This window comes from Lethenteron reissneri, chromosome 10 (genome assembly GCF_015708825.2).
Source record: "Lethenteron reissneri isolate LAM-NWPU_2019-01 chromosome 10, ASM1570882v1, whole genome shotgun sequence".
NCBI lineage: Eukaryota > Metazoa > Chordata > Hyperoartia > Petromyzontiformes > Petromyzontidae > Lethenteron > Lethenteron reissneri.
Genome location: NC_083788.1, coordinates 9,935,284 through 10,050,160, shown reverse-complemented (window position 1 = coordinate 10,050,160; position 114,877 = coordinate 9,935,284). Strand labels below are relative to the sequence as shown.

General features: G+C 48.3%; 5 protein-coding genes and 3 non-coding genes across 9 annotated transcripts; 4 read left to right on the top strand and 4 right to left on the bottom strand.

The window, feature by feature from the left end:
- Positions 1-17,704: 17,704 nt before the first annotated feature.
- On the top strand, positions 17,705-26,525 carry LOC133340637 (suppressor of cytokine signaling 3-like). Its single transcript, XM_061549029.1, has 2 exons — positions 17,705-17,875; positions 24,477-26,525. The coding sequence occupies exon 2, from the start codon at positions 24,678-24,680 to the stop codon at positions 25,437-25,439; it is 762 nt and encodes a 253-aa protein (XP_061405013.1). The 5' UTR covers positions 17,705-17,875; positions 24,477-24,677; the 3' UTR covers positions 25,440-26,525.
- Positions 26,526-44,390: 17,865 nt separating this feature from the next.
- LOC133340673 (baculoviral IAP repeat-containing protein 5-like) lies at positions 44,391-49,957 on the bottom strand. The gene is made up of 4 exons (XM_061549070.1): positions 49,753-49,957; positions 47,066-47,175; positions 46,283-46,400; positions 44,391-45,407 (listed from the first exon to the last, which is right to left on the bottom strand). Exons 1-4 carry the CDS (start codon positions 49,861-49,863, stop codon positions 45,321-45,323), a joined length of 426 nt encoding a protein of 141 aa, XP_061405054.1. The 5' UTR covers positions 49,864-49,957; the 3' UTR covers positions 44,391-45,320.
- A 779-nt stretch (positions 49,958-50,736) lies between these two features.
- TRNAT-CGU (transfer RNA threonine (anticodon CGU)) lies at positions 50,737-50,808 on the bottom strand. The gene has a single exon. It is a non-coding gene; the product is annotated as a tRNA-Thr (tRNA).
- A 2,674-nt stretch (positions 50,809-53,482) lies between these two features.
- EIF3B (eukaryotic translation initiation factor 3 subunit B) lies at positions 53,483-72,362 on the top strand. Its single transcript, XM_061548921.1, has 19 exons — positions 53,483-53,655; positions 56,706-56,898; positions 57,216-57,335; positions 58,101-58,158; positions 58,969-59,097; positions 60,319-60,476; positions 61,191-61,322; positions 62,073-62,139; positions 62,271-62,317; positions 62,971-63,181; positions 63,859-63,931; positions 65,203-65,325; positions 65,617-65,695; positions 66,271-66,409; positions 67,970-68,095; positions 69,215-69,292; positions 70,336-70,444; positions 70,827-70,928; positions 72,153-72,362. The coding sequence occupies exons 1-18, from the start codon at positions 53,511-53,513 to the stop codon at positions 70,922-70,924; spliced, it is 2,085 nt and encodes a 694-aa protein (XP_061404905.1). The 5' UTR covers positions 53,483-53,510; the 3' UTR covers positions 70,925-70,928; positions 72,153-72,362.
- LOC133341045 (small nucleolar RNA SNORD57) lies at positions 59,771-59,848 on the top strand. Its single transcript, XR_009754967.1, has one exon. It is a non-coding gene; the product is annotated as a small nucleolar RNA SNORD57 (small nucleolar RNA).
- On the top strand, positions 61,490-61,567 carry LOC133341046 (small nucleolar RNA SNORD57). Its single transcript, XR_009754968.1, has one exon. It is a non-coding gene; the product is annotated as a small nucleolar RNA SNORD57 (small nucleolar RNA).
- Positions 72,363-72,364: 2 nt separating the features above from the next.
- Positions 72,365-83,494, bottom strand: LOC133340657 (rho GTPase-activating protein gacFF-like). The gene is made up of 8 exons (XM_061549054.1): positions 83,096-83,494; positions 79,736-79,813; positions 78,344-78,370; positions 77,192-77,269; positions 76,179-76,276; positions 74,582-74,693; positions 74,208-74,277; positions 72,365-73,021 (listed from the first exon to the last, which is right to left on the bottom strand). The coding sequence occupies exons 1-8, from the start codon at positions 83,150-83,152 to the stop codon at positions 72,795-72,797; spliced, it is 747 nt and encodes a 248-aa protein (XP_061405038.1). The 5' UTR covers positions 83,153-83,494; the 3' UTR covers positions 72,365-72,794.
- Positions 83,495-90,555: 7,061 nt separating this feature from the next.
- Positions 90,556-101,264, bottom strand: PERCC1 (proline and glutamate rich with coiled coil 1). Of its 2 annotated transcripts, none has more exons than XM_061548977.1 (5): positions 101,010-101,264; positions 96,673-96,873; positions 95,083-95,451; positions 94,392-94,559; positions 90,556-93,619 (listed from the first exon to the last, which is right to left on the bottom strand). In XM_061548977.1, exons 2-5 carry the CDS (start codon positions 96,830-96,832, stop codon positions 93,150-93,152), a joined length of 1,167 nt encoding a protein of 388 aa, XP_061404961.1. In that variant the 5' UTR covers positions 96,833-96,873; positions 101,010-101,264; the 3' UTR covers positions 90,556-93,149. The 2 variants fall into 2 exon arrangements, with proteins under 2 accessions (XP_061404961.1, XP_061404960.1); XM_061548976.1 differs by lacking the exon at positions 101,010-101,264 and adding an exon at positions 97,771-97,861.
- Positions 101,265-114,877: the final 13,613 nt, after the last annotated feature.

Genomic DNA, 114,877 nt, shown 5'->3' with positions numbered 1-114,877 from the left:
GCTTACGTGGAAATCTAAAGCAGTGAAATGAACGAGTGACTGAGTGGCTGAGCAAGCTCGTGGTTACGTGAGCGTTGTGTTCTTCCGCACGAGCAGAGGCACGGGGCGGTGAGCAGACCCAGGGAGTGGGATCGACGCTCCCTCGACCATGTCGGAGCAGAGGTCCCCAAGCTCTTAGAAGGTACATCGCTCGCCGTCACAAATATCTGAACCGGTCGTGGATCTCCCTCGGGTCCACTCGGCCCTTAAATGATTACCAGGTGTGGTGTGTAAACATCAGCACTAGGGAGACGCGGACAGCCGGGCGTGGTGCCGGATACCCACCCCCCCCCCCCCCCCCCCCCCCGTGTGCCATGCCGGTCTTCATCAGTCGTGTGTGTGTGTGTGTACTGGATGCAGTGGAACGCATACAGGAAAGTCCAGAGAAATTTCGACATGGGTGAGCGCGGCCCAATCCTCGGCCCAGGTGCGTGTGCCGTGACGACACGAAACACTCGTCACAAATGAACCACGACACATCGCTGCTGGTCTCGTCAAGGAGCATAAACCATCACGCGAACTGCGCTCATCGTCGCCGCGGCGACTTTTGGCTAGCCACCGAACAAAGGCGTCGCTGCATCGTGCGCTTTCGGATGCGCTTCTGCAATCGTCTGGGATTTGCCCTTCTGATATTAGGATGCCCCTTTAACTTTTCAGTTTTAAATATCGATTGGAAACTAATTCGGTACAGATTTTTTGCATTTATTTTGTTGTCATTTCCCCACACCTCCTAATTGGCACAGTTGGCTACGTACGGTGTGAAAGAAGTTCAACATACATGCTTGTGAGCAATTTTTTCAATTACAAATATTTGTTAACAGCACCCGATCTCCGAAGCTAAGGCTTGGATGGGTGAACACCACACACAAAACAAGTGTTATAGGCTACTGAAACGCAATGCTGAGGGTAGCAGAGGGCACTGCAGCAAAATACATTGCTGTAGTGTATTTCTATGCCCCCCCCACCTTCAACTTGCACTGACCAGCATGGAGAAGCACAGTCAACTAACACCCACGCCCCTCGCCACCACAGACCTACAGACTCGCCACCACAGACTCACCACCACACAGAGACCCATAGACTCGCCACCACACACAGACCCATAGACTCGCCACCACACAGACCCGTAGACTCGCCACCACACACAGACCCACAGACTCGCCACCAAACAGTGTGTGTGTCTGTGTGATGGTGAGTGGGCCCGGGTAAAACTACGTGACCGGGAGTCGGAGCCTTTCCCTGTACACTTGGGGTGCGACAGGGATGTCCTCTGGCTCCCACATTATTTAACATCTATTTTGACCGCTTCATTCGTGAAGCCTTCAATAGCTGTACCAAAGGAATTTCCATTTGGTACAGATATAATAGGAGGCTGATCGATGCCTTCGTGCGATCAAGGATTGGCTCCCTATTGGTCAACCACGCTATGTATGCCGATTTGGTAATAGGAGAAGTTGGAGACGCTGCTGCTGAGACTGGAGCGTGCCACTAAGAGGTGGGGCCTTACCATCGGCCCCACCAAAACTAAGCACCTGCCTGGGTATTTTGTACCATCGGACACTCCACCCCCACAACTCCCAATCGGTGATGGGGCAGTTGTGGAGAGAGTGGAGAGTTTCCCATACCTGGGCAGTGTGCTTATGACCGGCTCCAGTTTAACAGCAGAGGTCTCACTCCGAATCAGTTGCGCGGTATTATCTTTCCATCGGTTGCGTAACGCTGTGTGGTCGCTACCTGGTCTGTCGCTCCGCACGAAGCTTCAGGTCTTCTCGGCCACAGTCATTCCCTCCCTTCTCTACAGTTGTTGTTGTATCCGGGTGGAATTGGACGTAAAACAAAGGAAGAAGTCGCTGCCCGCCCTCATGCGCGAAAGAAAAGACAAAAACGTCGTAAAGAGCGCCTAAAGGCACTGCTTGCACAGACCAGGTGGGTGTGACGTGACAACACAAAGCCCACAACACCTCGCTACTGATCTCGTCAAGGAGCATAAACCATCACGCGAACTCCGCTCATCCTCGCAGCGGCGGCTGTTGGCTAACCACCGAACAAAGGCGTCACTGCATCGTGCGCTTTCAGATGCGCTTCTGATGTTGAAGGTAGCAGAGGGGACACTGCAGCAAAATGCATTGTTGTAGTGCGTTTCTATGCTCCCCCCCCCCCCCCCAACTTCAACAAATTGCACTGACCAGCATGGAGAAGCACAGTCGACTAACACCAACGCTCATCACGCAGAGACACTGACTCGCCACCACACAGACGCACAGACTCGCCACCACACAGAGGCCCATAGACTCATCATCACGCAGACACACGGACTTGCCACCACACAGTGTGCGTGTGTGTAAGATGGCAAGCGGGCCCGGGTAAAACTACGTGGCTGGGATTCGGAGCCTTTCTCTGTACACCTTGGTGCGACAGGGATGTCCGCTGGCTCCCACATTATTTAACATCTATTTTGACCGCGTAGTTCGTGAAGCCTTCAATAGCTGTACCGGGGGAATTTCCATTTGGTACAGATATAATGGGAGGCTGATCGATGCCCTGGTGCGATCAAGGGATGGCGCCCTATTGGTCCACCACGTTATATATGCCGATGCATAACGTGGTTGTTGTGTCAGGGTGGTGGAAACCGGCAAGCCGACGCTCCCAAAGAACCAGAAGCGCAAGATGAAGAAGAAATTGCGCATAAAGCTGAAGGCGTCGGGCGTGCAGGTGCCTCCGTCACACGCCGAGCTGCGGAAGAGAAAGTTGGATAAGGAGCGGCCCAAGCGGAGACTCTATGCCGATGGAAACAGAGTTCACAAGGCGTTCGTGTTATGTGTTTTTCAAACAACACACAAACGTACTTTTGTTATACATGTGTAATAAAGGACTCTGACGACACACAGCTTGGTCTCCGTCTGTCTTTATCCTTGTTACGCTGCTCACACTCCGCCGGTCCCGACCGTGGACCGGCTGTTCCGCTGGTGCGCCCCGCGCACTCTTTCTGTCAGTCGCACTCCCGCACACCGCTGGCTGGCGGTGTGCTTGGAGCCGTCTCCAGCCACGTGGCCGATGGCGCCGGAGACCTCCCACGGCTCGACGTGGTCCCACTTCGAGTCTATCCCAACTGCCACGAGCCTCTTCTGGATCCCCCCCCCCCTTATATTCCCCTCTCTCGTCATCCCGTCTCCACCTTCCACCACGCCCTTTCCGAACCTTCCAGATCACCCTTTTCACTTAGCGCGCCCCCCCCCCCCGGCTCTGCCCGAGGCTCCGCCCCTGATCATCCGGGCATCCTGATTGGACCGGAGGTGGGCGGCGGACCTCCCCATACGCCCACCTTACTGGCCCCCGCCCCCAGTACTCCGAGCCATCCGATTGGCCCAGAGCTGAGCGGCGAAGCCTCTCTTACGCTCCCATTACATATGTGCACGCGTTAAACTTATTTCGCACCGTAGGCTAACCATGCTCATCGGAGGTGCGGGGGAAGGGCAACAAACTAAACGCTAAAAGCAGTTCCAGAAAAATGCGTTTTCAACCAAACACTGTACTACACATGTTGACTACACTGTATACGTGACTATATTTAAACGTTTATGTTGCACCCAGTGGCTCGGGTAGAGTAAACGGCTCGCAATTGGAAGTGTGCGAGTTCAAGCCCTGGATGGGGGTTGACTCAGCCCATCATCCCTCTGCGGTCGACAAAATAAATAACGCTTTGCGCAGAAGTCAACAGTGGGTTGTTCCATGGACTTGCGGAAATGATACCGTTTGTTCAGGGCTATACACGGGAGTTAATCGCTGACTCGGTGCTGATTTGAGCAGGAGATAATTTGATTCTATTTTCAACAATTAAATTAACGTCACAAGTGATTATTGATTATATTACTTTGAAAAAAACATTACTAAAAATATTTGTTTCGGGTCTATAGACATGCATGCTACATTGCTTTTGCAAATAGGTCTCGAATATCAGACAAATGTAAAAACATGTATTTTTATTCAAGCTGGCAAAATGGTTACCTTTAATTTTTTTAACCATATTCTGATCAATCATTGATTGTATAGCAACCAACATCGAAGGAAACGCTAAAGAGATATAATTTGATGTTGCAAATCTCAGCTATATTAATTATACATTGAGAATATTCAGTTGCTCACGCGAATATTGGAATATCAACCGATATTGTAACAGGGTTTCTTGTGTTTTTTGGCCTCTTCAGGTAAAAAAAAAACAAGTCCCCAATATAGATAGAGGCAGAGCTTGGACTGCAGAGAATGCATTCCAAGCTCTAGCCTTTGCCGCACTCATTGTTGTAACAAAGTGTGGATCCCTGATGAGTGTTCTTATTTGAGGGCCATCAAATATTCCTGCCTTTTTCTTCTCGGCACTGAGACTTGAAAGGTTGAACGTATATAGCTGAAGCAGTCTCCAGTGTGATCAAGAGCTTTGACGAATTGCTTCATTAACCCAAGTTTTGTGTGCAGTGGGGGAAAACCAATTTTATTCCTATCAACCAGAGGCTCATTCTTGATATTCTTGTCACCAGCCGTCAAACTGATTCTTGGTGGCCAGTTCTTTTTAACCCAGTGTTCTAATGTAGCCCTACTGTCCCAGTAGCACAGGAAACAAGGGTATTTGGTGTGACCTCCTTGCTGACCCAGCAGAAAATTAACCATTTTCAAATCAACACAAATTAGCCATCCATGAACATGGTATTCCAATTTATCCAGAACAATCTTGATGTTGGGAAACTCTTCATTAATTTTTACAGAGTGTCCTATTGGGATTGCACCATTTATATTTCTGTTTGTGAAGTAACATACATTTCAAACTCCTTTTACTACTGTCAATAAAAAGTCTCCATTCACTTGAATCATATGTGGGCAGTCCCATATCGAGAAGAAGCCCTTCAACATCATTCCAATAAACAAGTTGACCATCTGAATGGAAGTACTTTCGCAGTGCTGCTTCTCTGTTACGATAAAAGGAGACACTAGTGCCAGGTCTGAGTAGTCCTTTCTCTTGCAGCCTGGAAGCCAACAATTCAGCAGACTGCTTTGGCAAATACAAATCTCTTACAAGATCATTCAATTCAGGCTGACTAAACAGAGACATTTTATCACCATCTGCATCAGATGGCGTATATTCGATCTGAGCATAATCATCTGTAGAAGCAGGTAAACTGAGGGATTCAACATCAATCTCTGGTAGCTCAGTAAATGCAGGCACAGGTATTTCCTCAGTGCTCAACTGGTCGTCTGGCAGATGGGATATCTGGGTATTGTAAGTGTTGTTTGTTTTTCTTATTGAAACCTTTTTACATTGACAAGGCAGAACGAAACAGGAGGACTTCTAAACAAATCTGGCTGTCGCCTGATGAAGCTAGTTCCAATTACTTGCGAAACGTCGTACTCGGATTGTAAATGTTGTGGCTTGGCTCACCAACACACAACCGGCGTGCTATGCTAGAAACGAATTGGCACGTTCTGTTTACGTGACAAACCTTGTACTCGGCGCGGTGCGTAGACATCGCTGCAAAGGAGGGGAAACGGCCCAGGCGTGGTGCTGACCACCCACGACCTCGTGTGTCACGTGCCGGCCTTCGTTAGTGCTCGCTAACAGCACTTGCCCCATCACTAGAACTGAGGTCAAGCATGATCAGGCTACACGGGGGATCTTTGCCTTAGTTACCTAATTCCCCGGATTAGAAGACGCACTCCCGGATCAGAAGAGGCGCTTTTCACGAACCCTCGCTGCAATTTAAAGCAACCGTTGCGTGTGCGTGTTGTGTAATCCGGAAGGTGGAAGGGTTTGTGTGTGAAACCAGATCTGTTTAACTTTCATTGTACCGAGCACAAGCTATTTGTGGGTTGGGGGGTACGTCTCACTCGGCAAGAGCGTCGTATAATCCGGACGATGCGGTGTATGGGTGTCAGATTTTCCCAACTCGTAAGTTAGGGGCCGTCCATAAATGACGTCACGCATCTAGGGGAGGGGGGGGTCAGACATTTATGACGATGTGTGACAGGGGGGGGGGGGTGAGAAATGTGACGTCACATCAAAATGCGCAACTTTAAATAAATATAAACACGTTCTACTTAATTAAATATACTTTTTAGCAGGGGCGGTTTCTTCATTAGGGCGATTGGGCGACGCACCACCAATGTCATTCAACCACAGTCACGCTAGCCGTCACTGTCAGCCTCTGGATATAGTCCAATCAGCGTCATGTCACGTTCTGTGGAGTACCGCCTCTTTTGGGGCGATTTCACTCCGGCTGAGAATCGCCCCGAGTGGCCCCATAGACTTACATTCAAAGATGTTTTTCTCGAACGGGGGCGCTCCAATGCATTCTCTATGGCTTCCGGGAGGGCATGCACTAACGTGCTTACGTCATCATACGTGCTAACGTCATCATACGTAAGCACGTTTCATCCAACAATATAATTTATCGCTACCTAGTGGAATCTTTAATAAAATAAACTTGAGTGGTTTGTTTTAATAGTGAGTATATAAACAAACAAGATGTATTGTAAGAGTTACTTTATTTTTCATTAATATTAAAGAAGTGAAGTTGCCTTTACATGCTTAAGCTGTTAATTTATTCATTGCATGGGTGGACCTTATCCTTATCAATCATCCAGACATTTGCCCCCCCTGAGAGATTTTGCAGGAGCCGCCACTGCTTTTTAGTAAATGTTTAATCCTACATCAGAGTGCAGCGCCACATTAAATACGCACTATAATGACAATAGTTTAAAGCGATTTGAAGCATGCGTGTTTTTGGGGGGGAGGGGGGGCAGAGCTTTGTGACGCCGTGTGACGAGGCGGGGGGGGTCAAAAATCGTTGCCGGTGGAGCGGTGGCGCAGTGGTTAGCGGCTCGCCGCCATGACAGCCCAGCGTTGTCATCATCTCTGCGCACAGACAGGGGGAGAAGATCCAGGGCACGCTCGCTCGTGGCAAGACCGACTCAGATGCCACTCGCCACTGACGTCATCAATAACCGGGAATAGAAGTCGTTTCTAAATGAGAGAGAGAGAGAGAAATAAAACCCCCGGCATCCGATGTAACTGGTATTGCCCAAACATCGCAATTCTGAAGAATGACACAAAATGACTCAATTTGGAGCACGCATATCGGCCACGCCACCGACTGCGTCAACTTGGCAGTGTCGCTGCTGATGAGAGAGAGAGAGTCTGTGAGGTTATCCTGCGTCAACAAGCACAGTTATCATCTTCGTCTTGCGCGTGGTAACAGTTACCATAATTAGATTGGCAAGCGACAGTGCCCTATCAACTACGCTATACTCCCCCCCCTGCCACCCCACATTCTACTAGTTCACAAACCTAATGAGTGAATCGAACCTCTAAGGGGGGACGGGGAAATCGTCATTTTGGCCACAATATTTATTGTCAAGAGGTTCGTTCTTGATTTGAAGCTTTCGTGACTGCAGGAACCCGTGCTCTTCGGCTCTTTCGGTGAAGTCACGTGGGTAGAAAACAAGAGGTTCGTCTCGTCGCGGTGCACATTGCACTGCGCGTGCGTTCAGTGCGTGTGGCTCTTGCTCTGGAGACCCGGGGAGGAGAGATCGGTGATCGATGATCGATGTGATTGCTCAACTCAACAGAGAGTGGGGGCCGCGTGAAGGCCGCCGTCGTTTGACACAATGACATCGCACGTGACGGCTGCTCGCGATGGCCCCAAGGGGTTATTCAATTGTCAGCACGCACAAACCCCACTCCGCTGATGAGAGCCAACAGTGACGAAACCCGGTCCAGGGGTGTGTATACTTGCCGTCAGTGACGAAATATCCTCGCTACTAGGATCATTCGGCCCCGCTTAATGCTTTCAAGCTATCAATTCGGGTTCGGTGATTCTGCACTTGCTCTATTACTCTAGTACTATACCGCCTTCGACTTTTATGAAGGACTGGGTGTTTAAGGTTAGCGATTTGTCGTATTATCTGGCTGTGTAGCCAATGAAAAAATGCAATTACTTTACTATGCAAGTAAAAAAAACTTGTGTTTTAATATTTGTGTTAAAATAAAATTAGGGCCCCTTTATAACATATGCTACAGGTCCCACACTAGCTTGATCCGGCAATGCTTGCCGTAAACAAAAGCGACTCGATCGACTGACGGTACTTAGAATATTAACTTTATATTTAGAAATTAGAGGGGCACAGAACGGAGGCAGTGACGCCGTCATCCGTAGGCGACATTTCGTTGAGTTTCGACTCTCAACCACTGCGTTATTTTACGCTGTCCGATTTTACTCTTTTGCCTTTTTGTAAAAAAAAGAAAATAGGGCAAACTAACTTCCCGCTGTGGCAGAAACTGAAAAAAAATGAAACGCCGATTTAGTGGAATTTTCGAGCCGAGAAACTTTGTCTCGACCGACTCGATTGGGAGATCCCCCCTGGGTATTCGGGGCCACCGATAAACGTCAGCGTTTCCGATTGTCTCGACACCAAAGAGGAAATAAAGCAAACACAATTGGGCCGCTGCGATGAGTTATAATAACCAATGAAGGATAGAAAAATGTAATTTGCATCATTTCGACTGCCGACGTCCCTTCCACGCGTTGTTTTGACTCCAGTCTGGCAGAGTTCCGCTTACAGTCCGTGCTTTCCCCCAGCGGCCACGGTCCCACGCACACGGGGATAAGGAACGAGGTTTAAACTTTGGTTTGTTGCTGCAAATGCAAGAGCTGAAATACCCCCCCACCCCGCCCCCACTTACAGCGTCACCAAAGCGCCGTATTTCACTTCTCATCGCAATCATCCCAATGCGACAAGTGTAAGGTTGCTGCTGTGGTGATTTTTTTTAGGGGGAGCCCCTGCTGGCAGCTGCCCCTGTGTGGCTTAAAGATTGATCTAGCACGGGCCTGAACGTGGACATTAGTTTGCACGTAGGCCATGATGAGGATATTTTTGCGAGTAATTTTTTCTTCTTCAAATTTGGATCATTTACGCCGGCACATTTCTTCGCCCGAATAAACAAATGTCCGTGCGTAAATCTATCGCTGCGGAATATGACAACGTATTTTTTCGGAGTATAATGCGTACGTGTATGTTAATTTTGTGGTGGAGCAGTGATACTGTAAGTTAGCACACTGCGCTATGAACCCGGTGACCTGAGTTCGAGTCCTGGCCACGCCAACCACGAGTGGCGAGTGATATCAGAACCAGTGCTGTGTTCCTCCCAACCCCTTTCACCATCAACCCGTAGTGCCCAGCGTGAAGTATGGTGAAATAAATAAAATCCCCGTGACGACACGGTGCTGCGGAGACTCAAACACAGGAGGAGGTTTCCTCCCCAATTCTGGCCGGCGCCTGATGAGGCTGGTTGTAATTAACGGCGAAACGTCGTTCTCGAATTGTAACATGTGGTGGGTTTACTCTCCAACACACAAGTTCAAGTTCATTGATTAGGTATAGCCCTGTGAGCCATTCGGCTCTTGAATCGGGTGCAACCGCAACAAACAAAAAACATGAACAAGAATACATCTTATAGTGATTATGTGCAAACAGAAAATCCAAGAAAAGACAGCAAAATATTGCAGAAAAAGCACCGTACACCAACACTGTGTGCAAAAATCCCAGTGGGATGCAAGTCAAACAACAACAACAACAACAACCACAAGACAACTTAGATTAAGGCCATCAGTCTAACTCTGTACTACAACAAACAAACATGGCTAAACCAATACACTTTTCGAAATCACCAAAATAAAGCCATGAAAGCAATAAAAAAGCAATCATAGGAATTGTGACACAACCGGTGTGCTGAACTTATGACTATTTGGCACTTATTGTTTACGTAACAACCCTTGCTAATTGTCTGTGTGTCGGGTGGTGGCGGGTTTACCGACACATTTATATTTATGCGATCTAACCCCCGAAAAAAAACCTCTTACGGATAATATTGCTCGCGAAAGCCTACGACTACTACGTGTTCAACTGACGGTGTGGGGAGGCCTTCATCCAGCAGTGGAATTCACGAGACGCCCCCCCCCCCACCCCCCCTATTGGGAACTCTCCCCACGAGCGGCGTGATCTCTCCCAGTGTTAGAGAGCGGACTCTGGCACGCGAGGTAGATGCAGCAGAAGCACTGTCGACATTCCGTGTCCACACGAGGAGCGCCGCAACTCCTCACTTGCGATGATTGCGTGTGTACCAAGGCCGTAATTATAATAAATATTGGGGGGGGGGGGCCCAGATCCCCTGGAAGATTTGTCCCCCCCCCAATGTTGACTCCATGGCTACGGCCTTGGTGTGTACCGTATGGTGAATTTCGTTCGCACCGTACGTCGCCAACCGCGCTAATAATTAGCTAATTGGTGATGCTCGTTGCGTGGAAATGAATTCGATATTTTGTAAATGCGCCGAAATTGCGAAGCGGGAGCTCCGGTCGTGGCTGCAGTGGTGAGCGTGCTGCCGCTAGAACATCAGCGACCTGAGTTCGATTCCTGGCCACGGCTAACATCAGTGGCTAGTGGTCTTTACTGAAGGCGGGGGGCGGGAGGAGGGGGGACCTCATACCTACCTGAGAACCGCTGCAATAGGGAGATTGCAAATCGAAAGGGAGTCCACAACATAGTCCAGCCAATGGGTGAAGAGGCACTGCCGCCAAATGCCCCCTTGCAGCCGGGCCGGCCACGTGCGCGCGCCAACAGACGTGTATGAGCCCACGTGACCCGCGAGCGTGCCAGGCACCACAATGCAAAATCCCAAGAATGTGTAATCGCCCGTACGTAGGTGAATGACAAAACAATGATGAATCATTCCACCGACGCAACAGCCACTGACTCCGGCTCTCTTTTTCCCTGCAAAGAGAGGTCAAGAAGAGGGGGGGGGGATCTCCCCCCCCCGTCTCTCTCCACTCCCTCTCCGCCCCCGCACCCTCCGCTCCCGCGGCTTCGAAAAGATTCGACGTTTTGGGCAACGCGCCCCCTTTTTCACGGCACATGGTGGACACTCGCAGAAGGAGGACGGAGTGGAACGACGACGAAACGCACCGATGTCCATGGGCTGCTCCCCGCGATGACGACGCGGTTTCGTGAACACGGTCGTTGACGACGACAACAACAAAAAACCCAGAGTGGAGCAGAAAACCGAAGAGCGCCCACAATAATAATAGTAAGCATTGGGAAGGGTGCGCGCTCGCAATGACACGGAGCCGACTGATGGAGGAACGCCGCGACGAGAGAACGCACGCGGTAGCGGGCATCACTGCGGCGTTGCGTTCTCTCGTCAGTGCGTCACTCAATCCGCGAGCGCGCTCGACCCAGGGCACGTCGCACGACTCGGCGAGAAGGGACGACGGGTGACGAGGACGATGATGATGGTGACGATGATGACGAGGATGATGATGACGACGATGATGAGGATGACGACGATGATGGGTGACGACGATGATGATGACGACGATGATGATGGTGACGATGATGACGAGGATGATGATGACGACGATGATGAGGATGACGACGATGATGGGTGACGACGATGATGATGACGACGATGATGATGGTGACGATGATGATGACGGATGACGACGATGATGATTACGGGTGACGACGATGATGATGACGACGATGATGGTGACGGTGACGACGATGATGAGGATGACGATGATGATAGTGACGACGATGATGATGATAGGATGACGACGACGATGATGATGATGGTGACGACGATGAGGATGATGACGACGACGATGATGATGGTGACGATGAGGATGACGATGATGATAGTGACGACGACGATGATGATAGGATGACGACGGTGATGATGATGACGACGGTGATGATGAGGATGACGGAGCGGCGGCCAAGGAATGGAACGCGATTCCGAGAGCGCGTCTGCCGCGGAGACGGAGCGATGAGACGAGCGCATTTGAGAGGGCCCTTCATCCAGCAGTGGATTAACCATGGCTGGTGATGATGATCATGATGACGCTCAACCCCTTACACAGTATATATTATGTGTGGGGGAGCGGTGGCGCAGCGGTTAGCGCACTGCGCCACGAGACGAGTGACATTCCCGCTCACGACCAAGAAGAGTGACGAATGATCTGAACCTGTCCTGGGCCTCTCGTAGGTCTACTCGGCATTAAATACGTAACTTGGTGCGGTGTCTTCTTGGTTCTTTCGGTAAAGTCACGTAGAAGGGAAGTAATAAAATAATAAAAATAAAACATAATAAAATAATTCTCACGACGTTTCGGCCACAACGCAAACAGCCGTCCTCAGGTTTCTTCACCTGAGGACGGTTGCTTGCGTTGTGGCCGAAACGTCGTGAGAATTATTTTATTATGTTTTATTTTTATTATTTCATTACTTCCCTTCTACGTGACTTTACCGAAAGAACCAAGAAGATGAATCCCTGCAGTCACGAAAGCTTTAAATCGAAATTGGTGCGGTGTGTTAACATCGCCCCGCGTGCCGTGGCAGGCCTTAATAGGTGCTCGCGAACAGCACTCGCCACATTTGTCGCTGTTTCGTTCATTGACCTTCGATGAGAGCGGTTGGCTACGTACGGTGCAAAGGAAGTTCTGCAGCACGTACCTACAAGGCTATATGAACCTCGCATGATGTCCGTGATGCAGTCATTTTACACGCTTTCATTTAACTCACTCTGTTGTTGTTGTATCCTCAAATCTTGGAACTCAAATTTAACCCGCTTGCCAATGTGGTATCGACTGCAAACTTGGTAGACTTATGTCATACTGATGACAATACTATATTCTATCATTAGAATAAAAATAAAAAATTTAAACATTCTTTTTAATTTGTTATGTTTCGGCTTGGGTCTAATTGTCCACGGTCAACTGACGTTGGCTGTACGTTGTGGCAAGTTTCGGGGCCACTTCCTGGAGTCGTGGAGTTCTTCCATTACTAGTACATTTCATAAAAGCGTTTAAAAAAAAAGTTGTTTTAAATATTACTTATTTTTAGTCTGTTGATGGTCGGTGATGCGGCAATCGACTCATCTCGACGAGCTGTACACGATGCGCTATTCAAAGTTGAAATTTTCGACAACGGATTTTTTTAATGCTGTTTGGCGTTTCGACATTGCGGAGTGGCACTGATTTCGGATTGACTGTGGTTACCCCAGTCGCGGAGTGAAGTACACCCCTGGAAAAACATAGTGTCCCAGAAGTAAAACATTTAATTGCCTCGGCTGTTTTGTTTTATTTGGTGCCCTGGGGTACCGCCATGAGGATCATTTGGTAGAAGTTGATCGAGAACCATCGTGTGTGTTTTTTGATGAGGCACGGTGTGTACATTTCTCGTAAGGCTTTGGGGGACGAGAATGCACGGGTGGAGATTGTGTACGTCGGTTTAATCAGGAACGGAACTGCCTTTATTCATAGTCTACACGAGGGCTGGCATGGTCGTTATATTTACACTTGTGATGTCTGAAGGGAACGCGACTGATACGTACTTGGTGCATTCATACGATGAGACCCTCCCCCCTCGTTCTCATTGTTCAGTTATTATGAATAATAATAATATAATAATACAGTTAGTGACGTATCCAGGAAAGACAACGTGAGTCGTGTGGTTTGTTCTCGGTAAAGTCCTGATGCTGCTGCATTGCGTTTTGATTTTAAGATGTTAACACCCAAATTATTTAAGTGGGAGGATGGCGATGATGATGATAGTGGTGGTGATGGTAGTCATGGAAGTGATGATGGTCGTGGTATTGATGATGATGGTATTGATAATGGTGGTGATGGTAGTGGTGGTCTAGTAGTGGTAGTGATTGATGTTAGTGATGATGATGGTATTGATGATGATGGTATTGATGATGATGATGGTGGTGATGGTAGTGGTGGTCTAGTAGTGGTAGTAATTGATGGTATTGATGATGATGGTATTGATGATGATGGTATTGATGATGATGGTGGTGATGGAGGGGGAAGACGTGTAGTGGTTAGCGCGCTGCGCTATTCGGCGACCCGACTTCGATTCCCGCACTCACGGCCAACACCGGTGACGAATTATCTGAACCGGTTCACCGGCCATCCCCTAGGTCGACTCAGCCTCAAGACGAGTACCCGGTGTGATGTCTAAACGTTGCACACTGGAGAGACAAAGGCGGACGGGCGTGGTGCTGGTGACCCACAACGCCCTCGTGCGCCGTGCCAGCCTTCACAGGGGTTCAATTCGCGAACATCACAGCCCATTTGGAGGCTATACGGGCGGGGGGGGGGTCTTTGTTTTTGGTGATAGGGGCCGTCCATAAATGACGTCACGCACCTAGGGGGGGGGGGGTCAGACATTTGTGACGATGTGTGACGAGGGGGGGGGGGGGGTTGAGAAATGTGTCATCACATCAAAATGCGCAACTTTAAATAATTAAATAGACTTGTAATAAATGTTTTGTCCTACAACATCAGAGTGCAGCGCCACGTTAAATACGCACTACAATGACAATAGTTTAAAGCGATTTGAAGCATGTTAGATTTTTTTGTGCGGGGGGGGGGGGGGGGCAGAGCTTTGTGACGTCATATTAGAGGGGGGGTCTGACTTTTTTTGACGCCGTGTGACGAAGGAGAGGGGGGGGTCAAAAATCGTCCAAAATCGCGTGACGTCATTTATGGACGGCCCCATGGCATCAGTGGTGGCAGTGTTAGTGGTCGTGATGATGGTGGTGGGAGTGCTTGTTGATGGGGGGAGGGGTGTAGCGGATAGCGCGCAGTGCTTCGAGCCCGGAGACCCGGCCAACACCAGTGGCGATTATCTGAAGCGGTCCCGGGCCTACCCTAAGGTCGACTCAGCCTCAAAACGAGTAGCTGGTGCGGTGTCTAAACGTTCGCCACTTGGGAGACAAAGGCGGACGGCCGTGCCGGCCTTCATAGGGGGGTGCGCTGCTCGCGAACAGCAAACTAGCCCCAGCAGCCTGTTTGGAGGCTATACAGGGGGCTCTTAAGTGTTGGTGGTGCTGTTGGTAGCGGTTGGTGGTGGTCGTGATGGTAGTGGTTGGTGGTGGTGATGGTAGTGGTGGTGATGGTAGCGGTGGTGATGGTAGCAGTGGTGGTGATGGTAGTGGTTGGTGGTGGTGATGGTAGTGGTTGGTGGTGGTGATGGTAGTGGTGGTGATGGTAGTGGTGGTGATGGTAGTGGTGGTGGTGATGGCAGTGGTGGTGATGGTAGTGGTGGTGGTGATGGCAGTGGTGGTGATGGTAGTGGTGATGGCAGTGGTGGTGATGGTAGTGGTGATGGTGATGGTAGTGGTGGTGGTGATGGCAGTGGTGGTGATGGTAGTGGTGGTGGTGATGGCAGTGGTGGTGATGGCAGTGGTGGTGATGGTAGTGGTGATGATGGTTGCGATTGGTGGTGGTGATGGTGTTGGTAGTGGTGATGGTAGCGGTGGTGATGGTAGTGGTTGGTGGTGGTGATGGTGGTGGTGATGGCAGTGGTGGTGATGGCAGTGGTGGTGATGGTAGTGGTGGTCGTGATGGTAGTGGTGATGGCAGTGGTGGTGATGGTAGTGGTAGTAGTGGTGGTGGTGATGGTAGTGGTGATGGCAGTGGTGGTGATGGTAGTGGTGGTGGTAGTGATGGCAGTGGTGGTGATGGTAGTGGTGGTGATGGTGGTGGTGATGGTAGTGGTGATGGCAGTGGTGGTGATGGTAGCGGTTGGTGATGGTGATGGCAGTGATGGTGGTGATGGCAGTGACGGCGGTGATGGCAGTATTGGTAGTGATGATGGTGGTGACGGCAGTATTGGTAGTAATGATGGTGGTGGTGGCAGTATTGGTAGTGATGATGGTGGTGGTGGCAGTGATGGTAGTGATGGTAGTGATGGCAGTATTGGTAGTAATGATGGTGGTGGTGGCAGTATTGGTAGTGATGATGGTGGTGATGGTGGCAGTATTCGTAGTGATGATGGTGGTGGTGGCAGTATTGGTAGTGATGGTGGTGGTGGCAGTATTGGTAGTGGTGGTGGTGGCAGTATTGGTAGTGATGGTGGCAGTGATGGTGGTGGTGGCAGTATTGGTAGTGATGGTGATGATGGTGGCAGTATTGGTAGTGGTGGTGGCAGTATTGGTAGTGATGGTGGTGGTGGCAGTATTGGTAGTGGTGGCAGTATTGGTAGTGATGGTGGTGGTGATGGCAGTATTGGTAGTGATGGTGGTGGTGGCAGTATTGGTAGTGATGGTGGTGGTGGTAGTATTGGTAGTGATGGTGGTGGTGATGGCAGTATTGGTAGTGATGGTGGTGGTGGCAGTATTGGTAGTGATGGTGGTGGCAGTATTGGTAGTGATGATGGTGGTGATGGCAGTATTGGTAGTGATGATGGTGGTGGCAGTATTGGTAGTGATGATGGTGGTGGTGGCAGTATTGGTAGTGATGATGGTGGTGACGGCAGTATTGGTAGTGATGATGGTGGTGATGGCAGTATTGGTAGTGATGATGGTGGTGGTGGCAGTTCGTAGTCGCGGTGACGACGGCGACGCCCGTTGGGGTGTCGCGGAAGTGAAGGCGCCGCGTGACGCGCTTTCCCAGCAGCCGGCGATGACGTCGCTCATGACTCATTGACAGAAAGCGCTTCTCCGTAGCAGCTGTTTGTTTCACTTCGCGTGCGCCGAACTGGATCCCTCCTCCCCCCGGGCGCTAAATCCCCCACCTCCCCGACTCCCTCCAGGTGATGTGGCCAGAACCCAAGCCCGGCCGCCTTTGTCTCCCCAACTAGCTGATTTCGTTTGTTTTTGTTGGTTTCACACACACACACCGTACCAAGTACTCGTTTGAGGGCTGAGTCGACCTAGGGGTGAGCCACATTTTAATCTGGAGAATACGGTAACGTCTCCCCCTCCTCCACCCCCAACAAAGTTCGAACAGCACAGCAATGCTCACAACGCACAGGCGTTTAACGCGTGCGGCTCCGTGAGAATTACAATTGTGAATACGATGGGGGGGGTTAGCCTTAATCCAGCAGTGGATTGACCATGGCTGATGATGATGATGAGCGGCGGTTTAGGGAGGCGTACATCCAGCAGTGGACCGAGCATGGCCGTTGCTCCTTCGTTGGTGGCGCTATACGAGAGGAAACCCGAAGCAGAAGCTCAGGTGACCTCAGTTGTTCAAGGCCTCCCGGATTCATCAACATCAAATATCAGAAGAAAAAAAAATATCAGCTCAAATTTCAAGTCCTAATCAACATAACGAGGCGGGCACCACATAAATCAAGCAATGCATCTCTCGCCCGTCACATTTCGCAACGCACATCATTTATTTTTATTTTCGGGGGTATTAAAATAATAGTAAAAGAACACATTCCCGGCAACGGGTGAAGTTAGACGCGATCGCACGGTGCTGCTTCTGCGGCCGTCTGGAACGCTCCTCCGATGTTAGGGGAAACCACTGGACTTTCAAAATAGATCGAAAAAATAATGTATTTAGAACTGCTCTTTGCGTGTTCAGTTTGGTGTCCATTACTCCATCCGGCTGACTACGAAACGGTTCGAAATAAGTTCAACGCACGCAAATTACGTACGGGCGTGCGTGCAATATACACACGCGCACACACGCGCCACTGCTGATGCTGCAGCTGCTGCTGCTGCTGCTTGATGACGGTGCTGATGATAAGCTGAAAGCAGAACTAGAAAGCGCTCGTCCGTGGAGGCGGAGTGAGCCCGGAATTGACTGCCTTCCACGCGGAGGGGGGGAGGTGATGGGTAGAGCGGTGGTGGGAGGTTTACTCAGCGCCGTATATAAAGCCGGTGGCTCAACCGTCGGCAGCTCGCAGATTTTACACGAGACGAGGGGCATTTTTGGCTCGCACAGAAAGAGCCAGAATCAACCTCCAACAACGTCTCATCAACGTCTCCTGAACGGTAAATACTTAATGTTTTATATATAGTTGTGTGTGCGCTGAAGTGTGTGTGTGTTGTGTGTGGAGCGGTAGTGTAGCGGTTAGCGCGCTGCGCTATGAAACCGGCGACCCGGGTTCGTATTCCCGCTCGTGGCCATCACCAGTGACGATTATCTGAACCGGTCCTGGGCCTCCCCTAGGTCGACTCAGCCTGAAATGACTACCTGGTGCGGTGTGTAAACATCGCCACTGGGGAGACAAAGGCGGCCGGGCGTGGTGCTAGCGTTCATAGGTGCTCGCTAACAGCACTTGCCCCTACAGTCTTTGAAGGCTATACGGGGGATCTTTGTCTTTGGTGGGGAGCGGTGGCGCAGTGGTGTGAGCACTGCGCGACAACCATTGAGTTGCAGTAAACCCGGCTACCATCAGGGGCGAGGTGTGTGTCGAAACCGATTCGTGGAACTACAAATGAGTGGCGTGGGGTCGATTCAGTCCAGGGCTGAACGATTTGGGGAAAAAATCTAATTGGGATTTTTCTGACAGATATTGCGATTAAAATGTTTAAAGTCAAGCTTCAGTTCAATATTCACGCGTGTAATAGATTTAAAACATGTGATGGAGCATTATCACACGATACCATCAAAATATGAACTGCTCTATATATTCTAATGCAAGGATGAGAACTTAAAAGATATGCATTGCTTCCAACATGTATTTATTTAAATGTTTTAATTGAAATAGAACAATCAAAAATAAAACAATTGTTAAGTTAAAAATTAATAAAGTTATAACAATAAAAAAAGTTAACAATTCCAATAAGAAAGTAACAGGACGTAAAAAATCGCAGCCTTTGCGATTTGTTTTAGATTTCGATTTGAAATCAATTAATCATTGAGCCTTAATTCAGCCCTCTTGAGTGAGGATGGGGAGACAAAGACGGCCGGGGCTTTCTGCTGACCACACCAACCTGCCCGTTCTTAATGGGTGCTCGCTCGCTAAGAGCACTTGCCCCATCGGCTATACGGGGGAACTTTGCCCCGTGTATTGCGTGCGCGCGTGTCAGTCGCTCGGTAATGATGCACACCGCAGGGCACGGTGTTAACTCGCCACTGAGCGAGCCTCTGAGCGAGGAAGTGAAGGTTCGATCGGGGTCTCGTTCATTCATCTGTGCCAGGGGTAGGGAACCGGCGGCTCTGTTTAAAAGGACTGATTCGCGACGTTGCGCGTTAAAGAACTACCGTCTCGTGGTCACCACGTGGCTTTTGAAATATATTTGGAGGGTTTTTTTCTTTGTTACCGTTATTTTACTGAACCTATGCGGAGAAACACGATAAATCGTAACTCATAGACAGAAGAGGTCAGGCTTGACTTAAAGCTTTCGTGACTGCAGGAATTCGTATTCTTGATGAACGAACTCTTGTGTTGCGATCGAAACGTCGTGGTTTTTTTGTTATTTTCTTTGAACCTATCTACGTGACATTACCGAAAGACCCAAAGAGTGGGTATCGCTTTGACAAGTCTTCCACCCGCTGTTAAGCAGAAAGGTAATGGTGCCATTAGACGTCGCTGGGAGGGGAAGTGGGGTTGTTGGTGTCTGTACGGGAATCGCAAACCCTGAATATGGTCCCGGCTTTTATAATGCCGCCACGTTTGCTCGGGGAAACGGCCTCTCTCTCCCGAGGCCCTTCTCAAGGAGGCTCTTGGCGCCATTGGGGGCTGTTTGGCTAAATTCCATTCACGAGCGATTTGTCTTCACGCTGAAATGAAATCGGGAGAACGGGAGTATCCGGAGAAAACCCATCGTGGAAAATATAAATTGGAGGGAGGGGTTGGGGGAGAGAGGGGGGGGGGGGGTAACGCTTCAAGCCCCGCACAGATGGATTCCATTCTATTTGCTGTCCAGTCATTGCCCTTCGCAGGCCATCGAGATACATCTTTTCGCAGTTTCACAAGTTTACGAGATCCATAACAGCGACAAAAAAAAAATCGTAAATCCTCCCACGAATTATCGTCAAGGCCCTACTTGCTACCTTTACCGGCGTCGTAAAGCGGATGTCATCGGCGCCCACACATTGCTCGTTGACACAGCCAAACGTTGACAAATGGTCAACGACTCTCTGTCGGTGTCTACGAGTCACGTCTCAAAGACCGTCAGTGAGCGGCGGCCTTCCTTCCGTTTAGCTCTGGGCATCTGTTGAAATACCAATTTTTTTTCATTTTCTAGGCTCGTCGGATATCTTGAGATCTCGCCACGTTAAACGCAAATCAACGTCACAATCAAATGTTTGCGTAAGGTGACTTGTACCGCCCGTTTGTACATCCACTACCGAATGAAGGCATTCCCCCCGCCCCACCATGCTGGTCAATGCGCGTTGGCGAAGGGGGATGAGAGGGCTGTGGGGGGGGGGCTCAGGGCAGGTTCAGATATCACTCGCCACGGGTATTAGCCGTAGCCGGGAATCGAACTCAAGTCGTCTTGCGCCGCAGGTGCAACCGTTGTCCATTTGTGTGCTTAGTTATTTATTTATCTATATTCAGCGGGTGTGCAAACGGTGTCGCAATGGTTTACCCCACTGCCTCCTATGAACCCTACAAACCAGGTTCGATTCCCAGCTTACGGTTAAACATCGAGCGGCAAGCGATTTGCGAAATACGGGACGGCCCTAGACTAATTCGTCCCTGTCTTTCGCCTTCAAAGACCCCCCCCCACTTCCAACCCCCTGTGTAGCCTGTTGGGACAAGTGCTGTGAAGCGAGTAGCAACCCATGAAGGCGGGCACGGCACGCGAGGTGAATGGGTGCTCAAGCATCACGCCACAACCTATCAAGTGCCGTCACAGTCAACAACGACGCCGCGTTGTTCAAAGCCCTCTCGGTCACGCCAGTGGATTTGGACGAACGCGTCGGGCGGGGAATTGTTCCGCTCCAGAGCGAACACCGGGGCGGGATTCGTTGTAATCGAGGGGGTCGGCCAAGGAGATATTCCCGTAGCCAGAGAGCCCCCCCCCCCGCCACCAGCCCCTTCGAGAGAGATCCCTCCAGCGGGAAGGAGGCGCGTCCGCTGGCAGTGGCGTGAGCTGGCAATTTCGGCGCCCGCGCCTTTAACCGTTCGGGCTGACAACAGCTGGCGGGGAGTTCGTTCTTGGGAGATGAGCAAGGGGCCTGCAAGTCTCCTCCGTCTCCTCCGTCTCCTGTCCAACCCGCACGTTGTGGGTCTTTTCCCAATATTCTGCACAGGCCGCCTCTTCCGGCGTTGCCATTGCCTAAATCTCGAGGAAGCGCGCTGTGGTGCCGTAGAGGAATCTCAGGAGGTGGTCCGTGGGTTCGCTCCGCTCCCCGACAATCACATTGTTGGGTTTGTGCAGAAGCCCCATGGGTTCCATGACAGAGTTGGGGCTCTAAGGGTACATTCAGTACCGACGCCGGCGTGCCCTGTGCTCGCGAGGACAAAAAGTGCACTTCCAGAGGGAGGGGTTGCCCCCCCTGCCCCCCCCCCCCCCCCTCGTTGCCCCGCCCTTCCCCCGGGTTGCCCCCCACTCCTTTGCTTTGTCCACACAAGCACTATACGCCTTGGCACGCAACATGTGCCAGCAATATTGGCTACATTTCACTTGAAATGTAAAAAAAATAACCAGTTCATCTAGTGGGGTATAATTTGTGTGTAGGCATGTTGAACTTCTTTTTGCCACCGTACGTTGCCATCCGTGCAAATCGGAGGTGCGGGTGCGAGAACAAACTAAACGCACGTGAAGTAGTTATGAATAAATTAGTTTTAGATGATTTGAAAGTCCATACAGCCTCCAGTGGCTTCCTAACATCGGAAGAGAAGAGCGTTCCAGACGGTATGGCATCACGTCGATGGCCTTAGCCATGCATACGCCCATTAAAGCAAATACAACGGTCGCCATAAACGTTTTTAAAATGTAATTCTCCCATGCTCTTGTGTGCAGTCTTGCAAACCGTTATTGACTCTAAATCCCTCTGGCCTCTCTGTTTTATATGCTCTGAAGAAGGGCCCATTGCTGCCTAAAACGTCACCGATTATCCGTATAATTTTCTTTCGAGGCCACAGAGTTATTGACGTTCTAAGTGTCAACAATTGTGGCAACAATGGGGGGGGGGGGCACTTATGGCAGGCTTCAGTTGAGTTGAACTGCGTTCGAATAACTATTTTAGGTCACCTTCATCTGTGCTGGCTGAGTACAACAAAGCGCCAACAAAATAAAATCCCCCTTACGATGAAAGTAATTGTGAAATACATACACATCGGCGAGAAACTCAATGTCGTGATTTTTGTCGTGAAATGAATCCTATGCCGTTGAAGCAACTGATCGCTGCACGGTGCCCCTCCCCCCGTAGCTTTCGGATGAACATATAAACAGATGCTTTGGGCAGGGTTCTGTGTAAATAAAGCATGAGTAAGAGTGTAAATGTTTGTTTTGTGTTTGCGAACAAACTTTGCCCTACCGGCAGCCGCTTGCTTTGCACGGTTAGCATCTTCCGTCGTGTCACTTGCTTGGCCAAGATTGAGTCCAGGTGGCTACTCTAATCTCCATGGTCCATCCACACACCAAGCAGACAACAGCAATCGATAACAACAAAAGTCTCGGCGCTTTCCTTGCTGGAATGAGACACTGAGTGGCACATTGGTGCTTGTCTCCTGGCCATAGGCCTTGCAGAGCCAGTTGGTGGAAATTCTGCATATCCTCAGCCACCCAGGCCCGAAATCATCCATTACGTCGCGTTGAGCGGCGCTTGCTAGAATCTGCCTTGCAAGATACCCGACTCAGAGGGCGTCTATCCGCTGTAAATAGAAAATAATTGATACGCCTTTGGCCAAACCACCCAGAATGCACATGGTCTCATCAGACCTCGCAAACTGTGCAGAACTGAGCCTGGATAGCGCCCAATTACTCCGTACATGGCGAGTTGCAATCACAGGCCATGAGCATGGGGCGAGGAGTCGAGATCACGGATGACTGCGGGGAAGGGAGTTCCAGACTATGGAGGTAGCAAGGGATGAGGAGTGAACTCCCCCTGAGCGGAGCTTAGATTCGAAATTCTGCTGGTGTAGAGAGGCGGGAAGCGTGAGATGAGAGGGGAGAGGTAGGAGGGTGCGCAGAGGGGGAGTAAAGTGAGATGAGAGGGGAGAGGTAGGAGAGTGCGCAGAGGGGAGTAAAGTGAGATGAGAGGGGAGAGGTAGGAGAGTGCGTGGAGGGGCGCAGATTGACATGAGAGGGGAGAGGTAGTAGAGTGCGTGGGGAGGGCAGAGTAGCTTGGGTTAATCAGGACAAGTCAATAGGTGTTCGGTGGCCCGGGGTGAAATACCAAATGAGGCCTCGATTACCTTTTCTGAGGCCCCATCAGAACCGAGACAGCCTGGAGCAGAAGGAGACAGGCGTAGGCAGAGTGAGGAAGGGGGTGGGGTAAAGAGCCATAGTTTAATTAAGGGCAGCATTCGGATTTTGAGAATGCAAATTTAAAAAGGTCATACAAAATCGCAGGGCGGACAAACTCTGCGACGTTTATACTCTTTGGTTTTTTCGGTAAGGTCACGTAGGTAAGAAATTTAATCAAATAAATGAAAACAACTAAATTAAATCACGACGTTTCGGGCGCAACACAAGCGTCCTTCTTCAGGTGGGGACAACGTAGCGAAAGCACAACCGCTTAAGTGTGTCTGCGATGTTTGTTTTTCACCATCGCACGGAGGTATGGAAGGGTTCGGGGGCATCGTGGGTGACGGGTTAAGTCGGCTTTGCTCCGCGTCGCTTCCGCGGGTCATTGCATTGCAGAAGTGAAGAGTTTCACTTTGTGAAATGGTGAAGTCATCGTTCGCACATGGGAGACGTTCCACACATGGAACCGGTGCTGCCAGTACATCGTTCACGATTAAGGTTGCGGTGAGCAGACACTGACGTTCGCGTAGTCACGCGAATGTTTCGCAGCGAACCTAACAAGTGCATTAATCGCAGATACAAACGTTGCAGAGTACGGTCAAATACTCCCCCCTCCCTCGCCACGCGGGTCATGGCAGGGAGGGGGGATTGACAAAAGGATTGTGCATGTGGCAAGTGGACAAAATCATCATCAGCTATGTGACAGGTCTACAAATATTCTTGGCTCTTTCGGTAAAGTCACGTAGAAGGGAAATAATAAAATAATACAAATTTAAAAAAAATTTCTCACGTTTCGACTGCAACACAAGCAATCATCATCAGGTGTGAAATCCACAGCAAGAACATTTGAAAAAAAAATTATTGCTGTGGATTTCATCTGATGATTGCTTGCGTTGCAGTCGAAACGTCGTGAGAATTTTTATTGGTTTTTAATTTTTTTAATTGTATTATGTCCCTTCTACGTGACTTTACCGAAAGAACCAAGAATATGAATCCCTGCAGTCACGAAAGCTTTAAATAAAAGGTCTCCAAATGTTTTTTTTTTAACGGAAGGCCAATACCGTAATTGCGTTTTCTATTTTATTTTGCGTCAAACCAACCAGCCTTTAACAACAATTGCTTGCCGAGATGTTATCTGGGGACCCCCATGGCAAGTAACCGCGGCATTCACATGCAGGGCCGTCCACTCTCTAACGCCAGCTCCTTCTACTCCTTTGTCTTGCAGACCACCGGCATATCGGTGCCTCGGCCGCTCAAACATAGAGAGCAGCCCTCGCACCCCTCGCCGAACAAAAGCAAGCGTACCCACCGGACAATCCGCTAAGCCGCTGTCGGCCGAGCGCCCCACGATCGTGCGGCCGCCTCGGAAGAACCGATAAAACAACAGCAACGTCTCGCCGCACGCGGACCCACATCGCCGCTGACCATGCGCACGACCGACTTCTTCAACGTGCCTCTCTCCTCGGCCGCCAACCCGGGGCCCGTCAACACCTCCACCTTGGGGCCCGCCAAGGTCCCGCGGAGGAACGCGCTCGCCCTGGACGCCGCCAGCGACGAGCCACCGCCGGCCTCCCAGCGGACGCACTTTCTGACGTTCGCGTCGGAGGCCGCCTTCCTGACGGTGCGTCGCAGCTGGCTGAGCCTCCTCGAGAGCGGCTTCTACTGGGGCCCGCTGAGCCAGGCCCGCGCCGCCGCCGAGCTCGGGGGCCAGGAGGACGGCACCTTCCTGGTGCGCAACAGCGCCGACTCGCGCCACCTCTACACGCTGAGCGTGCAGACGCCGCTCGGCGCCGCCAACGTGCGCATCAAGTTCGACGGCGGCGCCTTCTACCTGGAGACGGAGCGCGAGCTCGAGGTGAGCGCGCCCAAGTTCGAGTGCATCATCAGCCTGCTCCAGTACTACATGCGGCGCACGGCCGCAGAGGAGGAGGAGGAGGAGGAAGAAGAGGAGCGGCGGACGAGGAGCGGGGGTTGCGGCGGGGCAGCGTCGCCGAGGAGATCCAGGGGCGTGCCCCTGAGGCTGCGGCGGCCCCTCGGGAGGTCGCGCCGCCCGCCCAGGCTCGACCACTGCTGCAGGAGGACGCTGAGCGCCTGCTGCGCTCAGTCCGGGAGCAACTCGGCACTTGAGGGGCTGCCACTGCCGAGCAAACTCAAGGAGTTCCTCGCCGTGTACCCCTTCCAGCTGTGAAGGCTTTCCCGTCGATCGCCGGAGGCGGCGTTTTGGACCACCGTGGCTTACCATCACGTCGCCACTTATAGCAGCCAAATGCTCTAAACGTCCATCGATTCACATTCCTAACGTGCAGGGAAAAAACTGAAGGATCCCCGAGAAAAGTCCATACCACCACGGCGAGAGAGAGACGCATCAGGGTGGGGATGGAAACCCACGACCTCGCGTATACCAGGCGAAGTAGTTAACATCTCGCGCCTCCGTGAGCGACGACTCCTGAAGCCACCCGATCGCAACATGAACTCGTAAACAGGATCAGAATCTTTATTGAGACTGGAAAGATGCCCATTGAACGCTCCTGCACTCCCGCGTCCCGCCGTGCGAAAGCAGACGTCGGTCGCGGTCACACGGGCCTCTATTTATTTGCTGTAATATTTTTTGTACATGTTACACGATGTGTTTCGTTTCTATATATGTATAATATCTATTTTTTGTAACAATAAACTGTTGATATGACAGATCGGTCACGTCAGGGTTGTACAATAAAACTTCCCGTTACCGATGGACATTTTGCGGGGCGTCGGCAAATTTCTCTTGAGATGTCAAGACAAAGCGATGTGTCCAAAAGTGGAGCTTCGACAATTGCGCAGATTGGTCGATAAACATCGGTCCTCTGGTCCTCCAGAAGCTGGCGATCCACGCCTCAAATTGCGTGCGCGTGAGAGAGATGGGTGGTGCTCGACATCGTAAAAATACCGGTGCACCCCACGGAACGGTTGTTCACGTCAGGCGAGCCTAGCCGCCGCTAAGAGTCTTCGACGTTTCGCCGCCGCGCCCTACTTAAGGATGGAACGGCGACGGGTGCGATATTCGACGATTCGTCGTCGTATCGCTGTGGGGGGGGGAGGTTAATGGTTACGCCCTCAAGGTAGCCGTTGGCTACCGAGTACAAAGTGTGCCGCAGCTGATTGTTAACGGACACGTTGTTCACAAACTGCTGCCATCATCACCGTCATCCTTGTTCTGAACTTCACTTTTTTGCCAGTGAAATACCTCCACGATGACTATCTCGGTTTGTAATAAAGAGTTGAATAGTTGACCAAACGCCGACTTACTGCTGTCGTTGTGTGAACGAAAGCCGCGTGTATTTACACAACAACACTCTGCTGACAATAAAAGTGGAAATCGGGCCACCGGGTTAGCAGCGCATCGCGCTAACCGCTGCGCCACCGCTCCCCACATGAGAATGACACCGAACCACAAAGATAAAGAGATCGCCCGTTTAGCCTTAACAGACTGTAGGGTCAAGTGCTGTTAGAGAGCACCAATATAGGCCGGCACGGCACACAAGGGGGTGGGTGGTCAACACCACGCCCGGCCGCCTTTGCCTCCCTAGTGACGATGTTTACACATCACAGCAGGTACTAATTTGAGGCTGAGTCGACCTAGGGGAGGCCCAGGACCAGATAATCGTCACTGGTGTTGGCCGTGGGCGGGAATCGAACCCGGGTCGCCAGGCTCATTGCGCAGCGTGCTAACCGCTGCACTACCGCTCCCCACACCGATACACAAAGACAAAGATCCCCCGTATAGCCTTAACAGACTGTAGGGGCAAGTGCTGTTAGCGAGCACTCATGAAGGCCGGAACGGTACACAAGGGGATGGGTGGCCAGCACCACGCCCGACCGCCTTTGTCTCCCTAGCGGCGATGTTTACACACCGCACCAGATACTCATTTGAGGCTGAGTCGACCTAGGGGAGGCCCAGGATCGGTTCAGATAATCGTCACTGTGGTGTTTGCCGTGAGCGGGAATCGAACCCGGGTCGCCAGGTTCATTGCGCAGTGCGCTAACCGCTACACTACCGCTCCCCACACCGATACAACAACAACCGCCATTCGCCACTAAGTGGCGGTGACGTCACCACGACGCTTGTGCCAGGCCATGTGCACCTTGAGGCCACGTGAAGTGTCGATACACACACACTCACACACGCGCGTTCTCCCGTGATCACGTGGATTTTTCTGCGGGTCCTCCGGTTTGTCCCTTCACATTTAGAAACACGCATGTGGATTATTTGGCTGCTGCGATACATTGCCACGTGGTAAGCCACTTCGTTCAGCTATCGTCTGTGGCCAGGTCCCTCGCCATCGAGCTCAGTGGGCCTTACCTGGTAAAATAAAAAATAGTTTAGTTTTTTTCTTCTTGGTTCTTTCGGTAAAGTCACGCAGAAGGGAAATAATAAAATAATAAAACATAATAAAATACAATTCTCACGTTTCGGCTACAACGCAAGCACCTGAGGACGGCTGCTTGCGTTGTAGCCGAAACGTCGTGATAATTATTTTAAAATGTTTTTTTTATTATTATTTTATTATTTCCCTTCTACGTGACTTTACCGAAAGAACCAAGAAGATGAATCCCTGCAGTCACGAAAGCTTTACATCGAAGTTTAGTTTTTATAAACACACAGGCCATTTCTGGCTCTGCAAAGGGACGTGTCCATTGCTCACCATCACCGAGGTGACGAGTTCACACCATCGACAGTTCTCGTCCACTATGACCACGAGAAGCCGTGGCGATGAAGAGGTGCGACTAGATCGAGCATTGCGGCATTGCAGGAACATGAGGGATGGCGGCGTGGGGAGGGCTTCATCCAACAGCGGAGAGACAGGAGCAAATGATGAGGTACGTACAAGTAGGTTGAACTTCTTTTGCGCCGAAGGTAGCCAAGCCGTGCGAATCGGAGGTGCGGTGGAAGGGGAACAAACGAAACACTTGATGACGATCCCGATGATTTTGACGACAGTGACATTGTTGATACTGATTTGCACGAGGTTCTTCAGAGCTAGCTTCGCTCTTAAATAAATAAATAGTTGATGGTCTCAGCCCAGTCACCAACGGCTGTCACCATAAATACGGAACAATAAGAGTGACAAAACTGGTCACCAATGACTGCACGTCAAAATGCATCACATTACAACTATCATATGATTAGCTGTGAAAAATGTTTAACGCTTAGTTAGACATGCATGGCGTCGTTCGTGCAAATTGCATCTCACAACCGCTGCGGAACCACAGACGATGGGGGAAGCCAGCAGCCAGCTGGTGTGCCGGTGCTACCAACATTGGCCCAAGCTCTGCAGTCCTCCACATATACGCGACGCTCTCGGTCGATTACGGAGCGTTCATGCGTGTTGGAGGAAACCAGAGTTCCCGGAGAAGCACCCACACTTGCGGGGAGGGGGGCCGGTGGAGGACAACACTCTACCCCACACAGAGGTGGACGGATTGACGTTGCTGAAATGAGTGGGGTATCTGTAAATGGGTCGCCTCTGTATCACTTTTTGTCACCGGGGCACGAGACGGCGGTTATAGTCCAGGCTGTTTCCAGCGAGTCGTCACACGAATGGTGCCGATGGGTGATCGCGCGGAACGCGGTGAGAGCGTGCGCCAGCTCGCCTTCATGGCCCGTGAAATTCCTGCACCATTAAAAGTAGAAATCTCAAACCGTTGGCATCCACAGAGTTGAATGCCACCTTCCCACTTCAATCGTTTGCCGGCAGCATTTCAGATGATTGCCAGAAGGGCTCGTAAAGCCCGCTGTCTGGCTCGCTCGCCAGCCCCGACACGAACATGTAAACGTTGGCGACAAATTCCCGGCCAGATGAAAGAAGTGTCCGTTTGTGTCTATGCGTCTCTGTGTAAAGTCTATGGGCGTCTATGTGAGTCTGGAAAAAAGTAAGTCTGTAGGTCTCTATGTAGTCTATGGGTGTCTATGTGAGTCTCCATATTAAGTCTATACGTCTCGATGTAAGCCCATGTATTTGTGTCTATGTGTTGTGTAAATCTGTAGGTCTCTATGTAAGTCTATGGGTGTCAATGTAAGTCTAGCTACTGAGTCTATATGTCTCTATGTAAGTCCATGGGTGTCTATGTGAGTGGGTACTAAGTCGATATATCTCTATGTAAGTATATGGGTGTCTATGCGAGTCTGGGTACTTGTCTATGTATCTCTAAGTAAGTCTATGGGTGTCTATGTGAGTGGTTTATACGTCTATATGTCTCTATGTAAGTCCATGGGTGTCTATGTGAGTCTGTGTAGTTTCTAATTAAGTCTGTCTGTGGGTCTCTCTAGCAGATGTTTGTTTTACTCGGCACATTTTTACATGTGTGTGATTGTTTGTTTTAGTGGTAAGATGAGCAATAGCTAAGTCTGTGCCCTCGGGTTGCCTGGGTCGAACTTGGCGAACAGACAGATCCGACATTTCGCAACGGGCGCCCAAAAGTACCGCAGTGCCATCGCCCGCTTTGATCGGCCGCCGGTTGCTCGTTAAGCCATCGGACTGGCTTCACCCACTTACGTCGACACGGAAAACATTGCCACTGAATTTTGATTTAAAGCTTTCGTGACTGCAGGGATTCATATTTTTGGTTCTTTCGGTAAAGTCACGTAGAAGGGAAATAATAAAATAATAAAAATATAAAACAATAAAAATTCTCACGACGTTTCGACTGCAACACAAGCAATCATCATCAGGTCTATGGGTGTCTATTGCTTGTGTTGCAGTCGAAACGTCGTGAGAATTTTTATTGTTTAATATTTATATTATTTTATTATTTCCCTTCTACGTGACTTTACCGAAATAACCAAGAATATATTGCCACTGAAATTTAATTTTTGTTATGTTTGCTTATATTTTTTTTTACGGGGGGCGGGGGGGTGGAATTTCCCTCCGTTTTATCTCGAGAGCACACTCGGCATATTGCGACAAGACGACCGATCCGTTCGTATCTCTCGCAGAGCAGTGCAGGTCCTCGTGTTCTAAAACGAATGGGCCCACGCAAGCGGACATTGCAGAGCTACGTCTGAGATCCATTCAAGTGTCCTCCTTCTATGCCCACACACGGTTGAAGGCAGCGTATTCCCGCCCGCTCTGCACAGAAGAATAATGTATGTATGCTGAACTTCTTTTGCACCGTACGTAGCCAAACCTGCTAATCGGAGGTGCAGGGGAAGGACAGAAAACTAAACACGAAAAGCAGTTCTAAAGGAATCTAGATTTAAAAGTGCACGCTCCAGTAGCTTGCTACCATTGGAAGGAAGTGCGTTCCAGACGGCCGCAGAAGAGCAATCTGAACGGGCGCGATGCGGTGACCGCCGGCTTCGTTCGATGGTCAGCCAAAAAGCCGCTGCTGCTGCTGCTCTTGCGAGAATGACCACCGGAGTTCAGATGGGTTACGCGCCTTGACGAGAGCAGCGAGGCATTGCGGTTCATTTGTGGCAAGCACCGTCGTCGAACGAGAGTTTAAAAAAGAAACGATGGATTAATTTTAAAGCTGCGATTTTAGTCAAATTTTATGCGGAACCAAACGTAAGCTCTGCTTATCGTGTCGCCGCTTGGTGACCAGTCTGTCGTTTCTCTATTGATCCCCTCTTGTTATGGATATCTTTACGGGGGTCTTAGTTCCTTGTTTTGAATGCAAATTCTCTTCGGCCGGAACAAACGTGTCAAAAAGCAGAAACAAGCATTCCTTTAATCGTAGGCTTTAAAAACGAAACAACCTAAAACCATTCGTTTGCTCCTTCTATATAATTTGTTTTCCTTTAAATCGACCCCAACCTCCCCCCCCCCCCACGCACCCCTCGAGAAAGTAGAATTGAAACCTTGGCGAACAATGATAGTGAAACAAATGTAGGTCTTCTAAGTTCCACTTTTTAAAATGGATAATAAATCAATGCGGTGCTTAGATTACCGTGTTTAACTTTACAGGGACATGGTGTTCCATTAAATATTTACACGTGTATGTGTCTTTGTATATACAGGTACAGCCTTTGACCAGCGATGGCATAGTGGTTAATGAGCTGTGCGACAAACACCGGACTTACGATTCCCACTCTCATCCAATACCAGCGGCGTATATCGGAACCGGTCCTGGGCCTCCCCTAGGTCGACTTGGCCTCAAATGAGTAACCTGGTGCGGTGTGTAACATCGCCACTGGGGAGACAAAGGTGGCCGGGCGTGGTGCCGGCCACCCACTCTAGTGTGCCGTGCCGGCCTTCATAGGTGCTCGTTAACAGCACTTGCCCCAATAGTCTGTTGAGGCTGAACGGTGGGATCTTTGTCTTTTATTCTGTGCATATAGTACCGTGAAATGTACCCTGAGGTATAGCGGTGGAGCAACGATTTACACAATGTGCTGTAAAACCTGACATCTAAGTTGGATTCTCAGCCACGGCCGACATGAGTGGGTGAGTGATAACTTCACTGGTCCAGGAACCGTCCCCCATTGCCTACCTGCATTGACAAGCAGAGAGAAGTAAAACAAAGATCATGGGGGAACCCTTCACCCGGTGGTAGATTGACAAGGATTGTCGATTATTGTTGTTAGATATAATGTAACCTGTGACATCTCTCCATCGAAATCATCTAAAGCCTCTTATAAATCACGTGTCTTGTGCGTGGTCACCTCCACATTGGAGGCTATGGTTGTTTCCACTCGTGAATGCTTCCTGGTTATGATTGGTTAGATTAGAAGACTTTTTATTGATCCTGGAGAAATCCGATGAGCTATGAAGCTCTTTTTCACAGACGTCTGGATTGTGGATAAGATCCGCTAAGTTCGCACCCACTTCATCAGCGATAAGGGGGAATTCGACTGCACTACAATTATATTAATTCAACGAGACTACTGGCTTACTGACCCGGTAACGATCCGACCGTTCGTTGCTTGTTTATTGAAAGGTTCCATCGCGATAGTAATCGGCACTTAACGTAACTTTGTTGAAGGGGAGACACTGCGGACTCAAAACTTCCGCGAGCTTTATCGAAACAGGTTGGAGGGTGCATGCACACACGCTGGCTGCGTGTGTGTCACGCCACGTTGGCTAGGAGATGTTAACTACCTTTCCTGGTATGTAGGAGGTTGTGGGTTGTGGGTTCGATCCCGACCCTGACGCCTGTTATATATTCGGAGTTTGCATTTTCACCACGTGGTCGTGTGGATTTTTCTCAGGGTCCTCCGGGTTTTTTCCCTCCACATTTAGAATCAACATCATGCGTTTAGACTATTTTGCTGCTATAAATTTCCACGTGATAAGCCACTTCATTGATCATCTGTGGCCAGATCGCTTCTGAAAAAGAGACATAGTTCAATGGGCCTTACATGGTAAAAAAAAAAGTGTAATTCTCACGAATTTGTTTAAGGGGAGGGGATGTGACCCTTTCAGCCGAAATGTCTTTCCCTCCCTCCGAAGGAAACTTTGACCCCTGATTATCAGCTGAACCCCTTTTCCTTCAAAGGATTATATTTTATTTACGGTTGCCGCGAACAGGCCCAAAACTCGAGCTTGCGACGGGGCAACACACTGCAATCAGAGCTGTATCGGAGGCGGCAGAAGGCAGCAGTAAGTGGCTCTGGATGAAGAGGAAAGACCACAGCTGGGCCCCGAAGTGAGAGGGCCAGGAGGTATGCGGTCAACAATGCTTGACTCAGGGAGGAGGACGCCCCTGCCATGCATAATCCCATGGGATGTTGGCTATCAACAACAAGGCAACTCCTACGACTAATTGGGCATGGGACGCAAGCATAGGATTGATCACCCTGTCGCTGGCCGCCTTTGGGGAGGGTGTATAGTGTGAAAGGCCGAAACACCCTAGGAACCAAAGGTACACTACTGACGATGCGCTCCTCAAATTTCACCAGGCTCACTGTTCATGAATTCTTGGAAGTGCTTGCACAAAGGATAGTAACATCTCATCCTGTGTTCTTGGAATCTGTCCTATGCGAACCAGGGAAGTCGCACGACATTTGTGTTAATTCAACCAAACGATCCTCTGCGCCTCCGCAGCGATGGATCATGGACCACGTGCATGAACGTCGCCGCGGCCGCCCACCAGCCCAGGTTAAAAATGGTCTGACTGCAAGTATACTCGTTTCATCTGTTGGCTTGACATTAACATTTTGTTGAAAACCTACACTTAAAAATTTCGCAGAATAAGATCGTATCTGACCACATCCTCCCAAAAGAGTGGGCAAAGCAGCACTTTGCTGATGTCATCAAACGCGACGCAGTTCACTATAGTTCCAAGAAATGTGTACTCGGTTAAGAAATTCAATTTAAATTACGCAATTACAGCACTGTGATGAATGCCGCATCCTCGCGTTGCTGAATGAAGAGTGCTACAACGCACACACCACGGGTTTAAAACGAGGAGTTCTGTAAACCCACGCCAATGTGATACTCTAATCAGCAATTGCGTTATCAAGTAAGGGGCCAAACGCGTTAACATATTCGCAAACTTTCTGCGATGAGCCGGGTTTTTTTATAGTCTCTTTTAAGTTTCGGGCAACCACTATGATTTAATTTGTCCCCCCCCCCCCCACCCCCCTACGAGTGACATCTTTATAGTAAATTTTACCTTGGATCATCATTAAAATAGATGCATCGTGGCCAGGTGGCTGAGCGGTAGTGAGCTACCGGCCAATCATCCCTGCGGGGTCGATACAAAAGTGTACAACTTTGTGGGGGGAAATCATCCTGGCCATAGGAATGTGAAAGCCCCACCACTTCGCCCAGGGGTGCTGTAAACAAGGAGGTGAGCGAGCATGCATCGCCTCAATCACGATGTATCATCTGAGCAGGAAATCACGTTGACTCTTGTAAGGTAAAGGGCTAATGCCCGAAGCGTCGACAATTATATAAAAAATACATTTTAAGGCCACACAGTGTTAATTGTTGACAAATGTGTCGGGTTTGTTTTACTTACGAGAGCTATTGTGACAGGAGATCGCTTTGACTTATGTGCTCTAAAGAAGAAGGGCTATTGCCCGAAACGTCGTCTTTCATCACAACAAAATGAAGGCCACCCAGTTGTAATTATTGACGAATGTGTCGGGTTTGTTTTACTCACGGGGGAGGTATCAAAACTCGACCACCCGACCCTGCCACCCTCCCCACGTTACGGACAAATTAAGACGGGGGGGGCATGGGGGGTGCTAAAGCTGACCGACTCACGCCCGGGGAAAAACCACGATTTGTGGTCGAGCCTGATTCGTGTGACCATGAATAATGACAAGGTGGCGATTTTTCATCGTGACGACAAGGGTAGCGAGCGCGTTACCGCAGAGCCCGCAAGCACAGTTGTGTCATGAGCACAATCCTGTACCCGGGGAGACCGTGACACCGACTCAAATGGGCATTCTGCGTATTGCGCCAACGCAGGGATGACGTGGGAGAGTCATCATCATCATCATCGTCCGAGCCAAGGCCCGCAATGTAGTTTCCGAGAATCGAACGGCTGATTTGTCAGGAAAACTATACTGTCTATATGTAGCCTGTATTGTGGTTAAAACCCGCCACCACCCGACAAAGCCAACTAGTAAGGGCTGTCACGTAAACAGAACATGCCAATTCGTCACTAGTACAGCACACCGGTTGTGTGTTGGAGAGCCATGCCACAACATTTACAATCTGAGTACGACGTTTCGCCAATAATTACAACTAGCTTCATCGGGCGACAGCCAGATTTGTGGAGAAGTCCACCTGTTTCGTTCCTTATATAGAGGCGTAGATGTGGTGACCACACTTCTGCGCAACCTTGGCTGTGGCTGTTGGGTGGTGGCGGGGTTTAAAGACACATTTATATATTTACGTGATCTAACCCAAAAAAACCTCTATTATGGATTATATAGGTCGCGAAAGACTGTGTTAAATTCACCAACCTGAACAGACACAGTAATGGTGAAGTATAGTCAAACACGATATCCTTCACGGCCTACAAGGTGTGCGGGGGAGGCCCTCGTCTCCAGCAGTGGATTGACGAGCGGGCAAATCGTGACAAAACTCAGAGGCGAGTTTTGGCTGCATTACCGAAGAATCACACGCAAGGTTTCATTTCGCCTCTACCTGGAAAGCCCCTTGCGTTGGTCGCAGCATTGTAGCCGTGAGCGCCAACGAGCATCGGAGCGTGGGCTGACGCCCACGTTCGCCCACGTTACGATGCGCGTTGGCAGATATATTTTTTTCAGTTCCTGAATGTGTTTTTTTTCCGCTCATCATTTGTTTTTTTGGGGCGATCCAGTGCAGTATCGATCTGTGACTTCTGTATAATTGAACACGTGTCCCTGCAGAAGCTCCAAAGCAGCACGTGGATCGAATTCAATTCCTGAAGGAGCTCCCAGTGCACGGAGTGAAACATCGGACATCGTGCCGAAGGACGTCATCTCCTCGACAGGAGGTAACGAGAACGCCAGTAACCCTGCACTGGACTGCCAATGCAGTATCACCAAATTATTTGACTCAAAACGTTGCCTTTCTGAAAGCCCTTCCAGTGGTAATGTCAAACCATGCGCTCGCCATTGGGCAGAGGTCGCAATCGGGTACCCGATACCCGTACCCTACCCGATACCCGGCTACCCGTACCCGGCCGGGTATCGGGTAGGGTACGGCCGGGTACGTGTACGGGTACCCGTTTGCGACCCTGGTGCGGCCGGGTATGGGTAAGGAATCAAAACCCGTTTGCGACCTCTGCCATTGGGTGGCTCAATTTCCTGCTGAGAGAAGAGGTCACCCCACCTAAAAAACTGTTCTCAGTGGTCCGACAGTTGGCCTTATTAGCAAATCAAATTTTATGACCGAGTGAACTGACATGGCCGTGGATAAACATGTTTGCGCAAGGTTTCAAAAGTGGAAAATCCCTCCACCACAAGCCCAATCTGCTCGCCGCTGCACCACACGGCAATACTGCAGTTGCTTTTTTTCCCTTCAGTGCTTAGAGAAAAAACCTCTGATAAGACATACCTAGAAAATGCTGCCCCTCGCAGTAATAGTGAACCCTGCGGGCTTTCAAGTGTGACATTACAACGGTGTATTAATAATGTAGTACATTTGGCATTTTCACTCTTCTTGTCGCGCAGGACTATGACGTGCAGGTGCCTTGCTTCACCTTCACGGACGGATTTAGTCTGCCAGTGGAGGAGCGACGTTGCTTTGTGCGATCCCCCAACCCTCGGGATAATGTTGCCACCAACTGCTGCCCTCTGCCGCCCTCTCACCGATCTACTCGGCGGCAGGGTATGGGACTCCAGACTGGTATGCGGGAGCTCGTGCCCAGAACAACCGCCAAATGCAAGATTGATTTGAAGCTTTCGTGACTGCAGGAATCCATACTCTTTGGTTCTTTCGGTAAAGTCACGTAGGTATAAAATAAATTACATCACGGCGTTTCGGGCGCAACACAAGCTTTCTCACCCGATGACGGACGCTTGTGTTGCGCCCGAAACGTCGTGATTTTTTTTATTTTATACCTACGTGACTTTACCGAAAGAACCAAAGAGTATAGAAAATGCAAGATTAAACAACGCAACGCTCATGTGAACTTAACACAGCTTGCGAACCTCAGTGTGGTTAGGCCTAGGCACAGACAGTTGTTACATGCTGTGCAGGCATGCTTTGGTAATTCATTCTGGATACATTGTTTGTGATAGCGCCTATGCAAATGTCCATCTGCTCCATATTCTTAGTAAATAGTGACCATGACTCATACTATTTTTTCATAATGTGTTCATTAGTAGAACACACTTTCTAAACTTCAGCTTGCTCGTGTGGGTGGCTAGCCTCTACATTGTTCATTAGTCAGTTCTGGATAAACTTTGTGCACCATATATATGTACATGTAATATAAAAAATTAATTTGTTCATAAAAATAAAATGAAACACAATGCGCATTATAAACGGAACACTGGAACCGCTGCCAATCGCACAGGCTCCCTGTTCTGGCAAGCATCTTGCTGCCAAACATCTGTGGAAGCGTTAAAATTGCAAAGGAGTTTACACGTTTTCCTGCCAATGATAACCGATACCCATCGACCAAGAACCTCGGCAAATGTGTCTCTCCGCCAACTCAAGTCCAGCTTCCCCTTCTGGGATCGCGCTGTCAACCATTTTTAGAATCTCACCCAGAGCCGGAAGAAAAGCTCGCAGCGAGCAGTTGTCCAACAAAGGCGGACGTCTGGAATAAAGGCCTCATTCGAGACAATCATCACACCTTCTGCCTTTGCATTCCCTTCCAAGAAGCTGGCGGTTGTAACCATTAAGTGCATCGGAACATCAACGGGCTGATGCGCACATCTCCTTCGTGAATTGGAACGTTAAAGGACGAGCCACAACTGGTGCGACCGTGGCCATGCAACCCAAACCATGGACCCATATGGTAAACCACTGTAGTCTGCGCTCTTCAATTAAGGAATAGCAAGACACCACCACGAACTCATGAAGCCCTCTTGTGGCCATCAGATCTCTACATTGGCATTTAGCTCCTGCACATATTGCCATACACCAGAAGAGAAAACAATGTAATGTTTTGTCTAATTATTAAAATGTTTGGACTGCGAACGACCGGCACACAGTGACCTACTCATTTCAAACTTCATGAGGGTATCTTTAATGCCCACTACGTAATGGACAGATTGGGTTCGTACGGTTAATATGGCCGCGGCAATAACCACGGCGGCCTGCCGGATTAGAACCACGAGCCTCTGCAACAAGAGGCGAATGCACTACGGCTCTGGTGCCAGCTTTGTCTGGGTCAGAAGGGAAGGACTACACAAATTAGATCTGGTCTTTCCGATTGTTACGTGATAATTTGTTCTATAGATAATCGGTTTTGGATTTCTCAGCTGGTCAGCAAAAATGAATATAGTTGCGGGAAAAAAACGTCTCATCGTGTTCCCATGTGTCGCTGGACAAGTTATCGTGCCCCCCCTTTGTGTTTAGTTTACAGGCCTTCCCCCGCACTTCCAATTAGCACGGTTGGCTTTCGTAATGTGCGAAAGGAGTTTCGCATACATACATACATTATGAAGCCATTGGAGCTATGCACTTCTAAATCGAGATTAAAAACTCATTTGTTTCGAACTACTTTTTGCGTTTCGTTTGTTGTCCTTCCCCCGCACTTCCGATTAGCAGTTGGCTATGTATAGTGCGAAATAAGTTCAACATACATATATACAGATGGCCAGGGCGAATGCCATTAATGCCCTCAACCGTAGTTGGGAAAGCATTAAATAGTGGGCAACGTATGATGAGCACTATTCTTAGGTTTTTTCGGTAAAGTCACGTAGGTAAAAACATTAAAAAGTAAAATAAAATAAAAATCACGACGTTTTTACCTACGTGACTTTACCGAAAAAACCTAAGAATATGAATCATTGCAGTCACGAAAGCTTCAAATCTAGAAATGATGAGCACTTTGAATATTTAACCTTGAAAATGTAGGCAGCGTTTGAAGAGCCACGTTGGGTGTGTTTATTATTCCGTTGCCAAACAAGGACGGACCTACGTGGGCATGATTTACGATTTATTGCAGGTAAAAATAAAGGTGCCAACATAAGCAGCTGAATCCAGTTTGCGGTGTGCCCACAAGTGCGGAATTATCACTGTGCCTTGTCTGTGGACTATGAACACATTCCTGCGGAGGGAGCTGGTAGGAACGTTGGGTTGCTCGGTCAATGGCCAGGGTCAACGGCGGCGTGGTGTATTCAGCAAATATGCCCGACTGTGAGGGCGGGCACAAGCCGCATGAGTAGGTTAAACGTTGAGTTTTATAAGGGCAGCACGGGGTGACCAGCCGCTCCCCACCAAGCCCCACCCTCCCCTCCCAGCCCCTACCCTCCCCACCCAGCCCCTCCCTCCCCACCCAGCCCCTCCCTCCCCACCCAGCCCCTGCCTGCACGACGGACGGACACAATAATCCCGTGGGCTGGTGTAACCTGGCGGTTCCTGCCAGTAAAAAACCATTGGACCTTGGCTAGAAATCGATGCAGTCCGCATCCTCCAAGCCCCAACAACAAAAAAACAAGGCTTAAAAATAAAATGCTTAAAAGTAATACACATCTATTTACAAAAACAGAACAGCCATACTGCAATTACGTGAACAAAGTACCAAATTTAGATGGAAAGGGAGGGGAATCACCAAAGTTATTCACAGTAACATTTAGATGTGTTTCTGATAAAATTCGACTGGAATAAACGAAGCCATGAATATGCATAAGCTTTAAGCATTTCAAAATGAGCAGGTCCATCATAACATCCGATTGTAATGAACTGCAAGAAATGTTAGAAAGACTTTGTATAACAGGAGCCAAATACATTAAACGCGTGTTGATTCTTAATGTAGAGGGAAAACCGAAGGACCATGAGAAAAGTAATATTTTAAAAACTTTTTTAAAGACACGGTTTAATGAAATGTACCGTACGAGTAATGGCAGAACTCCACGACTCCAGGAAGTGGCCCCGAAGCTTGCCATAACGTAAGGGACCGTGGTGATTTACAGCCAACGTGAGTTGAGCGTAGACAATTAGACCCAAGCCGAAACATAACATATTAAAAAAATCGCTTTAAAAAAAAAATATTATTTTTATTTTTAATGATAGAATATAGTATTGTCATCAATATGACATACGTATACCAAGTTTGCAGTCGATACGACATTGGGAAGTGGTTTAAAATTGAGTTACAATATTTGAGGTATACGACAACAGAGTTAAGGATACAACAGACAGAGTTGATAATACAACAGAGCGAGTTAAATAAAAGCGTGTAAAAACACTCGACCATGGGGAGAGATAGCATACAAACTCCTAATATACAACAGGTGTCAGGGTCGGGATCAAACCCACGACCACCTGTGTACCAGACGAGGTAGTTAACATCTCGCCACCGTGGCGCCCAAATGTTGCAGACACATGTTCAAACAATTGGAGATATCTGTCAAGAGGAACAAAATTGGAAGTTGAAAAAACAGAATGTGTACTGCTCCCGAGAGAACAGCAATAAAAGTCAGGCTGAAATGGGATGGAAAAAAAAATCTAATAAAGATGTCGTTGAGAGTAGGTTAGAGCGATTCTGGGAAGCCGACCTTCATTATGAAAAGTAACAAAGCAAGGTGCCTCGCAAATAATGTTTAAATCTGTCCGTACTACCCACCATGACGTCGCTCAGAAACACGAACATTCATGAAAAATGCAGAACAAAAAACAAAAAGGTGCACAAAGAAGCATGGAGAGGTGCATGCTTAGAATTACACGGAGATGAAGAAACACGTGGACTAGGCATGAGCAGGTTAAATGACACCGTGAATATAAGAAAGCTGGGCCAGGGAACCGCACGAGATGGAATAATGGCCAATAGTCAAGAGTAATAATGGAATGGAAACCAAAGAATGGAATGCACCAATGGACGTACACAAACCGAGATGGAGCAATGAATCCAGCGTGTTAGTGCAGGTGCGAGATATATTTTTACATCTCAGGAGTGTGAGTGTTGGTGCCTTGGAAAAGGGGCCCTCTTCCAGCGGTGGATTGATCATGGCTGGTGAACATGACGACGATGAACGTACGAACGAGAACTTTGCATCTTGAGCCGTAAAAATATAAACAGAGCAGTGAAACTTGTTCATCTTTGATGTAATTTTAGCATCAATCTGAGGTGTTTATTACTATACTGGCAGCGCAGGATCTGCACAAACACACTTTATTGCAGATGACATAAGGGTAGAAAAAGAGATTGACATTTTTGGTGTACTGAAAAAGATATAAACACCCACTCTGGCGCCATCTATAAATAGAGTACTACTCAGGAGATATATTTCTTTTGATGTTTAAATATACTGGCATGTGCTGTTCATCAAGTGCCATGAGTCGAGTGGATTATGGAACTGTGCGACAATAAGCTTTGTTACACGACGCTCTGCTGGAGTAGACGGTGCCTACTCACCGATACCCAACTGAACATCGCGGTGCGGACTCCCGAGGGGATTTTTAAAACCTGCGCCACTGCGTTGGCTTTCTGTCGTCAAATATCGCACCACCAGCTATTCGCCGCAGTGCTCCAAACCCTCCGTGAAACGATGAACGATCAGAAGGCAACACAAAGCCGCCAATCAACGATGATCCGAACATACCGCATCCACAGGCTGAGGTCGAGAACTCTGTCGTTTTGGAAACACGCGGCACAAGCTCTGCACGACGTGAATTTCAGCATTGAAACGGCGCGGATCAATTTGTGGGATTCGAGCAAGGTTCCCTGGAAACACCTCATCAGCAAGCCCACCACCACACTGCAGGCTTCGACCTTCCTCTACACACCTGACCAGTGACCCCACCACCACACTGCAGGCTTCGACCTTCCTCTACACACCTGACCAGTGACCCCACCACCACACTGCCGGCTTCGACCTTCCTCTACACACCTGACCAGTGACCCCACCACCACACTGCAGGCTTCGACCTTCCTCTACACACCTGACCAGTGACCCCACCACCACTGCCGGCTTCGACCTTCCTCTACACACCTGACCAGTGACCCCACCACCACACTGCAGGCTTTGACCTTCCTCTACACACCTGACCAGTGACCCCACCACCACACTGCCGGCTTCGACCTTCCTCTACACACCTGACCAGTGATCCCACCACCATACTGCCCGGCTTCGACCTTCCTCTACACACCTGACCAGTGACCCCACCACCACACTGCAGGCTTCGACCTTCCTCTACACACCTGACCAGTGACCCCACCACCACACTGCCGGCTTCGACCTTCCTCTACACACCTGACCAGTGACCCCACCACCACTGCAGGCTTCGACTTTCCTCTACACACCTGACCAGTGACCCCACCACCACACTGCAGGCTTCGACCTTCCTCTACACACCTGACCAGTGACCCCACCACCACACTGCCGGCTTCGACCTTCCTCTACACACCTGACCAGTGACCCCACCACCACACTGCCGGCTTCGACCTTCCTCTACACACCTGACCAGTGACCCCACCACCACACTGCCGGCTTCGACCTTCTCTACACACCTGACCAGTGATCCCACCACCACACTGCCCGGCTTCGACCTTCCTCTACACACCTGACCAGTGACCCCACCACCACACTGCCGGCTTCGACCTTCCTCTACACACCTGACCAGTGACCCCACCACCACACTGCCCGGCTTCGACCTTCCTCTACACACCTGACCAGTGATCCCACCACCACACTGCCGGCTTCGACCTTCCTCTACACACCTGACCAGTGATCCCACCACCACCACTGCCGGCTTCGACCTTCCTCTACACACCTGACCAGTGATCCCACCACCACACTGCAGGCTTCGACCTTCCTCTACACACCTGACCAGTGATCCCACCGCCACACTGCCCGACTTCCATCTTACATGGAAACGATGGGCATTTAACCATTAGTGGAAAATAAAATCCTATGTTGTGTACGACTGCAGCTACAAACTCCAAACCATGGAGCACATAACCCGACACCATCCCAAATATAAGCAAAATGCGAAGGTGGTTGGCTGAGTGGGTGACAAGGTGAGTGAAGGAGTGGGCGACTGGGTGGGTGCATCTGCAATTCACAAACTCTTAAATCAATAAGATGAACTAAAATCACCGTGAATTGAATCTCTAATATTTGCTCTTCATTGGCCATACAAATCATCGACACTGGGGTGAATGACCTCCTAATTGTTGTAGACTATTCGAATTTTCTACGAGTTGTACATCCCAGCCGTGGCGTAATGGCGAGCACGTTGGACTTTGCAATCCAGCGGTTACCACTCGATCTCCCGACATGGCAGTGGAAACTATAATCCAATTTAACACGTAGGCTTTTGAGACCAATATTATTCATAATCAACGTTTTTGGGTTTAGATCGCGTTATTTATAAATGTGTCGTAACCCTCCACCACCCGACACGGCCAATCAGTAAAAAAGTGTCACGTTGACAAAAGACAAATAGTTCACTGCTTTAGCCCACCGGTGTGTTGAAGCGTGAAACCACAACATTTACAATTTGAGTACGACGTTTCGCTGGTAATTGCATCCAGCATCGTCGGGCAATTCGCCAGAATGGTGAGGCTCTGCTGTGTCTCCCGTTCTTATATAGAGCAAGTTTGTTTTGTGCGCGCGCGTGCGACCTTTTGTACTCCAAGTGGGTCATTTATCTTGGGGGGGGGGGGGGGTGGTCTCTTTGCTCGCAACATAATAATGGATCGTTTGGAGACGAGACTGAGTGCAAGTGGCCAAGTTAATCCAAAACGGATGACCGCCGACCGTTGGCACCAGCGTCCTCGAACGACCCCGACGCTATGGCATGTTATTGTACTAGTTCTGTAAATCACTCCCGGTGGTGGTTACAGTTTAAGGAAGCGAAACTATTGTGCAATCGCCAAGTCTGTTCATGCCCAACTTGACACTATCGCCACAATATCATATCCCGGAATGTACTCCCGTGTTCGAGCCTTCTCGCATGCACTCGACATGCAATCCCTCACCCCAACAATATGCATGCAGTCCCGAGGTGTACGGCATGCGTTGGAAGAATTAGAATGTTTTGTTCAAGTCGCAAGCCATAATAAAACACGTGTGTTCACTTACTATCGCAGTTCTGGTTTTGATTCAAGCACACTACACCTATGCATTCACAGTGCACAAGTCGACATGGGCTGGTGCACATTCATTGTTTACGTAGTGCGAAAGAAACGTACATACATTGTTAAAAGATTGCTTCATTTTCAGAGAATTCAAAAGACTTATTTTAAAGCTGAAACCAAAAAAAAAGTTTCCCAAAAGAATCACACAGATGTGGATTAAGTCTTTTAAGGTTACACTTACTTTACAATATGGCACGACTGTGCAAGTCATATGTTTGAAAGGCCATTTGCGTGCAAGCGCTCCGTAAGGGCACACACACAAAAACGATGTCTCTTTCTCTAGCTCACAAAACCCTTCATTGTTCCACGCATGCTTCGTGAGTTTTAATAAATCTGGTTTTATCCGTCGTGAGCAACACTCGCAGCCAATGCGCGGGAAGATAATTCACGGAATCAGGTGGACTCTGGTTAATCCCCCCCCCCTCCGCCCCCACCAACTTATAGCATTTTTTAAAAAGTAAATAATAGAAGTGCCCATTTCTAGTAATTTCAAGAGCTCAAACTTTATTCAAATACACGATTACCCACAATAAACGAAGCCCTCACGACATCACAGCCTCAACAATTTTGAGCGGGCACTTAAGAAACTTTATTTAACTTTAAACTATGAGCGAGTTTACCAAAAAAAGAGTTAACGACAAGCACTCCAACCATCCAAGGAGCTCTGCAAATTTGCAAAAAAAATCCACCCAGCGCTTGTTATTATTCGACCACTGGTGGAGCAAAGATTAACAATGGCAGGCATTCACTGGAAGGCTAGCCTGACATTTTGAAATATCACTAGCTTTACATATAAGAGTATGTGCACAACATTAAAACATTAGCTATTCATTTTTCGATTTAAAGCTTTCGTGACTGCAGGGATTCATCTTCTTTGTTCTTTCGGTAAAGTCACGTAGAAGGGACTTTACCGAAAGAACCAAGAAGATTAGCTATTCAATGAACAACACTGATCAGGTCCGCTTCCGCTTGCAAAGCAGAGATGGGTTCGTCTGTGACGCACCGGGGAAATATTAGGCCAATTGTCATCGGCGATGGGTTTCCCGTGAGCAACAAAATTGGAGTGGAAATCGCATTAAGAGATAATTATTAAATATGTATTAACGAATTAAATAACAATACAAGTCGCAGTTACTTAAACCAATCATGTGTTCAGATCCGACTTGCGGTTGTTTGGAAGTTACCACAAATTACCATGCTGGGGAGGAGCGATCCATTTATCCAGAATTCGGCAGCTCTATATGTATTATTTTCAAAACGGAAAATGGTGCCGTAAGAGAATTGCAGGCGACGACTGCCTTAAAATTGCCCCCATCGTATTTACAAGCTTTGGCGCCATCCGCGATTCGACTCGTGCGATTTAAGTACTTGGTTCTCGGTCTCGCAACAATCTCTACAGATCGTGGAGCTGTTCGAGCTGCCGCCGAACAGCATCCGCCTGGTACAGAAACTCCGTCTTCTTCGTCGATATGACCTTTTTCTGTCAAGCGAGAAATGCAGTCACGTGAGATTCTGTTTGCAAATGAGCAAATATGACACTCAGGCAAAAAAACATACTTTAAGCACAATTTATTACCTGTGGTCCGAAGATAAAAATTGTTTCAGATAGCAAATCATATTTTCATTGCAAAAGTGTATGTTATTGCATGTGTATGCCATTTCATGTGAAATCATTATCAATATTAATTTGTGAATTTAATCTGTTGAATCGATGCAAAAACGGAAATCATTAATATTTTGGAAAAGTAATTGAAATGCAAACTTAGAAATATACTGAAATACAAGTTTTCCATGAAGTTAGCAAACTGCTGTAAATTATAATTGGATAGCAGTCTCAACTGCTTGGTTGAAATGTTGGCAGGTCCTTTATACCGAAGTTTTTTTGGCATCAGGCATCAAATGAAAAGCCAAGTGGTCTTCAAGAACGCAATACAGAAGCATTTAATGCAATAAGCCGAGATTTCTGGCAAAGAACTGGGACTCAAATCCCGAAGTGATGGTCACTGGCACACACTCATCGGACATCTGCATGTTTAGAGGGATTGCACCAAGGCAATTAAATATTTACACTACCAAGCACGAGTTGTGTGTATATGTGGTGTATCAACCCAAGTGCTGTAAAATTACTTTGTAAAATGACAATGTATTTACAGATATACTGCATAGAGGAAGTAAACCTCAAACTGAAAGGGTAGCTTTGTTGACATGCCACTAAAAAAATACAATTACAATGGGCAAAGATAATTTTTCACCACCTGAACCGAGCTGTGTGGACTGACGGGTTGAGATAATTTTTCATGTCATGTGTATTTTGCCAACATCGTCTTGTGTGCTGAACAGTGAAACATTATTTACCAACAGGTTCTTTTGTCGCTCCGTTTCCAGAATTATAAACTCTTGGACTGTAAGATCTTCAAATTCTTTCTTGCGCGTCAGGAATCCACAATCACTTGAATGTTTCTTGTGTTCCATCCTGGAAGGTGAAGGAGACAGTGTCGTGTGTTATTTAAAATGGCCTGCACAATGCATATGTTATTGGATTGTGAACCATTACAATAATCAGTAGATCACATCAAGAACAAAGGTGTCTGGACAGGCATAGTTTATATCTATCAGGCATATCTTGAAGTTGCTGTATTAATATGCAGCACTAAGCAGACAAGGGAATGCACTGCAACGAGAGTTTGATCCTTTTCCATGGCTAACGTCATTAAAGCAATACCTGAATCAGTTATGGAACCCCACTCCCATCAATTTGCATTGATCAGCGTGCTGAAGTATGGTCAAGCAACCACCAACACGGCTTGTGGTGGTCTTTATGCAGCAGTAGATTGACAAAGAAAAGTCGGTGATTTTTTGCTCAAATGAGCATGAAGGTGGTGTTAATCTTCTGTTTACAGCCCTTGGCCAGGAGTGAAAACTCCACATTCCTATGATGGAACGAGTCAAGCCATAGGACAACCACTGATCACTTCTTCACAAATTGGTAATCATTGACCCTAGGAGGGGTGATGGTCCAAATCAAACTCCAAACATTATTTTAACTCGCAACCTTTCAACTGCGAGCCATTTGCTCCAATGTGAAGTAACATGGGCTGGATTGGAACGGCAACACATTACTATCATAACCCCACTCACAAAGGCACGTCATCCTGTTCCCAGCCGTCCAGCTCCTTAAAGCAGAAGAAGCAGATTACTGCATCCACCTCCTCATCGGATGGCTGGTGGAGGAATCCGGCTATTGCCATCTGTACGTGGGCACAAAAAAATAAACAGAGCACGCACACACCTATCAGTATGGCAGTTGGTAAGATGTCTCAATTATCAAGAGCCTGCTCTCACTTGTTTAAAAAATGTCATCAGCATGAAGCGGTGCAACAAAATCCATTGCCTCTCATATGCTCTACACCAGAGGCCGGCAACCAAAATGAGCCATTTTTTTTAGAAATCGGCAAAAAAAAAACGTATTTCAAGAGCCGCAATGCATGCGGATACGAAACGGTGGTCCTTAATAAATAACATTAGGAAGCAATCCTTAAAGAGCCCCACGAGGACGTTACTGATGCTGGTCTACACCCCCTTCACCAATAACATGCAATGAGCATGGTGGTGAAGTATAGTCAAATAATTACCGGTTATCCACAGGGTGTGGAGGTAGGCCCTCATCTGGTGGATTAATAAAAGGGCTGCAAGTATAAATTAATGCCCAGGAAGTGGTGGTCTAGTTTTTCTTGTGCTGGTTGAACAAGGTAGTGACATATACTGAAATTTATTTAAGGTACAATTTCATAAGATTAGAAGCAATACAATTGATTGACTTAGTCGTAGGCAACTTAAACAAAATAATCTTATAATTGAGATACTAGATGATTGTCATAATAATAGTTTTGTTTGCTAGTAGAGAAACCCATTGCTCTGCAACAGTACATTCGAGACAACTGTAATTTTTCGTCTCACAATCCTGCACTGAGCATTAAAAGTAATCTGCTTTTTATGGAATAAAATTAATGATAATCTGGATCGCAAGGTTTTTTTTATATCGTCGGATTTCAAGAATATTCTGTCGAAAGAATGACATTATTAGGAACAAGTTTTAAAGTCGGATTACTTTTAAATGAAAATCTTCTCTGTATTCGTCACTCCCACCTCTACGGTGTAGCTATTATAGATCTACCAATATTCTTCCCTTTCAAACCAATGTTCATTTGTTCCACGGCAAATTCCAATTTGCCATTTAATCCCATCTAGTTTCGGTGGCAAGAGGCCGCAGCCACCAACAACAGTTATTGTAGCAGCCAGCCAAGAAACTCGAGACATAGATATATAGTTTTAAATAGTATCATTATTACCGCTTGTTTACCCAAGAAAGCCTCGCCGAGTCAACATTTTTTAAAGACGATCGATTTTGCTCACGTATCATTCAAATAGTCATTTGCAGGTACATGTTCAGCGTTGGGATGTTTGTTCAAACACCAGTTACGTGTTACCACTGCGCCACCCTGCAGGCACATTGTATATTACACTTCACTTGATAAGCCACTTGGGTTGAGCTATCATCATTTGTGACCAGGTCTCTTATGAAAAGTAAGCTAATATCTCAGTGGACTTTACCTGAAAATATTTTTTTTAAGTTTTGTTTGATCTGCGTATATATTTCTTCAAATGATTTGTTTGCCTTCCCTATAATTTTCACTCCTATCGTGTTTTATATTGTTTGTTGTAACCTTGTGACCTCGTGCCCTTACTGGGCATCTGTGAAGAGCTTTATAGCTCATCAGCTTCCTCCAATTATATATTTTAAAAAGTTTCGTCTTGCCTTAAAGCTTTCGTGACTGCAGGAATTCATATTCTTGGGTCTTTCGGTAAAGCCACGTAGTTAGATCATATAATAACAAATAAAAACAATATCACGACGTTTCGATCGCAACACAATCAATCGTCATCAGGTGAGAACTATCGCGGGAGAGCTGCTGATAATATATTGTTGCGATCGAAACGTCGTGATATTGTTATTTATTTTTATTATTTGATCTAACCATGTGGCTTTACCGAAAGACCAAGAATATAAAAAGTGATGATACTGATATTAGCGGTGTATGGCAATCCACGTACACCGAGTCACTCAAATCTCCGTAAAGATAGATTCAAGAATTAGCGGGTTGAACAATATTGTTCATTAAATTCGCTTAAAATTGTACAAGTTTAAAAGAATTGAAACTAATGAACACACGCACAATTACGTTTCACGCACTTTACCAGCGTAGGAAAAAGCCTTTGCATTCAGGATACCGTCGTTAATACCGTGTCAGTAAGATATGGTAACTCGGTAGCATTCTAATAGTATCCTATACCCAGGCTTTCACTACCAATTAGGATTCATAATCAATTCTAGATTTGAAGCTTTCGTGACTGCAAGGATTCATAATCAGTTTTTTTTTTCAAATCATAGATTAGAGCTCTGTGTAAAGGAATGCCAATTATAACCCTCCACCACTCGGAGGGTACATATATACACGCACATTAAATGTAACATTCGGAGAATGCGAGACATACTATTGCCGGATGCAGACGGAAGCATAAACATAACAATGTGGAGGAGGATGAGTGGATACATCACCCAACACACATTCATCATCAGGCGTGAAAACCACAGCAAAAAATTATCACGACGTTTCGATTGCAACACAAGCAATCATCATCAGGTGTGAAAACCACAGCAAGAACATATTGAGAACATCTTGCTGTGAATATGAATCCCTGCAGTAACGAAAGCTTTAAATCGAAACATTCACCCAGCACGTTTGCAACACGAACCGGGCTCTCACCTGCTCCGGGGTACACGCGCAGTTCTCCTTGTAGGGCCAGCGGTCATCATAGGTCTTCTTCCTCCTCTCCAATTCGTAGAACTCCTCGCCGATCTGCGTGTACTTCTCCATCGTGGGTCCCTGGCTCGCTGCTTGTCTCTCCGACGTTCAGCTTATTTACTCCGCCATTAAGCAACTTCTTGTACTGAAAAAAAGCCCGCGAAAGTGGTGGGTGACGTCACCCCCCCCCCCCACCACCGCCATCTGATTGGTCCGTTTTGAAACGATGACGTGCGCTCGTTTGAATGCTGCTTCGTGATTGGCCTTTTTTTTGCTTGTGGTCACCTCCGATTGGTCCGTTTGAATTTGTTGTCGTTGGGGTTCGCCCCCCCCCTGCCGCCCTCCTCCCTCCCCCCTCCCCTCGCGCGCCACCCCCCCCTCCCCCCGGCAGAAGTTCGCGTTTTTTTGAGGATCTTCCGGAAGACGCCCGCCGCACAGGCTCAGTTGTTGGCAATGATTTAGACTTCTTGGTATCTTCTGCTTCTGGAAGACGCAGGAAGTGCTTAAAACAACCCCGGTAGATGTGTTTTTATTGAGACGAGGAAGCAACTTCTACCTCTTCCGGAAGATGAAAACGTGCGTGTTTTTTTTCGTACAAAATCATGCAATAATAGGCGCATTGCTTTAAGGTTACCCCTGGGTGTTATGTAATGTAAACATTAGGGCTAATTGATTTGCGTTCATTGTTGCTTTGCTCGAGTACACATTCAACTGAAAACAAACGCATTTGGAATCAAATTCGAACCAAACGTAAACGCATTCAATTCTTAACGGCGAGTTTACGAGATAAAACATGAACATTTCTTCTTCATAAAAATCTGCAAAACCTCGCATTGTCGGATGTGGGTGACTTATCTCGGATTAAATTCCGATTGGAAAGGAAAGTAATTGCGTGAGCTTTCAATTGACGATTGGTTCGGTAACTTTTAATTTTAATAAAATGCAAGGCACGGGCGGGGATCGAACCCGCGATCTTCGGTTTACGAGACCGACGCCTTACCACTTGGCCACCGCGCCAGTTGCTCAATTGGCTCGCTCCGATGTTCATTTGATCGCACGCAACCAAACTCAACTTAATTGCATGTTGGTCACATATGCAGTTGATGTATTAAATTTTGATTTAAAGTTTTCGCGAATGCAGGGATTCATATATCACGTAGAAGGGAAATAATAAAATAATAGAAATATAAAAAATATTTTATTGTTTTATATGTTTTAAATAATAGAAATATAAAGCAATATTTTATTTTTATAGGTTAGATTATTTTATTATTAATAATACATAGAAATATAAATAAATATAGACAACACTTTCTACTTAATTAAATAGACGTCTTAATAAATGTTTTCTCCTACAACATCAGAGTGCAGCGCCACATTAAATACGCACTACAAAGACAATAGTTTAAAGTGATTTGAAGCATATTTTATTTGGGGGGGGGGGGGTGGCAGAGCTTTGTGACGTCATATTTGAGGAGGGGGGGGGTCTGACTTTTTGTGACGCCGTGTGACGAAGGCGGGGGGTCAAAAATCTAGATTTTATTGTTTTATATTTATATCATTTTATTATTTACCTTCTACGTGACTTTACCGAAAGAAGCAAAAATATAGTATATGTATTATTACTGTACAACTATATAACATGTAATAGTTTGATAATACAATTTAATTTGTTGATACCGCGTTGGCAATGGCGCATGAGCACATTTAACTAACAATAAGTATAACCCGTAAAAACAAAGTTTTTCACTATAAATCCTTTATATGCGTGGCGGCTAGAGTCTTCTCGTCCTCTGGCTTGAGATGGCTGCCACCTATGGGTCAGATGATTGTCTGCCAGTATTAAGCAATTGGTAATTAAATATTTAATTAGTTTTCCCTAAACAGTGTAAAATTTTGGAAAAAAAATTTCACGAACATTAATTGTCTCGCACAACGAGTCTGTGTGCAAAATGTCAGCTCGATTGGATCACGGGAAGTGGGTTAAAAAACGACCGAAAGATTTGCACGGTCGTAAGCAAGCAAGCAAGCATGCAAGCACGCAACCAAGCGAACTTAATATAAAGGATTTAAAAAACACTCGTCAATAACACTAGAAAATAATCGATCACGACGTTTCGATCCCAACACAAGCGAACTTCATCAGGTGAGACAATCACAGCAGGGAAACTGCTGAAGCTACATCTGTTCTTGTAGAAGTTCAAACTTGAACAAGGTTAAGTGGTCATTGATCGAATTGCAGCATAAGAAGAAGAGACGACCTCCCTCCCACTGATGAGTGTGCAGCGGGCACGAAGCGAGCGGTGGAAATTCCACATTGCTATGACGGATATCCATTATACAAGTCGCGATCGATTCACTAGAGGATGGAACCTTTGTTGAAGATCGTCGCTATGAATCCGCATGACACACGTGGCAGTCATTAAAAGTTCATCTTCTTGGTTCTTTCGGTAAAGTCACGTAGAAGGGAAGTAATAAAATAATAAAAATAAAACATAATAAAATAATTCTCACGACGGCTGCTTGCGTTGTGGCCGAAACGTCGTGAGAATTATTTTATTATGTTTTTATTTTTATTATTTTATTATTTCCCTTCTACGTGACTTTACCGAAAGAACCAAGAAGATGAATCCCTGCAGTCACGAAAGCTTTAAATCGAAATTTAGTAAAAGTTATCTTTTGCAGTCGTGTAGGGAGTGAGATGTAACACTTTAATCATCTTAGCGTAACCGGTGAATTGATACTCCATAATTGCTCCGCGGCAACACAGTGGGACATGAAGGGCAATATCAATGGGCTCGCATAATGCGAATGGGGCCGTCCATAAATGACGTCACGCACCTAGAGGGGGGGGGGGTCAGACATTTGTGACGATGTGCGACAAGAGAGGGGGGGTGAGAAATGTGACGTCACATCAAAATGAGCAATTTTAAATAAGTATAGACAACACGTTCTACTTAATTAAATAGACTTTTTAATAAATGTTTTCTCCTACAACGTTCAGAGTGCAGCGCCTCATTAAATACGCACTACAATGACAATAGTTTAAAGCGATTTGAAGCATAGTAGTAGGTTTTTACCCTTTTAAACTGGTACAAAACTTCGATTTAAAGCTTTCGTGACTGCAGGGATTCATCTTCTTGGTTCTTTCGTTAAAGTCACGTAGAAGGGAAATAATAAAATAATAAAAATAAAACAATTCTTCATTCTTCACCTGAAGACGGCTGCTTGCGTTGTAGCCGAAACGTCGTGAGAATGATTTTATTTTATTATGTTTTGTTTTTATTATTTTATTACTTCCCTTCTACGTGACTTTACCGAAAGAACCAAGAAGATGGTACAAAACTGACACCTTTATTGTACCAGTTTAAAAGGGATTTGAAGCATGTTTTATTTGGGGGGGGGGGGCAAAGCTTTGTGACGTCATATTTGAGGGGGGGGGGGTCTGATTTTTGCAACGCCGCGTGACGAAGGGGGGAGAGGGGGGGCTCAAAAATCGTCTAAAATCGCGTGACGTCATTTATGGACGACCCAAAAGACTTTATTTTGGCTCCATCCAAGAAGATGGGCCCAAAAGACCCCAAAAAAAATCTCTCTTCCCTTAGCAACATGGCCGTCGATAGCAGCCGCGTTTGTGACGTCATCCGCGTGACGTCATCCGCGTGACGTCACGACCCCGCCCCTCTCCCCCTCTTTCTCTCTCTCACTCTGAGCGCGTAATGGCGGATGACGGCCTGGAAGACGACTGGCTGCCGTCGGGCAAAATGAACGACGCCCTCGAGCCGCAGGGCGCCAGGAGCGGGGACGAGGACGAGGAGAACTTCAGCGACTCCGAGGACTTCGTGGACGACATTTCCGACAGCGGTGAGGGACCCACGGTGTGTTGGGCGCGGTGCCCAGACGCCGCCGCCGTCGCCACGTGTTGTGTGCTGCAATCCGTAGGCCTCCGTGCCGGTGCATCGGGCAGGGGGGGGGCCCACGTTGAACGATCCTTTGGACGCGCCAGGCCTCAATTAAAACGTATAGTCTCTCGTGAAATACTGTATATGTTCATATAGATGTGTGTGTGTAGGCGCGCGGTGCTGCGATGGGCGGTGGTTGCAACAAGCACGCGCGTCAGTAAAGAAAGTGAACGTTCTAACAATAACACGTTCTAGCAACAATAACGCGTTCTAACAACAACACACGGTCTAAAACAAAAGATAATGGTCGACGTTTCGGGCGAAGGGGCTCTTCATCGCAGAGCGCTGTGCTCTGTGAAGAAACGACCCAATCTTGTGAGTAAAGAAAAAGTTACATTTTGTCTTGATAAGGCTTTTAATTAGGGCCTAGACCAACTAACTGTGTTTAAATGGCAGGAGATGATTTTTTTCCCTTAATTCCTGGGAAAGCTTCGCGGTTTCACGACTCTTGTTCATTTCGCGGTGGTCTCGCATGGGGGTGTTCGCGTGCGTTTCTTGATGCCCCTTTTTGTCAAGTTCACTGCTCGGATTTACACGCAGTTTGACCATACTTCACCCCCATCTAGATTAGATTCTAGATTCAAATCTAGATTCACCACCATCTTCTTGGTTCTTTCGGTAAAGTCACGTGACTTTACCGAAAGAACCAAGAAGATGAATCCCTGCAGTCACGAAAGCTTTAAATCGAAATTCACCACCATCTGTTGGGTCGTTGCTGGCTTTCTTTAATTAGGCCAGGGGTCGGCAACCAAAATAACAAGAAGAGCCATTTCTTTCCAATTCGGTACAAAATTCAGTATTTCAAGAGCCGCAATGCATCTGAGTACCTGTACTCATCGTCAAGAAGCAGCCCGTAAAGAGCCGCATGCGGCTCCGGAGCCGTAGGTTGCCGACCCCTGAATTAGGCAAATTGAGTCGAAAACCGATTCAGAATCACAGTAACATCACTCGCCAAGGGTGGGAATCGAACTCAGGTTTGGCCCTGGGGGGGCGGGGGGGCTATTTAGTTTGCCAAAGCCATCAATTAGTTTAACTGCATTTGTTACTGTGAATTAGTTATCTATGGGAGGAAACCCCGCGTTGTACAGGGGGGGGGGAGGGTAACTCGGCACGTGATTGCACCCAGGCTCCATTTCCCTCCCTGTGAGTTGTGAAAGTTATTTCACCAAAATTCACCACCACCACCACGCAGGTCCGTGTGGGGTTGGTGAACGCTGGAATCACAAGAGATGGCTAGCGCATGTTACAGAACAGATTGTTTCTGCACTGCCATAATGCAGCCTTACAATGTTTGTGTCACCCCCCCCAGGCCCCATCGCAACCTGTTTTGTGCACAATTGGCACCAATTTATTACGGGCACACACCATCGTCATTTTGGCTCAACGTTTGCTCAATTTTCCGTGGCCTGAGAAGGGCCGCGCTTGTTCAGGCTGATTTGGTTGTATGAAAAAATTAACAACAGACGAAGGCCTCTTTAACTGCGTGAAAAGGTGTAAAAGACACGGGTTTGTCCATCTGTCAGCCAGCCAGTCGGCATTTATGAATGAACCAGTGTTTTGCAGCTGCCTTTTAACCATTCACTGATTTCCACATAACGGTATGGTATGGCCTCGTATAAGTAAGAGGGGGCCTCTACCCCACATGGGATCAGAGTAATACAGCACAACAAAATTGGACGTAATTTGTTTTTTTGCATTTTACGCCATCACCCTGTGCTGAGAATTATATTTTTCAAAAGGCATTGGTTCAGAAAGCCCATGGGCTTTTGGGGTTACAGTGTGTGTTTATTTAGCTTTTGTAAAAAAAAAATATGCACTACCCATAATCCAACGTGAGCCCGTAATTCGTGTTCATTCATGCGCCACTTTTACCAGCAGCCACGCTGTATCCTCCGGCTATAAGGGATGCTGATTATTTTCTTACGTTCTGCTTGCCATTGTGTGCCGGTGTTGTAGTGCAAATTATTCATTTGATTCACTTATCATTTGGTCGATATCTGATCATAGACTGGCTGCTGCCGTAGAAATGTCGAAATTCCACCATTGGCACGAGAACACAAAAAGACAGTGCACAACGTGGTGACTGAGAGACTGCGAAATGAACGGATATCCATCCGTGCCTTGCAACAAGATATTTAGTCTCAATGGGAGTTGTTTGCCTGGTTATAAACGGGAGCTGCAGCTCTTCCACTGCAGCGCTATTAGAGCCAGAAATTCATGTCATGTCCAGAAGTTTCCTCGGTTTGGTGGCTCGATGTCCTCTGGTTACTCCCTTGTGGGTGTCACCGCTTTGTCTGCCTCTCCATTCATGTGACAATTTTCTCATTTCCTAGTTCAATAATAATGGGCGTAGCGGAAAATTGTGTTTGGTCAATCTGTGCACACCCTTGCATATGGGATTTTCCATCTCAAACGACTATCCAGATATAATATTTTCTCTGAATAAAATAAATATTATTAGCTGCGGGTTAGGAAGTAGCTTTTAGAAACGCGTGACAAAACAGGAGCGCATTTCTATTTAAGAATTTGGGAAATATGATGATGATTTTGCAAATGACCAAATCACCTGGGATCCAATTAATCTCATGAGGTCTCAGAAGCTGAGCAGGATTGAGCCTGGATAATGCTTGGATGGATTGACCACCATGCACAAACAGGTTTTCGTTTATACATAATATAGGTTTTTTGGGTTGTCATTTGACTGCTGTGCTTTTGTGTTGTCATTTGGTTGCTGTACTACGTGGTGTACATAATGAAGATTAGAGCCACTGCACAACCTCGTGCTAGGGATGTGTTCCTAATGTTTTTAAAAATCTGAAAAATCCCAAAATCGAGCCCCAATAAACCCTGAAGTTCGTCTTCATCTGCTCCTATGATGTTTTTGGGAAATGGTTAACACTGTGAGTCGGACAGCTAATGAGGAGCGCCTGCCCAATTCTCATATCCCCGTAGAATTGCTGGGCGACATAATTCGAGATCGGCCAAAGGAGGCCGACGGCATCGACAATGTCGTCGTGGTCGACAACGTGCCGCAGGTTGGGCCGGAGCGGCTTGACAAGCTCAGGAACGTCATCAAGAAGATCTTTGCGAAATTCGGCGAGATCGTCAGCGACTTCTTCCCCGAGGGCGATGGCAAGACCAAAGGGTGAGCCCTGCGTCTCTCGCGAATATGTGCATGAACACTGTGAAAAGTAAAGCTAAAAAAAGGACAACGTCGATATGTCTTAACCCCTTGGAGACGCGGATATAGGCAGATATGTGAAGAGTTCAGATATGTGAAAGTGTATAGGACATTTTCGTTATTGACTCCACGCACTAATACTGCACTGGGTCTAGGCGGTCAGGGCAAGTACGTGAAAGTCAGATATGCAATGTGTACTGAAATGCATTGCAGTAAAAATACCGCCTCTTTTGTCATCGGAGTAAAAACATTTTTTAACAATTGTGCTGCTCTTATTTCAGGTATATCTTCCTGGAGTACTCTAAGCCATCATCTGCCCAGGAGGCCGTCAAGGGTGCCGATGGATACAAGCTGGACAAGCAACACACCTTCCGGGTCAACCTCTTCACCGATTTTGACAAGTGAGCACAGCTTTTGCCTTGCACACTGGCAGAATTTTACCTGGATTTTCACCTTGACCTCGGGTATAATCACATTGAAACTGTTTGTCAAAGGTTGTCAAGGAATGATTATTATCCTCAAGTCAGTTTCTAAGGCCCTGTATTCTTAGTTATGGCTCGGCTCTGGTTTGGCCTCAACACAGCTCAGTTTAGGCACGAGCCGCACGGTTGCTTTCGTAGACGCATGAGCGGCTTGGCCATGGCTTAGCTCAGCCTTGGCATGTGGAAATCCTGAGCATGGTTGTGCATGGCTTAGACCAGGGGTTGGTCAACCTGCGGCTCCGTGACGTTATTCACATGCATTGTGGCTCTTCAATTATTGAGTTTTTTTTTTTTACTGAATTCGGGAAAAAATGGCTCCTGTTATATTTGTTGCTGACCCCCTCACTTAGACCATTAGGTTAAGGTTGGCTGTGAGCCGGCTCAATTAAATCAGAGCTAAGCCTGAACTGAGCCGTGACTAAGCATACAGGCCTAACTCTAGTCCTTAACTGTGCCTCTCTTTCTCTGTTACTCCAAGGCTAGCCCTAAGTCTGTCTGTGTAACGTATATTATTTCTGATTGTAATAGAGCTTTGGATAACTACACGTGACGTTACAGTTAATACTGTCTGGCTTCAGTCATATTCTTAACTCACATTATTTTAATACCATTTTTAAAAGTAATATCCTTTATTTGTTCTGGTCATGGATGTGGATAAAGGTATTTTTGTGTGTTTCTCAACAGGTACATGAACATTTCTGATGAATGGGAGCCACCTGAGAAGCAAGAATTCAAAGACCATGTGAGTGCCATGTCTTAACTAAATATGAATACATTTTACTGTTAGGAACCTCCTGGTTACACCAGCCCACAGAGGATTATTGTGTCCGTCGTGCAGGGAGGGGCTGGGTGGGGAGGGAGGGGCTGGGTGGGGAGGGGAGGGGCTGGGTGGGGGGTGGAAGGGGTGGGGCTGGGTGGGGAGGGGCTGGTCACCCCGTGGTGCCCTTATAAAACTCAACGTTTAACCTACTCACGCCGGCTTGTGCCCGCCCTCACAGTCGGGCATATTTGCGGAATACACCACGTCGCCGTTGACCCTGGTCATTGACCGAGCAACCCAACGTTCCTACCAGCTCCCTCCGCAGGAATGTGTTAGTAGTATTCTTGCCAAATGGCTATTTAAATAACCTATTTGAGGCAAGGTTATTAAAGAGGGTCCAAGAAACTGGATATGATCATTTCCGAGTGTTGTTTATTTGCGATTAATTACAACCCAATAATAAACTACTTTTATTGAAAGTTAATTTTCAGTGGCCTGTCCATCTTTTGCAGGCAGCCATTTCATATGCAAAATATTTTAGATGTATTTGTTTACAATTGAATGATATCTTTAGTTAAATTATTACATTTACTGCAAATAATAACGGGTTATTCAAGTGTAGTATATGGAAATATGAATAAAATATCTGAAATAATCTCTTAACGTCTCAAATTGTTTTAACCCTAAATTCAAACACCAGTGCGCGAGGGGTGTTGAGTCGGGACGGTTGAGTGATCACCACGGTGCCGTTCAGTGCTGCAACTCGAGTGACCGCTGTTATGCAACTCGCAGGGCAACATGAGGTACTGGCTGGAGGAGCCGGACTGCCGGGACCAGTTCAGCGTCATCTACGACAGCGGCGAGAAGGTGGCCATCTTCCTGAACGACGTGACGGAGTCGCAGATCGTCGAGGAGAGAGCGGTGAGCCCAGGTCTCGTTCGGGCGTCCGTCACGACACGCGGTTGAAATTGGGACCTTGGGATAACCCTGGTTGTCAAGAACACGCACGAGACATGTTTACGCTGGATTTCAAGGTGCACCGTATTCATCGTTATCAACAACCGTGACATTATCCACTGATCGGTTCAAGCCTACGGATGTCTCCCATCTCGTACGATCTGTTAAGGGCGTGGAGGTAAACTTTTACCTGGAACGCTGCCGTCAGAGGCACGTGAGACATTTATATTGGCTCTTAAAGTGCCCTACGTTTCATGATCGTCATCAACCATGATCTATCCACTGCTTGATTCAAGCCGCCAATCTCTCAGTATCTTGCTGCAATAACCCTTGATGGTTGTTCTCTGGCAGTTATACTCCTTTGGCAGCCTCTCCAGTGTCAGGTTTGACCACCGACCATTTATGTTAAGCAACGTGCCCTGCCCTAATCCACTTTTCTTAACAGTTAATGACGTTTTTGAATTCTGTTCCCCGATACATGTTCTCCTGTCTTGGTAATATTCAAAGCATGCGTTCTCTCCATGCATGCCTGTGCAGCAATGCTATAGTTACTGAGCACCAAAGCACCAGTTATAATGTAAGGTCGCTGTATATTTTAGGAGAATCTGCTAAAGTGTAATTTTTTGCAAGCTCGCTCCCCATGTGATGCAAACACCTTTGTGCCTGACATAACTAATGGAGGTTACAAACAAAACTGATTTAATGAGGCTGATGGGGAGCAAAACGAGGAAGAGATGGAATAATGTTGAATTTAAAAAGAAAAGGTACAGACCTGATATTGCTTGATCACGCCACTGGTGGCAGAAGGCCCTCCATGAGAGGTAGTTATGAAGAGCCTCTAGAGTCTATTTGGTCTTCTCTTCCTGCTGGCCAGTCGTTTGGAATATGTGGGCTTAACCATTATCCTCGCAGCGCCTGACACTGCCGATTGCCCAGCTGTGGGTGGACAGGCGGGGGTGGGGGAGGTTTGGGGAGGATTTTACGATACTTTGTCATTGCCGCCCCGGAAGATCAAACTGGTGAACACTCGATTTGCAAGGCCGTTGTGCGAACGTTACACGGCGGCAGCGTCCCAGGGATGGAATGAGACAATTTGTTCGACCTGTGTTGTGAGCCTCTGTTGCTGTTGCGCTGCCCAGCAGCTGACGGGCAGGGTGGCCCGTGCACCCGTGTCTTTTTTCCCAGCGGTGGACGGAAACAATCGTGCGCTGGTCCCCCAAGGGCACCTACCTGGCCACGTTCCACCAGCGCGGCATCGCCCTGTGGGGCGGCGAGCGCTTCACGCAGATCCAGCGTTTCTCGCACCAGGGCGTGCAGCTCATTGACTTCTCTCCGTGCGAGCGGTGAGCACGCGTCCACAAAGGCGAAGAACCCCCTCCCACCCCCCTTATAGCTTTAACAGACTTTTTGGGGCAAGTGCTGTTCGCGAGTAACACCTATGAAGGCCGACACGGCACACGAGGGGGTGGCCGGCCAGCACCCACCCCCGGCCGCTTTTGTCTCCCTCGCAGCGATGTTGTCCCACCACACCAGCTACTTATTTGAGGCCGAGTCAACCTAGGGGAGGCCCAGGACCGGTTCAGATAATTGTCACAGGTGTTGGCTGTGAGTGAGAATCGAACTCGAGCCATCGGTTTTGTAGCGCAGCGCTCACAGGTAAGACACACACAAGCACAAAGACAATGCCCCCCCCCCCACACCCCGTTAAGCCCTATGGGCTGTTGGAGTGGGTGCTATTAGCGAGCGCGACTTAAGGGCCAGTGCTCGGCATGCCTTACGATCGTGGCACGTGTTGTGCCGAGCATGCCTTGTTACACGTGTTATGCCAATAAAGCCCCCTCGCGCACGTGGCATGCGTTGCGCTGAGCACGCGTCACACGTGTATTTGTTTGTACAGATATTTTGCTGTGACAGTTTCACCTGAAGATGGAAGCTTGTGTTGCCTCCGAAACGTCGTGATTTTATTGTTTTTATTTTTATGAATTTGAATTTCATTTTTTTACTTACGTAACTTTACCGAAAGAACTAAGAGTATATTTGTGTGTTCGTTGTGCCAGGTACATGGTGTCGTTCAGCCCCGTGATAGACACGCGCGAGGACCCGCAGGCCATCATCGTGTGGGACGTGCTCACGGGCAACAAGCGGCGAGGGTTCCACTGCGAGAGCTCCACCCACTGGCCCATCTTCAAGTGAGTGCGGGTGCACCGCTCCTTCTGCCGGCGTGTGCCCAGACCGTGGAAGTGAAACGCAGAAAAATGTTACATCTAATTATCGGAACGTGTGGTGTTCAAGATTTATTGGAAACTGAAACTGTCTTTTTTTTAAATGAAACTGTGTCGTTTCATCGAGCTTGCTCCCCATGTGATGCAAACACCTTTGTGCCTGACATAACTGCTGGAGGTTACAAACAAAACTGATTTAATGAGGCTGATGGGGAGCCGAACAAGGTACATGTCGTAGAATTAGATAGAGGTGAAAAGGCAAAGGCGCAGCCCTGCGATTTGCTCACGCCACTGCTGGCAGAAGGACCTATATCCAGGCTAACTCTAAAGAGCCTCGCTCAAGGGTAGTTGGCCTAATCTTCCATGCTGGCTACTTGGTGCACAGGCGGAGGGATTCAAGAGACTTTCTCATTGTGTCAACTGCTGCACGGGGAGATTAAACCAGAGTCCTCTGGAGTGCAAGGCCGAGTGTGTTAACTGTTCCATGACGGCAGCATCCAAAGTCGAGTTAATAGGGCATTAAAATTGTGTCCGTGATTCTTAACGCCGTTGAGAAATGCAAATATATTACGCGACGTGTTGTGTTAATAACGCAACGTTTAAAATGTTTTATTTTCACATTTCTTAGAGCTGCGTCGCGCGTTATGCGTTTTCATTGGGAGCAACGTTCCACCGTCAATAAAACCCTAATGCCTTCGTGCCGTCTCGGGTGTGCAGGTGGAATCCAGATGGGAAGTTCTTTGCCAGAATGACTCAAGATACACTAAGCGTGTACGAAACCCCGGTGAGATTTGTGGCATTAAGCCGCCACCCCCCCCCCCCCCCCCCACAATTCCTGCGTATTTTTTGCCAATGTTAATTTGGTGTCATTTACAAGGATTGTTTTGTAATGTTACGGTGTTCTTGCCTCTGCAGTCAATGGGGTTGCTCGACAAGAAGAGCATCAAAATCACTGGCATAAGGTAAACTGTGTACGCAGCACATGGAGATGCATAACTCCCTTCTCACAGCAACAGCAACCGCCGTTTGCCACTAAGCTTCACCACGTCACTTGTTCCATGCGAGGTGCGCTTTGAGGCCACGCGAAGTGTCAAAAGCCCGCTGGCAGGATGTCACAGAACAGACGCAGGTGCCATGGGTCCACTGGCTGAGATGACTGGTAGATGTACCAACCGTGTTCCCAACTCTGCCAACTTTCTGTGAATTAGCCGCACGGCGCACACACACTTCCAAGCGAATGTTGAATGTATCTGAATGAACCGTGCTTGTCATCTGTATTCCTTACTCCCACCTCCTCATTGTCGCTATCTACGTCTTGAGAACTTGTTCCGCCGTTTCACCAAAAATTACGTACGTCTGTTGAACTTTCACACTGTACGTAGCCAGCTGTGCTAATCGGAGGTGCTCGTTTCGGTGGCAGCCACTACCAATGGAGTTATTGTAGCCGTGGGAAAGAAGCTCAGCCCGCAACCAGCCGAGAAACTCGAGACATAGGTTCTTTTTAATAGTAGTTTAATAGTGTTAAGAAGCCTCTGAAACACATCAAAAATTGATCGTTTTTACAAATTTCACGTTAAAATAACGGTGTGATTGTCGACGTCGCTGCTTGTCGCAGGGAATTTTCGTGGTCGCCGGCGGACGACGTTCTGGCTTTCTGGGTCCCCGAGGACAAGGACATCCCCGCGCGCGTCACGCTCATGGCGATCCCGTCGCGGCTGGAGATGCGCGTGCGCAACCTCTTCAACGTGGTCGACTGCAAGCTGCACTGGCAGCGCGCCGGTGACTTCATGTGCGTCAAGGTGGACCGCACGCCGCGCGGCCTGCAGGTACGAGCTGTCGCCGCCGACAACGTGGCGCGTGCGATGTGCGTGGCCGGAGAATGTTGTTGACACCGAGTCGGGAAGCGTCCCCTGTGATGGTTGCTTTTATCGTTGAACGTCTTTCGCACAGTACATAGCCAACCGTGCTCATTGGAGTTGCCATTCAAACTGTTGTTGGGTTCATAGCAAAGTGTGTGCGCTAAACGCTGCGCTGCGGCCGTATCATAAGATCCAGGAGAGCCTCATTTGAGTCTCGGGATTCCTTTTTTAGGAAGGTTCTTGGTCGAGATGTTTGGCTGATTTGTTTTTATTAAGGCGCTGTTTAGCATGTGCGGAGACATTGTAACGCCCAGAGAAAACCTACATCTATGAGAGGATACAACAGTTCACACACGTGGGTTCGTAAACCCTGTTTTTGTATTTTCATTCCCTGGCCACGTCACTCCAGTAGGTGTGGAAGTTTCACACATTCGCGTGGTCCACGAACCCTTGCTGGGTTACTCAAGTTTACCGTACCGTAATTTAATGTTCAACGGCAACATTCGCGAGCACCCAATGTTGCACGGGCACAGGCTAAGCACTTTGATAGCGCTGGATAAATACAAGGGCATTGTTATTAAAAGGTAAATTTATTGACAACGCGCATTGAGACTAAGGTGCTCTGGTATGAATTTTGATTGCAGGGCGCTGTGACGAACTTTGAGATTTTCCGCATGCGGGAAAAACAGGTTCCCGTGGACGTAGTGGAACTCAAAGGTACGGTCCCGATGATGGCATTTGTAGGCGACTGCTCAGAGCATCGTCCATGGAGTTAGCCGTGTGGCTGAGAGGTCGGAGTGCCGCTTTGGCATCGCTGAGGGTCCTACGTTCCAGTTCAGGCAGCCACCTGTGAATAGAATGATTTGGCGAGTCGATGATATCAGCCATCCACTGACTGCACAAGAAACTCATAATAAACGTTTTAGGGTGAGATCGCGTTATTTATAAATGTTGTGTCGTAACCCTCCACCACCCGACACGGCCAATCAGCAAAAAGTGTCACGTTGACAAAAGACAAATCGTTCACTACTTTAGCACACTGGTGTGTTGAAGAGTGAAACCGCAACATTTACAATTTTTTTTTAGTACGACATTTCGCTGGTAATTGCATCCAGCATCATCGGGCATTTCGCCAGAATGGTGAGATCACGTTATTGCCAGAATGGTGAATTGCCCGATGATGCTGGATGCAATTACCAGCGAAACGTCGTAATCAAAAATTGTAAATGTTGTGGTTTCACTCTTCAACACACCGATGAGCTTAAGTAGTGAACTATTTGTCCTTTGTCAACGTGACACTTTTTTGCTGATTGGCCGTGTCGGGTGGTGGAGGTTTACGACACATTAATAAATAACGCGATCTCACCCTAAAACGTTAATTATGATTAATATTGGTCGCGAAAGCCTACGTGTTAAACTGCACAAAAAACATTGGTTCTGCACTTAATTTGGATTAATTATACCGGTTTTTACTGTCATTCAATTGGCCTCGCTCTCATACAAGAACGAGTGGAAATTGCTACTCTTCGGTGTCTGTGGACCATAGGTCACTTGACGGGGTCTCAGACAGAGCGAGCTCTCCGGTATCTTGCTTCTGTAGGTCATTCTTCAGTATGAAGGGTGGCATTGCTGTGCGAGAGATTCTAATGGGTTTTTTTATCTCTTAATGCCTATAGTCATTCATTCAAAGAATTTTTCGAGTCAAAATTCGCCCCCACTAAAGAGGGCATCACAATATTTTACAGTGTATATTAAACGAAGGTAGTCCTATTTATAAAATCAAGACATGTATAAAAAAATATATCAAAATGAGGGGACATACTCAAGGATCAAATTGGGGACGGAATTACTGCAACAACTAAACAAAAAGTGTCTGTCAAAGTGATATCATGTAAAACCTAACCAGGCAAATGATGTGTGGTCTGAGTTGATATTGACATCTGTGTGTGTGTATCCCTTTTTCCCGTTGCGGCACCGGGTCTGAGCAGAGGTGATCGGAGCGTTTGCGTGGGAGCCGAATGGCAGCAAGTTTGCCGTACTGCACGGAGAGAGCCCTCGCATCTGCGTCTCCTTCTACAACGTGAAGAACAACGGAAAGATCGACCTCGTCAGTGAGTATCGCCAGCTTGCCCACCAGAACTAAACAAAGTGGTTGGCACGTGAACCACCGAGCCAAAATTACGTGACCTAAACATTTTGATTATGGTGAAGGGAACATTAAAAGAAATACACTGTGTAAGGCTTCTGCGGTCATGCTGTACAAATCTCCCCATGTGTTTCGAGTGGTCCCACCTCGATCTGGATGATTTTTTTACAAAAAACTGTGGTCGGTGTGCACCAAGGGGAAAATGTGCAGCATGAGCAAAGCCCCCAATTGTGATTTTGCCGTGTGCTGCCCACAGAGACGCTGGACAAGCAACAGGCCAACAGCATTTACTGGAGCCCCCAAGGCCAGTTTGTGGTTCTTGCTGGGCTGCGCAGGTGAGAGGGTGTTGTTGTGTCTGGCCATGGCTCGTTGGGTTTCACTTGAGTACCGTTTGCCAAGCTCTTTGAGAACAAATTCGGTGGCTACCTGGTAGCACTGCTTTTACGCGGTATTCACTGCTCCTGATTTTTGGATTTATCACAAAAATGCAATATTCGGACCTAATTAAGAAATGTAAGATGACCTGAAATCATGTTTTTGTTTAGGATCAATTGTTAAAGTGCAATTACGTGATGGCGTTTTGCTTAAAGCAATTTTTATATTGTGGAAACTGTTAATATAAAAAAAAACTATTCATAATAAAAATGGAGCTGATCAATAAGGTGCATTTACAAATTTAAGTTATTACAATTAAAAACAAACCCAAAAATATACGAACATGAAGTCCAAAATTTTCTCAAAAAATAAATGAACGTGTAAAGTTCACCAAAAAAATTCAATGGGGAAACTCATGCCCCAGTGTAGCGCGTGTGTATGTACGTATGTCGAACGTCTTTCGCGCGCCGTACGTAGCCAACCGTGCCAATCGGAGGTGCCGTTTTGTGACGTGTGTGTGTGTGTGGGGGCGCAGCATGAACGGCGCGCTGGCCTTCGTAGACTCGTCGGACTGCACGGTGATGAACGTGGCGGAGCACTTCATGGCTTCCGACGTGGAGTGGGACCCGTCGGGGCGTTACATCATCACCTCCGTGTCGTGGTGGAGCCACAAGGTGTGCGGCCCGCACTCCCCTCCCATTGACCAGCAGCAGCAGCAGCTGCAATTAATGATGACGTCACCCTGCTGCTGCTGCTCTATATAAGAACGGGAGCCAGAGGAGAGCCTCACCATTCTGGCGAATTGCCCGATGATGCTGGATGCAATTAGCAGCGAAACGTCGTACTCAAATTGTAAATGTTGTGGTTTCACGCTTCAACACACCGGTGGGCTAAAGCAGTGAACTATTTGTCTTTTGTCAAAGTGACACTTTTTTACTGATTGGCCGTGTCGGGTGGTGGAGGGTTACGACACATTTATAAATAACGCGATCTAAACCCAAAAACGTTGATTATGAATAATATTGGTCGCGAAAGCCTACGTGTTAAGCAGCAATAACGTCGTGCGTAACTCCTGCAGGAGTCCCGGGCCATGGTTTTAGTGTAACCCGTAGCTATGTGGCGATGTCTGTAAAGAGTTAAAGGTGCTTACCCTGCAATGTGTATTGCTCATGCCGCCACTGGCGAAAGGGCCTCCGCTGCACGGAGGGTTAGGGTGCCTTCGAGAGCCCCTCCACAGGAAGTTTTGGCCTACTCTTCCACGCCGGCTAGACATCTTGGAAGAGGCGGGAGTAACCACACTTGATATTCCACCAAACAAGACTTGACAATCGAATAACTGCGGTGTATCTATTCATATTGTTGCCTGAACAACGGCAGGGACATTACAAAACGTGACCATTTTACTCCCGCACCGGGAGATTAAGCTGGCGACCTCCGGATTTGAAGTCCAGTGTGCTAACTATTACACGACTGTAGCATCTGTGTCAGTATTACACAACAAATAGACGAAAATATGGCGATTTATTTTTTTCACCTTGTGTTTTTATGTATTTATCAAAGTCTAAAAAATATGTACAATAGAAACAAATCTCGAGGTTTAATTTAAAGGCCTCCCCAACTGACAGAAAGCTAACTCATGATGAAAAACGATACCGGCGTTTAAAGCGCAGATCGAGATAATTTTCCCTGCTTCTTCCCTCTATTCTCCCGTTACGCGTGATTGGGTTTCCCGCAATCCTCTCCTCATTGCAATCTCAGTCTTTCGTTCCTTCACGTTCTCCCTGTGATGCGTTCAGCCCCTATATTCTCTTCCCCCCCCCGCCCTCGGCTTCCTCTCTGACTGAAACCGCCTTCTGTCAGAGGTCGCAAACGGGTTTTGATTCTTTACCCGTACCCGGCCGTACCCGTATCCTACTCGTACCCGGCCGGGTAGGGTACGGGTATCGGGTACCTGATTGCGACCTCTGGGATGAAGCCATGTTGCAGGCGTGGGTGGGTTGATTCTAGGAACTTGAATTGTGAGAAGAAACAAGACGTTGGGAAATGAGTGACAAACGGTTACTCACCAGTGACTCACGGTCTACCCGTACCCGGCCGCACCAGGGTTGCAAAAGGGTACCCGTACCTATACCCGGCAGGGTACGGGTAGCCGGGTATCGGGTAGGGTACGGGTATCGGGTACCCGGTTGCGACCTCTGCCTTCTGTGCATTGCCACCTTGGAACGTGTCCGCAGGTCGACAACGCGTACTGGCTGTGGACGTTTCAAGGCCGCCTGCTGCAGAAGAACGGCCTGGAGCGGTTCTGCCAGCTGCTGTGGCGGCCTCGGCCCGCCACCCTCCTGTCCAAAGAGCAGATTGCGGTACCTGTCCCTCCTCCCCCCCCCTACCCTGGCCACGTTTATCCAGAAAGACTAAAGCTTCGTGCAATCCCTCCCGAAATCTTTTCACGACTAAAATCATGTATGTAGCCCGGCTGCTGTGGCGGCCTCTGCCGACAAAACCTCCGGTCCAAAGAACCGATTGCGGTGTACCTGTGTTCTCCCCCTTAACCCTGACCACATATAGAAAGACTAAAGCTTCGTGCAATCCCTCCCGATATAAAAAAAAAAAACGCGTACGTAGCCTGGCGCAAGTTCACGTGCAGAGCTAGGATCTCCGATTATTGAAGTAATTGATTGCTTTAACAATTATCAATTTGATTACTCGACTTATTGGGTACCCAAGAAAACACATTCCTGCGGAGGGAGCTGGTAGGAACGTTGGGTTGCTCGGTCAATGGCCAGGGTCAACGGCGGCGTGGTGTATTCCGCAAATATGGCCGACTGTGAGGGCGGGCACAAGCCGGCGTGAGTAGGTTAAACGTTGAGTTTTATAAGGGCACCACGGGGTGACCAGCCCCTCCCCACCCAGCCCCTCCCACCCCCCACCCAGCCCCACCCAGCCCATCCCCACCAAGCCCCACCCCTCCCACCCCCCACCCAGCCCCTCCCCACCCTCCCCACCCAACCCCTCCCCACCCTCCCCTCCGCACCCAGCCCCACCCTCCCCACCCAGCCCCTCCCCACCCTCCCCTCCCTGCACGACTGACAGACCCAATAATCCCCTGTGGGCTGGTGTAACCAGGAGGTTCCTACCAGTAATAGTTTATAAGTCTCGGCTGTTGCGCGTCGTGCCACTGGATGGGAAGTGATGGGGGGGGAGAGTATGCTTGGCGACGTCGTCGGCATCGTTCGCGCGTCATGATGAACGTGGATTGTCGGTCATAACAAAAAGTAGTCCCATTACATTTTTTTTCTCAATTGACTTCTCACATGCGCATTCCTGGAGCTGCATTGATCGTTGCTGCCCTCTGCTGCTCATGAGTGGTACTGTGTGAAGGTCGTCCTGTTTTACGTGGTTCTCTTTGAGTTGCAGCCACTTAAAGGAAAATTGTGAGATGGTCGTTATCCTGCCTCTAATTTTAACCTTCGATGTTACAGGAAGTCAAAAAGGAATACAAGAAATACCACAAGATGTTTGAGCAGAAGGATCGCATGATGCAGTACAGGGCGTCTAAGGTACGCGCGCACACATACGCACGACGCACGCCCATACGCACTCACGCCTGTAACGTTTCCCCCTGACATCTGAGATGAGCGGCTACCGTTGGGAGGAAGCCTAGTTTAGCCACTTGTGAATGCAACCGATGCACTGGACTGGTTACAGCCATCCGTGTACGCTCTTTGTCTTCGCGTGATGCAAACACCTTCGTACCTGACACGAGTGCTGGAGGTTCTACACAAAACTGATTTAATGAGGCTGATGGAGGAGGAGAGCGTCCCGTCGTTTGCTAAGTCATCGTCACAGCTGACGTTCGATTTCCATAACGTACTGTTTCGGTTTTTATTATATTGTTGCCAACTGCTGTTTAATGAAGTTACATTATAAGCCGGGTCCAGTGGCGAGCAAACCAGGATTGCAATTCAGAGGCGGCTGGTTTGGTCTGCAGCCCTGGCAGTTGAAACAATGGTGCCCTATTCTTGGGTCTTTCGGTAAAGTCACGTAGGTAGGTTCAAAGAAAATAACAAAAAACTACGATGTTTCGATCGCAACACAAAAGCGGTCGTCTTCGTTGAACCTGCCTACGTGACTTTACCGAAAGACCCAAGAGTATGAATTCCTGCAGTCACGAAAGCTTTAAGCCACAATGGTGCAGGTTTCTTAAATCACCCCACCCTTGTGCTAATCCAGCAGTTTAGATGGTTAAACGACTGTCGATCGGCAAGTCGCGTGCGGTGGGGTGAAGCATGGGTAATCTTACCGCTATCAAAATGCCTTTTCCAACGTGGAAGAGTAGGCCAAAGACCCTCTAGAGGGTCTTTGGCCTATTCTTCCAAAGACCCTCCAGAGGGTCTTTGGCCTACTACTGGACATCTGTGAAAAAAAAGCTTCATAGCCCATCGCATTTCTCCAGGATAAATAAAGATTCTGATGGCGAAGACTCTTGCGCCGGCAGCGGCAATGGGAAAGCAATTGCAGGGCTGCACCTCTAACAGTAAAAGCCACGCCATCGTGAATACGTTCTCATGCTACGCCCGTCGCTGGCGATCCCGTCGCTCAGGACCTGATTGAGAAGCGGCGGAAGCTGCTGGAAGACTACCGGACGTACCGCGAGGACGTGGTGAAGGCCTACGAGGACCAGAAGGAACGGCGCATGGAGCTGCGAGATGGTGAGCGTGCGTTGCGGTCGACTGGCCACCCCACGGCTTCCTAAAGATAGACTCGGGCGGGTTTCAGTCGTGGTGAAGCACGGCGTTCGTGTGTGCGTGCGCGGTTAGCGTGCTGCGTTACGAGCCCGTCGGCCCGAGTTCGATTCCTGCACGCGGCCAACACCAATGAAGATTATCTGAATCGGTTCTGGACCTCTCCTAGGTCGACTCAGCCTAAAATGAATACCTGGTGCGGTGTGTAAACATCTCCGCTGGGGAGACAAAGGCGGCGGCCCCAGGCGTGGTGTTGGCGACCCACCCTCTTGTTGCGCTAACCGCACTTGTCCCAAACAGTCTGTTAAGGTTTTACGGGGGGGATCTTTGTCTTTGTGTGCTGTTGTAGGGGTCGACACAGACCAACTGGACAGCAACATGGAGGACTGGGAGGAGGAGACGATTGAATTCCTCGTCAAGGAGGAGACGATCTTGCTGGAAGACTGAGCAGGTTGGGGGGGAGGGGTGGCAGTGGGAGAAGCGATACATCCGGTACACTTGCGGAACCATCCCAACAAGTTGTGTTCAGTCCCCGTTTGATTAAAGAATCAAAGTTTATTGTTTTTACGTTTTCTCGGGTTGATGTGAAAGCGCTAATGCAGCCGCCCTGTCCGTCTGTAAGGTGGCGGTCACGATAACTCTCATAAACGTAGTCCATTAAGAAAGTATATTTAGTTTTATAGTTGCGTTGCTATTATTACGGACATTCCCTGTATACAAATCGGGCAAATTCATTTAAGAGTCCATACTCTTAGGCTTTTTCGGTAAAGTCACGTAGGTAAAAAATTCAAATATAATAAATCACGACGTTTCGGAGGCAACACAAGTCTCCGTCTTCAGGTGGGACCATCACAGCTAAATTTACTGTATCAAGAATCAAAGTTTATAAAAAAATTATTTAAAAAGTTTTTGCTGTGACGGTCCCACCTGAAGACGGAGACTTGTGTTGCCTCCTAAACGTGGTGATTTATTTTTATTATTATTTTTTACTTACGTGACTTTACCGAAAAAACAGAAGAGTATGAATCCTTGCAGTCACGAGAGCTTCTAATCTAGAATCATTTAAGAGTCATCCAAGAACTTGCCCGTAAAAGCCAGCGATAATTGGTAAACCAGTTTACCCGGCACATTACACATGCCCTTATTGACGTCATCTCGTTCTGCGACTCGTTAAATGGTGTGCATCCGAGGACCCCAACCCATTCCTTTGTATTCACATGTGGGTAGGTATTGCTGTGCCCATGAAATTCCGTGTCCATCCAAGGACACACTTCACATTGTTTCTATAAAAAATACAAAACCCCAAAATAAATTGGCCGATGTCACTCGCCACGGCAGCTGACAAATACCGTTGCCCGCATCTGCATCGTTTCTTGTGCAAAGTTGGCAACAAAATCCTTACGCAAAAGAATGTTTATCTCAATAAATATGCGTATATATACACACACAACATTATGCTTGCAGTGCGTGCTAGGATGCGTGGGGGGTTTAAGTAAAGGCGCCTAAAGTGTGCGTGTGTGTATGCATTGGCAATGTGCATATTTGTACAGTCGAATTGATTACCCAATGGAGGCCCCTCTTGATGCACTTGTTTGTCCGCTTGTGTGGTTTTTTTGTTGTTTCTGTGCGGTCATTTTTTTTGTGTTAACGTTTAGATTTTAATTTTTTTTCGCAGGTGATCGCAAAAGAGCGGTGTTCTTATTGGAGTGAACACCGAGACTATTTTGTACCATCCGCATAGGACACATTTACCGGAGGGAGGTTTGGATTTTATGCAACATCATGGCCTCCTTGCTCACCCCTCGCGAGCCTGTGCCTTTGTTGGAGCGTCTCCCGTCGTCAAACTTTTGCGATTGTAAAATAAAGAACGAGGCCAGGAAACCTGCCGACTGGAGCTGCCCCATTTTATTTCTCGGTGCAATCCACTGTTAAGGTATACAGTGCATGTAGTAAAGTGTTACCAGTGAAAGTGGCATTCGTTTATTAACAAGCGATGTGCTCGTATATATACATTAGTTTTGGCCTATATACAACTGACCTCTGTGTATACTTGTACTATTGTTACCACAGAACAAATATATGTTTAATTGTGGAAATTCCACATTCCAATGGCAAGCGCAAGTTAGCTGAACAACCTCTTGTCTGTTGCTTACAAAGTGGGCCACTCGGTTTATCAATCACGGTCGGATGAAGGGCTGAGGTGACCCTCTGATCATGATTCTAACTGACAATTTGGTTGCGACGATTCCACTTTGTAATCACAATGAACGCGACGATGAACATTTCCTCCGAGTGCAAGCTGCGTCTTGGTCAAATTTTAACTCGACGAGGTCTTGACTGGGCAAGCCTTGTCCTGTAGCGTCTCCGGGTATGGGCGCGGAGTGTCGTAGATTTCTTCCTCAAAAACGTCGTCGTCGTCGGAATCTTCGATTGTCAGTTTCTCGAGGGTGGGGCTGGCAGGACTAGCGCAGCCCTGGCTCCCGGGCGTTGAATATTTTCCCAATTTAGGCGGCAGCGGAGGAGTTTTGAGCGATGGCTTTCTGGCTGTGGGGGGCGATCACAAATAACAAAAAACTCAAATCACAAACAAGGTCGAGGTGTGAAGGATCAACTTGTCAGGCCCTGCAAGAGCTTGCTGACGCTACTGCTGGATGGCAGAAGGGGCCCTCCACTCGACGGGAGATCTCCAGAGTCCCCTTGGAGGGTGTTTTGGCCTACTCCTTCACACTGGCCAGACACCTTAGAACAAGTGGGAGTTGCCCACTCTTTACCCCACCACACGAGACACTGCCGATCAACCAACCGGTGTACCAATTTATATATTGCCGGGTGTACAGTGGCCGGGGGAGGGGGGTGGTAGGGATGGTGAGAAACTTTCTCGATTGTTTCAGGTGCCAGGAGATTGAATCCAACCAGCGACCTATGCATTGCAACTGCAGTGCGCTAACCATGACACCGCCTCCTGGGTAGCACGGTTGGCTACGTACGGTGCGCAAGAAATTCGACATACAGCACTGCGCCGTCCTCCGTGATTTTCAGAAACCAATTGAAAAAGGTATTCTTGGTTTTTTCGGTAAAGTGACGTGGAAGAGAAATAATAAAATAATCACAATATTAAACAATAAAAATTCTCACGACGTTTCGACTGCAACACAAGCAATCGTCACCTTTTTTCAAAATTTCTTGCTGTGGATTTCACACTTGATTGCTTGTGTTTGTCGAAACGTGAGAATTTTTAATGTTTTAATATTATTTTATTATTTCCCTTCTACTTGACTTTACTGAAAGAACCAAGAATATGAATCCCTGCAGTCACGAAAGCTTTAAATCAAAATTCAATTGAAAGGTGTCGTGTTATTCCATTGGGCGTTTAATGTTTCAGTCATCTTGAGCCCATTTAACTGGAAATAAACTAAACTTATTTGACCAGGTGTGAGGCCGACTGAGCTACTACGGAGCTCGTTTTCAGAAGCAAGCTGGCCACAAATGATAGCCCAACGAGAAATGGCTTATCACGTTGAAATTTCTATCAGCCAAATATTCTAAACACGTGGAGGGAAAAACCGGAGAGGACCCGGAGTACAAGACAGGCATCAGGGTCGGGTTCGAACCCACGACCCCCCTGTATACCAGGCGAGGTAATTAACATCTCGGCGCCCTCAATGACATTCGGGTTCATCTTGAACGTCTGCAGACAAGGGAGAGTGTGGCGGGTGGGAGTGCTTCTTACTGGTGGGAGGCCTCTGTGGGATCGGCGGCGGCTCTCGCGTTGGCTGCGTTCTCTGCGTCGGCGCCGTCTCCTGCTTCCCCACGTGGTCGCAACAACGCAGCGTGACCGCGGCGATTAGTAACGCCCGAGTATCGAAGCGCCGCATTACACTTCTACGGTGAAAGAGGACCTCAAAGAAAGTGCTGCGACTGGCAAATGGCAGCAGGGATTCATCTTCTTGATTCTTTCGGTAAAGTCACGTATTATTTCCCTTCTACGAGACTTTACCGAAAGAACCAAGAAGATGGCAAATGGCAGTTCCCTTCTACGAGAATCTTCGCTCTAAAGGCTATTGCACCGTTTGACCTTAATGTCGTAAATGAACGTTGACTCACGGAGTTCCAGTCGCGAGCCTCCGTGCGGGTCCAGTTGCGATTGGTTGTCGCGCCGTTCTCCGTCGACGTGAACGCGCCAGTCAGTCTGTCCACGGGTGGCGCATCTGTGTACCTGGAATTCACCGCCCGGCAACGCCACCGCCGTTCACAATCCGGGGCGGTGCAACGGTGCGACGGTTAGCGCAAAGACTTGCAAGCCAGAGGTCGTTGGCTCTGGATCCCGACGCTGCAAGGCCGGATTAAGGTTCTTGAAGGCCGTCGGCCCTTCTCTTTGGTGGGCCTTCAGTGATAACGTTCTGCAGTTGAGAACTGCCGATTTTAAAATTAACTGTCCACGAACAACCAGAGGACAACAACGCTCGTCTGCACCTGCGCCATTCTCTTATTTTAAGAATGAGATTGTACGAAAAGCACCATTTGAAGATGTTACTAAATTTTGTCATGGAAAAAATCTTAAAGTTCATCTCCGGTCTTAACTTATCTTATTGAAAAGAAAACCGATTGAGATTGACATGCCCCTTTACATATATACACTGTGCCTATCCTTGCTATATAAATATATGAACGTAATCAACCAGGTAGGGTGTTGATTATGTTAGTCGACTGTTGTATTGCATTGTATTTCAAAGTTTACTAGGTTTGCTTTCTTTTTCATTCGTACCTGATGATGATTGCTTGTGTTGCAATCGAAACGTCGTATGCTATTTAAAAAAAAAATTCTACGCGACTTTACCGAAAGAACCAAAGAGTAATTCCTGCAGTCACGAACGCTCCAAATCAAGTTTAAATATATTTATTCAAGAAGATATCTTGGTTAAATTTTTTATGCAGGCCCTTAGCACAGTGCCTATTGGATAATGTTTTATATTTTTATTATTTTATTATTACCCTTCTACGTGACTTTACCGAAAGAACCAAGAATATAAATCCCTGCAGTCACGGAAGCTTTAAATGAAAAAAATGCGACACGAGTTAAACTCGGAAAGTTTATGGAATCCCAAATCCGGTACACATCCTGATTGCTTCAATGGGACCTGTTTTGCATTTCATCGTTTTGGATGATGGTGAAAAGGTACCCCGTAGATATAACCGCTCGACCTGAGCTATACGTGTGCTGATACCTGCATTGTCTGTTGGACTGTTCGCCTGTTGGCGTTCTCTGGTCTAACACTGGTGACACAAGTTTATAAAGAAGGCTGTGTAGGCCAATCGGTTTCAAAGGCAATGCATGTGTCGGCACGTTTTGCTCATATAGACGATGCCTTCCAAAAGGTATCTTATTTGTTTGAACATCTTAACGCCTCTTGGTTTTTTCGGTAAAGTCGCGTAGAGGGGAAATAATAAAAATAAAACATAATAAAATAATTCTCACGACGTTTCGGCCACAACGCAAGCATCCGTCCTCAGGTGAAGAACAGGTCTGTCGGAAAGACAGACCTGTTTTATTATTTCCCTTCTACGTGACTTTACCGAAAGAACCAAGAAGATGAATCCCTGCAGTCACGAAAGCTTTAAATCGAAATCTTAACGCCTGCTTTCGTGCCGGAGAGGGTAAAACCTCTTCTGTTTTCATCGTCCTCTAAAGTGTGTAGGTTACCAGACGGAGTTCCACTGGGAGGAGGAGCGGCGGGCACTCGATGATTTGGACAGCAGCGTCTCTATCCACCACTCGCACTCCTCGCTGGAGCCTGCAGCCTGTTTGTGTGCACGCGCACGCAGCCACATCACGTTGACAGCTGGCACGGTGGCTAAGGCGAATGACATTCTGGGGCACGAAGCGACAGATCCATTACGATCATTATGCTCATTCGGCTGCCACTTTTGATTGGCACGGTTGGCTCCGTGCGGCGCGAAAGAAGTTCAACGTACATACTCGAAGTGCAAGTTCGTGTGTCCTGTGTGCGTTTCCGTTCGCTTGAAATATTTCACCGATGCCTACTTTATTGAGGGTGATATAGGCATGTAAAAAAAATTAACCTGTAAAAAAGTTTTTCACTATAAATCCTTTATATGCGTGTTCAATGGGCCACAACCCAGCCCACATTGGTCTTTGAAACGGGCGGCTAGAGTCCTCTCGTCCTCTGGCTTGAGATGGCTGCCACCTATGGGTCAGATGATTGCCTGCCACCATTAAGAAATTGGTAATTAAATATAATTCTTTTTTTACCTAAAATGTGTAAAATTTTGGAAAAAAAATGTCACGAAAAGAAATTGTCACGCACAACGAGTCTGTGTGCAAAATGTCAGCTCGATTGGATCACCAGAAGTGGGTTAAAAAACGACCGAAAGATTTGCACGGTCGTAAGCGCGCAAGCAAGTGAATTTAATATAAAGGATTTAATAACGATCGATTCATTGATCGAAGGTCAGATCTGCTGCTTTTATGAATTTTCCTGCGAAACTGAAAACGCAGTGAGATTTAAAGGCAAATGCGCTCAGCATGTGCTGATTGCCCAAAGGAGTTGAACAATGCATTGCATTGTCTTGTCTGGTGCTCCCTGAAAGTGGAATCCGTTTTGCCAGCAGTGACGTTGGCAAGAAATTGCAGGGTTGCGCCTTTACGTTGGCCACACGATAAACCGATGTGAAGTGCGGTGTTGCGGTATTCACCAAGATGACCGGCTTTTCCGCAAAGAGCACAAACGAAAAGTTTTTTCCCGTTGAAATCGCCTCTCCGATGGTTTTTATCTGAAAGAAAAATATCGCATCGCGTAACACGTTAATGCCGGACTATGTTGTCGGTCGTTTAAAGCAGCGGGACGTGTATTGTCTGAGGGTAATTATCTTTTTTTTTCATGCAAGAAGACCAGGGGAGATTTGGCCGATGGATGTTATTGCATTACAGGGAGGGCATGTGTATGATCACATATTCAATGTCATGCCGTGAAGGAGATACTAACAATGACCCTGATTCAAGAAAACGTCACTTAATTATTTACTGACTCAACTATTTTTACGTTACCAGGTAAGGCCCGCTGAGCGGTGTAGCTCTTTGTCAGAAGCGACCTGGCCACGATGATATCCCAACGAAGTGGCTTTTCACGTGGAAGTGTATAACAGCCAAATACTCTAAACGCACATCGATTCTAAATGTGGGGAAAACCCGGAGGACCCAGAGACAAATCCACGCGACCACGGAGAGAGAGAAATACACGCAAACTACAAATATACAGCAGCAGGCATCGGGGTCGGTTATCGAACCCACGACCTCCTGTATACCCGGCGAGGTAGTTAACATCTCCTAGCCACCGTGGCGCGAGACTTGAGTCTGGAGACTTTCAGGAGGGTCCTGCCCTGAGATGTTTGGCCAATTCCATAACCGAGTGTTTTGCATTATGGTCCGGCACGGGGGTGGGTTCTGGAACCCACTTGCTGTGCTGTCACCTGGCGGCCTCGCAGATCGGTGGGTTTTGAGGGTGTGTTTGACCCACAGTACACTTGACCCACAGTATGCGTGACAGTACACGTGACCCACAGTACGCGTGACAGAACACGTGACCCACAGTGCGCGTGACAGAACACGTGACCCACAGTGTGCGTGAAAGTACACGTGACCCACAGTGCGCGTGACAGTACACGTGACCTACAGTACGCGTGACAGTACACGTGACCCGCAGTATGCGTGACAGTACACGTGATACAGTACGCGTGAACCACAGTACGCCTGACAATACACGTAACCCACAGGACGCGTGACAGCACACCTGACAGTACACGTCACACAGTACACGTGACCCACAGCACGCGTGACCCAGTACTCACCTTGTTCACGTTTATGACGCCGTGAGGCTGAAACACATGGCAAGGGAGACACGGGAAGGAGAATGACAATACAATCATTGGTTTTACCCTCGCTGGCAAATAAAACAGGCGGTGCTGAGACGTTAAAACACCAAACAGAAACCTTTCGCAAGGAATCGTGTCTGCATTAACCACGCGTACTTGTGGATAACATGCAAACACAACTAAAAATAACATGCTCCCACAGTATATGCATCCCAGCCAGGTAAAGTTGCTTATTCTACTCCTCGTGGGCAGGCGATGCGAGTCGCGACACCGGCCCTCGCCAGGTACCCTCACCCACAACAAACCAAAGACAAAGATCCCCCGTAAAGGCTAAACAGACTGCTGGGGCAAGTGCTGTTATCGGGCACCTCTGAAGAAGGCCGGAAACGACACACGAATAGCCAAAGGAGCAGGCCCGCAAATTGCTCGCTCTCGCCGCTGCTGGCGGAAGGGGCTTCACTGGAGAGAGATACTCTAAGAGGGTATTTGGCCTACTCTTCCACGCTAACCGGACGTCTCGGAAGAGGTGTGATTAAACGGGGTTCTCAATGGGGGGGGGAGTGAGTTGATTGTATCTGCCCAGTCAACAATGACTGAACGCAACCAGTGCCGGATTATCCTCGTAGCATAAGTAGTAGCTACTGCATATGTGTAGCTACTACGTATGCTACGGGCCTCCGCACTTTAAAGGGCCCCGCGCTAAATGCTTTCAAGCTATCAATTCCGGTTCAGTGATTCTGCACTTGTTCAATTACTATAGTACTATACCGCCTTCAACTTTTACGAACGGCTGGGTGTTTTAAGTTTAGCGATTTTATCTGGCTGTGTAGCAAATGAAAAAAATGCAATTACTTTACTATGCAAGTTAAAATTTCGTGTTTTCATATTTGTGTTTTTTTTATAGTTACAAAGGGGCCCTTTGTAACATATGCTACAGGCCCCGCGCTCGCTTATTCCGGCACTAACAACAACAACAAATATGGCATTTAATGTGGTTATACACTTAATGTAGTAAGTGTTATTTTTTAATTGCTCATGCCTCAAAAGTACATAAAATGGCTCTTATTCCCCACAAACTTTGCATTTGTGACCAGGGCAGTGATTTTTGAAATGTACCTATTTTCAATGAGAAAACGCGGTGTGCATTTGTGTAATTCCTTCACGTAAAGTCCTGGTCACAAAAGCAAAGTTTGTGGGGAATAATAATAATAGCCATAATAATAATAGCCATAATAATAATAGCCATTGTCTATACTTTAGAGGAATAAGTAATTAGAAAATAACACTTACTACCCATGAACCAAAAATTCGTGTCACAGCGTAATAATTATTATAATTATTATAAACAAAGCTTGCAAGGCCACTTACGGTGGTGCAGTCGCGGCTTTTGAAGTAACAGAGTTTGCCGCCCTTCAGCTGGAACCAATACCTCCTCCAGAGGAAGCTCTGTGGGCACAAGGGGGGGCAGGGGGTGGGGGGAGCCGGAGGGTGGGGGGTTCGGGGGGGGCATGGAGAGTTTCAGTTTCATGTATTTGGTATAGCCCTGTGAGCCATTCGGCTCTTGAATCGGGTGCAATCGCAACAAACAAACAAAAACATGAACAAGAAAACATGTTAATGTGACTATGTGCAAACAGAAAATCCAAGAAAATACAGAAAAATATTGCAGAAAAAAGGCACCGTACACCAACGCTTTGTGCAAACATCCCAGTGGCATGCAAGTCAAACCACAACAACAACCACAAGACAACTTAGATTAAGGCCATCAGTCTCAAGAGAGAAACGAAGAACGATCGATGCTGCGCTGCTGGCGGGAAGGAAGCGATGGCGAGGTGTCTGTGTGTGCGGCAAGGCCGTAGTTATAATATATATTGGAGGGGGTGACACACATCTCCCCCCCCCCCCCCCCCCAATATTCAAATATGCTCAAAATGCTCAAAATGTCCCCCCACCCCCCAAATATTTTGCTATAAAATAGATTTCTGTTTATATGATTGTGGTTATGGTTGTGCTTTATTAATCCCTAGTCTCGGCCATTACATACAATGAAACAAGAAAAGGTGAAAAAGAAAAAAACAGAGCAATGTAATACAATATATTGTATACACTATTAGACATTATTGTAAAAAATAAATAAAAAGTCCATCCCATGTGTTAGTGAATTTTTTAATATTTTAGGCAGGAAAATGGCAGGAAATACGTTTTCAAATTTATATTTTTTTTCTGGGGGGGCCCCCACACCCCCTGGAATATTTGGTCCCCCCCCCCAATGTTGACTCCATAGCTACGGCCTTGGTGTGCAGTGGTGTAAGGGTTAGCGCGCTGCGCTATGAACCCGGCGACACGGGTTCGATTCCCGCTCACGGCCAACACCAGTGACGATTATCTGAACCGGTCCTGGGCCTCTCCTAGGTCGACTCAGCCTCAAATAATGTCCTTGGGCGGTGTGTAAACATCGCCACTGGGGAGACAAAGGCGGCCGGGCGTGGTGCTGGCCACCCACACCCCCTCGTGTACCGTTGCGGCCTTCATAGGTGCTCGCTAACAGCACTTGCCCCTACAGTCTGTTAGGGCTACACGGGGGATTGTTATCTTTGTTTGCCATCCGTTTAAAGGGCCACAAGGGAAGGGCGCGCGCGCGCCGTGTTAACGAACGCAACTTTGTCGGCGTGCAAGTTGTGCGACGATGTTGATGTGAACGCGTCTCTATGTCTATCTATAGATATGCACGCGTGTAGCAAGCAATGCACTGCGAGCCTAGCGCAGTCGTCGTATGGTTGATTTGAGGCCATACTTCACCACGCCGGTCAATGCGGATTGGTGAAAGTTGGCGATGGTGGGGGGGGGGGGGGTGTGCGTGAAATCGTCGCACTCTGGATTTCTCTTTAACTGCCCCCCCCCCCCCCCTCGGGCTGTCTGTGAGACCGGTTCGCCCATCGCCACCCACTCTCCGGACTCAACTCTGCGAGATGATGGCCGGATCGGTCGCATTCCGAGTTGGGTTGGCCACAGGGCGAATGTGTTTGTAGCAAGGCCGTAATTGTAATAATATATTGGGGAGGGAGGGGGACACATCCCTATCCCTCCCCAATATTCAAAAATGCTCAAAATGCCCCCCCCCCCCGCCCCAATATATTGCTATAAAATTGATTTCTGTTTATATGATTGTGGTTATGGTTGTACTTTATTAATCCCTAATCTCTGCCATTACATACAATGATACAAGAAAAGGTAAAAAAGCTAAAACACAACAATGTAATACAATACACTATTAGACATTATTGTAAAAATATAAATTAAAAAATCCATCCTATGTACAGGGAAATTGGGTTATCATGTCCATACGGCGTACAGTCGTTTCAATGCGGGCAAAATAAAATTGTTGTCTATTTGTTTTTTTCTCCCTTGCGATGGGACTGTAGGATGAACGTTGAGGTTTATAAGGGGGCACGGGGTGGCCAATACGGTCTGAATTGGTCTGTGATAAGATCGGAGGCACTGCTAAGGGGTTGACAGGTATGGATGTTCTTATGGTTCTTTCGGTGAAGTCACGTAGGTAGAAAAATAATAGATCACGACGTTTCGATCGCAACACAAGCAATCGTCATCAGGTGGAACAACCACAGCAAGAAACAACTGTTGAAGTGGGCGAAAGATCTGCGGTGGCACGAGGTTATATTGGCATGTATGTGTTTATTTAATAGCTCGTTTGTGCGACTAGATGCTAGGGTATAGAGCTACCGCGGTGAAGTTTAACACACAAACCAGCATCAGACCTCGGCACAAATCAATTCGCGAAATGCACACCGGTCACGCGATAGATACAGTGACAATTGTCGGACTGTCCAGGTGAATGAGTGTGTGAATTGATGAGTGAGTGAGTGAGTGTATTAATGGGTTGAGGGAGTGAGTGTTTGAGTGGATGAGTGAGTGAGTGGGTTGAACGATCGAGTGTGTGAATGGGTGAGTGAGTGAGTGAGTGTATGAATGGGTGAGTGAGTGTGTGAATGGGTGAGTGAGTGAGTGAGTGTGTGAATGGGTGAGTGAGTGTGTGAATGGGTGAGTGAGTGAGTGTGTGAATGGGTGAGTGAGTGAGTGTGTGTGTGAATGGGTGAGTGAGTGTGTGAATGGGTGCGTGAGTGTGTGAGTGTGTGAATGGGTGAGTGAGTGAGTGTGTGAATGGTTGAGCGAGTGAGTGTGTGAATGGGTGAGTGAGTGAGTGGGTTGAGCGAGTGAGTGTGTGAATGGGTGAGTGAGTGTGTGAATGGGTGAGTGCGTGAGTGAGTGTGTGAATGGGTGAGTGCGTGAGTGAGTGAGTGAATGGTTGAGTGAGTGAGTGGATGGGGTGGTTAGGCGAGGGTTTACCCACCTGTTGCGCAGACTAAAGCCGTTCGGCACTAAGAAGTCTATACGAACTCTGCAGTCGACTGCCATGAAGTCCAACACAATACCGACCGGCAGCAGATATCACTACAAACCAATTCGTGCCACGCGAACTCCGATAACAATTCTCCGACCGCTCGGGTTTTTGCAAATGTGTTTGTGCGTTCGGCAGAGGCAGACGACTGCTAAACCCGGACGGTCCATTGCCACCTGTCCGGGTCTGGGGTCTACCACCTGCCCGGGTTTAATACGGATTTAGCCCGGTCAGGTGGCAACCCCCCACCCCCCCGGACTTCACGTCGTGTTGTTGAACTGTGTGCTTCTCGCGGACAAAGTCGAACTCACAAATTTGTCGCGTCGCTTTTCCAACCAGCCTTCCATCGTCTCGTCTCCGGAATCCATCACCACCCCCCTCCCACCCCCCCCCCCCCCCGTAGCCGGGATTGCGAGCAGACCCCCGCTTGGATTCCGAGCAGACACCTGTTGCGTAGATGTCACGCGCCAGTTGAGGGCAGGTAGAACGTCGACACACCTGTGTGTGTGTGCGTACCTGTGTGTGAGTGTGCGTGCGTACCTGTGTCTGAGTGTGCGTGCGTACCTATGTCTGAGTCTGTGTGCGTACCTGTGTCTGAGTGTGCGTACCTGTGTCTGAGTGTGTGTGCGTACCTGTGTGCGTGTGTGCGCGTACCTGTGTCTGAGTGTGCGTACCTGTGTCTGAGTGTGTGTGTGCTTGGGTAAGCGTGGTCTTCATACGGAAGTGAATGAGCCCTTCCTTATATTGTTGTGTGCTGCTCGGCAGGCAGGTGTGTGCATATATTAAATGCGTGTGTGTGGTGCTAGTTACGTAGAGAGAGTTGCGTGTGTCAGGCGTGTGTGTGTATGTGTGTTAGGCAGGCAGGTATGTGGTAGCTTTAGTTAAAGTGTGTGTGTGTGTTAGTGTTACATGTGTGTGTGTGTTAGTGTTAAATGTGTGAGTGTGTGTGTTAGGCAGGCAGGTGTGTGGTAGTTTTAGTTAAGGGGTGTGTGTTAGTGTTAAATGTGTGTGTGTTAGTGTTAAATGTGTGTGTGTTAGGTAGGCAGGTAGTAGAAGCACAGCTGGTTACGTACGGTGCAAAAGAGGTTCAACATACATACGCAAGAGGGAGTGTGATAGGATGGCAAGTAATATTGTGTGAGTGTAGGTGTGTTAGAGATACAGGTGAGTGTTTTGAGTGTAGGTGTGTAAGGCAGTCAGGTGAGTGTGTGTGAGTGTAGGTGTGTTAGGCTGACAGGTGAGGTGTGTGAGTGTAAGGGTGTTAGGCAGGCAGGTGAGTGTGTGTGAGTGTAGGTGTGTTAGACAAACAGGTGTGTGTGTGTGAGTGTAGGTGTGTTAGAGAGGCAGGTGAGTGTGTGAGTGTAGGTGTGTTAGACAAACAGGTGAGTGTGTGTGAGTGTAGGTGTGTTAGAGAGGCAGGTGAGTGTGTGTGAGTGTAGATGTGTTAAACACAGGTGAGTTTGTGTGAGTGTAGGTGTGTTAAACACACAGGTGAGTGTGTGTGAGTGTAGGTGTGTTAGGCTGACAGGTGAGTGTGTGTGAGTGCAGGTGTGTTAAACACAGGTGAGTGTGTGTAGGTGTGTTAAACACACAGGTGAGTGTGTGTTAGGCAGACAAGTTCGAAGCAGGTGAGTTTGTAAGTGCAAGTCTTCTAGGCAGTCGGATTAGTGCGTTAACGTTAAAGTACACTACGTGGACGGGTAAGTAGTTACACTGTATAGGCGCGCGTGTGTATATAGGGGAAGCATCCGAGGTACGTGCGCGTGTGGAACGCAGGTAGGAATGTGCGTGAGCGCGTGACAGCTCGTATTCGACAAGGAAGTTGAATTCTTCAGAAGCGTCAGTGGCCCGTTCCATCGCAGGTAACTCACGCCACGTGGTACGCGTGCAAGGCATTTGAAACGTGCACGTGGGGAGCGACAGCGTCGTTGGCGGAGCGCGCACTGCACTATGAACCCGGCGAAACCACGTTTAGTATCCGGCTTACGAGGCAACATGAGTGGTGATAATTATCTGAGCCGGTCATGGGCTTCCCCGTAGGTCGACTCAGCCTCAAATGGGTACCTGGAGCGGTGTGTTAACATCGCCACTGGGGAGACAAAGGCGGCCGGGCGTGGTTCTCGCCACTCACCCCCCCCCCCTCCCTCGAATGCCGGGGGATCTATACGGGGAAACTTTGTCTCTGTTGCTTATATTGCTACAGTACCATTAGACAAACACAATATCAATATAACAAAAAAACTTTCGTTCGTCAATCACACTTAAGCCTTGAATGGAACAAAAAAAATTGGCAACGTTTCGGGAAATGGCCCTTCTTCAGAGCAGATAAATAAGTTGAATGCGCATTAGATTTTATGTACTATAAATTAGGGTCATTGCCCGAAACGTCACCTATTATATATTGTTCCCCTTTTAAGGCGTCAGCGTTGTTGCTGTTGTTGTTAATTGTGCTTATCCGCCACTGACAACGCAGCAGCGGTGGCTAGGAGATGTTAACTACCTCGCCTGGTATACAGGAGGTCGTGTATTCGATCCCGACCCTAACGCCTGCTGTGAATTTTGGAGTTTGCGTGTCTCTCTCTCTCCGTGGTCGCGTGAATTTTTTCCCGGGTCCTCCTGTTTTTCCCCTCCACATTTTAGAATCAACGTGCGTTCAGAGCATTTGGCTGCTAGAAATGTACGCGCGAGAAGCAACTTTATTTGGCGATAAATTGTGGCCAGGTAGCTTCTGAAAACAGAGTTATGCAAGCCCAGTGAGTGGGCCATAGCTCGGCTTAGGCAGCAGCAGTGTTCACCAAATAATTTGCATAAGGGCACAATGCACAGTGACCTGGAACGCACCCGATATCGTCAAATCTTGGCAGCTAAGCATGGTTTTCAGCCTGGATAGTTCTCGGATGGGTTGGTGACGGCCCCCCCCCAACCATCGCACTCAAAAGGTGGTGTAAATGTGTAAGAGTGGGCGATACAGGGCATAGCGGAATAAGCCATTGTGTGTGTGTGTTTTTTATTGCTTTCCCAACCATCAGCAACGCCACATGAATGAGGGGTATTGACAGAAAACGTAGACTATTATACATGTTAAATTTCGATTTAAAGCTTTCGTGACTGCAGGGATTCATCTTCTTGGTTCTTTCGGTAAAGTCACGTAGAAGGGAAGTAATACAAATAATAAAAATAAAACAATAAAATTTCTATTTAAAGCTTTCGTGACTGCAGGGATTCATCTTCTTGGTTCTTTCGGTAAAGTCACGTAGAAGGGAAATAATAAAATAATAAAAATAAAACATAATACAATTTCGATTTAAAGCTTTCGTGACTGCAGGGATTCATCTTCTTGGTTCTTTCGGTAAAGTCACGTAGAAGGGAAATAATAAATAATAAAAATAAAACAATAAAATTTAGATTTAAAGCTTTCGTGACTGCAGGGATTCGTCTTCTTGGTTCTTTCGGTAAAGTCACGTAGAAGGGAAATAATAAAATAATAAAAATAAAACAATAAAATTTCGATTTAAAGCTTTCGTGACTGCAGGGATTCATCTTCTTGGTTCTTTCGGTAAAGTCACGTAGAAGGGAAATAATAAAATAATAAAAATAAACATAATAAAATAATTCTCACGACGTTTCAGCCACAACGCAAGCAGCCGTCCTCAGGTGAAGAACAGGTCTGTCGGAAAGACAGCGTCTGAATGGGCACCACCAGGCTTGGCAGCGTATATTTCCTTTAAGGAAGTGTTATTGATGAAGGTGTTTATTTCGTTTTTGTGAACGTACGTTTTGATCTTGATGATTGATGTTGGGCCCTGTGCCCTGTGTCGACATGCATGTTACTCCACTTTCGCTAATAAACTACAATGGACACACTTGCCTACTACCGCATTCTCCGGATCAAAACATGCTCTGGAAAGTAAAACGCACCCCAAAACTCGTGCCCGATGTCAATAAAAGTATAAAAAAATACAACAAAGACAATGATCCCGCATGGAGATGTTTACAGACTATTGGAGAAAAGTTTTGTGAGCGAGTAGCGTCTATCAAGCTGGCACGGCACACCACGGGGTGGGTGGCCAGCAACTCCTACGCCCGACCGCCTTTGTCTCCCCAGTGCTCACGTTTACACACCGGCCGCGCCAGGTACTCAATTACGGCTGAGTCGACCTAGGGGGTGCCCAGAGGCGGTTAAAACTTTCGTCACCGATGTTTGTCGTGAGCGGGAATCGAACCCCGGTCTCACGGATTCGTAGCGCGGTGCCCTAACCACAGATCACGTCACGAAGAGGAAATGCGGCCGTCTGGAACGGTCTTCCTTCCGACATTTGGAAGCCACTGGTAGCTATGCACTTTTTAAGTCGAGATTGAAAACTAATTTCTTTGGAACTGCTTGTTTGTGTGTTTGTTGTGGTGTTGTCCTTCCCCCGTACCTCCTATGAGCGCGGGTGGCTACGTACGGTGCGAAAAAAGTTCAACGTACAGTACATGGTACGTCCAAAACAAATTTTGAGGGAGTGTATTGCAACGCCTACCCACAGTTTCCCATTAACAAACTCCTCCAAAAAACAATCTAAAGATAGCTTTCAGAAGAAAAAAACTATCCGCCGACATTAAGCGTGAGGTCACCGTCACCAGGGAACAGGAGCACGCGGCCGAACTAGAAAATCCACATTTGTTTCTCAAGTACAAGAGAGATCTAACTCTCACACACACATAAAACCATTGCCGAAGTATTTAGCAGTCGTGTTGGCTGGTGCAGGAAGCGTTATACCCTTACTTTTGAGACAACACGATCATGTCACTGCAAGTGAGTCTGTGCACACACACACGCACAGGTAGAGTATGTGCTTATTTTTTTAATTCAGGCTGTGATATTCGGTATCAGGCTGTTGTCATGGGTAAATTAAGGGTTGTTCGTCCGAAAACATTGTCAACATTCGAATGTCTAACGGGGACCACCACTGTGCAATAGCTCAAGTTTCGCCCAACTATTATTCACTCAACATCTCCGGCCGGTCCACTCTATCTCTGCTTTGAAGAAGGTCTATTGCCCCGAAACGTCCCCTATTATGTATAGAGTATATATGTATATACATATTTAAAACTGAACGAGTATTTTTTTTTCACCAGGTAAGGCCCACTGAGCCATACAGTTTTTTTTTTTCAGGAAGCGATCTGGCCATCGTAAAGGATAGCTCAACGAAGTGGCTTATCGCGTGGAAATGTACATCAGCAAAATACCCTAAACGCGTGATGTCCATTCTCAATGTTGTCAGGAGGGAAACCCGGAGGACCCGGAGAAAAATCTACGCGACCACGAGGAAAGAGACACGCAAACTCCAAATATACAGCAGCAGGCGTCAGGGTCGGGGTCGCACCCACGACCTCCTGTATGCGAGGCGAGGTAGTTAACATCTCACCACGAATAAAGAGAGAGACACGCAAACTCCAAATATACAACAGCAGGCGTCAGGGTCGGGATCGAACCTATGTCATCCTGTATACGAGGCGAGGTAGTTAACGTCTCCTAGCCACCGTAGCCTTGTGGGATAACCTCCGGTGTGCACGGTTGGCTACGTACGGTGCGAAAGAAGTTCAACGTATAACTGCACCGCGCAGGTTGGCGAAGCGGGGGGGGGGGGGTGGGGGGGAAGAGTCCCAGTTGCTTATCGTGTGGAAATTTAGATCAGTAAAACATACTCTTAAACGCATGTTGAGAGCAGTGTTATTCACACGTGTTTCTGCAATGTGTGCTTGTGCACCACTGCCAATGCAGTATCGTAAAACGTGTCTGGTCACAAGCGGATTTCCGAACGGGAATAGCCAGAGGTGGGACAAAGTCATTGTTATGCAAGTCCAAGTCGAGTCTGAAGTCATCAAATTCATGACTCGAGTCTGACTCGAGTCCAAGTCACATGACTCGAGTCCACATCTCAGAGGTGGGACAAAGTCATTGTTATGCAAGTCCAAGTCGAGTCTGAAGTCATCAAATTCATGACTCGAGTCCAAGTCACATGACTCGAGTCCACACCTCTGGGAATAGCTGCAGTGTTTTTGCACGGTCAAAATTTGCCACGGTACCATTTTTTTAATCCGATAGTTTACGCCGGTGAGAAGAAATCGCACGCACGCACACACACATGTTTTACAACACGCGTCTGTCATACAGGAACCCAATCTGCACCTGACGTACGTTGGACCCAGCGTTGCGTGTTTGCTGGGCCAATGCCTGTTGCATTAGTGGTGGTTTTAAAAAAAGACTCATAATCTATATGAAAGAGAAATTTGTGAATGTGTGTCTGTTCGAAATGTTTAGCATACTTCCCAACATGCTACAAACTTGAAATTTGGCATGCGGGTAGCTTCCAGACTGTACACAATGCAAAAAGTATAAAAATAGACTTTTGTATTTATGGGGGGGGGGGGGGGGGCGCAATAATGGATATAATATATTGCACGGCAAGTGAGCGGTGACGTCACATCTGTGATGTCACCCGCATGCGGCAGCGTCACGCAGTGTGTTACGGATAAATGGACGACACCACGTGGCTTTGTACGCCGTCGCCTTGCCGTGACGGCGTGCGACGAGGCCAAACCGAGTCGCAGATTGTGACGGCACAATGACCGTGAGGGTGTTAATAGCAGGCAAGGAAGGGGCTTACGTCGAGTGAACTTTCAGTTGAATTCGATTTTCTTCCGCAGGCCTTTATTCGTACGTGAAGTACAGCACAGCAAATCGCGCGCGCGCACAAACACGTGAAATACACATTCACACGCCGCTATGGCGAGATGTTAACTACCTCGCCTGGTATACAGGAGAGCGTGGGTTCGATCCCGACCCTGACGCCTGCTGCTGTATATTTGCGAGTTTGCGTGTCTCTCTCCCCGTGGTCGCGTGGATTTTTCTCCGGGTCTTCCCTCCGCATTTAAAATCAACAACGCGCATTTAGAGTATTTGGCTGCTATAAATGTCCACGTGAGTAGCCACTTCGTTGAGCTATCATTTGTGATAGCCACGTCGCTTTTGAAAAAGAGCCACACATCTCAGCGGGGACTTACCTGGTAAAGTAAAAAGCAGTTTCGTCGTAGTTTACGGGAAACCGATAACGCGATAATGTTCATATCGTGAAAACTTTATCTCGTATCGTCACGACGTATCGCGGCAGCCATACATTGAGAACAAAGGTCCCCCGTATAGCCTTATCAAGACTGTAGGGGCAAGTGCTGTTAGCGAGCACCTATGAAGGCCGGAACGGTACACGAGAGGGTGGGTGGCCAGCACCACGCCCGACCGCCTTTGTCTCACCGCAGTGCCGACGCTTACACACCGCACCAGGTACTCGTTTGAGTCGACCTAGGGGAGGCTCAGGACCGGTTCAAATAATCGTCACTGGTGATGGCCGTGAGCGGGAATCGAACTCGGGTCACCGAGTTCGTAGTGCTGCGCGCTAACCCCTACACTACCGCTCCCCAACTCACAAACCACACATACACACAAACACACTTAAACGACTCACCCACAACCCCTATCTCGACCCAGTTGCACCGCGCTCACAGACTCCTCCTCTGTGTCAGTAACAACTGCCTGCGTGTTTGGCAGTGGACAAGGCGCTAACCGCTACACTACCGCTCCCCACACATTGAGAGCACGCACACGCACACACTGTCATGTCGCTGCGACCTCCAAAGTGCGGAGTTCAGACAGGGAGACGGTGGTGGAGACGGGGGCCACAGGGGGGACTGGAGGGGATAGGCAGAGTTGGAGAGAAAGAAAAAAAGGGGGGCTGGGGGGGTGGTGACCGCGCTGCGGTTGCGAGATTTTAACTCCCTTAATTCTAGATGTGAAGCTTTCGTGACTGCAAGGATTCATATTCTTAGGTTGTTTCGGTAAAGTCACGTAGGTAAAAAATTTAAATTAATAAAAGTAAAATAAAAATAAAATAAAAATCACGACGTTTCGGAGGCAACACAAGCTTCCGTCTTCAGGTGGAACCGTCACAGCACGATAGCTGTATCAATACGATAGCTGTATTTAACTCCCTTGCCTGGTATGCAGGAGGTCGTGGGTTCGCTGCCGACGCCTGCTGTGTATTTGGAGTCTGAGTGTTTCTCTCTCTCTCCCCGTGGTGCGTGGTTTTTTCCCCTCCGCATTTAGAATCGGCGTCACGTGTGGAGATTATCTGGCTGCTATAAATACCCAAATGACAAACCGCTTCGTTTAGCTGTCACCTGTGGCCACGTCGCGTATGAAAAGGCGCTATATAGCTCAGTGAGCCTTACTTGGTAAAACAAAAATGTCTAGTTTATAGGTCAGACCGTGTTATACATGTGTGGCTGAGAAACAAGGCAGTTAGTTACGATTCAAATGAAACGGGATGCAATCCTCCTGTAGCCCAGCGAGTATCCATTCTGAAGCTCTGGATTTGTACCTCGCGTGTGTGTCCGAGTGTGATCATCGAAAACAAGAATTGTGAGCTTTAATCGAATCGTGAAAAACCATTGATTCGCTCGGGTGATGAGTGGCGGTGGTGGTGATGAATGATTTATCCCTGCTGCCAATTCTCAACTCGCTCGTGTCGTCCGTGATTGTGTGAGCATCCTTCGGCAGATCACTGGAGCGCTGCAAAGCGATAAAATGATCCTGGCATCGCATCACATTGCATGGGCCGCAACGAGCCACGTGCAATGCGCCCTCCCTCCACGTATGTACATACTCCGTTGAACTTCCTTTGCACCGCACGTAGCCAACCGTGCACATGGGAGGTGCGGGCGAAGGAAGAGCGCCTCTCTTCTCACGCCGTGACCCGAGGTACGAAATCCCAGGCTGCTGCTGCTGCTGATATCTCAAACTCATCAGTAACAACATAAAAGAAGCAGACAATCCGCCCCCTTTTCGTATCTGTCTCTCCACGTGAACATTTTTTTTGGTGTTGTTGCTGCTGTTGTTATGCGCATCACATCGGCTGGACGGCCCTTCCTTCTGGGAGTGAATTTCCTCGGCGGACACGCGCATCCTCTGGACTGGGTTTTTTTATTACACGCTTTCTTTTAACTCGCTCTGTGTCTGTTGATGTCGTTGTTGTATCCTGAAATCTTGTAACTCAATTTTAACCCACTTTCAAATGTGGTATCGACTGCAGACTTGGTATACTTTTGTCATACTGATGACAAGACTATATTCTATCATTAAAATACGAAATATATATTTTTAAACATTATTTTATATATGTGATATTTCGGCTTGGGTCTAATTGTCCACGGTCAACTGACGTTGGCTGCAATTGCCCACGGTCCCTTACGTTATGGCAAGCTTCGGGTCATCCTGGAGTCATGAAGTTCTGCCATTACTAGTACATTTCATAAAAAGCGTGTTAAAAAAAAGTTTTTTTAAATATTACTTATTTTTGCCGTTCAATGTATCTTCGGCAGGCGTCAGGGGACTTGCTGAACGCCAACGCAGGTGAACTGCCCCGGACGTCAAATAGATGCGTGGGTTGTGTGTGTGTGTGAACAACGTATCAGCGTTCAAAAGGTGCTGTGGGACTTTCTAAATGTTTGCGGGAGATGTCAGGGCCGGTGGTGGCGTTGCGGTGTGCGCGCGGCGCGTGTGTGTGTTCGTTGCAAGCACGCCGCCTGCTCCCGGACTCAAAGTGAGGCTGTTTTAAGCCATCCTTTGTTCACTGTTATCTACAGAAAGCCCCGTGGCGATTTTTTTTCCCAAGGCTAAGAAAACACGTTTCTCTTTATGATAATAATGAGAAAAAAAAATGATTAATGCTGCCACTGCTGGAAACAAAGGTAACATTCTCTAAGAGTAACCCCCTCCTCCCCCCACTACTCTAGAGGGGTTTACACCATGGGAACCTCATTTGCCAGTAAAAATATGATAATTGGTTTTTTACCCTTCTATCTGGCAACAAAACTGACACCTTTTTATTATGACTGCAGGTATTGCGGTCTATGCAAACATGACTCCTTGTAAAAAGGTGTCAGTTTTGTTGCCAGATAGAAGGGTAAAAAAACAATTATCATACTCTAGAGGGTGTTTGGCCTACTCTTCCACGCTGGCCAGGTGTCGTGCTAGTACCCACACTTTACCCCCACCGAACGCGAGCTGCCGATCGACTTAACCGCATCGCACCGATTTACACGGCTGGCTTGCACACAGAGGCGGTGGGTGATCTTTAAGGAATTCTCGCGGGGAATTGTTTCAACTGCGGCGCCAAAACAAAATCAACCTGCGCGCGCTCTTCATCGTGATCACAACACAAACAGGTTGCAGAGCCGCAAGCAACGACACGCAAACGTACACACACACACACAGAATCTTATTACAGGTGCGAGAGCAAATCGCCCAGCATTGGTGCCCGACGCTCAGCCGTGGCTCATGATGAACGTGGCCGCTTGGCACGACACGGCGAGGTGAGCGGCCGGGGTTGCGTGTCCCAGCGTGGGTCCTGCCTCCAGGGATGAGCCTTCTTCCTCGCCGCTGCACTCCGCCTCCTCCTCCTCGTTGGCCCACGTGGCCAGCAGGTCGCTGAAATCTGGTGTGCACGTGGAAATGATGCCCGTGCCGCCGCCGCCGCCGCCGCCGAGCCCGCGAGCAGCGCTGCTCGTACCGGCGAGACCGGCACCCGCGCTCCCAACATCACCACCGCCGCCATCAGCGCCGCAGTAGCCGGTGCTACTGTGGCCGAGGTTACAATCGCCGCCTTCGATGTTGAGAAGACCACCGGTAGCGGCAGCAGAAGCAGCAGCTGCATCGGCTGCGTTGCCGAGAGCGCCAGCGGCCGCAGCGTGGGCTCGCGTTGCTCCACCGCAAGCCGGCGTCACCGTTGTGGGCTCTGTCCATGGGAAGAGACGACAACAACAACGACAACAACAACGTGCTCGTAATCACGAATGATTATCATCATCAGCAGCAGCAGCATCAGCGATGGTCAATCCAATGTTGGACGAAGGCCTCCCTTTGCCTATTAATTATAAATGTGTTGTCCTCATAGGGCAGTGTTACGGACAAATGTGTTGCGTTTGTAATTATTGTGCTCGTGCACCAGTGCCATCGCAGTATCACAAAACATTGCGGTCTTTTCAATTCTAATTATTTTATTTTTTTATGGTCATTGAAGATAAACTATTGGAGATTTAGTTCGAATGGGATTTAACCATTCAGCTGCACTCATCCACTCGTTCACGCACTCATCCACTGGCCCGCTCACTCACTCACCCACTCCCTCATCCTCTCATTCACTCATCCACTCGCCCACTCACCCACTCGCTCACCCACTCATCCACTCAACCGCTCACTCACTCAACAACTCGCTCATCCTCTCATTCACTCATCCACTCGCCCACTCGCTCACCCACTCATCCACTCACCCGCTCAATCACTCACCCACTCGCACATCTTCTCGTTCTCTCATCCACCCGCTCACCCACTCATCCACACACTCACCCACTCGCTCACCCACTCATCCACTTCGTCGAGCTATCATTCGTGATACCCAGGTCCGCTTTCTGGAAATAAAAAATATCTATATAGCTCAGCGGGGCTTAGCACCTGGTGAAATAAAAAAATATAATGTTAGTGACGGGGGGTGGGCGGCCGAGCGAGACCTGTGAAGAACGACGGGGGCAGGCGGCGCTTGAGCATGGGCACGGCTGCTGGGTGCGCGCTCCACAGCCGCGCGCCCGCCGCGAAGGGCCTCGCGCTGCCCGAGAAGAGCTCGCTCAGAGGGCCCAGCGGCCGCTCCTCGTCGCGGCCGCGTGCCGCTCCGGCTGTGGCTGCACGCGGGGACCGAGGGGGGGGTCGAGAGGGGGGTCGAGGGGGGGAAGGAGGGGGGAAGGAGGGGGGAAGGAGGGGGGACCGAGGAGGGGGGGGCGAGGGGGGGGATCGAGGGGAGGATCGAGGGGGGGATCGAGGGGGGGAAGGAGGGGGGGATCGAGGGGGGGATCGAGGGAGAGCGAGGGGGGGCGAGGGGGGGGACCGAGGGGGGGGGAAGGGGGGATCGAGGGGGGGACCGAGGGGTGGGATCGAGGGGGGGATCAAGGGGGGGACCGAGGGGGAGATCGAGGGGAGATCGAGGGGGGACCGAGGGGGGGATCGAGGGGGGGATCGAGGGGGGGGATCGAGATATTGTGGCCAAGGTTTAGCAAATTGTTGTTTTTATTTACATAGCATAGCAATTATTTTTATAGCAATAAATTGGGGGGGGGGGCATTTTGAGCATATTTGAATATTGGGGGGGGGGGGGTGGATGTGTGCCCCTCTTGGATAACGGTAAAAGCCACGAGGCCGTCTCCTTACTCGACGAGATGCGGCGGCTCGCGTTTCCCACCGCTCCCGGCGAGTGAGAGGAGGTGGAGGCTGAGGAACAGCGCCACCACGAGTCTCCTCCCTCGGCCAGCCGCAGGAGGTCGGCGTAGTACAGCTCCCTGCCGGACTTGCCGCTCGCGAATCGGTCGCGGTAGGTCCCGGGCGAGCCGCTCCAGCCGGTCGAGTGGCCCTCACCCTCGGCTCCCCGGCGGCCGAACAAACGCTGGATGTCGGAGCTCACAGTCTCGGCGAAGCGCAGCAGCTGGCGCGGTTGTGTCCCCTCTTCATCCTCTTCATCCTCATCCTCGTCGTCGTCATCCCCCTGCTCCTCTTCCTCCTTGTCCCCCATCACCGGATGGACTGCGAGACGAGCGGTCAGGTTTTTTTTTTTTTAGATCGGATGAGTTTATCGGAATCCGAATAAATGATTTAATACCGGAGAAATCCGAAGAGCTGTGAAGCTCTTTTTCGCACATGTCCAGTCGGGGCACGGGGTCAGCACGTGACAACAACGGACAATGCAACAAAATACGATAGGAGTGCAAAGTATAGGAAAGGTAATGAAATCACACGAAAAATATATTGAGAAATTAAACGAAACAATTTATTGGGCGATGCTGCTGCAGGCCTGCAGCTGCATTGTCAGCGGTGCACAGGCACAACCAACAATACAGACTCACTGCATTCGCCAGTGACACTGCCTGAAATATATCAAATAGGTGACGTTTCAGGCAATGACCCTTCTTCACTTACGTGCTATTCATTCATTCAGCGAGTGCGTAATCGTCGAGCCATGCGATAGAGTTCCTCTGTGGTCACGTGTAGTTATTGTAAATAACTTAGTGGACAAGTAATCAAATCATTTTTTTAAACTATTTTTTATTTTACTCGGTAAGGACGGCTCACTGAGCTCTTTTTAGAAGTGACCTGGGCTATCGCAAATGATAGCTCAACGAAGTGGCTTATCATCTTTCGGAAATTTATAGCAGCCAAATACTCTAAACGCGTGATGTTGATTCTAAATGTGGAGGGGAAAACCCGGAGGACCAGGAGAAAAATCCCCACGACCACGGGGAGAGAGACACGCAAACTCCAAATATGCAGGCGTCAGGGTTGGGATCGAACCCACGACCTCCTGTATACCAGGCGAGGTAGTTAACATCTTTCCACCATTGGACTTATATAGCAATTTTTATCCATGGATCACAGAGCGCTGTACATAATATGCATTTTTTTTAAAACGATACATTGTTTTTATCATGCCACAGCTGCACTTTGGGTTGTCATGAAGACCCCTTAATAGGCTATAAAGTAGGATCCATTGCCCTAAACGTCGCATGTTAAATATATAAACATATACTTTTTCACTTAAGGCCACGATGTTATTGACGAACGCTTTCAGGTCTGTTGTTGTTGTTGTTGTCGTCGGCTGTGTCAATTCTACTCGGCAATCGGTCAGTCACCGTCCGGCTGACTCGCATTTCCCGGAGCCCCCGGGAGATGTTCGTCCTCCCCGCCGTCCCTCATTGCCCTCGTTACCATCGTTACCATAGTCGTTACCATCGTTACCACAGTCGTTACCATAGTTGGTGTCGTCGTCCAGCAGCATCTCATCATCGAACTGGTCGTCCTCTTCGAAGTCGTCGCTGTCTCGAGCGGTCTCCATCTCGTGGTCATCGAGTGACTTAACGAAGAGATTCGCCTCCCCGCTCCCTGATTGGTGGATCACGCTGGCAGCCATGTTGCTGCCCCCGTCGTACGCCGCTGTGATTGGCTCAGAACCTTCGCGGCCGGCGCAACACACGTGCACACTCCGTGTTAAGCGAGGCTCGTTCTGAACAAAACCGCGTCACGTTGTCATCACAATGTCATATTCGGGGTCAATTGTGGCCAAGATCGTAAAGCATTCACAAGTTATTGTGCGTGATTGGGAAACACTCCCTGAGCAACGGCGCCCCATATTGACGACCGATGCCTATTTGACTAAAGCTATGAAACTACTACTAAACTTCGATTTAAAGCTTTCGTGACTGCAGGGATTCATCTTCTTGGTTCTTTCGGTAAAGTCACGTAGAATGGAAATAATAAAATAATAAAATAAAACATTATAAAATAATTCTCACGACGTTTCGGCCACAACACAAGCAGCCGTCATCAGGTGAAGACCAGGTCTGTCGGGGAGACAGCGTCTGAATGTTGTGGCCGAAACGTCGTGAGAATTATTTTATTATGTTTTATTTTATTATTTTATTATTTCCATTCTACGTGACTTTACCGAAAGAACCAAGAAGATACTACTAAACTATATATATTTTATTTTACCAGGTAAGGCCCACTGAGCTATGTAGCTCTATTTCAGAATCGACCTGGCTATCACGAATGATAGCTTAACGAAAGTGGCTTATCGTGGTAATCTATAGCAGCCAAATACTCTAAACGCGTGATGTCGATACTAAATGTGGAGGGCAAAACTGGAGGTCCCGGAGAAAAATCCACGCGACCACGGAGAGAGAGAGAGAGACAGACACGCAAACTCCAAATACACAGCAGGCGTCAGGGTTGGGATCACACCCACGACCCCCCTTTCACCAGCAGTGATGTGAAAAGAACAGTTGCATTGCAGCGCCTTTAACTTTCACTGAACACGTGACAGGCAATTGGTGAGGGTTGATAGCTCACGTGTAGGCATGCTGCTCTGCCCTCGTGAACGAGGTCATTTGGTCACGACCTTTCATAGCGCCTTTCGACAGAGAAAGCACGACTATTGGTTTTTTCCACGTCGGCTTTCACGACCAATATTATTCACAGTAACTTTAATTGTCACGTAAACGAAACGTGGAAATTTTAAGTGACAAACCTTACCGGTCGGCTGTGTCGGTTGGTGGCGGGTTAACGACGCATTTCGACTTATGCGATCTAACCCCAAAAAACACACCTTGATTCTGAGCATTACCATTCTTGTGATTATTAACACGCGTGACAACTGAATGTTTGGCCGTGTTGGGTTTGTGGAGGGCTTCACGACACAAATGTGGTCTAACCCAAAACATACATTTTACGAAAATTTTTTCGATTTAAAGCTTTCGTGACTGCAGTGATTCATCTTCTTGGTTCTTTCGGTAAAGTCCCGTAGAAGGGAAATAATAAAATAATAAAAATGAAACATAAAATAATTCTCACGACGTTTCGGCCACAACGCAAGCAGCCGTCCTCAGGTGAAGAACAGGTCTGTCGGAAAGACCGCGTCTGAATGTCACGTTAACAAAACGCTGTCTTTCCGACAGACCTGTTCTTCACCTGATGACGGCTGCTTGCGTTGTGGCCGAAACGTCGTGAGAATAATTAAATGTTTTATTTTTATTATTTTATTATTTCCCTTCTACGTGACTTTACGAATAATATTAGCTATAAATAAACCTGCCACGTATTAAGTTGTAATTCTTTATTATTATCATCATCATATTACACGGCCCGAGGTCTGTGTGTCTGAATGAGTGAACCGTGCCCTCGTAATGGAGTGCGCTGACATGTGGCGACATTCATGTGGGGAGAAATAATGCGAACACGACTTATTCATGAAGGTTACACAACAAAAAGGTCAAGACATCATCGTGGCCAAAGTCGATGATGCCACCAAAGACAAAGATCCCCCGTGTAGCCTTAACAGACTGTTGGGGCAAGTGCTGTTAGTGAGCACCTACAAAGGCCGGCACGGCACACGAGGGGGTGGGTGGCCAGCACCACGCCCGACCGCCTTTGTCTCCCCAGTGGCGATGTTTACACATCACACCGGGTACAAATTTGAGGCTGAGTCGACCTAGGGAAGGCCCAGGACTGGTTCAGATAATTGTTACTGATGTTGGCCATAAGCGGGAATCGAACTTGGGTCGCCGGGTTTATAGTGCAGCGCGCTAACCACTGTGCCACCGCTCCCCACCACCAACAAGCTCACCAACGTCATCTACCCATCCGACAGATCCCGCAGCTGCTGCACAGGAGATACGCCGCAGGGACCACCTCCAATATCTGCACTGACAGTCTCATCCCACCTCTAAGACTCACAGAGACCCATAGACTCACTCAGAGATCCATAGACTCACTCAGATACCCATAGACTGACACAGTGAGTTCCATAGAATCACTCAGAGACTCATATACTCGCATATAGATCCATAGCCTAACAGAGAGAGCCAGAGACTAGCAGATAACCTATAGATCTGCCCAAGAGCATCCCACCATCTGTTCTTAGGTCTTCTCGTCTCCCCTTTCAACCACCCACTCACTCACTCAATCACCCACTCACTCAACCACCAACCCACTCCCTCAACCACTGACTCACACAGCCAGCCACCCAATCACTCACTCACTCACTCACGCCACAACCCACTCACCTAACCACCCACTCACTCAACCACCAACCCACTCACTCAACCACCCACTCACTCACCTAACCAACCACTTACTCAACCACCAACCCACTCACCCACTCACCTAACCACCCACTCACTCAACCACCAACGCACTCACTCAACCACCAACCCACTCACTCAACCACCAACCCACTCACCCAACCACCCACCCAATCACTCACACCCTCACCCACTCACCCAACCACTCACTCAACCACCCACCCACTCACGCAACCACCAACCCACTCACCCAACCACCCACTCACTCACACCCCTCACTCACTCACCCAACCACCCACTCACCTAACCACCCACTCAACCACCAACCCACTCAAGCAACCACTAACCCACTCAACCAACCACCCACTCACTCACTCACACCCTCACTTACTCACCCAACTATACCCACTCACTCACACAGCCACTCACCCAACCACCCACCCACTCACCCAACCACCCACTCACTCACACCCGTCACCCACTCACCCAACCACCCACTCACCCAACCACCTACTCACTCACACAGCCACTTACTCAACCACCCACCCACTCACTCAACCACCTACTCACTCACACAGCCACTCACTCAACCATCGCACTGCAGGTCACGACGCTTCTATTTCTGCTTCCCTCACGCTGCTCTACTCTGTACCGCCCTGTCGTAGTTCCCTTTCCCCCAAGCTCTTACAATAACAACCTTTGGTTAATTCAAGAAACTCGTTCACACTTCAAACGTTGGGAGATTAAAGTTTTTGAGTTATTTGGGCCTGTGCTCAGCAAATGTGGTGAATAATAGAAACACAATTCCACAAAACACGCGTGTCACAATGCGTGTCGTCGTCGTCGCGAGTGATTTGACGAAATGTTTTCTTATTTGACATTGCTGTAAATTGCGCTAATTTACGAATACGCACGCGTCGGTCAATCAAATAAGCAGGTGACTGACGAAACATGCTTGCCACCGTAGAGATTATTTATGAACAGCCTCTCCTGGTCTATTCCATGCCTTTTTAAAATCCTTTATATTAAGTTCGCTTGCTTGCTTGCGTGCTTGCTTGCTTACGACCGTGCAAATCTTTCGGTCGTTTTTTAACCCACTTCCCGTGATCCAATCGAGCTGACATTTTGCACAGACTCGTTGTGCGAGACAATTAATGTTCGTGAAAAATTTTTTCCAGAATTTTTACACTGTTTAGGGAAAACAAATTAAATATTTAATTACCAATTGCTTAATACTGGCAGACAATCATCTGACCCATAGGTGGCAGCCATCTCAAGCCAGAGGACGAGAGGACTCTAGCCGCCACGCATATAAAGGATTTATAGTGAAAAACTTTGTTTTTACGGGTTATACTTATTTGGTCTCCAGCACACCACGGCGGCTCATAGCGCACGCACAGAGGACACGGAGAACGCTTTGTGCACCGTAACCGAAACACTTGATGACACCCAGACAGAGACAGCAGTCAGATATATCAAAAATAAAACAAGAATCACATTCGCGTTTACCTGTTACCACACCGTGGAGATGCTGCGCTTTTCACCAAGATACTCTCTATATATATTTTTTTAAATCGAATTGTTATTTATCTCTCTCAATATTCAAGCAACTTGGCGTTCCGGATGACGTTGCGGGCACTTTGAGTCCGAGCTTCAGCTGACGTGCAGATGTCGCGGACCGCCAGATAAAGGCGGGGTGACAGCGTGACCATGAGATCCACTCAAAGACCCAAAGATCCCCCGTGCAGCCTGCGGACACGTTTGTGGCCAAGAGGTTGTTAGCGAGTGGCACCGATGAAGACCAGTACGGAACACACGAAGTGGGGGGGGGGGGGGGTCGCCAGCAGCACACCCGAATAAAAATCCACCCGTCACACACACGCACGCACTTATTTCTTGGTTAACACACATACTTGTGAGTCTGTGTGTGTGTGTGTTTTATCGGTAGCAGTGGAGGGCGTGTGTGTGTGATGTAAAACACACACACACACATACTTGTGTGTGTGTGTGTGGGTAAGGGCTGGGCAGGCCAAATCGGTGCAAATATTTGAAAACAGGCGGTGAAAATTGTGAGAATCAACAAAGAGCGTTCGGGGGGGGGCGGGGGGGGGGGGTGTTTTGTGGGGCAATGAAGAGGCTGAAGCTCCCCAGCAACCGATAAGCGACGAGTCGAGGTTTCCACTGATCTGAGAAGAGAGTGGCCGCAAGGAAAAAAATTGTCATCGCTTCCTTCCTCCTCCTGCTGCTAGATTCCTACCAGTTGTCGCACAAGTCCATAATCCCGGATCGCCGATGTTGTCTCTGTTTCATTGCTTTCATGGCTTTATTTTGGTGATTTCGAAAAGTGTATTGGTTTAGCCATGTTTGTTTGTTGTAGTACAGAGTTAGACCGATGGCCCTAATCTAAGTTGTCTTGTGGTTGTTGTTGTTGTTGTTGTTTGACTTGCATTCCATTGGGATTTTTGCACACAGCGTTGGTGTACGGTGATTTTTTTCTGCAATGTTTTGCTGTCTTTACTTGGATTTATATTTGCACTTAGTCACATATTCACTTTAAGATGTTTTTTGTTCATGTTTTTTGTTTGTTGCGGTTGCACCCGATTCAAGATCCGAATGGCTCACATGGATATACCAAATAAATGAACTTGAACTTGTCTCTGACATGTTTCCCCACACTGCTCTGGTCTCATCTCCTTGGTCGCCAAGTGCTCGTGTCTGCGACGTGCCATTCCGCCACCCTACGACAAAGACAAAGATCCCCCGTGTAGCCTTAACAGACTGTTGGGGCAAGTGCTGTTAGCGAGCACCCCCACACTCTCACACACAGACAAAGATCCCCCGTGTAGCCTTAACAGACTGTTTGGGGCAAGTGCTGTTAGCGAGCACCACCACACTATCACACACAAACGAAGATCCCCCGTGTAGCCTGTAACAGACTGTTTGGGGCAAGTGCTGTTAGCGAGCACCACCACACTATCACACACAGACAAAGATCCCCCGTGTAGCCTGTAACAGACTGTTTGGGGCAAGTGCTGTTAGCGAGCACCACCACACTATCACACACAGACAAAGATCCCCCGTGTAGCCTTAACAGACTGTTTGGGGCAAGTGCTGTTAGCGAGCACCACCACACTATCACACACAGACAAAGATCCCCCGTGTAGCCTGTAACAGACTGTTTGGGGCAAGTGATGTTAGCGAGTGGCACACCTATGAAGGCCGGCACGGCACACGATGGGGTGTGGTGGCCATCACCACATCGCACCAGGTACTCATTTGCGGCTGAGTCGACCTAGGGGACGAGGCCCAGGACCGGTTCAGGCAATCGTCACCGGTGTTGGCCGTGAACGGGAATCGAACCCGGGTCGCCGGGTTCGCAGCGCGGCGCGCTAACCACTACACTACCACTCTCCACCATACAAAACTAAAATAAAAGCAAAGATCCCCGTATAGGCTTAGCAGACTGTAGGAGCAAGTGCTGTTAGCGAGCACCTATGAAGGCCGGCACGGCAGGTGGTGGGTGGCCAGCACCACGCCCGGCCGCCTTTGTCTCCCTAGTGGCGATGTTAACACATCGTGCCAGGTACTCATTTGCGGCTGAGTCGACCTAGGGGACGAGGCCCAGGACCGGTTCAGGCAATCGTCACCGGTGTTGGCCGTGAACGGGAATCGAACCCGAGTGGCCAGGTTCGTAGCGCAGCGCGCTAACCGCTACACCACCGCTCCACACCCTAAACACACACACACACGCGGGCGTATGTGTCCCATTCATCACGAGCTCTGATTTCTGGTTATTTGCACTTAACTGACCCAGGTAACCCTTGAAGAAAGTGACCCCTGGCCTCAACATGCACTCATCACCTGCTTTTAAATCACGGGGAACTTAATAGAATTCCGAGCAGCTCCAATGGTTTTTGCGAACAACCCATAATTCTTGTAACATGAAGCAAAATGTGTTGCTATTGTTGCATTTCTTTTTTACGCTTGTGTTTTGGTTTGCAAAGATGTTTTTTGTGCGTAAAAAAAATCTTTTTTGGGGTTTTTCGTTTTTTTCGCCTAAAATTGGACAAATGTTCGCTTTCACGAAAACGCCCTCGGTGATTGGTCTCCCCTCCGACTCTCCTGAAATGGCAAGCGAGGTGCTGATGCCACTGAGTATTCAGTCACTGTTGATGCAATCGGTGCCACTTGTCAGGCAGCCTTGAGACACGCAACTTCGGCGTGATCAGCAATTGTCTATCCACTGCTCGATGGTGTTGGCCGGCTTTTGGACACGTTAGGACTCCGAACGAAGCTATTTAAACTGAACTATTTTCATTTTACCAGGTAATGCCCCACTGAGATGTTTTTTTCAGAAGCGACCTGGCCACAAATGATAGACTCAAAGAAGTGGCTTATCACGTGGAAATGTATAGCAGCCAAATACTCTCAACGCATGTTTTCTAAATGTGGAGAGAAAAACCAGAGGACCCGGATAAAAAGCAACGCGACCACGGGGAAAGAAACACGCGAACTCCAAATATACAGCAGCAGGCGTCAGGGTCGGGATCGAACCCACGACCTCCTGTATACCAGGCGAGGTAGTTAACATCTCCTAGCCACCGTGATGATGATGAGAGATATAGAGAGACATCGCAAACTCCAAATATACAACAGGCAGGCGTCAGGGTCGGGATCGCACCCACGATCGCCTGTATACCAGGCGAGGTAGTTAACATCCCCTAGCCACCGTGATGATGATAATGATGATGATGAGACAGAGAGACACCGCAAACTACAAATATACAGCAGCAGGCATCCGGATCGGGATCGAACCCACGATCGCCTGTATACCACGCGAGGTAGTTAACATCTCCTAGCCACCGTGATGATGATGATGAGAGAGAGACACGCAGACTCCAAATATGCACCACCACCACCTCCGCCACCCCCACCACCACCACCACCCCCACCACCACCACTTTCTCTCGCAGTGCGCTCGACTGGGCAACGCGCAAACACTCGACTGGATTTTCCGCGTTTTTGACTTCACGCGAGCAGCGGATGTCGTAGAGAGCCACACCCGGTGGGGGGCATCCACGTGTGTGCGTCCACGTGTCAAGGCACGCGCGCTGCCCCCCGTCACCCCCCCCCCTCATCCTCCACACCCCTCTACGATGCTACCGGGTCAATGGCCACCACCACTACCGCGACTGCTGCTGCTGCAGTGATCAATGTGAATGTGCCATTGTATTGAGGGACTCATATTCTTAGGTTTTTTCGGTAAAGTCACGTAGGTAAAAAATTAAAATTAATAAAAGTAAAATAAAATACTTTAATAAATTTTATTTTTTTACCTACGTGACTTTACCGAAAAAACCTAAGAATATGAATCCTTGCAGTCACGAAAGCTTCAAATCTAGAATATTGAGGGACTATTGCTGGTGCGGTGTTTTCTCGGTGTGGTCTGGGACTATTTTTTGTTGTTGTTGCTGCTGTTGGTTTTGCTGCCTTGCTCAAGCTTCATAAATCGGACTAATAGATTGTTGTTGTTTACTTGTTTATATTTACTGACTTGCTTATCATTGCGCTCCCATCGTTGTTCGTTGTTGTCACGTGCTGACCCGCCACACATTCTGGGCATCAATGGTAAAACAAAGAGCTTCATAGCTCATCGGATTCCTCCTGCAGCCTCAATAAAGATTCCGATTCGGACATCGCGGATCCTGTGCCGATGCTCCAGGCGACGTTTTATAATTGTACTTTTAATTAAAACATTTCGTACGTTTGTTTTAGGACAGTATTCCCTCGTTATTCACGGGACTTGCTATCCGCTATTTTGGCTATCCGCGAAAATCGCGTCTTGGACTCTCCACGACTGCATTGAAAGAGAGAGAGAGAGAGAGAAATAAAGTGATGAGATAAAGTGACGATATCAAAGATTCGTTTTTGTTGCCCAATATCATCATCCGCCAAATTTGCTTTTCACGAGCACCTCCAGAACTTATCCCTCGCGTATAACGAGGCCACACTGTAGTTCAGTAAATACCCCAGTTTATGTCGGTGCGTCGACGAATATCGACAACGACGAAAAGTCAAAGCCATCTACAGGCTGGGTGGTGGAGGCGACGGAACAACGAGAGAGGGCGGACGGTGCTGTGAGTGACATGAGCGTGTGGGGTTGAGACGACGCAAATCGGGTTAACGGTGCTGAGAAAGCGACGACGCATTTGCGAAACGAAGTCAATCTGCAGGGTGGGTGGTGGAGGCGACGGCTGTGAGAGGCGGCGGACAACGAGAGAGGGCGGACGTGAGTGTGTGGGGTTGAGACGACGCAAATCGGCTCGTGGCATTAATAAAGCGGCGACGTATTTGAAAAACGACGTAAAAAGGGGGAGACGTAAATGGGGGAATGACTGTAACGCATTTTGGATTATTGGACGATTTTTTACTCAGTAGCCAATGTTAGTGAAGCTATTCTCGTTACGCCGATGTAACCGTTGGTCATCAGAAAACTATTGTATCGAATTTAATACTGGTAGGAACCTCCTTGTTACACCATCCCACAGGGGATTTTTGTGTCCGTCCGTCTGTCGTGCATCCAAAAATGGGAGGGGTGGGGCTGGGTGGAGAGGGGAGGGTGGGGAGGGGCTGGGTGGAGAGGGTGGGGCTGGGTGGGGGGTGGGAGGGGTGGGGCTGGGTGGGGAGGGGTGGGGCTGGTCACCCCGTGGTGCCCTTATAAAACTCAACGTTTAACCTACTCACGCCGGCTTGTGCCCGCCCTCACAGTCGGCCATATTTGCGGAATACACCACGCCGCCGTTGACCGAGCAACCCAACGTTCCTACCAGCTCTCTCCGCAGGAGGAATGTGTTTCCCATCAGACGCCATGGTATAAATCGCAGTCGCCGGCTGTCACTCACTCCGTCTCTTTGGCTTCCCTATACGTGCGCTTTGAAGGAGGGCCTTTGCCCCAAAACGTTGCCTGTTATATATTTTGCCTTTTGAAGGCTGCGATAGTGTTCTTGGCGAGTGTGTTCCGTTTGTTGCAGTACATAGTCGATAGGGTGGCTACTGATTAATGTTTTAACACATAAAATTGGAATTCTTTTGGCATTAATTGCTGCTGTAGAAAATTGAAAACATCATTATAAGTCAAACGATTGTAGATTTTTTTACCAGTCGCTTGCTTTTCCATTAAGCAGGGCATTGCTCAATGCAACCTCACATTTGCCAAACATCTTCTCAATCTGTGCACATTTGATCTATCCAGCAGTAGAATGATCATGGCTGCTGACGATGAAGGTAAGAAAATTCAAACAAAACAACAATAATAGTAATGCAATCTAATCATAGGCCGTAAAGTCGTGGTGGCAGGGTTCTGGGCTCATTCAGGGTGGATGGGAACCATTTCCACTAGCTCACTGCTACAGTGAGGAGTCAACACTCGCTCGTTATGAAGCGCTGCCAGGTGAGCTGGGGAGAGTTTGAGCCAAGCTGCCACAAGGCAACATGTGGCGCACGGAACGACGGTTACAGGTAAGAACGCATCATTACTTACATAAACGTGTTTTTCTCTCCCCCTCTCTCTCTCCCTCTCAAAATCTGCCATCTGCCCGCGTCGTATTAGGAGCTGATAGTGTAACAAATAAAAGGATTTACTGTTGGTAGGTAAGCGGAACTAAAAACACTTCGCTAAGTGGAAAGCAAACAGTTCATGCCCCGTCCTGGCCATTACGCACGGCACAGAGCGCGGGGCGTGCGTCACAGACACGGAGGGCCTTGACGAGCGGGTCGCGTTCAACAACCAGCGGCAGCAGCAGCTGCAGCAGTAACAGCAGCAGCAGCTGCAGCAGTAACAGCAGCTACAGCTGCAGCAGTAACAGCAGCTACAGCGGTAACAGCAGCTACAGCAGTAACAGCAGCTACAGCGGCAGCAGTAACAGCAGCTGCAGCGGTAACAGCAGCTGCAGCAGTAACAGCAGCTGCAGCAGTAACAGCAGCTGCAGCAGTAACAGCAGCTGCAGCAGTAACAGCAGCTACAGCAATAACAGCAGCTGCAGCAGTAACAGCAGCTGCAGCAGTAACAGCAGCAGCAGCTGCAGCAGTAACAGCAGCTACAGCTGCAGCAGTAACAGCAGCTACAGCTGCAGCAGTAACAGCAGCTACAGCTGCAGCAGTAACAGCAGCTACAGCTACAGCAGTAACAGCAGCTACAGCGGTAACAGCAGCTACAGCAGTAACAGCAGCTACAGCGGCAGCAGTAACAGCAGCTGCAGCAGTAACAGCAGCTGCAGCAATAACAGCAGCTACAGTAGTAACAGCAGCTGCAGCAGTAACAGCAGCTGCAGCAGTAACAGCAGCTACAGCAATAACAGCAGCTGCAGCAGTAACAGCAGCTGCAGCAGTAACAGCAGCAGCAGCTGCAGCAGTAACAGCAGCTACAGCTGCAGCAGTAACAGCAGCTACAGCTGCAGCAGTAACAGCAGCTACAGCTGCAGCAGTAACAGCAGCTACAGCGGCAGCAGTAACAGCAGCTACAGCGGTAACAGCAGCTACAGCAGTAACAGCAGCTACAGCGGCAGCAGTAACAGCAGCTGCAGCAGTAACAGCAGCTGCAGCAGTAACAGCAGCTACAGCTGCAGCAGTAACAGCAGCTGCAGCAGTAACAGCAGCTACAGCTGCAGCAGTAACAGCAGCTACAGCTACAGCAGTAACAGCAGCTACAGCGGTAACAGCAGCTACAGCAGTAACAGCAGCTACAGCGGCAGCAGTAACAGCAGCTGCAGCAGTAACAGCAGCTGCAGCAATAACAGCAGCTACAGTTGCAGCAGTAACAACAGCTGCAGCAGTAACAGCAGCTACAGCTGCAGCAGCAACAGCAGCTACAGCTACAGCAGTAACAGCAGCTACAGCGGTAACAGCAGCTACAGCAGTAACAGCAGCTACAGCGGCAGCAGTAACAGCAGCTGCAGCAGTAACAGCAGCTGCAGCAATAACAGCAGCTACAGCTGCAGCAGTAACAGCAGCTGCAGTAGTAACAGCAGCTACAGCAGTAACAGCAGCTACAGCTGCAACAGTAACAACAGCTGCAGCAGTAACAGCAGCTACAGCTGCAGCAGTAACAGCAGCTACAGCTGCAGCAGTAACAGCAGCTACAGCGGTAACAGCAGCTACAGCAGTAACAGCAGCTACAGCGGCAGCAGTAACAGCAGCTGCAGCAGTAACAGCAGCTGCAGCAATAACAGCAGCTACAGCTGCAGCAGTAACAGCAGCTGCAGCAGTAACAGCAGCTACAGCAGTAATAGCAGCTACAGCTGCAGCAGTAACAACAGCTGCAGCAGTAACAGCAGCTACAGCTGCAGCAGTAACAGCAGCTACAGCGGTAACAGCAGCTACAGCAGTAACAGCAGCTACAGCGGCAGCAGTAACAGCAGCTGCAGCAGTAACAGCAGCTGCAGCAATAACAGCAGCTACAGCTGCAGCAGTAACAGCAGCTGCAGCAGTAACAGCAGCTACAGCAGTAACAGCAGCTACAGCTGCAGCAGTAACAGCAGCCGCAGAAGTAACAGCAGCTACAGCTGCAGCAGCAACAGCAGCTACAGCGGCATCAGCAGCAACAGCAGCTACAGCGGCATCAGCAGCAACAGCTGCAGCAGTAACAGCAGCTGCAGCAATAACAGCAGCTACAGCTGCAGCAATAACAGCAGCTACAGCTGCAGCAGTAACAGCAGCTGCAGCAGTAACAGCAGCTACAGCAATAACAGCAGCTACAGCGGCAGCAGTAGCAGCAGCTGCAGCAGTAACAGCAGCTGCAGCAGCAACAGCAGCTACAGCGGCATCAGCAGCAACAGCAGCTACAGCGGCATCAGCAGCAACAGCTGCAGCAGTAACAGCAGCTGCAGCAATAACAGCAGCTACAGCTGCAGCAATAACAGCAGCTACAGCTGCAGCAGTAACAGCAGCTGCAGCAGTAACAGCAGCTACAGCAATAACAGCAGCTACAGTTGCAGCAGTACCAGCAGCTGCAGCAGTAACAGCAGCTACAGCTGCAGCAGTGACAGCAGCTGCAGCAATAACAGCAGCAACAGCTGCAGCATTAACAGCAGCTGCAGCAGTAACAGCAGCTACAGCTGCAGCATTAACAGCACGGCACACGAGGGGGTGGGTGGCCAACACCACGCCCGGCCGCCTTTGTCTCCCCAGTGGCGATGTTTACGCACCGCACCAGGTATTCATTTGAGGCTGAGTCGACCTAGGAGAGGCCCAGGACCGATTCAGACGATCGTCACCGGTGTTGGCCGTGAGCGGTAATCGAACTGGGGTGGTGGGGTTCGTTGCGCAGAGCGCTAACCGCGACACCACCCTGCGCACAGCACCCCCACCACCCCCACCACCCCCACCACCACCCCCACCCCCACCACCACCCCCCACCCCCACCACCCCCCCAATGGTTGTGGTTCAAACGAGGCAGTAACAACACACACAAAAAAACGAATTCGATTTAAAAATAATCGAATTGCCATGGTGGGATGAATCATTGCCTGGCCGCTAATGCTAGTATTATTCATAATAGAGGTTTTTTTCGGTTAGATCTTGGCTCTCCAACACACCGGGTGTGCTGTGCTAGTGACGAATTGGCCACGTTCTGTTTACGTGACAACCCTTACTAGTTGGCCGTGTCGGGTGGTGGCGGGTTTAACGACACATTTATATATTTACGCGATCTAACCCCTCCCAAAAAACTCTATTATAGATGATATTGGTCGCGAAAGCATACGTGCTCTTATTATTATTTCGGAAAACTGAGATCAGAATTTTTTTCGAAGCCTCCCTCCCAAGAGTATCAAAAACGTGAACTGCTCTACCTCCATAGAGACACCAGAGCGCAGCATTTGTACAATGTCTGGTTCGGCGTTCAATAGATTTCCGTAACAACGAGCGTACCGTGATGAGGATCTGTAAGGGGAGTCTATTCATGAGAATAATACAAATAATAATAATACAGGGTGCTTGAAAAATATTGAAACACTTCTGAGAATTTGCAACAAGAGCTTGCATCTTGAATCCCTGCCTCACTTGATGCAGCAAATCTGGCTGTGACAGTCCCACCTGATGACGGAGACTTGTGTTGCCTCCGAAACGTCGTGATTTTTTTTATTAATTTTAATTTCATTTTTTACCTACGTGACTTTACCGAAAGAACTAAGAGTATGAATACCACGAGAAATATGCAACCGGGCTCTAGAGACCACCTGGAAAAGATTCCAGACACGTGTTGACAATGATGGTGAACAAGTGGAGATTCTTTGACTTTTTGAAGCTACTAACATCACATTTGTTTCGATTTGAAGCTTCTTTCGTGACTGCAGGGATTCGTCTTCTTGGTTCTTTCGGTAAAGTCGCGTAGAAGGGAAATAATAAAATAAAAAAATAAAACATTATTAAATAATTCTCACGACGTTTCGGCCAAAACGCAAGCAGCCGTCCTATATATTTGCGTTGTGGCCGAAACGTCGTGAGAGTTATTTTATTATGTTTTATTTTTATTATTTTATTATTTCCCTTCTACGTGACTTTACTGAAAGAACCAAGAAGATCACATTTGTTATCATGTTACAGTCTATTGATGTGTAAACTCCTTTGTCAAGGTGCTCTCCTCCCCCCGATTCAGCTTAAATATACGCAGCCAAGCTTGGCGGTGTTCATTGGGACGCTGTCTTTCCGACAGCTCTGGTTCTTCACCTGAGGACGGCTGCTTGTGTTGTGGCCGGAACGTCGTGAGAATTTTTATTTGATTGTTTTATTTTTATTATTTTATTATTTTCCTTCTACGTGACTTTACCGCCGAAAGAACCAAGAAGAGTGTATTATCCGTTCTTTTTCCATTAAAAATGATAGTCCCATATGAGTGTTTACATTTTTTGAAACACCCTCTACTATTATTACGAATATACCTTTTCCCAAGGTGCTGTTCAAATTTCGATTTAAAGCTTTCGTGACTGCAGGGATTCATCTTCTTGGTTCTTTCGGTAAAGTCACGTAGAAGGGAAGTAATAAAATAATAAAAATAAAACAATAAAATTTCGATTTAAAGCTTTCGTGACTGCAGGGATTCATCTTCTTGGTTCTTTCGGTAAAGTCACGTAGAAGGGAAGTAATAAAATAATAAAAAATAAAACAATAAAATAAAATAATAATATAATAATATAATAAAATTATAAAATACAATAAATGTTTTGTTATGCTTTATTTTTTATTATTTTATTACTTCCCTTCTACGTGACTTTACTGCAAGAACCAAGAAGAAGGTGCTGTTCAGTAAAAGCCTGCACGTGCCATGCTGGTCATTGGGGTTGTTTGACCATACTTCACCACGCCGGTCAGTGAGGGTTGCTGATAGGGGCGGGGGGGGAGGGGAAGGGTGAGCCCAGGATTATTGGGGCCCCTCCAAGTGTTTGAGTTTGCTCATGACCTATCGGCCACCCCTGGTCTCAACCAACGCAACGCCTTACGCATTAAGAGGGGGCATTGGCTCCCCCAACACTGTAGGAATGGACCAATAAATTGTCAACAATTGCCGCTCTGGAGCAATCGAAGTGCCACACGAAGGGGCAGGGAGGAAGCTTATCACCAGACGTGGAACCCCTTCACTACCTCTCCATCCAGTGGACATTGATTCTCAACAGCATGCATGAGGGCATTTAGGCCCTCCCCCCCCCCCCTTTCACCCCCCCCCCCACCCCCATCCATGTTTTTCCTCACAGGAGTTATCAGTGCACAGGAAGACAGCAGAGTGGGTTTATTTAAAACGTGCCAGTTTAGACGGGTTCCCATTGCGTTGTTAATCCGCAATGTGTGTGTTGTGCTGGTGTCAACACCCCCGTTGCCCATCCTCTTTGCTCGTGAAGAAAGAATCGTTTCAAGAAAGAATAAAATACTTTTTGGAAGAAACAAAAAATGGGGGTTATTGTGCTTAGAGGAGTAGTGGTGGGCGGGGGGTTAGACTTGTGTGGACTCGAGGAGAGCTGCAGTCCAACACGGTGTGATCCAGCTACAGGGAACACCGATGCGGTTGAAATGTCGTGGAGGCGAATGGCTCCTTGGTATTCTTGCAGCTCAGCACACGGCAGATGCCTGCGCAGCGCGACTCACGACCTCCTCTTGATACCAAGATCCAGGATGGTCATCGTGTCTATGCGCCGCTTCTCGATGGCAGCCCCAACAGTCTGGAACGATATCCCTCTGCACATTCGCAGCATCACCTCAATCGCCTCCTTCAAGAGACACTTAAAAACTCACCTCTACAGCCACGTGCTTTCGAGCGACTCTGAGCTTGGCTCCGCGCCTCTGAGTTGCGGCCACTACGTCTGCAAATTTTGCGCGCGTTACAAATTGAACTATTATTATTATTCTATCAGAGGAACGGAGAAGGGCGGGCGGTGCCTTGCATGGATGGATTTTTCACGGATCTGCGGCATCACCAAACCTGTCACCCCCTGATCAGTGCCCTACCTTGCTGCAGACCAATTCACACCTGATTGGTCACCCCCGTGCCTCTTCTAAATCTCAACGTTCATCCGACAAAATCCCATCACAAGCGAGAAACGCAAACAAATCGACACAAACTTTTTGTTGTTGTCCGTATCGGAACGGCTGTACGCAGTATGGACCTCGAAACTCAATTCCCCTGTTACAAGAATACGGGTTGGTTGACACGGTGTGCATCACGCGTGCAACACCAACGCCTATCTATCTATCGATGCCAAGATAAATGCGGACGAAAGTAAACTAATTTAAAAATATCTCGACACATTTCGTCGCTAATTCCGCGACATCGGCTCGATTCAACAACGAAGAGAAACGCAGCGCAACGGGCTGCCAAGGACTGGTGGATGTGTCACGTGCGCAGAGTGTGTCACGTGCGCAGAGTGTGTCACGTGCGCAGAGTGTGTCACGTGCGCAGAGTGTGTCACGTGCACAGAGTGTGTCACGTGCACAGAGTGTGTCACAGGTACAAAGTGTGTCACAGGTACAGAGTGTGTCACGTGCACAGAGTGTGTCACGTGCGCAGAGTGTGTCACGTGCGCAGAGTGTGTCACGTGCGCAGAGTGTGTCACGTGCGCAGAGTGTGTCACGTGCGCAGAGTGTGTCACAGGTACAGAGTGTGTCACGTGCGCAGAGTGTGTCACAGGTACAGAGTGTGTCACGTGCGCAGAGTGTGTCACGTGCGCAGAGTGTGTCACGTGCACAGAGTGTGTCACAGGTACAGAGTGTGTCACGTGCGCAGAGTGTGTCACGTGCGCAGAGTGTGTCACGTGCGCAGAGTGTGTCACAGGTACAGAGTGTGTCACGTGCGCAGAGTGTGTCACGTGCGCAGAGTGTGTCACGTGCACAGAGTGTGTCACAGGTACAGAGTGTGTCACGTGCGCAGAGTGTGTCACGTGCGCAGAGTGTGTCACGTGCACAGAGTGTGTCACAGGTACAGAGTGTGTCACGTGCGCAGAGTGTGTCACGTGCGCAGAGTGTGTCACGTGCGCAGAGTGTGTCACGTGCGCAGAGTGTGTCACGTGCGCAGAGTGTGTCACGTGTGCAGAATGCGTCAGGATGTACAGAATGTGTAGTATTGCCTAACAACCATCAACAATCACATGTAATTATATAATTGTATAATCTCCAAGGTGTACGGGCGGTTTCCTTATTTTTCAAAGTGCGTTGTATGATCAGGATTGTTTCTTTGTTGTTGAATTACGCACAACCGTGATACTTTATTCGAATCGAACGCTTCGGTGCTCCTTATTGATGTTACAGACAATTCCCACCCTAATTTATCATGCTGTGCATACATATATTTTAAATTTGGCTTCACAAAGATTCCACCGCGACGATTTACAAAAGGGGGCAATTAGTAGTACGAATTACGAACAGCGGATAAGGCAGCAAATTATCTCTGTAAGTGCTCACAGAGGGGGCTTAATGATGGCTTACGCCGAGTTGGTAATCGTGGGTCGTTTCGGCGAGAGGCTGGCACGACAAGTCCGTACTTAACCTGGGTACGATTTGTACTGCAGCCGTGGCATCTCGCCGTGCGATTTCAGTCACATCTCGGAGGCTGTGTGAGGGTTAGGTCCGGCTGCTAATTGGATGTGTGGGCTCTGAAGAAGTCTGACATTGGCAAAGAGGAAGTGAACGGATCAGGTCATGCACGGGTTTCGAATTCGCTTTGTTACGCAGTAAACCCTTGTCAATTCGACACACGTGGGGCTATGCCCTTGCCGAATTAAACAATATTCCGCATTGTGTACAACGGTACTCCCCAGTGTCTCTTGCCCCAAATATGGTTGTGTTTACAAATGTGTGTTCCAAACTCTTCACACGCCATACGCATCGACACCCAC

What these genes read in the sequence shown, in the direction of transcription:
- EIF3B (XM_061548921.1), top strand. Translation starts at nt 53,511, where the DNA reads ATGGCGGATGACGGCCTGGAAGACGACTGGCTGCCGTCGGGCAAAATG. An exon ending in GACTTCTCTCCGTGCGAGCG is followed by an intron (nt 60,477 to 61,190) that starts GTGAGCACGCGT and finishes TCGTTGTGCCAG; the next exon opens with GTACATGGTGTCGTTCAGCC. An exon ending in TAAGCGTGTACGAAACCCCG is followed by an intron (nt 62,140 to 62,270) that starts GTGAGATTTGTG and finishes TTGCCTCTGCAG; the next exon opens with TCAATGGGGTTGCTCGACAA.
- PERCC1 (XM_061548976.1), bottom strand. An exon ending in GGACGACGACACCAACTATG is followed by an intron (nt 95,452 to 96,672) that starts GTAACGACTGTG and finishes CTCGTCTCGCAG; the next exon opens with TCCATCCGGTGATGGGGGAC. An exon ending in GAGCCGCCGCATCTCGTCGA is followed by an intron (nt 94,560 to 95,082) that starts GTAAGGAGACGG and finishes CCCCGCGTGCAG; the next exon opens with CCACAGCCGGAGCGGCACGC.
- LOC133340657 (XM_061549054.1), bottom strand. Translation starts at nt 83,152, where the DNA reads ATGGATTCCGGAGACGAGACGATGGAAGGCTGGTTGGAAAAGCGACGC. An exon ending in AAAGCCGCGACTGCACCACC is followed by an intron (nt 78,371 to 79,735) that starts GTAAGTGGCCTT and finishes CATGTGTTTCAG; the next exon opens with CCTCACGGCGTCATAAACGT. An exon ending in CCCACAGAGGCCTCCCACCA is followed by an intron (nt 73,022 to 74,207) that starts GTAAGAAGCACT and finishes CGCCCCCCACAG; the next exon opens with CCAGAAAGCCATCGCTCAAA.
- LOC133340673 (XM_061549070.1), bottom strand. Translation starts at nt 49,863, where the DNA reads ATGGAGAAGTACACGCAGATCGGCGAGGAGTTCTACGAATTGGAGAGG. An exon ending in GCGCGTGTACCCCGGAGCAG is followed by an intron (nt 47,176 to 49,752) that starts GTGAGAGCCCGG and finishes GCCCACGTACAG; the next exon opens with ATGGCAATAGCCGGATTCCT. An exon ending in AGCGACAAAAGAACCTGTTG is followed by an intron (nt 45,408 to 46,282) that starts GTAAATAATGTT and finishes CTCGCTTGACAG; the next exon opens with AAAAAGGTCATATCGACGAA.
- LOC133340637 (XM_061549029.1), top strand. Translation starts at nt 24,678, where the DNA reads ATGCGCACGACCGACTTCTTCAACGTGCCTCTCTCCTCGGCCGCCAAC.